The 121896-nt window shown below is 52.2% G+C and overlaps 3 protein-coding genes, 1 non-coding gene and 1 gene segment (V, D, J or C); 1 reads left to right on the top strand and 4 right to left on the bottom strand.

Moving 5' to 3' along the window:
• Positions 1 to 4876: 4876 nt before the first annotated feature.
• Positions 4877 to 6775, top strand: LOC140502150 (immunoglobulin lambda constant 6-like). The segment is given in 2 exon segments: positions 4877 to 4937; positions 6348 to 6775. Coding segments are annotated over 2 exon segments (381 nt in total).
• Positions 6776 to 28934: 22159 nt separating this feature from the next.
• Positions 28935 to 36739, bottom strand: LOC140498899 (protein DGCR6-like). Its single transcript, XM_072599657.1, has 5 exons — positions 36532 to 36739; positions 35103 to 35263; positions 34281 to 34381; positions 32514 to 32654; positions 28935 to 30393 (listed from the first exon to the last, which is right to left on the bottom strand). Exons 1-5 carry the CDS (start codon positions 36639 to 36641, stop codon positions 30310 to 30312), a joined length of 597 nt encoding a protein of 198 aa, XP_072455758.1. The 5' UTR covers positions 36642 to 36739; the 3' UTR covers positions 28935 to 30309.
• Positions 29094 to 29196, bottom strand: LOC140502888 (U6 spliceosomal RNA). Its single transcript, XR_011966616.1, has one exon. It is a non-coding gene; the product is annotated as a U6 spliceosomal RNA (small nuclear RNA).
• An 8131-nt stretch (positions 36740 to 44870) lies between the features above and the next one.
• On the bottom strand, positions 44871 to 78151 carry LOC140498900 (scavenger receptor class F member 2-like). Its single transcript, XM_072599658.1, is given in 12 exon segments — positions 44871 to 46658; positions 48002 to 48154; positions 56303 to 56418; positions 56746 to 56863; positions 57134 to 57237; positions 60530 to 60658; positions 61529 to 61747; positions 61837 to 62356; positions 62625 to 62726; positions 63146 to 63204; positions 77611 to 77908; positions 77911 to 78151. Coding segments are annotated over 12 exon segments (3135 nt in total). The 5' UTR covers positions 78149 to 78151; the 3' UTR covers positions 44871 to 45579.
• A 4158-nt stretch (positions 78152 to 82309) lies between these two features.
• Positions 82310 to 121609, bottom strand: KLHL22 (kelch like family member 22). 4 transcript variants are annotated; one of them, XM_072599662.1, is made up of 7 exons: positions 121455 to 121609; positions 106095 to 106345; positions 98871 to 99036; positions 95417 to 96135; positions 92355 to 92547; positions 84131 to 84364; positions 82310 to 83263 (listed from the first exon to the last, which is right to left on the bottom strand). In XM_072599662.1, the coding sequence occupies exons 2-7, from the start codon at positions 106319 to 106321 to the stop codon at positions 82886 to 82888; spliced, it is 1917 nt and encodes a 638-aa protein (XP_072455763.1). In that variant the 5' UTR covers positions 106322 to 106345; positions 121455 to 121609; the 3' UTR covers positions 82310 to 82885. The 4 variants fall into 4 exon arrangements, 3 of the variants coding, with proteins under 3 accessions (XP_072455763.1, XP_072455761.1, XP_072455762.1); XM_072599660.1 differs by lacking the exon at positions 121455 to 121609 and adding an exon at positions 120793 to 121175; XM_072599661.1 differs by lacking the exon at positions 121455 to 121609 and adding an exon at positions 118225 to 119307.
• Positions 121610 to 121896: the final 287 nt, after the last annotated feature.

Consider the following 121896-nt stretch of genomic DNA (forward strand, 5'->3'; position numbering starts at 1 on the left):
TTCTAGATTGCTTAGCAGAGAGTCTGGCACACAGCAGACACTCTAGAAATGTTAGCAACCATCATCATCACGATAGAGCAAAGAAACAAGAGTCTGAAAGGACAGAGCCACAATCAAACACTGGTTCTGACACCAAATTAGCCACATCACCTTGGGCTTCACTCCTCCTGTCCTTGGGACTCAGCTTCCTCAACTGTAAGAATGCCAAGTTGGACCACAAGATGCCCAAAGACCCTACTGAGTCTATATCCTATGGGAACAATAATTAGGATTGTGTTCTTCTCAATCTTTCTCTTACTCAGGGGAAGGAAATCCCCAAGTGGGCACTTCCTCCACCAGTTGGAGGCCAGTACTTCACTGAAACAGTCTTGCTTGGGACACTGAAAGGTTCCTGCCTGGCCCATAGTCACAACTGGCCTGTGTCCCAGGTATGGTTTTAACTGAGGTCATTTTGACTTCAAGAGTGATGCTCAGGCATACTAACACAGACAGAGGATGATAGGGAGGGACATGGGGGAGTAGGATGGGGCTAGACACGCTGAGGAAGTGGAGGAAGGGGAACCAGGAAGAGGCTGTTGGAAGCAAGGGCAGGGGAGGGTGAAGCAATAGAAAATGGGCTGTTGAGGACTCCTAGGATATAAGTTCTAACTCCTGCATTTCCAGTTCTAACCTGGTGACCCTGGGCAAGGTCCTTCATGTCCTGTGCCTCAGTTTCCTCATCGTTAAAAAAAAGATGGTTGAACTAGATTATCACTGAGGTCCTTTATGACTATCTCTCATACTTTCATCCTTTGATATGAGTTTGGGGTCACTGATCCAAGGATAATGTTGAAACACCCTCTTTTCAAGTGCAAGGAGCGAGTTCAGGGGAGGCATCAGTATGGTGTCCCCACAGAAGAAGAATCTATGCTCTCACTCTTGAGTAGTGTTAGGGACAAGGGCAGATAGGCTTCTAGAAGAACAAGACACTGAGCTCTGAGCTAACCAGGAAGAAGTCCTCTAGGACCATGGATTTACAAGAAGGGATCTACCTTAAAGGGGATCTAGTCCAGTCTCTTCTTTAATGAGCTGTCCTTTTCTGTCTCTGTCTCTATCTCTCTGTGCCTCTGCCTCTCTGTCTCTCTGTCTCTCTGTCTCTCTCTCTGTCTGTCTGTCTGTCTGTCTCTCTCTCTGTGTCTCTCTCTCTGTCTCTCTGTCTCTCTCTTTCTCTCTGTCTCTGTCTCTCTCTCTCTCTCTCTCTCTCTCTCTCTCTCTCTCTCTCTCTCTCTCTCTGTCTCTCTCTGTTTCTCTCTCTCTCTCCCACTTTCTTAGCTTGAGGGATCCATTCATAAAATAGATATGAGGGTTGGGGTCCTTTGTCCCTCCTGGGCACTCCCTAAACAGTCTAGAATATCAGAAAAAACAGGAAGAGGGAGAGGACAGGCTGCACTCAGAGCATAGTGTCCAGAGCAAGAGAAGGGTATCTGTTCGCTCAGTATGATCAGTACCATCTCAAGTATGAGGTCCACTTCTGGACACCATAATTTGAGAAGCACATTGATGAAATAGAGGTTGATTTAAAAATGTCCAAGGGAAAGGGATCCTGATGGTGAAGAAATGGAAGGTGGGGCCTTGCAGAATCACTTAAAGAAATTTGACATCTCTGTGTGAAGAAGAGAAGTCTAAGATCAGGGAAAGGGAGACAACACCTGTCTTCAAGTATCTGAACAGCTATCACAGGATTCTGCAAGACTCCAGAGCCCAGAACTAGAAGCAGCAGAACAAGGAAACAGATTGGGCTCATTGTGGGGAAAACAACTAACGTTTGGAGCTATCCATGGTGGGAGATCAGCCAACAGAGTCCAGTGCTCCATTTATTAGGCAGGAATGCAGTGGTGAGAATTTTCAACCAAGAATCCTTTGAATGAGAAACCTCAGAGGGCTCTTTAAGAATATTTGAGTCTAGAAGCTGAGAGAATGAAAGTTCCAGAGAGATCTGGAAGCCCTCTGGAGTTCACTTTCGTCTTCTATGCTGATGTTCAGTTGTGTCTGAATCTTCGTGACCCCATGGACCATAATATGCCAAATCTTTCTATCCTCCACTAACTCCCCTAGGTTGTCCAAACTCATATTCATCATTTCCATGACTCGATCTCTCCATCTCCTCCTCTGCCATCATCTTCTCCTTTTGCCTTCACTCTTGCCCAATATCAGGGTCTTTTCCAATGAGTCCTTTCTTCTCATGATCTGGCCAAAGCATCTGAGATTCAGCTTCAGTAATTCACCTTCCAAAGAATAGGAAGAATTCATTTCTTTATGTATTAATGATTTGATCTCCTTGCTATCCAAAAGACTTTCAAGAGTCTTCTTCAGCCCAATGACTCAGAACTACAACTCTGCAGTTCTCAGCTTTCCTTTCGGTCTGACTCTTACAGTCATATATTGTTACTGGAAAAACCATAGCTTTGACTTTGCAAACCCTGGACATTAAGGTGATATCACTACTTTTTAGTCTGCCATCCAGATTTACCATAACCCTTCTTCCAAGGAGTAAACATCTTTTGATTTCATTTCTGCAGTCACCATCTACAGTGACCTTTAACACCAAGAACATAAAATCAGACACTGCTTCCATTTCTTCTCCCTCGATTTACCAGCAAGTGTTGGCACCACTTGCCATGACGCTACATTTTTTATGTTAATCTCTAAGCCAGTCTTTACACTCTCGCTTTTCACTCCCGTCAAGAGGTTCTTAATCTTTCTTCACTTTCTGCCATCAGAGCAGTATCACCTGCCTATCTGAGATATTTCTCCTGGCAACCTTAATTCTGGTTTTTGAGTCTTCCAACCTGGAGTCTCATATGATATCCTCTGCATGTAACTTGAATAAATAAAGTGACAATATACAGTCATGTCATACTGCTATTCCATCTTAAACCAATGAGTTATTCCACATTCAGTTCTAATTCTTGCTTCCTTACCCACATGCAGGTTCCTCAGGAGGCAAGTCAGATGACCTGCTGCTCCTATCTCCTTCAGGATTTGCCACATTTGCCACATTTTGTTGTGAACCACACAGTCAAAGGTTTTAGCGTAGTCAGCGAAGGAACAAACATCTTACTCCATCATGCAGCAAATTTTGGCAATTCACCCTCTAATTCTACTGACTCTTTGGAAACCAGCCTGCTCTTCTGGTCATTCTCAGGTCACATATAACTGAAACCTAGCTTTCAGAATCTTCAGCATGACCTTGCTGGCCTGTGAAATGACCTCAATCACTGGGTAATTTGAACAATCTTTGGCATTGCCCTTCTTGACCATTAACTCATAAAGGGATCTTTCCAAAACAATCCACACTAGAGTTTTCCAAATTTGTTGGCATAGTGAGTGAAGCCCTTTAACAGCTGGACTACTGTTGTAAATCCTTTGGGGTTTTCAGTAGCTCATCTGGAATCTCGTCCCCTCTACTGGCTTTATTGTGAGCAGTACTTCCCAAGGACCGCTGGACTGCATCTTCCAGAATCTCTGGCTCTGGATCAGTGACTACACCATGGTGCTTACCAATGGTGTTAAGAAATCTCTTGGATGCTTTTTCAATATCTTCTGCCAGATCTTCCTAATGTCTTCTGCTGCTAAGAAGTTCCCACCATCTTTGTCTTTGATCTTGCCCTTTCCTCATGTACACAACAGGTGTCAGGATCCTCAGGTGTACTACCTGCTAGGACTGTTGGGAGGGGAGAGCTTTGCAGACATTGAAGACATGCTCCATCCTGCAACATGCTTGGTGAAGGCTTAGCATGGTGGCTGGCACATGGTACACTTAATAAACAGTGAATGACCAGGCAGGGATTCAGACTCACATCTTCTGCTCTCTCCACCAAGTCAACTTCCTCTCCATCCTCTACTCAACCACACTCCATGATTCCCCCTTGCCTCCAGGACAAGGTGGGAAAGCCTGGCTTCCTCAGTGCCATCCAGGCTCCCACCTCCTCCATTCTCCTCCCACCTTGACCGTGCCTTGGTCCCCTCTCCCCTGTCCTTCCAGCACTGTGTTATCCATTCTCAATCTTGAATCAGCTCTGCTTCTTCCAAAGAGCCTTCCGTGGCTGCCATAGCCCCCAGACCTTCCCAGAGATCACTTGGTTTCCCATCTCTGCCTCCCTCTTGGACTTTGCTTCCTGAATCTCATGTACTCAGAATATCTCCTGGTCCATCTCCTCCCGAGGGTCTGAGGAACCTTCCTGCTAGATGCGTCTTGTCGTATCTTGGACAAATAGACCATGAGCCCCCCAGGGGCCCAGATGTTGTTTTCTGCTTCCTTTCCCTAACTTCTCCAGCCTGGGCTCCAATCCCATGTTTCACAGTAACTAATTGTGTGACCTTGGACCTGTCTCTTAACTTCTCAGGCTTAGGTGCTTTCTCTATAAGAAGTGAGGGAATTCATCCCAATGTCCCCCTGGTGTTGTGAGGATCAAATGAGATCCTGAAAGCAAAAGGCAATGGGAAAATCTGAGAAACACCAATTCCAACTTTGAGTGGTCCCTAGAGCTGGGCTGGGGCCCCAGCATCCATCCCCAGAGGCCTCAGTGAGTATTTCCAGCCTGAATTCAGAGGCTGGTCACAGCCTTCCAGGGCACAGCCAGTCCCTAGACATAGGCTTCTTCTGAATTCCCAGCTTCTCAGTCCTCTTCCCTGGGGGAGGTGGGGGGGGGGGGGGCTGGAAAGGGCAGATGGCCATGGAGGGGCACCTGTCCCTGCTCTCTGAAGGGAGGGGAAGCTGGGAGGGCAGTTTTCCCCAAGGAGACCCGAGGGCTCCTGAGTCACGGTGCCTGGGCTCCTCTCTGCAGGTGGAGGTCCACAGTGTCTGGGCCATGTCACTGGGGTAGGGGGGAGGTTTATGCACAGGTCTGTGTCACCGTGGGCTGTGTTCGGCGGAGGGACCCAGCTGACTGTTCTTGGTGAGTCGTTCTTCTTTTCCCCTCCCTTTCTGGGCTAATAAGTGCTCTGGGAAATTTGCTAGAGATTTTTTTGGCTTTATTCTGGGTACCAACTGGGGTCAAACATCCCAGTTCCAACCAGAGATTCCCAGGCTACTGGAGTCTCCAACCTTTGTCCTCCTTCTTTCTCAAGGCTCTGACAAAGCCTGCTCAGCTCATTGATACAGTGGCTTGGCTGGCCCATGGCTGTGACTATCACCCTCTCAGTCTGGCTCAGTCCCCCTCTGTCCTTTGGAAACCATGACCTCCTTTGGGAAATGGAAGAAATGGTGGATCTGGAGTCGGATTGGGGCTAAAGGGAAATTGGGGTTCAGCACACATCTGGAGAAAGATGGTCCAATCTGCCCTTCTGCCGGGCAATGGGTCAGGGGCAGAGACTGAGGTTGGAGGGGTCAGAGAGCTGTGCTGTGCAGGAGGGCCACCTTCTCCACTGAGCCCAACCAAGGCTGTCCAGGAAACATGGGGGAAGGTGAGTCTCTGGGGTTCTGAAAGCAAGGACAAGAGCCAGCCTCTCAGCAAATGACAGGGCCCATGAAAGATGAGCACGGGGAGGGCAGACAGATTCTCTGGGCCAGAGGCACTGCCAAGAACCCAATTACTGCCCAACACCAGACCAAATGCCCAGGGCAGACAGACTTGGTCTCAGCGGACCACACATTGCCAAAATTGAACCAACCACTAAGGACAAGCAGATCCCCAGCAAAATCTGACAGCCCAAGGCAGAAGGACTGCTCAGCAGACAGGCAGAAAGCCCAGCACTGAAGGGCTCCAAAAGAAAGACCCTGTCACTAAGACACCATCAGGAATGGTGGTTGGGAATGCCCCAGGAATTCTCAGCTACACCCTCCAGGCTGGGTTTGAGCAATGGAAAGGAAGACTGAGAAGCCCCAGACTCTATGAGCACATGAGGTCAGGGCTAGAAAGGGAGCTCAGAGAGCAAACCTTGCAACCCACCCTTTGAGCAGATGAGGAAGCTCAAGTCCAGACTAGGGAAGGGACTTGCCCAGTTGTGTCCATAGAGTGAGGGCCAAGGGCAGCGGGAGAGCTCGGGACTGAGGAAGGCCAGAGGACACAGCTTGGAATAATAGTTCAGTCTCTTACTAGCTTGTAAACACTTGGCAACTTCCTTCCACTCTCTGGGACTCAGTTTTGTTATACGCAAATGGGGTTAAATAGGCTCTGGTGTTTCTTCTAACTGGAGACCTCTGAGGCTCTAATTCAGGGCTAGCTCTTACTTATCACTCTGACTTCCCAGATTCTGGTAGGATCTGGGCTGGACACATAGGTCTGGGGCCCCAAGGATGCCCCTGAGGCTCTGACTCTTTGCTCTTCTCTGACTAACTTCTCCCCCTCTTTCAACACACTTCCCAGGTCAACCCAAGGCCGCCCCCAGCGTCAATGTCTTTGCTCCATCCCAAGATGAACTAGACACCAAAAAGGCCACCCTCGTGTGTCTGCTAAATGGCTTCTACCCAAGTACCGTGGAAGTGTCCTGGACCAAGGATGGCTCCCCTGTGTCCCAAGGGGTGAACACTGCCAGGCCATCTCGCCAGAGTGACAACAAGTACTCAACCAGCAGTTTCCTCTCACTCTCTGCTGACCAGTGGCTGTCAGCCAACACCTACACCTGCAAGGTCAGCCATGATGGCAAGGTCATCCAGAAGGAGCTCTCCAGAAGCCAGTGCACTTAGATGCCCATGTCTCTCCTGGACCCTTCCCTCTATCCCCACACATGGGCTGCCCCAGCTCATCCTCCCCTCTCCCCTGTTTCAATAAACATCTTATCCTTTCTCATTCAATTGCCTCTCCTGTCTTCTGTGTCTCATGTCCCCTCCCCTTGGTGGTGGCTCACAACATGTGGCCCCTGATGACCCTCATACCAAAAAGCAAGCCCAGGCCAAGCTGCTGGATGGAAGGGACATGAGAAGCAGGTCCGGCCAACATACAGGCTTCTTCCCAGAATCTTTCTCTCCCTTCTGGGAACTGAAGAGAATCTAGCCTCAGACACTTTGTAGCTGTGTGACCCTGGCCAAGGCACAACCTGTCTGTTTCCTCATCTGTAAAACCAGGGTTGTTATGAGGACCCTGTCAAACACCTGACACAAGACCTACCACACAGTAGGCACTTAATCAATACTTCTTTCCTGACATCCTGCTATCCTGCCCTACTCAGGATTCCTCTCACCAAGCACATCATCTCCCATCTCTGCACCTTTGCATAGCCCTCTCCACTGCCTCGGTGACTCTCCTTCCTCACTGCCAGCTCTGAGAATCCCAGATTTCCTTCAAGACTTGGCATGAAGGTCACCTTCCACAGGAAGCCTTTCCTGGTCTTATGAGCATCTAGAACCTTCCTTTCCATGATTACCTGCCATCTCTTCTGTATGAATCTTATAGGTACCTACCCAAATACATATTGGAGAGGAGAGTATGGGAGAGGAGTAGAAGGAGAGAAGAGAGCAGAGGAGAGGAGAAATTGAAGGCAGCAGAGGGAAAGAGAGAGAAAGCAAAAGAAAGAGAAAAATGGAGTCTGCACACTGTACAGCAGTAAGCTACAAGTCCTGGGAAAATTCTATAAAGGATCGTAAAGGGGGGGGGGGTCACCAAAGAGCCAGAAAAGGAAGCTGGGATCACAGAGAGCCAACGTGGCTGCCCCAAGGACCAGAGTAGACATGGTTCTGTCCTTTGGTGCCAAGACAACTAAACAGGCAGCACAGGGCTGACCTGGGGTACTCTGACCCTGCTCCCTCCAGGCCAGGCCCTCTCAGGATTCTACTCTCCCCTAAAGACCCTGGAGGGTCCCTTTGTCACTGACTGGGGCATGGTGCTGAGCACCCCACTTCCATTTCACATCAGATTTTTTTACAAAGAGATGTTTGCTTTGAAGCTATATCGAGAAACAAACACAGACATTTCCCCAGGCCCTGGCTGGGGGAGATGGGCCATGGAATATCAGGTTCACAGTTTAGTTCAGTTCCTACATGGCTTTAGTCCCACTACATTAAAGTACAGAACCAGCGTGGTCCAGAATCCCCCCAGGCTGGCTTCCCTAGAGCTCAGGTCTTTGGGCACTGACAATAAGTTGGCGGAACACATAGTGAGGGATTCCTTTGGAGTACAGTAGAGTTCCTACCATACACTGCCAACTCTTGGCTGCCTTGAGTTTGCCCTGCCCCCCAGGGCTGCTCAGCCCTGGGCTCAGAATAGCTTCGCCTTTCCTGGGGCCCCAGGGTGGGGCTGAACCACAGAAACACTCTCAGGGCAGAGAGAGAGAGCTCAGGGGCCACCTGGTCCAATATCGACCTGAAAACAAGAGTCCTAAGAAGTGGCTGTCCCACCTTTACTTGCTGATCGTCCTCGAGGGGGATCCCACTGCCTCTAGGGCAGCTTAGCCCCCTTCACTCCTGGACACCTCTGATTATTCAGAAGGTTTTCCAAATATCAAACCTCAATTTGTCTCTGCATCTTCTACTCATTTCCTTCTGAGTCAAACAGAAAAAGTGTACCCCCTCTTACAAATCACAGTACCTTGGATATTGGAAGAAATTGAGGGGGCATAGCTTGGAGAAGACCCAAAGGGGACGTGATAGCTGTCTAAGAATTTGAAAGACTCCCAGGCAGAAAAGAGATAAGGCTTGCTCTGTTTGGCATCACTGGGCAGAACCCAGAGCAATGAATGTCAGTTACAAAGAGGCAAATTTTGGCTGAATATCAGGAAAAAACTTCCTGCGAATGAGAGTTGTCCCCAAGTGGAATGGCTGCCTCAAGTGAAGCTGGCTCCCCCTTCATTTAGGGTCAGAGGGTGTTTGGCCACTTGGGCATGGGCTGGATCAGATGCCCTCAGAGGTCCCTTCTGACTCTCAGATGCTGCACTTTTGTGATCATATCCCCCAGCTCTTTTCTTCTCCCCACTAAGCACCCCCACTTCTTTTCAGCTAATTCTCATGTGCTATGGACTTCAAAACCTTTCTCCATCCTCATCCTTCTCTGCTGGATTTCCTCCCTCTAATCAATGTTCTTTCCAGGCATTACAGGAGCAAATACCTTGGTGCCCATTACTGGGAACATGAGACTGTTGAGTCAATGAGCTGCCATCAGACAAAAGTCTGACTGCCTTTGGACCCAAGAGCAACGTAGTGATCCCTTGGGAGTTGGGGCTGAGCAAAGTGCCTCAGGAGAAACAAGCCTGCAGGGGTAGAAAAACAGAACAGGTCAAAGTTCCCATAATGACAAGAGTAGCACCAGGTCTGTTTGTAGCTGCTGCATTTCTGGTGTGACAGGATAGAAAAATGAGGCATTTTTTAAGTTAATCTTTCTAATGCTCAGAACTGAGTCTGATGCCCCAGACACGCCAGCCCATATGGCAGAACCGGGAAGGTTTAGAACAAGGAATCAGGGTGATGAGAGCATCTGGTCAAATGAAATGCCACTTCCTAACAGCTTGGGTCATGGATGGCATCCTGCCCAGGGAGCAAAGGGATACACAAAGGCTCACAGCCACCTGAGGGGGAAAGCAGTCCTGCCCTGGGCATTCCTAGAACCCCCTTCACCCTGAATTCCTCAGGAAGTCATTCTGTTTCAGATCCCTTCTATTCCTGTTCTAGATGCTGACTGATTCTCTCTCTCTCCTCTCTCTCTGTCTCTCTCTGTGTCTCTGTCTCTCTGTCTCTCTTCCTCTCCATGGAGGAGGGGAGTCTGGAGTCAGTCCTTGAAGAGTCTAAAGGAGTGAAAATCTAAAGACCACCCAGAGAAGGGATCACGGAAGCCAACCACTCTAACCTGCACGTGTGTATACATGTATGCATGCAGAGATCTATCCCTACATATCAACCAGTCGATCAATAAGCATTGATCAGTGCCTCATCTGGGCCAAACACAGTGCTCAGTTCTGAGGCCACACAGACAAAATGAAACCATCCCTGTCCTCCAGGGGCTCACATCCTCCTGAGATCGGGGAGGGCCTAGGGGAGGCACTACCACCCTAACCCCGCATCCATACAAAATGAATACACAGTTGTGGGGTCGGTACTGATCACTGGAATAATCAGGAAAGACGTCAACGAGTCAATAAGCCTGTATTAGAGCCACTCACTATGCTGGGGATATAGATACAAAGAATGAGACAATCTCTCCCATTGAAATGGCGCTGGGGCTGAGCCTTGAGAAGAGCTCCAAAAGGCAGAGGTACAAGGGAGAGCTTTGGAAGCAATGGTGGGGGATGGTGGGCAGGAGGGAGGAACAGCCTGTGCAAAGATGTGGAGACCAGAAATGGAATATTGAGCATAAGGAACTGAAAAGAAATGAGGTCAGTTTGACTGGAATGCAGTGTCTGCAGGGAGGTAATCAATAGGAATGACTTCTACAACGTTTCCAATAAGTGGGCACACAACCTCTCTGCCCGAAGCTCTCCACTGATGAGGACCTCACTGTCGCCCCAGGAAGTTCATTTGGAGAGCTGTAACTGCTTTTTCCTCTCAGCTCCCTCTCCATACCTAATCTCTCTTTCCTATCCCCCAAGTCTCCCCATCCCCAGCTTGAGCACTCCCATATCCCTCAGCCTGTCCCATGATCCTTCAGGCCTTCACCATCTTGGCTGCTTTCTCCTGAACACCCTCTGACAAATCAGAGTCCTCCCTCAAATGTAGCACCCAGAACTGAATGTAATTCTAGGGATGTGATCAGAGTCCTCTCTTCCCTCATTGAAGATGCAATGCCTCTCTTAACAAAGACCCAGTTTAATGAGGCTCTGGAGACAGTCTGAGTTCACCTCCACACTCCCATCCTTACTAACTGTGTGACCCTGGGCAAAGTCACTTAACTTCTGCCCACCTCAGTTCCATCATCTATAAAATGGGGACAGTAAAAGCACCACTTCCCAGGGTTGTTGTGAGGATACAATGAAAAGGTATTTGCAAAAACACTTTGTAGAAAGGGCACCATCATTAATAAACTCTGTGCTTGTATTGGCTTTGTGGTTGATTCGTACTGATCTTGTGAACCACTAAAATCCTGCAGACCTTTCCCCCTCCCCCATCATAGGAGCTGCCATCTAACCTCACCCTTCATCGTGCACTCTGTGATAGGTTTTTGAGCCCAAGTGCGATACCTTACATTTAAACCTATTGACCTTCATTCTGTTAGTTTTACCTTTGCGCCCTCTGAACATCTTTGGGATTCTCCTTTCCCCAACCCAGTGAAATAAGCACTAAATGACAGTATTAGCAGTGACTCAGTAAACTCAGTAGTAGTTACCCCTGCTTTCCCATTGGGGGTCATCCACAAAGTGGACAAGCAGCACGGGGCAGGGGAAGAATGTCTATGGGACCAGAATCAAACCCATGCTCTTCCCTTGAGCAAGTTACTTCACCTCTGGGGGCCTCAGTTCACCCCCATGATTGTTGTGACCCTTTCCATGTCTGAATCTATGATTCTCCCTAGACCTTCACCCAAAAGTCACATCTTGAAAGATGGTCAGATCTCTCTAATGTGTGCATCACTTGGTGGAGAGCCAATAAGACAGGACAGTGGGAGTGGACTCTAATTCAAGGGGTCCAGAGATCTTCCCCACTCTACCCATTTGGGTCCAGCATGAATCCTGCAGCTCCCTGCTGCCCAAGGCTACCTTTGCCCTGTGGTTAGGGCTCTTGACCCTACCCAAAAAAGCATCATACCTAAGAAAGTCCCAGTTCCTGTACACACACACACACACACACACACACACACACACACGTGAATACCCCAAGTCCCAGGCACCATGTTCCTTCTCCTATGATCTCAGGACCATGGGATAATAGATTTAGAGATAGAGAAGTCCATAGACAACACCTGGGCCAACCTCTCCATTTCACAGTGGAGGTAAGTTGACCAAGGTCACCAAGCTGGTCACCAAACCCAAACCAAACCTCTGTCTGGTCCTACAACCTCTGCTCACCCCACATTGCCAAACTGGGATCCCAAGGACTGGGCTCAATCCCAGCACTACAGGACCTGGAAGGGACTTCAGAAGCCCTCCAGCTCTTTTACAGAAGAGGAAACTAAGGCCCAGGGAATAGAGGGGACTTGTAAAAGATCCCACAGATAGATGCAGTGCTAGGGTTTGAGCTCAAGTCAGCTGACTCCCAGCCCACTGCTCTTTCTAAATCTAAGATACTAAGACCCCATGAACAGGTTCCTAGACCTCGAACTAGGAGAAGCCCAGATGCCATCCAGCCCGACCCTGTAATTTGACAGAGGAAGAGAATGTCTCCCTCAAGATCACACAAGAGAAGAGGCTGCCATCTCAATCAATCAGCACTTATTAAGCACCTACTGTATGCCAGACATGGGGCTAGGGCATCTCAAATAACTTGCTTTTCAAGGTTGGATAAGCCTCTTCCCCACCCTGGGCCTCAGTGTCCCTATCTGTAAAAGGAAAGGCTTGTAGAGGACCAACTCATGGAGTGATCTTGGATAAGTCACTTCCCTGGCTTTCCTTTCAGTTTCCCGTCTGTGCCATGGACTAGAGGGCCTCCCAGAGCCCTCCTTGCTCAAACGTCTCTATGATGCTATGACTATACTTGTCAAGTCCTGAGATAGGGTCCACAAGCTGGGATTTGTGCTAGCCACAGCCCCTCCTGCCACCTACCCCAGGGAGAAAGGAGCAGGCCCTATGTGGGATCCACTGGGGGACTCGGTCAAGGGATGAGAGCCCAAGATCAGGTGTGATCCCATTCCCAGGTCTTGGGTAGTGAGGTCAGGGCAAGGGAGCCCACCTAAGGGCCCTCTGACCACTAAGGCCAGGTCACTGGATAGCATGCTCTGGAGCTGTCACCTCCCCCCACCACCACCAGCTGGGCAGAGCTGAGCCATTCACTTCCTCTCTCTGCGCTCAGTCTCCTCATCTGTATAATGGACGCGCACTGCCTACCTCCCAGGGTTGTTGTGATCATCAAATTAGCAAGGGTATGTAAAACACTCAGTAAACAAGGGGCCAGCTGTTCTTATGGCCCTTGTTGTTTGGGTGTTGTTTAAACATTGTTTTGTCAACCAGCCAGGGTGGGAGGGGGAGCAGCAGCGGTGGCACGCACTGAGCTGGAGACCACCTGAAAGGAATCCTCTCTCCAACAGCTCAGTGAGGGAAAAGCTGGCTGTTGTTTGAATCCCTCCAGGAATGGGGAGCTCTCCACCTCCTGACAAGACCCGTCAGAGGATTGCTCTGGTCAGACACAGGGTCGGAGATGCCACAGTCCCAGACTGGAACCCAAATCTCCTGACTCCTAGTCCAGCACTAGCAATCCAACAGCGCTGCTGAACCTACTGCTGCTGTATCCCCTGACTAAAAGAAGTCTCTTATGTTCTCACAATCTAGCAGTTAATCAATCAGTAAACACTTATTAAGGGTCCACAATCTAGCAGTCAGTCAGCAAGCACTTACAAACTAAGCACCTGTTATGGGCCTGGCCCTGGAGATACAAAGTCTAAAACGAGATAGTCCCTGCCCTCAAGAAGCTTAGATTCTTTGGAAGAAAATAACATATGTAACATATAGATAAAAGCATTTACCGAGCAAACTCAAGGTCATTTTGGGAGAGGGAAGGCACTAGCATCTGGGGGAAGGGAGGGGAGAGATCTGTTAGGAAAGCCCTCATGGAGAAGATGACACTTGAGCTCTGAAGGAAGTTAGGTATTCTAACAGACAGAAGCAAGGGGGAAGGCCGTCCCAGGAGCTCACTGTCTGAGGAGCGGACAAGGCACAAACGTGGCAACTTCAACAGATCTGGGATCTTGGCAAACCTTGAAGTGCTCTGGGAATGTTAACTAACAGTCATCATTGTTGTCTTCACCATCATCACCATCATCTTCATCATCGTCATTGTCTTTATCACCATTATCTTCATCATCATCATTGTCTTCATCACCATCATCGTCCTTCTCCTCCTCACTGTCCCCCATCACTGCTGAGAGCGTTAGCTCCTGCAGTACCCCTCCCTGCCTATCCTGCCGGTGGGGCTCTTGTCTACTGCCTCCTCTCCATCCACCCCCCAGGAAATCCAATCAACCTGCTGGAGGTCTCCCTCCCTTTCTCTTGGTCTCCTGAGGGTACGTCCAGGAGTTGTCCCTCCCTCTGTCTATGTGACTGGTTCCACAGTTCTTTGCTGAGATCCTTTCTTTCTCCCACATCTTCCTGCTTGGTTAAATGCTCATTCCCCCTCCCCCAGGCTCTCTCCCTTGTTCCCTGGGTAATTCTCAATCAAACAACAGACAAACTTAACAAGCATTTACTATGCTCACTGATGCAAAGGACAGAATAATCCCTTCTCCCAAGGAGTTTATAGTCTAAGTGTGGGGAGGGGGGGAAACAGAGAGAGACCACAAGTACGTATGTAACTACTCACACAATAAAAGGCAAAGTACATATCAATACAACAGTGGGGAGGTGGGGCATTAGCAGTTAGTGAATGAGGAAAGGCTTCATACAAAAGGTGAGGCTGAAGCTGAAAATGAAGAAAGAGAGGGTCTCTGGGAAGAGGCAGAGGGAGTGAGGGAGTGCATTCCAGGCATGAGGGTGTCCTCTGGAAAGGCAAAGAGATGGAAATGGAGAACCATGTCTATGGAGCAGAGAAGAGAGTGTTTTGTTTGGATCCCAGAGGGAGAGAAAGGGAGCAAAATCCAATAAGACTGGAAAAGCAGGTTGGAACCAATCGGTGAAGGGTTTTAGAGATTCCATCTGCTCCCCGGAGGCCACAGGCAGCCCCTGATGCTGTGTGAGTAGGTGAGTGATACAGTCAGAGGCAGCTTCCATTATCTAGAGGCTGTAGAATCCAGGTCATGGAAGAATACTGAGGTTCAAAGAGACCAGGGGTCACTGAGAGAATCCTTCAGCTCCTCTGAGTCCATACAGTCCTCTCTCTTCTTCCTGGTCAGGTCTCATCTCCGTTCAAGGTCTATTTGCAGGGCCCATTCAAGACATATGGATTCATAGAATTAAACTCTTTGAGGTCAGCCATTGCTTTGGTTTGTCTTTGAATCCCAACACTTAGCATGGTAGCTGGCACCTGCTATGTGCTCAGTAAATGCTTGTTCATGGATGGAGTGCTGGACAGCCCAATGGACAAATCCTAGGGGGTCTGTCCACCTTCACATCCCAGTTTGGACAGAGCTCAACATTAAGGAGAGAGGCAGGAGGAGGAGGCAGGGAAGCCATCCCAGGCATAGGGAGAAAGAACCCCGAGTGTGTTCCAGGGTGGGGAGAAGGGATGAGGATTTGTCCCTCAAGCCCTGAGCACGAATTATAAAGGGCCTAACTAACATACGTCTGGACGGCTAAGGTGGAACCAAAGTCCAGAAAGGCCTTGAATACTGAGCAAAGGAACTTGACTATGAGGAGTGATGGGAAAATCCCTCCAGGATTTTTGAGTTGAGGTCAGATCTCAGCTAAAGACGCCTTATTCTAGCATTAATGGAAGGGAGGATTAGAGGCAGAGAGAGACTAGGGATGGAACCACCTGAGGGAGGCTGTGGTGATATCCAGAGGGGCTATGAGTGAAGACCTGGAGGTGAAGGGGTGGGGGGTAGGCAGCTACAGGACCAGAGAGAATCATGGGCTCAGAGTTCTAAAGCTGCAGGAGTTTGACCCATCCAACTATTCCATCTTACAGGCAGGGAAACTAAGGCCTGGAAAGAGGGAAGTGACTCCCAAGGTTATACAGATAGTGTGATACAGAGTCCCGATTTGAGCCCAAATCCTGTGACTCCAGTTCTGGTTGCTTCCATTGGCAGAGGAGAGGACAGAAGATGGGACTTTAGACCTGGGAGCTAAGGGGAAATGGCCCCAGAGATGGGTCTCTGGCTCTGGCTCAACCCAGAAGCCAGCTGTTTTCCAACAAGGCCCGTCTTTCCCTTCCCCCACCTCCTCCAATGCAGCTGATGAAACCGAGAGCCCCAGAGGCCCTGAAAGAGTGAGAAGGTGAGGGAAGGCAGATGGGGAGGGGGGAGGGTCATGGCTGGGTCTGGGGCCCTGATGAGGGTCCTGGGATCATAACATCTTAAAAGATTAGAGTCTCCCAGGAAGCAATTTTAAATCCTAGCCATTTGGAATCTAGAATCAGAGACTCTTCAGTTCTTGGGACCTTGAAGATTTAAATGCTGAATATTAGACTCGATATTATTAACTCAGAATCACAAGATGATCCGTGGGAAGGGGCCTTCGAGACAACGGGATTGCCATTCCCCCCACCTGGCTGGGCTCCTGGTCGATCCCTCTGTGGCCAGTTTCCAGAACATCCTCAGAATGAAAAGATTCCATGATGTCAGACCTGGGAGGGCCCTTGAGCAGCGATTCTGTGCCGATCAGGGCCCCCTGGGGTCCCCAAGAGCCTTTGGGGGGATGGGGGCAGGTCTGGGAGGTCAAGACTGTTTCCTTTAATGCTAAAAAATTTTAATTTCGAATATGGTCGGTGCTGCTGGATATAAATAACCCATGTAAATAAAGAAAAGCTCTTTGTGGGGGTTCTCAGTAATTTTCAAGGGTGTAAAGGAATCCTGACAACAAAAAGTTTGAGATCCTTTAACATAAAAGGTCAGAACTAGAAGAGGTCTTAGAGCAGAGAATTCAGAGCTAGAAGGGACCGAGAACATAGAGGTCACAGCGAGACCTGACTTTGGGACATGGAACATGGAGTGTCAGAGCTCCCCCTAAGAGGCCAGCCACCTCAAGCATCTCATCTCACAGAGGAGGCCTCCCTTCTCCTGGGCCCAAAGTCTCACTGGGGCCCAGTGACTGGAAGGCTTAGGCTGTTTTTCTGACTCCAAGACTATAATCTCAGTGACTTGAAAATGCTGTTACTATCCCGCTCTGACTGTTGCCTCCAGGCTGGATTTTCTGTAACACACACACACACACACACACACACACACACACACACACACACACACACACACACACACACACACACACACTTGTTCCCCACCACAGCAGTTGGACCCTAGCCTCATTGCAGGGATAAATCTGGCCCTGGGCAGGGCTATGGTCAGTGAGCTCTGATACACTCGGGCATGCCCCCTTTGGGGATGTGCCCAGTGCTCCACCTGAGCCTCCAGGTAACTCACTCCCATGGGAGGCATCTTAGCACAATGGGAGGAGAGCAGAAGGCATAGGCTCTGACTCACTCTGGGGCTCAGTTTCCCTCTCTGTAAAAGGAGGTATCATCCTGTTAGGAAAGGGCTAAACAAACTGTGGACGTGAATGGAATGCAGTATTATTGTGTCACAAGAAAGGACAGGATAGACAATTTTCAAAGAACCTGCAAAGACCTTTATGAACTAACTGATTCAGGGAAAAAGGACTGGAACCAGGGAAATGGCTTCTCTGAGAGCAGCAACCTTAGAGGGAGAGGCCATCATGGTGACAAGCCCCGAGTCTGAAAGAACAAGGACGACGCACTCGTCTCTCCTCCTGCCAGGGAAGGGATGAACAGAAAAGACAGACTGATGTGGTTTCACACATGGCAAAGGTCAGGGTTATTTTACCAGGCAATTTGGATGTGTATTGAGGGTTTTGTTTTGTTTCTTTCATTTTCTCCATGAGAAGGGAGATCATGATAGGGACAGATCAATTTTTAAAATATGTATTAACTTGGAAAAAATGTTTTTACTTCCAAAGATTTTTTTTAAAAAGAAAATAGGGTTGGAGTATTTCAACATTTCTGTAGTCAGTGCCCCACATTGTGTGAACAGAGTCCTCCTGGGAGAGAGAGACATACTGCTGGACATAATTTTCCCTCCAAGTCATATAGCTTTATATATAATGTTTAATCAAAGCCACTCTAAGGCAATTTTTCAGCAGGAAAGACTGGAAGGCTGAATTTCATCTTCTTCCAGGTTTCTCTGAGCCTGCTTTACCCCCAGGGCATTCCAGGCCCCATCCCACTCCCTGTCCCCCACCTAGCACTCTGAGTTCCCTCAGTAAAATCAAAAAACCCCAGAATTGGCAGAGACCCCCCCCCAAGGTTTCTGAAATCTGTGCCCCCCCAAGAGGGGTCAGCCAGACTGTAGTGAATGCTCTGTCATGAGGGCAAGCCCCCCACCTCCCCAGGGATCCCCCTCCATTTTGGACAACTTGATATTAGGGAGTTTTCCTGGCTTCAAACCTAAACTGGCCCCTGGTAGCTCCCATCCATCATGGGGGATGGAGGAGGTGTTAAGAAACCAGTTGAAGCTCCAAGCTGGGGGCCACAAAATGTAACTCCCACCTTTGACATGTGGGGAAAGGAGGCCCAGAGTCAGACAGAGACTCCTGGTCTCCTGCCTGGGAGCCAGTCTAGACATTCTTCCACTCTGTCTCTGTAGATATCTGTGGGGCTGTGGGCTTGTGTCCACAGAGAGTCAAAGAGCTAGAAGGGGCTCAGGGATGATAGACCCTGAACCCCAAAGAGAAGAGGCTGCAGACACAGCATTCAACAAGGAAAAACACAGAGCCACAGGCTTTTAGAGCCCACATCTCACAGTTGAACCTCCAGCCCATTACAATATCTCTGGCAACGGTCCTCCAGGCTCCTCTTAAAGACCTCCAAGGAGGGGGAGCTCACTGCCTCTTGGGCCCACTCTAGGCCAGCTCCACTTGTTAGGAGACCCTTCCTGAAAGCAAGCTTCAGTGGGCCTTCCTTTCTGCAAGGTTCACAGGTTGTTCTGAAGAAGAAATCTAAAGCTTCTTCCAAATGCCAGCCCTTCAGATCCTTGGAGAAGCTCCCCCACCACCACCATCCCTCAGCTTTCCCAGCAATCCTCACATGACATGGACTGGAGACCCTTCCCCACCCTGGCTACCCTCCCTTTCAGAGTCCAGAGCTGAACACGCTGCTCAGAGGCGGGCAGAGAAGAGCAAGATTATCCCCTCCTGGTTCTGGGTAGCTCAGCTTCTCCTGAAGGGATCCCTGACAGCATCGCCTCTTGGGGCTACTGTCCAGAATACCCATCCTGAGCAGCCCACCAACTCCCCCAGGTCTTTTTCAGACTAGCTGTTACTTGACCCAAGGATATCTTTAACCCTTACATTTCCCCCCGTTGGTTTTCATCTTCACAGCTTCAGCTCAGTGCATTAGCCTGTCAAGGTCCTTTTGGGTCCTAACCATGTCACCCATGGGTCAGCCATCCCTTCCAGACTGGCATCATCCACAGAGTCCCTGGGCATGCTATGTAAACCCCTGCTCCAATCATTGGTCAGAATGTTACATGGCTCAGGACCAAGGCCAGATCCACCTAGAAAAGGCTTGGCAGAGGGATGAGGGGGATGGCGGTCAGTGCTTGGATACTCATTGCTGAGGAGAAACTCAGGCCAGGCATCTAGCCCTAATGGACATGCCCCCACCCGAAGGACACATACACACAGACACACACACACCTGCTGGAGTGCCAAACATCCGCTCCAGCAGAACAGCCCCTCCCCCCAGTACAGTCCCACCTGGTCCTTGTTTGTCAGCCCCTGCTACGCCTGAGTGGCCCTGAGGACATTCTCACTTCCCCTTCTCTGGCCTCTCTTGCTGTTCCAAGTTCTGGTTTCAGCCAGTGCCAGGTTAATTTTAGCCCCGGAATTTCCAGGCTACAACAGCTGCTGACAGAGCTGGAGGTAATTGTTCCCCCTCCCTCCTCTCAGGGATGCTAGAGGTCATTCCAGCTAGCCCCCTGCCTCTGGGTCCCCTCAGACCTTCCCAGCTCATGGCACTGGCTCACTGTCCCCACTTACTCCTTCTCAGTCATTAAGTGACACTGGGCAGATCACTGAATTCTCTCCAGGCCTCAATTTTCCCTTCTGGAAAATGAGATTAAACTAGATGACATCTGAGACCCCAGCCCTGCCATCCCCTACACTAGTTCACCCCTCAGCTCTGACCTCCCCTGTTGTAAGCTCCCCTTCCCAGCTCTGATACTCCCTGTTCTAAGGCCCCCTCAACTCTGAGATTCCCTGTTCTGAGGTCCCCCCATTTCTGGCATTCCCTGTTCTAAGGCCCCCTCAACTCTGAGATTCCCTGTTCTAAGGTCCTTCCCAGCTCTGACATTTCCTGTTCTAAGGTCCCTTCCAGCTCCAATATTCTCTGCTCTCAAGAGATAATATCTATAAAGCACTTAGCCTAGTTCCCAGATCTAGTAGACATTTAATGGATGCACATCCCTTCTCCAAGGGCTCTTTGACACTGTCTGTTCTGAGTCTCTGGTCTGTTCCCTCCTTGTTCAGACGTTCTCCATCTAGGTCTAGAGCCCTTTGGAGACAGCCTGTTAGTCTGCAGTATGGATCTGGGATCAAACGACTGACCACACTAGTGGAATGTCAGTCTAGGCCTCAGTTTCCTTCTCTGTAAAATGAAAACATCCAAAGAGAGGCTTCCAAGGTTGCTTTGAGCTCTACACTATTTGAGTGCAGAGAGCACAAAGCAGCACCTAAGACATAGATGGGGTTTTAGCCCAAATCATTGCCTAGGCCTTTCCCTCCTCATTCAACCCCCACCCACCCAGCCTGGGCATCTGCAGGGATTCCTGGGACTGGCTGCAGGCCATGCCCACATTGCCTCCCATCCAGCGCCCAGTGACCAGAGCCTACCACACCTCCATGAAAACCCCCAAAGTCAGGGCAGTGGGGCAATGCCCACGGACAGTAGGCTTACAGATGGGCAAACTGAGGCCTAGAGGAAGAGATGGACTTCCCCTAGTACCCCCAGGCAGTCAGTGAGAGGAGGAAGACCAGGCTCCAGCTCTCCTGCCTCCCTGTCCAGGTCCCCATCCAGGGTGCCCAGAGGCCATTTGGACCTCAAAGGTCTGCCAACCAAAGGGGGCACCTGAGCCTTCTGGGTCCCAGGCAGCCCTTCCTCAGGACTTCAGCATCCTTGCCAGTAAAATGAGGGTGCCAATCCTGGGCTGGGGTGGGTCTGCCCAGGGCTATTTGGGCAGCATTAGGATTACTCATAAATAGTGACATATTAATGGGGGATCTTTCTTTTTTTCTCCACTTAATACTATTTTATTATTTCCAATTACATGTAAAGACAGTTTTCAACATTCGTTTTTATAAGATTTTGAGTTCCAAATGTTTTTCTCCCTCTCTCCCCTCTCCCCTCCCCAAGACGATATCGGTTATACATGTACAACCACATTAAACATATTTCCATGTTAGTCATGTTGTGAAAGAAGAGTCGGAACAAAAGGGAAATATCACAAGAAAGAAAAATAAAGACAAAAGAGAAAAGAGTCTGCTTTGATCTGTATTCAGACTCCAGAGTTCTTTCTCTGGATGTGGATGGCATCTTCCATCATGAGTTCTTTAGAATCGTCTTGGATCATTGCATTGCTGAGAAGAGCTAAGTCTGTCGGTTAATCAAGGCACAATGTTCCTGTTGCTATGGACAATGTTCTCCTGGTTCTGCTCCCCTCACTCAGCATCCGTTCATAAAAGTCTTTCCAGGTTTTTCTGAAGTCCACTCGTTCATTATTTCTTGTAGCACAATGGTATTCCATGACATTCATATACCACAACTTGTTCAGTCATTCCCCATGGATGGCCATCCCCTCAATTTCCAGTTCTTGGCCACCACAAAGAGAGCTGCTATAAACATTTTTGTACATGTGGGTTCTTTTCCCTTTTCTTTGATCTCTTTGAGAAACAGACTTAGAAGTGGCATTGCTGGGTCAAAAGGATGCACAGTTTAATAGTCCTTTGGGTACAGGGACTTTTCTAAAGAGAAAATCAAGATCATTTCAGCAGCAACTGTACGACACACACACACACACACACACACACACACACACACACACACACACACACACACACACACACCTCATTTCCCATTCTCTCCCTTTGTCTCCTGGCTGCTCACCCGGGGTTCTCTGTGGCTCTTTCCCTGTGACCATGGTTCTGTCTCCCAGTCTCTCTGCCTCCCTTTCCCCCTCCATGGGTCTGCTGCTCTCAGGCTTCCTCTGTCTCCCTCCCTCCCTCCCTCCTTCCCCCCCCCCCCCCCACCTCTCTGTGTCTCTCTGTCTTTCTCTGTGTGTCTCTCTGTCTTTGTCTCTCTCTTTTTGTCTCTGTGTGTCTCTCCCTCCTCTCCCTCTCTCTTCTTCTGTCTCTGTGTGTGTTTCTCTGTCTCTGTCTGTCTGTCTCTTTCTCTCTCTGTCTCTGTGTGTGTGTCTCTCTCTCTGTCTCTTTCTGTCTCTGTCTCTGTTTCTTTCTCTTTGTCTGTCTCTGTCTCTCTCTTTTTGTCTGTCTCTCTCTCCTCTCCCTCTCTCTGTCTCTCTCTCCATATCTCTCTCTGTCTCTCTCTCCATATCTCTCTCTTCTCTCTCTCTCTCTCTCTCTCTCTCCCTTCTCCCTTTCTTCATCTCTCTAAGTCTCACTGTTTCTCTCTCTACTTCGTCTCCCTAGTTTTCTTATTCTCCTTTGTTTCTCTGATTCTCTCTCTGTTCCCCCATTTCCTTACCTCTCTGTGTCTCACTATCTTTCTCAGTTTTTCTTGTCTCTCTAATTCTCCCTTTTCCTCCCTGTTTTTCTGTCTCTGACTCCCTGTTTCTATGCACAGTCCCCCAGATGGACAAGAGCCTAGGGTCTAGTAAAGCTGGCCCTCCTTATCCTCTGAGTCCTTGTGATAGACAAAGACTGGCCTGGGTCTCAGGAGGTGAGGGGCTGTGAACCCAGAAAGGTCCAGACTCAAGGGAGCCTTGGGACATGTCTAAAAGCAGACTGGGGTCTGGATGCCCCAAGTCCAAGGGGACTCTAGAGGAAGCTAGGCTAAGGTAGCCTGGAGAAGATTCAGGGACAAAGTAATGTCTGTGGTTTCTGTGTTTAGCTTTGTCCTATTTGACCAGAGAGGCTCAAATGAGGAAGGATGGAGCAAGGGGGTAGATTAAGGTTTGAGGGCCATCTCCAAGAAGAATGAGCTGCTTCAGGAGATGGTGAGCTCCCCATCACTGGAGGTCTACAAGCAGAGCTGGGAGGATGCATATTGGATAGTCCTTGACCAGGAGCAGCTCAGTCTAGATACATCTGAGGGCCCTTTAAACTCAGGTGCAGTGATTCGGTGGACTGTTGAGGAGCTGCTGGTGGCCAGGGACACACAGGTCTTGGCAGGTCTAGAGTGGAAGGGACCTCAGAGGTCAGCTGGTCCACACCCCTCATTACAGATGGGGAAACTGAGGCCCTGGGAGGAGCAGAGTGTGCGCTCTCTCTCAAACACACAAACACACTCTCTGTCTGTCTCTGTCTCTCTGTCTCTCTCTCTCAAACATATACATTCTCTGTCTCTGTCTCTGTCTCTATCTGTCTGTCTGTCTGTATCTCTCTCTCTCTCTCTCTCTCTCTCTCTCTCACACACACACACACACACACACACACACACACACACACACATACACACAGAGTCAATCAGGGGGTCTGGTAGCTGGGTTAGGGTCAGGTCCCCAGAGCAGTAAGTCTTTCAAGGTCTCACTCTCACACACAGAAGTGGAGCAGGGGCCAGACATTGAGACCTGTGTCATCTGCAGCCCCACAGCCAATCACAAAGACACACAATCCCAGACCATGGCACACGTGGTCCTCAGTGCCTAAGGAAGCAGCGTCACCTGGTGTCTCCAGCTCTACACTCTGGCCACAAGCTCATGCACTGACCAGCCCCTCCAGACCTGGGATTCATGCCAGTCACCTAATACCCTTGCCCAGGGTTGAGATTTCCTGAAGTATTATTGGGAGGAGTGCCTGGAAACTGGGGAGAGGCTCACATGTGGAGAGAGGGCTGGATAACTTGAACTGGGAGGTGGGAGGCCTGACCTGGTGTCCAGCAGTGCAAAGAGCCCTGGGATGAGACCCCAGCCAGGTCACTAGGGCTTGCTTGACCCTAAGCCAACCTTTATGCCTTGGGGAATGGAGGAAGTAGATGGAGTGTTGGATAGTGAGGTAAAGCTGGAGTCAGCAAAACCTAGCTTCACACCCTGCTCCCAACTCTTAGCAGCTGGATGGTCCTAGACAAGTCACTTAGCTTTCCTGGCTCTGAGTTTCATCACCTATAAAATGGGAAAGATAATGTCTGGGGCAAATAAATGTCCACTGTTATTTCTAGTTCTGATATGCCATGAAATCTATAGAATTCTCCCAAGATGGACACTGGTAGGGGTCATGTGCTCATGGCTGACCCTCTTGACAGAGGCCCCAAGACATGTTGGGGGGGAGGGGTCCATGTTCCTTGTGCTGTCAACATGTGCCTGCATCTGTATATATGTGCTCATCTGTAGGGGTGCGTCTGTGTCTGTGTATTTCCTTGGGTGTGTGTATGACTTCCTGAGTACTTCATGTGTTCTTGTGTATGTCCATGTGCATGTGTGTCTGAATAAGTCTATATGTTCAAGTGTCTCTGGGTGAGTTTTTGTGTCTTCCTACGTACCTGGGGATGTGTATCTCTGCATCTGTGTGTCTCTTCCTGGGTCTCCATGTGTTCTTGTATGTGTGTGTGAGTGTGTGTGTGTATGAGCATGACCATGTGTGTGCAAGTATTCAGTCCAAGAGAATTCAGATTCGCAGGCCCTTTCTATCTGACATGGAGTTCAAGCCTTGGAGACTCTGGACGCTTGATGGGTATTATTTTAGATAGGAAAACTGAGGCCCACGGAGGGGCCAGGACCTGCCTGAAGTCCCAGAACAAGTGAGTGACAGAGCTTAGACTCTGGGACCTTTCTGCTCAAACTCACTGGATCTCTTTCCAGTGCAGCCAGAAGAGGGTCTCCCAAAGCCCACCCTGCCCCCAGCCACTGATAGGGAAGAGGCTGGACCCTGCATTCTCTCAGGAGTCTGTGGGGTCCCCATAAGTCCCCCGGGGAGGGGGTTTGGCAGGCTGCTCTGAAGGACTACCAAGAACTGCTTCCAGACTGCCAGGGAGGTGCAGCCATGCCTAGCTATGCTCCTACCCCTGGCCCTTGCTCAGTAGGTAAGCGTGCTCCCCAGGGAATGAGGGGAAACTCTATCCCTGCCGTCCAGTTCTGAGGGCTGAGTGAACAAAGCTTCCCAGGAGAAGGTAAAGAAGGGAGCTGCTCTCCCAGGCCCATCAGAAACACAGAGGGACCTCTGGACTGATCCCACATGGTTCCAAGACCCTGACCCTGTCCAGATGCCCAGCACCGTGGAGAGCAGCAATTAACCAGCACAGGTCACAGCCTTCAAGAGTCTCAGTGACTCAAGAGTTGTCCAAAGATCCTAGGATCGAGGTCGGATATTTGGTGTCAATGAGACCAAAGGGCTGGGAACACAGGGAGACATCAAGCGGCGGGAGGCCACTATGGGGTTCCTCCTGAGTGAAAGGTGGGGGCAGCTCAGGAAATTGAGGTCAGATCTTAAAGATGATGGCCCAAACGGGCAATCTGAGGGGTGGCCATAGTAGGTGTGGCCCAAGTGACTGGGGGAGGTCACTGGAAGTAAGTTTAGGATCTGGGAGATCAGGCTGTGAGGAAATGGTCATCATGAATCCTGAAGCCCTCACCCCATCCCTGGCCCTTCCTGGGATGATGACCCATTCGGGGAGGTGACCATAAGCCAGATACAGCAATCTTGGAGACCTTGAGACTGACCAAGAAGATAAGGGTGGGGAAAGAGGCTCTCTACACACACAGGGATGGCTGAATCGAAGACTCCTCCTCCTCCCTGAGCAGGGAGTCCTGCCTAAAAGCTGGCAGGGATATGGAGATCCCAGGAGAGCCACAGTTCAGGGACAAGGAAGAAGTGGGAGGTGTGAGGAACATTGGAGGTTGTAGGGGAGCTTGTGGAGTACAGACCCAGACTCTGAACATCTGTCCCAAAGCACATTGTCTGTGCACCTCTTACCCCTTCGTCTTAGACATGGCCTCTGGGCTTTGTGAGGGTTCCCTCCAAGGTGGGTGAATGAGAACAGAGGCCCATTGGGGCAGAAGAGGAAATAAAGGGCAGAGATCAAGCCTTGATCCTGGCTCCAGAATGATCCCTGACCACAACCTTCACCACAGACGGAAGCCTGATTGCCACCCTCACCCTGACCTTACCCAGGGACCCAAACTAAGCCCTCATCCCAACCCAGAATGCTGAGAAGTATCCTGCATCTCAGGGGACGTTGAGCCTGAGTGCCTGAGTGCCTGCCTGCCTCCTAGAGGGGCCATCAGGGGTCCCAGGACCTCCCCTCCACAGCCAATGCTCTTCCTGGATGGAGCTGCTGTTCAAGGCTGGGCAGGGAAGATTAGTAAGGAAGTGAAAGGTCAGGAAGGGACAAGAGGGTGCCATGGAGGCTGAGGGCGAGCGATGCTCCAGTGAGAAAGCGAGGACAGTTGTGGCTGGACTCTGGTAATGGCATGCCGTCCAGAGATGTGGGGGAGGGGGGTGGGCAGGGAGTAAAGGGGGAAGAGCCCTGAGACTGCTCAGGACTGGGAGGTCAGACTGCCAGCTCTGCCAGCCCCATCTCAAGCCAGCAAAGGGCCTGGAAGCCGGGAGGTCACAGCGATGATATTGCAGGTTGAAGCAACCTCCCTCCAAGTATGGAAGGCACTGAAGGCTGCCCCTTCCCCTGCCCTTGGGGGTCCTGTGAAGGTGCAGAGGCGGGACGGCATTCCCACAGAGGGAGGGGAGATCCTCTGGTAGGTGCAGGGACAAGGTGGGAGGGGGAGAAGTAGCTGGGGAGAGGCCATGGGATGGCAGGTGCAGGGGGAAGGGGGGAGAGAGAGAATAGAAGGTTCCCAAGGCGGGCCAGAGTTAGCCTGCCTAGCCCTCCCTGAGGGCTCTTGGTTGGCACAGTGGGTGGGTCAGCTCCTCACCGAGGAAGGCAAACACTGACTCTGCCCGACTGGGTGTTAGGGCCAGTCAGGAGTGGGGTGGCAGCACCACCTGCTGGGAGAGAAGGGAGAGGCTCAAGCTGGCCTGCTGGGAGCCAGAGCTGGGGCCCCTCCCCTTCTACCTGAGCCCTCCACTTTCCTCAGGCCCAGTCCTGGCCCTAGCCTGGGCTGAGCCCCTCCACACAGACGCTCCCCAACCCTCCGGTGTCTGGACAAGAGGGCAAGATTGCAGTGTGCCTGGTGCTGATGTATACCCACCTCCACCCGGGCCCCATGCCCTGACACTCACATTTTGCCCAGAGCCTGGCTTTGAGGCATTGCTGCAAGGAGCAGCCCCTACTGAGGAAGCTGGTGTCCCCTCTAAGCCCGTCACTCAAGTCAGCTGAGAAAGTGACCTGGGAGGCTCCCAGCCTCCCCCAGGGGCGGTGGAACTTTTGAGGCCTTCCAGTGAGAATGGCCCTGAGGGATGGGGGCAGAGGAGCGAGATAAAAGGGGCTGTGCCTGCTGCCCTCCTGGCCCTGTGGGTGCTGGGGAAGGCTGACCAGCAGTGGAAGAAGCTGGAAGGGGCGAGATGTCAACTCAACAAATATTTAATTATAAAGTTAGCATTTACAGAGCACCTGGAGATTGGCAAAGCGCTTCACACCTGTCACTTCATTTGACCTTCACAACTCTGTGAGGTGGGGATTGTTATCACCCCCATTTTACAGATGAGGAAACTGAGGCAGAGGTGCAGTGACCCGAATCACTCAGGACCACTTAGTATCTACAAAACATGGCCTAGACCACAGCAGCGGCATGGTAGAGCAGGTTCAAGGGCCTGTGAGCTGCCTTAGTGTCAGAAGCTACCATCACATCCCACCAGTGCTGAGCCTGACCAAGTCACTCACCACAGCCCCAAGCTGCTAAGCCCAGCTATGACTCACAGAGGGGTCCTCGTGCTGACGAAATTCCAGGCCAGCGATGCCCGGAGGACCCAACCGGTTTCTGGGTGCCCCAGAGCTCCCCAAAGGGCTTGGGTTTGTTAGCAGAGGCAGGGGTCTATGGGTACAGGATGCAGCATGCTGTCTTCGTTACATGGAAAGCTTCAGGGCTCGGGAGGATGAAGAGAGCAGTGACACCCAGAAATCACAGGGATGGAAAAACCACAAGGCATCAGTTTTTAATGAGAGGTCATGCATTATTTTGTAATGATTTAATAAAAGTAGCTTACTCTTGATGACAGCTAAATTCATTATTGAAAAACAAAAGGTGTGGCAGCCTGGTGGGACAGCGGATTGAGCACCAGCCCTGGAGTCAGGAGGACCCAAGTTCAAATTCGGCTTCAGACACTCAATACTCACTAGCTGTGTCCTTCAGTAAGTACTTAAAGAGGCCTGCTCACTGAATGGGCACTACCTCCCACTAAGTGAGTACCTGAAAAGGCCTTAGCCTAAAAGGGCCAGAGTCTCCCATCGCATCCTGGGTCATCTCCAGTCATCCTGACAAATATCTGGTTGCTGACCCAGATGCTCTGGAGCAGAAAGTGAGGCTGTTGACCTTGCACAGCCCTCCCTCCCTCACTCAAATCAAAGTCAACTGCAAGTCATGTCATCACCTCAACCCTAACGTCACGGTCCTCTTCTGAGAAATGGACAAACATAACTTACTAGCTATGTGACCCCTGACTGCCTCACAATGTGTGTTCATCCTTCGTTGCCAAAGAAGACCATGCCATCAGAGGAATGATGACATGACTTGCACTTGACTGTTTTGAGTGAGGGAGGGCTGTGCAGGTCACCAGCCTCACTTCTCCTCCAGAGCCCTCTGAATCCAGTGACCAGATATTCTTTAGAATGACTGGAGATGACCCAGGATGAGGCAGTTGGGGTTAAGTGACTTGCCCAAGGTCACACAGCTAGTGAGTGTCAAGTGTCTGACGTGAGATTTGAACTCAGGTCCTCCTGACTCCTGCACTGGTGCTCTATCCACTGCACCACCTCGCTGCCCTCCTCACAATGACTGCCTCACAAAATATAAACAAATAAATGATAAAATAAAAAAGGTGATGGTTTAGCCACAGAACTTGTGCCCTAGGAGGGCACTTCCCAGCACAAAGGCCTGAGTCCCAGGACCGGATCGTTTTCCCTTCAAAGACTCCTAGAAGGGGCCCTGGGCCATGACTCCAATTCATCCATTTATTCAGTAAATCATCATGGAGAAAACACAGTGCATGGTGGAAGAGCGCCAGGACCTGGTTCCTGCCCTCACAGAAATCACAATCTAAAAGAAGGGGGAAAGGCAGACACGCAGACACACAGACACACGGATACATATACATACACATAGAGCAGACATTTAAAATAACTTGCACGTCATCCTTGTGCAGGGCCATGCCAATCTTCTCTGTAGTTCCAACATCAATTATGTTACTAATCAGAAGTGAGAGTCAACTATCCAAAAGCCCGATCAGACAAGGAAGAGTGATTTCTGATAGAGGTGGATGCGCCAAGCAGGAGGCTGCTCAAGGGGACAAATGCTGGGAGGGGCTAAATGGGAGAAGTCCAGGTGCTCCAGGCCAGGAATGCCTAGCCAAAGCCCACAGGACTCAGACTATGACTAACTGTGTGAGCCTGGAGCAAGTCACAGCTTCCTCCTCAGGAATATGAGAGCAACACTCACATGGCTGACCTTATAAGGAAGGAGAGTGTGAGTAAAGAGCTTTGGAGGAAAGGCTGCCTCCACCACTCAGACCAACCCCTTGAGTCCACCTGGAGGGGACTTCCCAAGTCAGCTACTGGCTCGAGGCTCTCACCACTGTCCTGTGGGTCAGTCCCTCTGGTGTTTGAGGAGGGGTGTGCACTGATGACACGTCTGGCCCAAGGTGGGGGCCCTGAGCCCTGGTCATCCTGATTAATGCTGGCTCTCTGTCTGCTCAGTTGCTTCTCCAGTGGGCAATGAAAATAAAACTAGGCCCATCTTAAAGATAAGGAAACAAGAGACAGGACTTGGCCAAGGTCACACAGCTACACTATCAGAGCAGAGACTCAGCCCCGGTGCCCCAGGCTGGGCTCGGCTCTGGGTGGTCAAGGATGGCAGAGGGCAGTGACCACAAAGAGAGGCCTCAACAAGGGCCGGTTGGCCTCTAAGGAGCAGGCCACTGAGCACACATGCCCAGATGAGGGACCCGGGGACATGTGGCCCACCCCCCCCATTTGTCCTTGCTCTGGTACACGAGCAGTGGGGAGGCCACCATGGGACCTGTCTTCTTGCTGCCAACACCACCAAGGGGCAGAGGGGCTGGGGCCAGGCTGTGGCTGGAGGCTCTTTTCAAGACGACCACCACAGAAAGATGTCACCAGGGGGCGCCCCTCTCCAAGTTCAGATTTTAATTGGAAACCCCACCATGGAAAGGCATGTGGTATTGCCCCAGGAAGCTGCCTGCCAAACATCTTCTGGCCAGGAGGAAGAGGCAAAGGAAACTCTCCTGAGGTGGGGGCCCTGCTGGTCCCTCCATGGGGAGAGAAGTGGCTGCAGCCATGTCAGGTTCCCGGCCCACTCAGGGGAAGGGCTTTCCAGGCTGGTATCCCCGCTGCTGCAGCTTCCGAATCAGCTCCAGTAAATTCATCTGCAGAGTCAGCTCCTGTTACCACAGAAAAGAGCAGCAAGTCAGGGCTGAAATCAGACCTCGCTCTCTTCCAGCACCTGGTGGGGGGGATGAGGGGGGCACGGTTTGGGGGGGTGCTGCAGCTTGGGGGGGGCCGCGGTTTGCGGGGAGAACTTGAGAACGTCCAGCTCCTGGCAAGGCTTTGGTTCAAAGAACCCAGAGGCAGGGGCTCAATGGGAAGAGAACTGGACGGCTGAGGCCTCGACTGGCCTCTGTGTTGTCCTGTATTTATGCCTATTTTGTCAAGCATTTTCCAATTCTGTTTTAGTCGGGTGGGGGCAGGGAGTCTGACACCTCTGACCTAAGTGATGTCAATACAGAAAGGGGGGAGGGAGGCACCGTGCTAAGCATGCTACAAATATGCTCTCACTTGATCCTCACCACCCTAGAAAGTAGGTGCTGCTGGGGAAACTGAGGCAGGCAGCAGTGGGTCACACAGCTAGCAAGTGCAGAAGCCTTATTTGAACTCGGGTCTCCCAGACTCCAAGCCCAGCCTCCTCTATCCACGGCTGCCTCAAAAGGCATCAGCAAACTTTTGCTTAGGAAAAAAAAGTAGTGTCCTATAAACCTGCAGATGACCTAGAAATGCCAAATACTACTGCTCTCATCTCGGTGCTGTGACCAGGCTGTCACATGAGTCCAAGGCAATACCCAGCTCAGTCGCCATTTCTGAAACACCTGGTGTCCACAAGGAAGTTCCTCTTCTAAGGAGCTGGGATCCAAGGGGGAACCGAGCCTCCCGGATCCCAGTTCCCTGCCCAAGGCACCCCTACAAGCAGCAGGGAGAAACATCAGGGCCCAGGAGAGGCCAAACTCAGGGGCTGGACCCTGGAGCAGACAGGCCAGGCTCGAGCTAGAACGCAGTGTATACAAGGTCAGCTCCAGGAAGGCCCAGGAGTGCCCCGCCTGTGGCTGAGCGGTCCTGCCAAGACCTCCTTTCAGGATATAAGCTCATATGGATGAACTCTGGGACGCTATTTAACCCTGCAAAAAGCAATGATTAATACGCTATTTTGCTGCCCAGGTACCTTCCTTTGATTCTCTTGCAAAACCTGTTTAGACAAAAAAGAACAGGGCCCCTCTCCCCACTCTGTACTGTCCACAAGGAGGCCAGTCTCGTTAGGTGCCCATGGACTGCCAGAGGCCTCCAAGGGGCCCGTCAAGGCTGCGGACCTCTGAGGTTCTTGTGCGGTGAAATCACCATAACGCAGCGTGATGGTGTGTGGTTAAGGTCCACAGGGCTGCCACCTGTGAGGCCAGTGTGCTCATGCACCAGGCTGAGGAGTCAGCCTACACACACCTCTTCCATGGCTCTGCCCAGCACTCGAAAACACTTCTGAGTGGCAGAGCTGAGGTCTGCACCGGCATGGCAGCCCCAGGACAAAAGCAGGGGCAACACTGGTGGAGGAGGGGACGGGGCAAAGTTCTCCCTGGACAAGCGTCCTCTGGTGGAGGAAGATGAAGGGAGAAGGGGAAGGCTTCCCTAATAGCAGAGAGAATGAGAGATCTGTAGTTAGCTACCAGAGCCATCCCACAATGACACAGTCCTTAACAGCCCCAGAGAAGCAAGGCTCAGCCAAATCAGGTAAAACATTGGTGGCCCCCCTTGATCCCCAAGGAGATAGCTCAGACTTCAGGCCAAGAGCCTGGGAAAGGAGAGGGGACACAGCAATTCTGCCAGCCCAGGGTCCTCAGGTCACATCCTGGGGATCATGTGTAGCACTCTGCCTTTCTACAAGCATCTTGTGAGCCACCAAGTGCCCAGTCTTATACCTTCTGAGAATAGCACGCGCTTTATAATTTGCCTCACAAACGCTAGCTCACTTGGACACTGAGGCAGATACTGATGAAGTGACCAGGTCACCCAGCACTGAAGATCTGGGACCAAACTGGAGCTGACTCCAGGCCCAGTGAGCAGCTGCCTCTGCCCTCGGTCCAAAGTCACAGCACCACTCAGTGGGGGCAGCAGGAGTCAAACCCAGGCCTTGGCACTCTGCCGGGTTGTCTCTCCTGATGAAAAGGAGACAGCAGAGGCTGAAGGCAAGCAACATGCCCCAAGAAGGGAAGAGGCCTGCCCAAAGCCCCAAAGCCCTGACCTGGGGGTTCGTGGTGACATAAAAGCCCGTGACACCAGCTTTCTCCAGGGTGCTCTGCTGATCCACCACTTTCTGGTCCAATTCCAGCACAATTTTCTCATCCATCATTCGCTGCTCCTCTCTGATGCGATGCTCCACAGCCTACGGTAAGAGGAAGACATGGGTGAGGGAGAGAAGCCAGGACCCTAACAGAGGCCCCTGCAGTTGGCAACAACATTACAAAGGGGGATTAAAAATGAGGAAACTGAGGCCCAGAGAGAGGCAGCATGCCCTGCTCTGCTCACCTAGCCAGACTCCGGACCCAGCTGCCTCTATAGTCAATACCCTCGAGCGTAAACAAAGGCCCTGCTGACCAAGGCTGAGCAACAACCAAAGCAGGCACGTTCTCAACTCCTCCAGCCCAGCCCCAGGACACAGCTCTGTGCCTGGGCTTTTGGGCTTCTCTCCACCACCCTGGCACCATCACTGATGAAGGAGGACCAGGTAATGGGCAGGAGTGCCACCAACACCCAAGGGGCGGAGCCGAAGGCCCACAGGAGAGTACTCTGGAGAACAAAGGGAGCTCATCGGGGCTGGCAGAGGCAGCCTCTCTCCTCGAGTGGAAATTGCCTCCCCCAGGGCCCGCCTCCGGTGGTCAGGAGGACAGCGCTGTCCACAAGCAGTCGAATGACCACATCTCCCCTCCCCCCAGTAAATCTTACACTCTCATTGCCTCCAACTGCAGCTCCAGCCTGGGAAGGGTCCGAAAGGGAAGGAGAGCAGCTCAGGGCTTGGCCCTGGGGACAGAGGGCTGCAGATATGCCTGTGACCACAGACCACAGCAGAAGAACTAAAGGCCTGGGTGATCCCAGGCATGCTGCCGCACAGACTCCCTTCCAGGTACCCCATAATCCTTCACTGGATTCTCATTGGGCAAAAAACCCATAAAACTCTCCTTCCTGTTCTTCCCCCACAGGACTGGGGATAACCCCTCCCTGCCCCACCCCCATCTTCTCCTCTTACCTTTACCTTCACAGACCTGCTGCAAAAGCCAGGCCTGTACCCTGCCACATAAGGCTGTCTAGCTCAGGTATCTGAGGGGCCTCCATGAGGCTGGGAGAGCAACTCTGCACAAGGTGACAACAGGGGAACAAGGCAGCGCCCTGCCAGAGGTTGGGCTCAAGAAGGCCCCCCCCAGAAATGCCTGCTTTCCTCAGTTCAGACCATCCCAGAGGCAGAGAAGTCACTGACCTCTCCCCAACGGCCTCCAGCCTCACCAGTGAAATGTGGCCAGATCCAATTGCTCTCAGCCCAGGAAGGGGACAAGCTCTAAGCAAATGACTCTCCAAGTCACAAAATGCCCAAGCTGGGCAGGACCTTCTAAGGCACCCCAGTCAAACCCCCTCATTGTACAGATGGGGAAGTTGAGGCCCAGAGAGGAAAAGGTCCCACAACATGTTCATGGCAGAAGAAGGAACCAAAATCAGATCTGACCCAGCCCCGGACACTTCCCACCACAATCCCACAACAGTCTAGACCCAATGGAAAACAGGGCAGCCTTGGAGACCCACTGCTCAGGGAAGGTTTCTTAGGAATCCCAGAATGCCCCCAGAGAGGAAGCCCCATTCAAAGACTGCCCTCTCCCTGACACACAGCTTGTAAGCGAGCAGTGCTGGGGTTCAGACTCCCAGGACCAAAGAGCAGCAGGGGCAGATCCCTGCGCCTACCGGAACCAGGTTCCAGTCAGGAGCCGCCTGCCACAGACATCCGTGGCAGCCCATCACTCACCTCCTGCTCTCGCTGCTGGGCTGCCCGCAGGAGGGGCAGGTTGTGGGGCCGGCAGGCCTGCTGGGCCTCCTTGTGCTTGTTCAGCAAGGTCTGCTTGAGCACTGTGGGGACAAAGAGAGAACCAGGGAGCTGGGCTCAGGCTCCTATCCTTCCCAAGGAGCCTTAGAGGCAGAGGAGATGATGCCCCTACATGAGACTCACCAGGGTCACCAAGCCAGGAGGTGGCAGAAGCGGGGACTTGAGGCAGAGGGGAGGAGGGAGGCAGGAGACCAGGAGGGCTGTGACACAGCCCAGAAGGAAGCCCAGGCACGAGGCCTGGAGGGGAAGAGGCCAGTGGTGAAAGGCTGGAGGCAGGGACACCAATTCTGAAGCCCTTACAGTGGCCCAGGCAGGACCAGCGAGAGGCTGAGCACCGCCAGGAGCCACAGGTGTGGACACCACGAAGACAGAAAGCAGGTTTGGAAACTGTCCGGGTAGGAGGCAGTTCGGTGGGAGGCCACAGTGGGGAGACCCCAAGCTCGGATCTGGCCTCAGACACTCCTTAGCCGGGTGACCCTGGGCAAGCCACCTGCCTCCCCCAGCTGGGGTGAGGATCACAGGAGAGGATATCTGTAAGCCTCGGCCAACGCTAGCTATGGTGGCCATCACTACCGGTGGTATTATGGGGGTCAAGGATGACCCACACCGAGGCTGTGAATCCCGGGGAGGAAGCCCTTGGGGGAAGGAGCAAGGTTTAGGCATCTCCACCTCGGGGCTCTCAGCACGGAGAATCCCCCTTCCCAACCCCGGAGCCTGCTGGGGGCCCCGGGGCTCGGCGCTCACCTCGGTGCTCGCTCTGCAGCTTGAGCCGCTGGTTGTACAGGCTCTTCTCCGTGAGGTGCTGGATTTCCAGCAGCCCCTGCACGATCTCAAAGACCGTGCCATCGATCAGCACCAGGGCCAGGTCACTGAGCGTGGCGTGGGACAGGCGCTGCTGGAAAGAGCTGCGGGGAGAAGGCGAGGTCGGGGTCTGCGGAGCCGGGCCAGGGGCGGGGGGCCCGGGGAGCGGGGCACGGGGCACTGGGTGCGGGGCACGGGGTGCGGGGGTTGCGGGGGCGCGGGGGCACAGGGCACTGGGCACAGGGTCACGGGGCGTGGGGCACGGGGGCACGGGGCCCGGGGCCCGGGGAGCGGGGGGTGCGGGGCACGGGGCACGGGGTCACGGGGCGTGGGGCACGGGGGCGCGGGGCCCGGGGAGCGGGGCATGGGGCGTGGGGTGCGGGGGGTGCGGGGGCACTGGGCACGGGGTCACGGGGCGCGGGGTGCGGGGGCATGGGGCGTGGGGCACGGGGCGGGGGGTGCGGGGGCACTGGGCACGGGGTCACGGGGCGTGGGGCACGGGGGCACGGGGCCCGGGGCCCGGGGAGCGGGGGGTGCGGGGCACGGGGCACGGGGTCACGGGGCGTGGGGCACGGGGGCGCGGGGCCCGGGGAGCGGGGCATGGGGCGTGGGGTGCGGGGGGTGCGGGGGCACTGGGCACGGGGTCACGGGGCGCGGGGTGCGGGGGCATGGGGCGTGGGGCACGGGGCGGGGGGTGCGGGGGCACTGGGCACGGGGTCACGGGGCGCGGGGTGCGGGGGCATGGGGCGTGGGGCACGGGGCGTGGGGCACGGGGGCACTGGGCACGGGGTCACGGGGCGTGGGGCACGGGGGCACGGGGCCCGGGGAGTGGGGCGCGGGGGGTGCGGGGGCACTGGGCACGGGGTCACGGGGCGCGGGGTGCGGGGGCATGGGGCGTGGGGCACGGGGCGCGGGGTGCGGGGGATGCGGGGGCGCGGGGCACTGGGCACAGGGTCACGGGGCGTGGGGCACGGGGTGCGGGGGCGCGGGGGCACGGGGGCACTGGGCACGGGGTCACGGGGCGTGGGGCACGGGGGCACGGGGCCCGGGGCGCGGGGTGCGGGGGGTGCGGGGGCACGGGGCACTGGGCACGGGGTCACGGGGCGCGGGGGCATGGGGGCATGGGGAGGTCGCCCTGCCTGGTCAGGAGCCCCGGGCAGTGGCGCGGCCAGGCGGCACGAGAGGCCGGGCGGCGCGGACCTCTCTCCGTCCAGGCTAGGGTGGACCCGGGTGGACACTGGGCCGAGCATGGCCGCTCCTGGGCCGGGGCCCTCCCACACCCGGAGCTCCTCCCCAAGCACACGGTCCCCGCCATCCCCGGGACCCTCGTGGGTCAGGCCCCCTCAGCCCCGGCGCCCCGTCTGGCGCTCACCTGGGCAGCTCCTTGACTAGCCCCTGCAGCGCCGACAGCAGCTGGTAGTGCCGCTCCTGCTGCCGGGTGCCATCCGCCGCCTCCTCGTAGCCCCCCGCGTAGCGCTCCATAGCGACAGCCGAGGGCCCGGCTCCAGCCCCGAGCACTACCGCGCAGGCGCAGCGACACAGCGAGGCTGTCCAGCCTTCTCGCGAGGGCGTTTTAGTCCGTCTGCGCCTGCGCGGCGCAGCGCAGACGTCTCGGTAGCTTCCTGCGCAGGTGTGGATCCAAAAAGAGGTCAGCCCTTTCTCCGCCCCGTTTGCGCAGGCGCAACCCACAAAGGCGTGGCTGCGCCCCTCCCACAGAAGCCCCACAGAAGCCCTCAGAAGCCCTGCCCTTAGCAACTAGAGCCCGCCCCCTTCCTGAGGCCCCGCCCCCTTCCGCCGGCCAGCCCTCTTCCAGGAGCCTGACGTCATTCACTGAAGCCGCGCTGCGCACCTACTGTGTGCGGGGCATTGCGCCGACCAGGGCGCGCAGTCCCGGCCCTCAAGGAGCTTGGACAGGAAAGGCCGGGAGGGTCCGGCGGCGCTTCGAGGGCGCTGAGGAGGCGGGCCGCTAGGGGGCGCCCGAGTGCTCTGTGCGCGCCTCCGGGAGCCGGGAGGAGCCGAGTTCGAATCCAGCCTCAGACGGGGCGGGAGCGGGCGGGCGGGGTGATCCTTGGCGGGTCGCTCTGTTTCCTCATGCGAGGAAATGGCCAACCTCTCCAGGTTCTCTGCAAAGGAAACCCCGGAGAGGGTCAGCAAGAGTCTGACCCCACTGGAAACAACTAAGCCACATGGATGGCATGTCAGGCATCCAGGACAGCCTGGGCAAAGGCCCGGAGATGGGAGACTGGCAAACAGGAGAGCAACGAGCAGGATGCTGAAGTCATTTATGATGGGGAGAGTAGGAGAAAGGTGGGACCCTGCCCTGCCCACAAAAGCAAACCCCCTGGGAACTGGGGGAGGCACAAGCACCTGCCCTCGGAGGTAGTCTCCCCATTTTACAGAGGAGGAAACTGAGTCTGAAAGCTGGGCAGGAACTGGCCTGGGATCCCAAAAGTCAGGGTTTGACCCTGGCTTCCTAATTCAGGACCTCGGAGAGCATCTAGCCCAACCTGTCCTTGAGCAGTCAAATCAAGGCAGAAAACAAAGTGCATACTGTGTGCCAGGCACAGTTCTAAGCACGGGATAAAACAGTAAAAAAGCCCAAGGTGGTTCCCGCTGTAACTTGGCCCTGACTCTGGGCTCCGGGGCCGAGCCGACAAGGCCCAAAGATAGCGACTAGGGCTGAGGCTGGTTCCCAAACAAGGCCAAGGCCTCTGGCTGACGCATCCTACCGGAGCTGGGATGGCTCCAGCGGGCCAGAGGCTTGGAGCCAGGCTCAGAGGCCACTTAACTGTGTGGTCTTGGACAAATGACCCCAATCAGTAAAATGGGGGTGATCACACCTGCACCTCTCCTGCAGATACCTGCTGTTAGGTTCCAGTAAGATATAGTGTGTGATGTAACCAGGCTGAGGGGGCTGAGTGAACCTGAGCCATGGCTGTGAGTTCTAATAAACATGGCCAATATTTACACAGAACTTTAAGGCTTTCAAAGGGAGTTACAAATTTTATCTCATTTCATCATCACAACAACCCTAGGAAGAAAAGGCTGTTATGCCCCCATTTTACAGATGAGAAAACTGAAGCTGACAGAGGGGGAGTGACTTGCCCAGGAAGTGTCAGAGTCAGCAACCCCAAGAGGGTCACAGACATCACAAGGTCGTGTCTTGACTGGCCAGTGATTCGGATTTAAGTTGGACAAAGTCTTCAGCCTCACTCTCTTTTCCAGAGTCTAGGAAGGAAGAAGGGAGGAAGGAAGGGAGGGAGGAAAAAAAGAAAGATGGAAGGAAGGAGAGAAGGGGAAAAGGAAGAAGGAAGGAGAGAGGGAGGAAGACAGACATTTATTATTTACATACAAACAATCATGCTAAACACAGAGGATGCAAATAGAAAAATCAGAAAAGTGGGACTTTCCCATTCCCCAGGGGGAGATGACAGGGATGGGGGCGTTTCAGCTGCAGGCCAGGTAGAAAGGTTCCTGGTGCCCAGGGATGCTCACACCTCTCTTTGAATCTGCTGCCAACAGCACCATGGACTTTGATATCTGAGTCTTTAGTCACTGTGGCTTGAGTGGAAGCCAGGGCTGCACCATCCACATTGCTGCTCCCCCATCCACAAGAGAAAGCTAACGACTTCATAGGCTGTACTGGGATCAGGGCTGGTGGTCTGGTGTGGGCAAGGCCATTCCTGGGGCCTGAAGGCTTACCTGCCCATCAGGGGTCAGTGTTCATGTTGGAGAGGAAGGCAGGCCTCCTTCTGCGTCACTAGAGGCCAGAGTAGTCTGGGGAGGCAGGGGGACCCTGGGGTCCAACAAGGGCTGCTGGTCAGGGGTCAGTACTGGTAGTGGTGAGGAAGGTGGGCCCCTTTCTCCACTAGGGGAGTGGTAGCCGCTGTCAGTGGCTCATGTCGGTGTGGGCACCATCCTGGCAGGGCTGGGTTGAGGCTCCTGTGGGTCTTGGCTGAGGCTCCTGTGGGGCTTGGCCCTGGCCCAAGGTGGGCAGCTGTTATCAGGGTCCTTTGAGTGCTGATTCCTCAGAACCCTCCTGTGGCTGAGAGCCCACAGCTGAGAAGCTTCTTATAGAGATCATGGCAAGACCATCCTTCAGCCTCTCTACTTCCCCTGCACACACCTGGTCCTGAGAGGGTAGAGAGGAAGCAGACAGTCTCTAGACCTCTTGTCCCCTTCTTCCCCCAGGGAAGGTCAGATGGCCCAAGGGTCAACCTCCCTCTCCTAAGGGTCTGGGGGCAGGAGAGTGAGGAGGATCTGTGCACATTTAGGGTTAGGGTTAGGTAGGCATGCACAGATAAGAGCATGTCCCTCTGAATGTGAGTGAGTGTGATTGTGTGTGTACAGGGGCCAGGGGGAGCCCCCTGTGCTTAGGAAGGGTTTGCCTATGGGGAAAGGGGACTATTTGGGAGAATGTCATTGCCGTGGGAGCGCGTGCCTCTCTACGCATGGGAGGTGTGTTTGTGAGGGACAGAGCAGTGGGGGGGATGTCACTATATGTATAGGGACAATCTGTGTTTGGAGAATGAGTGTATGGTTAGGAAGTGTAGGCACCTGTGTGTATGTCTGGGGGAGGATGCTCAGGGGGAGGGGAGTGTGTGTGTGTGTGTGTGTGTGTGTGTGTGTGTGTGTGTATGCCTATGGTGTGGGTGTATAACTGGGAAGAATGGGGAGGTCTGGGGGGTAGGATGGTGTTAGGGATGTATATGGAGGGAGCGTTTGTATGTGGAGTGATGTGGAGTGCGCATATGTGTGTGAGGAGAGTGTATATATGTCTGAATGCATGCAAGGTTTGATCTGAAGGATCACGGATTAATGATTGGATGGATGAAAAGCCAAGCAATGTTTGGTGTATGGGGAGAGGAAAAGCTGTGTGGAGTGGGTATGTCTGGGATGTGTAGGTATGGGGCATCTATACTGTGGGGTGAGGTGGGTGGAGTATCTACCTGTAGCAGCAGCAGCAGCAGCAGCAGCAGCAGGAGCAGCAGCAGCAGCAGTAACAGCAGCAGCAGCAGTAGTAACAGCAGCAGCAGCAGCAGCAGGAGCAGCAGCAGCAGGAGCAGCAGCAGCAGCAGCAGCAGCAGCAGGAGCAGCAGCAGCAGGAGCAGCAGCAGCAGCAGCAGCAGCAGGAGCAGCAACAGCAGCAGCAGCAACAGCAGCAGTAACAGCAGCAGCAGCAGTAGTAACAGTAGCAGCAGCAGCAGCAGGAGCAGCAGCAGCAGGAGCAGCAGCAGCAGCAGGAGCAGCAGCAGCAGGAGCAGCAGCAGCAGCAGCAGCAGTAACAGCAGCAGCAGCAGCAGCAGGAGCAGCAGCAGCAGGAGCAGCAGCAGCAGCAGCAGTAGTAACAGTAGCAGCAGCAGCAGCAGGAGCAGCAGCAGCAGGAGCAGCAGCAGCAGCAGGAGCAGCAGCAGCAGGAGCAGCAGCAGCAGCAGTAACAGCAGCAGCAGCAGCAGCAGGAGCAGCAGCAGCAGGAGCAGCAGCAGCAGCAGCAGCAGCAGCAGTAGTAACAGTAGCAGCAGCAGCAGCAGGAGCAGCAGCAGCAGGAGCAGCAGCAGCAGCAGGAGCAGCAGCAGCAGGAGCAGCAGCAGCAGCAGGAGCAGCAGCAGCAGGAGCAGCAGCAGCAGCAGCAGCATCAGCAGTAGTAACAGTAGCAGCAGCAGCAGCAGCAGGAGCAGCAGCAGCAGCAGCAGTAATAGTAACAGTAGCACCAGCAGTAGCACCAGCAGCAGTAGCAGTAGCAGCAGCAGCAGCAGGAGCAGCAGCAGCAGCAGGAGCAGCAGCAGCAGGAGCAGCAGCAGCAGCAGCAGTAGTAACAGTAGCAGCAGCAGCAGTAGCAGCAGCAGCAGCAGCAGTAATAGTAACAGTAGCACCAGCAGCAGCACCAGCAGCAGTAGCAGCAGCAGCAGCAGGAGCAGCAGCAGCAGCAGGAGCAGCAGCAGCAGGAGCAGCAGCAGCCGCAGCAGCAGCAGCAGCAGCAGCAGTAGTAACAGTAGCAGCAGCAGCAGCAGCAGGAGCAGCAGCAGCAGCAGCAGTAATAGTAACAGTAGCACCAGCAGTAGCACCAGCAGCAGTAGCAGTAGCAGCAGCAGCAGCAGGAGCAGCAGCAGCATTTACATGACCCATGAAGGGTTGCAAAGCCCTTTACAAATATTCCATTCTCTTCTCACAAGAACCTGGGTAGTGGATGTTATTCTGATCCCCATTTTACAGAAGAGGAAACTGAGAAACAGTCAGAGGTTAACTGACTTGGCCAGAGTCACCTACCAGGCCAAATTTGAATACGTGTATGCAAATGTGGAGACCTGGGATGGGACAGTGGCATTTCTCATGGGTAGATGTCTTGTGTGTGTGTGTGTGTGTGTGTGTGTGTGTGTGCGTACGCATGCGTTTGTGCATGTCTGGAATGTGTGTATGCAGGAGGTAGGGTCTGTGTACAGGGAGCATTTTTCTGTTCAAGTCTGGGGAAGGCAGGGATGGTATGTGTGTACTGTGTGTGTGTATCTGGTATGTGCGTATGTGTATCTATGTGTCTGTATGTGTCTGTATCTGGCACATGTGTCCTCCTGGGAGCTATCCATAACATATGCACATGCCTGTGTGCTGGAGGAGGGGGACCTGTGTGTGTGCGTGTATCTGTCTATGGGCTTGGGAGCATGTCCAGCCCCTCCCTGAGCCAGGGGAGGGGAGGAGGGAAGGGAAAGGGGTGGGCTTGGGGGAGTGGAGAAGGCTGTCTCCAGACCCCACAGGCCTCCCGGCTCCTCCATTCTTTCTGTTACAGAAAATATTTGCTTTTTTCCAGGACTCGTAATTTTTCTCCCTTCAATAACTACCAGATGTGGATTCTGTGGTCCCACATCCCTATGGCAACCAGAGGCCCCCACCACAGGGCGTCCCATCAGGCCTGGCTGGCTGCGGGCATCAGCCTCTACTCTGGCCCATTTCCTGCCTCCATCCCATCCTTCCCCTCCTCCTTCTCTGTCCCTCACCCCCAGATTCCAGGCTGCAAGGACGGGCCTGGGAGCTAGGGTTCAGGAAGATCAGGCAGAGCTGGGTGGCCTTTGCTACTCCCTCCTCCCACCCGTGAGTGCCTCAGCTCGGAGTTGTCCGTGAAAGTCCAGACAAGCAGAGGAAGATTGGGTGATCTTCCGGGCTAGCCCATGTAGAATCTGGGTAAACACCAAGCCTAACTCCCTAAATAATCAGTTGTGGGAGGAGAGGCTGAGTTGGCAGTGCCTGAATGGAGGTGCCCAGCAGGAAAGGGAGAGAGCAGTGGCAGCCCAAGTGCAGAAGAAAGCGGAGCTTGGGCTGGGAATGCTGAGGGTCTGATCTTGAGAACTCCCAGCTTTGGATGGTCGGAAGCCAAAGAGGACCTTCTTCTCCCAGAGCCTGAGTGGGGCAGGGCAGAGCCCAGTCGGAGAGATTCAGCCACCCTCGGAGATGGGGCTGGATCCCCCTGAAGGCATTCCCTGGGAAGGACCACAGCTGTGGAGGCGGGATCCCAGAGGGGCCGCCCTCTCCCCGCTTTGTCAATTCCATCAGTGTCTGTCCCTGAACAGACCAGGTGCTGAACACATGCTTGGTCTTGGCAGAGGGGAAGAGGGGGGATGGAGAGACACAGGCCTCCCATCCCCAAGGGTGGTCAGTCCGCTCTGCCAGGGGCTGGGGGAGCCAGGCTGATGATGAGGATGGTGGGGGTGAGAGGTAGGGGATGTCACTGTGGGAGCAGAGCTCAGAGGGCTTCCTGGAGGCTGGGGAAGGGGGAGAAGAGAAAGGGAAAAGGTCCACTTACCCTCTCCCTGACCCTTGCTCTGCATTTCTCATTTTCCCTTCCTTGGAGGGTCCCCCTCTGTGGATTCATGCTTCCCTGCAATAACTTGTAAGCTTCGTGCAGTGTCTGTGTCGCCCAGTGTGAGGTAGGGTCTGCTCCCTACAAACATCCCAGAAGAGGGATATTCTGGAAGCTCTGGCAGTGACCAGAAACCGGACTCTCCCCTTCTCTGTGCCTCAGTCTGTTCTCGGATCTACATCACCTGGCATTTGAGAGGAAAGCCCTGTGGAATTCTTGGTCCCACAATATGCTGCCTGATTATTCCTGTGTGAGTCCTCTTCCTTCTCTGAGCCTCAGTTTACCCATCAGTTACTTGGGATTATTATATTGGACTTCAGAGGACCTGGAGTCAAAGCCCAACTCTGCACCAACGCTACCAGTAATCTTGGGCAAGATACTGATTCTCTCAGGGCCTCAGTTTACCTATCTGTAAAATAAAAGGGTTGGACTGGACTCTAGGGCTGAATCTCTGGTTTTTTGACTCTGACCTTTAAGTCATTCTGATTTTTAGCCTCAGGCTCCATTGGAAGGTCAGTGGCCAGGGGGCATGTCAGATCACCTATCATTTTAGGAATTTGAGTATTTCAGTTCCTGGAAACCAAGGCCACCTGGGTCACACATTCTGAAGCATCAAGGCCAACCCCATCATTTTGAAGATGAGGAAACTGAGGCAACCAGAGGCTAAATGACTTGCCAAGGTCACACAGCAGGCTCATTCAAACTCAGGGTTCTTTTCACTGCCCCCCCACCTTTGCCTCTTACAGTCAGGAATCGAACCACACCTTCCGGCCCCAAACACAGGCTCCTTTCCCTGTGCTAGGTTGTGATTGTGAACGAGGAAAGACAAGTTAAGCCGAAGCCTCTCTGTGTAAGCCCCAGAATGCCAGGCTGAGGTGGCTTCGGCCTTTACCTCGAGGTTGTTTGGGGAGGACCCTGGAGGGCTGAGGCAGGGAAGGAAGCAGAGCTAGGGGAGGGGCCAGCTGGAAGGCTCCAGGACAGTGGGAGGGCCTCCCACCCCACCCCTCTTCCCCAGAGTCTAGAAGCTAGGGCCCAGCAGGGGCAGGGGGCTTCCTGCCTAAAGGCAAGGAAGGACAGTGCAGAGGACAGTGGAGCTCTGTGCTGGCTCTCTGTACTGGGGAAACCTCAGAAACTGAATGTTTGCACTGGAGGAAGCTGAGCCAGGGCCAAGTTGGGCTGGGCGGCAGCTGCCGCAGTCTGGAGGCCCATGCAGGGGTGGCGGAGGAATGCAGAGGGGCACAGCAGGGCACAGCCATCACTGGCTCCTCCAAGCTCTCCTCTCCATCTCTTCTCCATTTAGAGCTGAAAGGCCCCTTAGTGACCATCAAGGTTGACCTCCACACTTCACAGATAGGGAAACTGAGACCCAGAGGAGTTCAGTGACTCTCCCAAGATGACAAAGGCAATATCAGAGGCAGAATTTGAACCCAGGGCCTCCGAGTCCACAGCAAAGCCCCCTCATTTCATAATTAGAACCACATAATCTGATGCTAAGAAGGGTCCAGCTCATCCAATCTCACCCTGAACACTAATTCCCCCCATCACCCCAAAAAGCAGCCCCCCAGCCTCTCCTAGAAGTGTTCCAGGGATGGGAGCCCGCTCCCCTGTGGGGCCACCCACTCTGCTTTGGGCCAGCTCTTGGTCTGGAGCTAAAATTGGGTCAAAATCTGCCTGCCAGCTGCTCCCAACTGTCCTTGGGCTGGCCTTCTGGGCCCGAGCAGAGAGTTAATCCCTCCTCGGTCCTTTCTTCTTTTGGCTCAGCATCCCCAAGTCAGAATCCTAGCTCCCATGACATGTACTCCAAAAACTGGTCCCCGGGACGGCAGGGCCAGGGAGGCACGCAGGCAGGACATGGTCCAAGCTCCAGGAAGATACACGTCTTTATTAAGAAAGCTGTAAGCAAAGACCTCCCTGCACACCTGTCGGAAACCCCTCCTGCGGGGTCTCTCCGCCGGTGGTCCCTGGCTCCACCAGGAGCTAGCTCATAAATACACCTGTCCTCTGGACGTGGCCACAGGCATCTCCTCCCGAGTCCACTGAAGAGCAGTCAATACCAGCTTGACTGCAGAGGAAGGCGGGGCTGGGCGCAGTGCTGGCAGCTAGCACCGAGCAGGGGGCAGACAGAGCGAGGGGGAGGGGACCAGCCACAGGGGACAGGAACAGCTGGGCTGGGCCAAGGCAGGCAGAGGGCAGGAAGCAGTTTCAGGAACACAGGAGGGCCAGCTCTCCTCCAGGAGGGACAGTCAGCTAGGCTGGAGTGCTCCTGACCTTGGCCTAAAAAGGGGTTCTGCTGCTTTGGGAACTTTTCTGGCTTTGGCCAATGAAGAGCCAGACTGGCCAGGGCTCTCCTGGCTTTGGCCAATGAGGGGCCAGTCTGGCCAGGGCTTGCCTGCAGGCTGGGCCCAAACCCAAACCCAGCTACAAATTACAGACTACATCAGAGTAACAAGGATGTCCCAGAGAAGACAAACAGGGATGCTGTCCTAATAGCCCGGCTCGGGGTCTGAGGGCAGGGAGGAGGAGGATGGAAGGGTGCAGGTAGGGCCCTGGCCTCCCTCCCCCCAGCGGTGCCTATGGCGGGGAGGTGACAGCCTTGATCTGCTCCCCACTACCAGCCTCCCGGCTCTTTTTCCGGGGTGGTTTCTGGATGGGGGTCTTTTTCTTGGGCACCTCGACGGGGCCGGATGGCTCCTGGTTTCCTGACCTGCCAGTGTCCAGCTTCCCGGGCCCAGGTCCGAGAAGGTCCCCAGAGGCGGCCAGGGTCTCCAGGCCAGACGCCTGGGGTTTGTGATGGGCTGGGGAGGTGGAGGGCCCAGCCTTCCGGGAGCCAGGCAAGCTGGAGCGCTTGGCCTTCTGAGGCGGGGCAGGCTTCTCCCGGTGGGGCTGGGGGGCTCCCAGACCGTTCTGCTGGGTGCCCACCTCCCCCCGGCCGAGACTCCCAGTCTTTTCCTTGAGCTGCATGGCCAGAAGCATGGCTGCCTCTGGAGACAGACGGGAGGACAAACCCTCAGCCCGGGGCCTGTCACCTGGGCCACTGGCCTCCAGCTTCTGCAAGCTGGCATCCATGGGCTCTGAGCTCCCGAGGCCTCTTTCCCGTGCCCGGGGGAGACCCTGAGCCAACGACTCCTCACCACCCCCAGGCCGGCCCTCGGGGACACTGGGGGGCTTCTGGCCCTTGTCCAGGCCCCTGGGGCTGCCCGGCTCCTCGCCCCGCCCGCGGAGGCCAGAGGATGTCTCACTAGGGGTCCGTTTCCTTTTGCTCAGGCAATGGTTGACATCAGGGGCTTTGCTGGAGGCAGGCAAGGAATTGGACTGGTGGGAATTGTACCTCCCATGGATCCAGGACACCTTTGGCTTGGTGGAGGGGTCTGGGGGTGGGGGCTTTCTTCTCTCAGGGGACGGGGACAGGCCCTCCTCTGCTCCAGGCTGTTTGGTGAGACGGGCCACACGGGCATAGAGGGCCGCTGCTGGGAGCTCTGGGCTCGAAGCTGACCTCTCACTGTCCGAGGATCCCAGTAGCACTGTCTCCCGGCTGTCAGCGGCCCTGGAGGGGCATGTGTTGGCATCTTCCCCCTCCCTGGGCCCAGGGACCACAGGCACCTCAGCGGGGGCACCAGAGGGCTCTCCCTCTGGACTCTCAGGCACCGATTCTGTGAAGGAATGGGCAGAATCTTCTTACTTAAAACTGATAATTCAGAAGCTTAAAGAATGACGCATCTTGAAGGCCCTTAGACCCTGAAATACTGTAACTGGGAAAGGCCTAAGGATGTCAGGACTGGGGGGCGTCTTAGAAGAGAGAATGTAAGAGTTAGGAGAGGCCTCGGAACACAATGCCAGAGTTGGAAGAGAATGCTCTCTGGGAGAGGCCTTAGAGCTTATTTTCAAGATAAGGATACTGAGCCCTAGCATGGGGCAATGATTTCTCTATGCTTGCATGCTGAGCTGGTGGCTGAGGCCCAGGGAGAGCCTGTTCCTCACCTCCTAGAACACAGCTGCCAACAACTCTAGGGCTCTGGACCCCTAGCCTTCCATGCCTCTGTCCATGGCACCACTGCAGTTCCCAATGTGCCCAGGGATGCCTCTGTCCACCCTCTCTCTCATCTCCAAGTCTCTGATCCTTCCTGGGCAGGCTCCTGAATCGCTCCCTATCACGGTATTTCTAAGGACCCTCCCTGCAGGCTCACTTCTGAAGTTGGACACTTCTCTTAGAAGACTTTCCGTGGGCTGGACAATGGATGTGGCACCCCAGGAAGAAGACCCCCACCCCAACCCTCCCCATTCCTGGCTCTGAGGTTAGAGACTGAGAAGGGAAGGAGGGGAGGGGGCCCAGAGGCAGCTGAAGAAGCAGAGCAAGCGCTCGAGGGCTGGGGGCCCCCCATCTCTGACACCAAGGAGAGGAATCTCCCCCTGAATGACACTCCCCCTTCCACCATTCCTTTCCAAGAAGCAGGCGGTCAGATGCTGCTTAAACACCCGTTTCCAGGCAGCTGATTCTGGGAGAGGTCTTCGTGGGAATCACCTCAGTCTGCCTAGCAGGGGCACCTCCTCAGCATCACATCTCTCCTCCTTCAGAGGAGAATGCTACAAATACAATAGAATGCTTAGACCACAATTTTAGCATCTCCCTCCTCTTCCGGGCCTGAGTGAGAAATTCCATTTTGCCCTAAAAGTGGTGAGTTCAGCAATATCCACACAGGTCACAAATAAAATTCTCATATTTGGAAAAAAAAAATAGCTCTTTAAGGTTTTCAAAGTGCCTTGAGTATGTTCTCTTACTAATCCTCACCACAATCCTGGGTGCTGGCGTTATCCTCACTTTACAGATGAGGAAACTGAGGCAAACAGAGACATTAAGTGACTTGCCCAGGGTCCCCCACCTCTTCGGTGAGCGTGTGGACAATCCTGACCCAGGTACAGCAGGCACACAGCAAGGGACTAAATAGGAGAAGCCCAGGTGCTCCAAGCCAGGAATGACTGGGCAAATGCCACTGACCTTCATGCGGCACACAGTATACAGGACCCTCATCCGTGGTGTCGAAGGACGAGAAGGACGCCCTCGAAGACCAAGATGGGGAGGGCGGATCCAGGACGGAGGGCGGTTCCAGAAAGCTGCAATTCAGGGTGTTCTCTGGGTCATGATGAGCCACTGGGGAGATAAGAGGGGGCAGCTGCAGCCCTCCCCAGCACACCCACACAAGCCCCTCACTCCTACTGTGCTTCTCCAGCTACCCTGACAAGCCAGAACCAGGGTTGCTTCTGGCTGCCAAGAAGGCTGGGCCCCAGAGCGGGCCTGAGGGGGTCTACACAGGCCCTAGCTATCTCCACTGCCACAAGAGGGACCTGGCCCTGGGGAGACTGCCTCCAGAAGAAAATTTTTCATTTGTTTCTTGTCTGGCCCAAAGGCTTAACTTGGACTACCAGTGACAAACACACAGCCAGCCAGTCAACACATGCTGAATACACCAGGCTCTACTAAATGCTGGGGGTCATGAGAAAAGCCAAACAGGTCTGTCCTGGGGAACCATGGCAAGGAGGGAAGGTGAACTGAGAGGGAGATGCTCCTTGGTTTCTTGGGAGAAACTGGAAGGGCTCTAGCACCTGGTGCTGAGAAGGGGAGGGGAGGGGAAGTCTGTAGAGACAGTCAGGAGAGGGAGCCTTCTGGGTGAGGAACAGCAAGGAGGTCTATGGAGCTGGACCATAGCTGTGGAGGGGAGGTGAGCCCAATAAGATGGGAAGGGGAGGAAGGCTGGAAGACCTGACATGCTACAGGTTTGATACCAGTGGTAACAGGCAGCCACAGCATCCCTGGACTTATTAGTCCAGTGTCCCACCTCACTACTCCTTACCCTTTGTAAAGATAAAGGAAACAAGCCAGCTGACCCTGGCTGGGGGGCACTCATTCCACAGGATCCCATTTCAGGGACCCTCCACCATCACTCAGCTTGAGAAGTCCCAGAGGAGAATGGACTAAAAATTCATGTTCCACAGATCTGCCCTGCCCCAAAACTATGGAATTTCCATCCAGGTGAGCCTTCAGTTCACCTGACTTCCATCCCTGCCTCCCTCCCTCTTGTCTGTCTTTTTCTCTCCCTCTGTCTCTCTCATGTTCCCTTCCTCCCCCTTTCCTTCTCCCTCTCTCTTTCTCTCTCCCTCTCTCTCCCTCTCTCTGTCTCTGTTTGTCTCCCTCTCCTTCTCCCTCTCTCTTATCTCCACATCCCTGGTGCCAAGCCTTGTCTGTCCAACCACCAGTACATCTCTTAAATCTATTCCTTCTCATTATTCCGCTCTCACCACCCTCGGCCAGGCCTCCCTGGCCTCAGTAGCATGTACATAACACGTCCCTACTGGGATCCCCGCCTCCCCTTTCTCCCTTCTTTAGTGTGTCCCTCACAAAGTTCCAAACAAGCCTTTAAGCACTCTTGGTGGAGCTGGGAAATAAATGGTCTGGTCATTCTGGAAAGCAGTCGGAGCTCTGCCCCCAGATCACTAGATAGTTTCAGACCTTCTGATCCAACAGGACCACAACGGCTCACCAGGTGAGGGGTGTATGTGATTGTGATGAAATCCCACTGACAGAAATGAGGAAGAGGAGGGGGTCAGAGAAGCCTGGGAAGACTTGTAGGAACTGGTCCAGTCTCTGCTTGCATATCTCCCGTGACGAGGAAATCACTACCTTGTGACATCTTCCGCTTTGGGTCAGCTGTCATCCTTAGGAAGTCCTCCCTAACATTCAGCTTAAATCTGCCTCTTTGTGACTCCCACCCCCATGCCTAGGTCAGCCCTGTGGAGCCAAGCAGAACACGGCTATGATCTGACCCAGCCCCTGCCTGAACAAGACAAGACCTGACATTAGCGGACTTAGAATGTTTTCAAGGGATAACTAGAAAGTCCAAGACAGGGGTTCAAAAAGTGAATCCACCTCACAAACACGAGATGAGAGAAGCCTGGAGAGTCAGTAATTTGACTAAGAAGAAGAGTTGGGAGTTAGAGTAGACCACAAGTTTCACCTGAGTCAATTGTGCTCCCAGAGCTAGTGTGATTTTGAGCTACAAGAGGGAAGGCAGAGCTTTCAGGAATAAGGAGATGACTATCCCTTGGCCCCTTCTCTGTTCAGATAACCTGGGGAGCACAGTGGTCACCCCTGACCATCCGGGGAGGATGGTGGTCACTCCTGAGCTCCACAGCTTAGAAAGGACATTGATAGCCTAGAGAAGGACCAGAGGAGGACAACCACCTTGGGGAAGGGGCTTGTGTCTAGGACAGAGCAACTGAAAGAAATGAGGAGAGAGTCTGAGAGCACCTCCCTCTGGTTCCGGTTCTGACCAGCCCAGAGAGTGCCTCCTCTGGACTGCCTCCCATGGTCGGCTGGAGTTGGGGATGTATGAGATTCCCAGCCCAGCCCCTTCCCCCACAGCCGGGGGAAGGAGGGAGACACTGGGCTCCAGGAAACAGCCTCTGAGCCTGAGGGGACAGCTGCCAGGCTGTGACTCCACAGCTGGCTTCTGGAGCCTTCCCATCCATTCCAGGCTAAGTGCAGCTGCAAGAACTCAACCACTTCCTGCCTGGCTGTAGGGTGGGGGCCAGGGGGGAGGTAGGGTGACAACAGAGGGGCAGAGACTGGGAAAAGCCCTCCAGCCCACCCCCATACACACGCACACATATGCAATGCATACGCACGCACATGAATACACATGACCACATGTGACCACACATGCGTGCATGAACACATATATGCATGCACACACATTCCTAAAGACACACTCCTGAGACAGGAGCAGAAGCTGGTGGGGGGAGCTAGCCAGGTGGGACTGGGAGAAGGGAGAGGCAAGGGACAGCTGGAACGTTGTTACTCTGCATCTGGGCCTAGGGGGTCAAAACCAGGTTCCCAGCTCCCCCTTAGCCTCAAAGAGAGAAGAGAGCTCCCTGGGACCTCTGAAACAGTCCACTTGAGCCTGAGGTCAGTCTGTCTGTAGCCACAGTGGGTCACTGTACATGCCCAGCCAAGCTGGGCCTCCTGGTACTTTTGGTGGACCTCATATCCCCTTCCTCAGGGTTGCCTAGGTCTGCCTCCTCAGATCCCTAAGATTGAAGGAAGGAGCTCCTCCACATCGCCCAGGCAAGCCAAAGGTGAGTCTCAGAGTCCTGAGACCCCTATGCAGGACAAGGGGCTGGAAGATGGGCCCAGCCCAAAGGAGGCAGGCCAGCTTGGGGAAGGGGTGTGGAAGGGTCAGTACGGAACAGCCCAAAGGCCTCCAAGGATCAGGAACCCACAACCCTTGGAGGCGGCCCATGTCACTCTGGGACAGTTCTGAGTATTAGAAAGTTCTTCCTAACATCAAGCCTAAATCTGCCTCTTTGCAATATCCCCCCTTCCTGCCCCAACAGAGCAAGGCTGGAAAGCCCTGAAGACTCCTATCAAAGTCCCCCAAGTATTCTCAATGCCCTCCATTCCTTCAACGGATCTTCATATTGACAGACTCCAGGTCCTGCTAAATCCTAGCTGTCCTTCTTGGGACATTCTCCAGCTTATCCTTCAAACACAGCCCCTTGACTGAATGTGGTTGTCTGGGTCTTCAAACACACACAGTCCACCAGGCTGGGCTGTGACCAGGGCAGAACATGGCAGGACCACCCCCACCCTCCCTAAGGTGGAGATCACTGGATGGAGGATTTGTGGTTTGTTTGGCTTTGCCATTGGCACACCCTACTGACTTAGGCAGAGCTTATAGTCTATTACTGGTACCCAATGGTGTCTCCCCACCCCCCAACAACTGATTTCTGTACCCAAGTCTTTTCATTTTCCCCATTAAACTGCCATTAAGATCCGTTGGAATTGCCACTGTCATCCAAAGAATTCACCACTCCTTTCAATTTTTTATCCTCTGCAGATTTGACATCCATGCTATCTATCAAAATCAGTGCTGGAAATGCTCAACAGACAAGACCCTTGGGCGCAGCCCCCCAGGCTAGAGCAGAGACCCCTGGTCACAGCCCTCACCAGGTTAGAGCAGAGACCCCTGGGCACAACCTCCCCCAGGTTAGAGCAGAGACCCCTGGGCACAGCACCCCCAGGTTAGAGCAGAGACCCCTGGGCACAGCCCCCCAGGTTAGAGCAGAGACCCCTGGGCACAGCCCCCCAGGTTAGAGCAGAGACCCCTGGGCACATCTCCCCCTACGCTAAAGCAGAGACTTTGGGGCGTTGGGACACAGACCCCTGGGGCACTCCACTGCAGACCTGGTTCCTACTTCCCTTTCCAGGTGCTCCCTGGTCATTCCTTTGGTAATATATTCTAGAATTTCACCAAGGAATAACAAAAGATTTATCTACTTTAAGTTTTCCCAAATGCCTTATTGGTGTGATCTCATGTGACCCTGAGGACAAATCCAAGAGGCAGGGATGATCATTCCCGTTTTATAATTGAAGAAACTGAGACAAGAAGTGAAGTGACTTGTCCAAGGTCACACAGCCAGCAAGTGCCTGAGGCAAGATTCAAACTCAGGTCCTGTGGACCCCTAGCCCAGTGATCCATGCCCTGCCCCATCTAGCACTAGACTCTGTCCAGAGCTAGGACACCTCTCTGGCTCTTGATGGCTTTTCAGAAATCATTGACAGTGGCTCAGAAATCAAATCTTCCAGTTCCTTCAGTGTCTGAGGATACAGCTCCTCTGGGCCTCGGTACTGGAAGTCATCCAGGGTCCCTTTTCATATTTGTAAGGTGTTAGCCTAGTGGATGATAGCAGATGCTTATTAAATATCTGGGCAACTCAGTGGTGCAATAGATAGAGCGTTGACCCTGGGGTCAGGAGGCCTCAGACGCTGACTAGCTGTGTGACCCTCAGCAAGTCACTTCATCCTGTTTGCCTCAGTTTTCTCATCTGTAAAATGAGCTAGAGAAGGATGTGGTAAACCACTCCAGTATCTTTGCCAAGAAAACCCCAAAATGGGGTCACAGAGACATGACTGAAAACAACTAAACAATAAAACGTTTGTTTCCTTCTCCCCCCGCCCCTTCCTTAGCTATCTTAGGTTTCGATTCCCTGCTGCCATGTCTCTTCTAGTCCAAAGAAGATTCTCCTTGGCAGAGAAAAGACAACTAACATGAGCTTAATTCTGCCTTCCCTCTCTCAGTTATCATCGGTTACCATGGGTCCAGCAGCATCTTTTTCCTCTGCTAATGCCTCTCATCACCCTTTTGACATCTTTAGAGAAAAAAAAAAAGCAAGCTTTAATTGACCCTCATCGCCCTGCCTTGTTCCTCCCTCTCCATGGCTCTTAGACCCTCTTCTTGCCCACAAGCCTGGGCACGCAAATGTGTGCCTCTCTGCTCTTTCCCGTCATCGATTCCGGTGTCTGTACAAATCCCTTTAAATATCCAAGGTGTTGGATCAGCTTCCTATGGACCCATGTCAGTCCCCTTAGACAAGCCACCCTTTCTACTCATTGGAATTCTCTCTCTTCATGACCTCAGGATTTTATTTTTGGGAGTGTCCCCTCCTCCCTGGTCTGACTACCTTCTTAGGCCACAGAATCCCTCCTATCATTCCCTGCATGCCTTTGAAATCTGCTTTCCTGAAATCCAACATCCACTCCGACCTTGCCTGGCCGGTCCCCTCATATGTACCAGGACGGAGTGGTCTCACCCCCACCAAGTTGTCCTAATTTCTATATCAATAACAGTGACTCTGTGCAGGAGAGAATCCAAAAAATCCTTATTCAGGTCTAAAATTTAGCTAGGGAAAAGCCAAGCATATTGACGTGCTGTTGTTGAAACTGGAAAGTAGTCCAGTTCCTCTGGATTTCCATCTGGGATGATGCAAGGAAAGTGACTCAATTATCCATGCCTTTTGACCTGGTAACTCCACTCCTGAGTACAGGCCACCCCTACCCCCAGGAGTCCAAGACAGAAACAAAGGTCCCATATAGACCAAAATCACTCACAGCAACGTTTCTGGCATTACCAAAAAAAGAAAGCAAAGGCCTAAAAGCAAAAGTAGTGCCCACAGATGAGGAAACAGCTCAAAAAACCCGAAGAAAACTATGGAACATGACTGTGATGATGTACTTGTGCCAGAAGAAATGATGAATCACAGAAATTAAGAGAACAAAAGATGATTTCTACGGACTTGAACCAGCCACATAAGCAGATCAAAGACACTGGGGCCGTGGAAATGAAAAGATTGCGCAAAGCCAGCTAGACTCAGGATGGAAAAACTAATGGAGCTCCAACAGGGGAGAGCAAACCATGCCTCTTCCCTGTCATGGCCAGAACTGCCCTTTTCTCTGCCTCTAGGAAGGGCCCAGTCTGAAGGGAGCAGACCTGGGATGGACAGACAAAAGGCACCAATAGAACTTTGGTTGATGTTTGGTTTTTGTAGGCGGTTTCCATATGCCTACAAGCCTCATATCTACCCAGAGAAAGGCCACAACAGCACGATAGGGAGCAAACTTGTCATTTCCTCAGGATAGGGACCTGAGGGGGCTCCCTCTGCCCATGAGGGCGAGCGTTCAGAGAGCTGCCTCCCGCACTGAGGTGAAATGACTTGCCTGTGGGGACAGAAGCAAGCCTTGAAACCTAGGGCTTTCTAGCACCAGGGCCAGCTCCCTCTCCACCATACCACCCACCAAGGCCTGAAATAACAATAGATCTAAGGTTTTCAAAGTGCTTGACCTGTGTTATGTCAACTGAAATAGATCCCATTGCATACGGGGTGCTACTGGGGTTTTTTCATTGTATTTTGGAGTTCAGACCCATGTGATTTCATTAATATCCAAAGATGTAAGTCAGCAACTTACAGACGCCAAAGGGATCTTCCTAAACCACACATCTGCCTGTTCCACTCCCCTACTCAAGAAACATCAATGGCTCCCTAGCATCTCCAGCATCAAAATAATGCTGCCTCAATCTCCCTTCCCAGATGTTTTACACATAGCTCTCCTCCTTGAATGCTAAGGTCCAGCCAAACTGCCCCAGTTCTCCTCGCCTTTGCCTTTCAGAAAGCCTCCTTTCCTTCAAAGCTGGTTTGAAGTAGCCCCACCTCCTCCTCAGAGCCCCTTCTGATGTCCCCAGCTTTTTGGTAAGTTCGTTGAGGACAAAGGCTGTCTCACTGTTGTCTTTGTACACTCAGCTCACTTTGACTGAATAAGTGAGAGCATCCTTGGGTACCAAGAGATTAAGTGACTTGCCTAGAGTCCCACATGGGAACCATATGGGTGAGAGGCAAGACTTGAACCAGTGACAACCTGAGTCCCCTACTTGACAATGCCTCTCCTTATAGATATCATTATCCCCATTTAACAGAGGAACAAAATGAGGCTCAGTGACTTGCCCACAGTCACCCAGCTAGCTAAGATCAGGGGAAGGATTCAGATTCAAGTCTTTACCAATCAATTAAAGAGCACTGATTAAGAGCTTACTGTGTGCCAGGCATCAGGAGCTAAGAACTAGGGAGACCCCCCCCCCACCCTAAAGGAGCTTACATTTTAATGGGTGAGACAACCCCTAAAAGCCAAGGTTCGTGGAAGGTACAGAGAGAGCAGATGGGGGGAAGATGAGTGGGGAAGGTTGTTGGGGTGGAGAAGTGCCTAGAAAGGCCTACTGCAGAAGGTGAGGCCAGGGAAACCAGGAGGCAGAGGCAAGGAGAGACAGCATCCCAGAGAGGGGGGCACGACCAGGCCAGGGACATCTCCGGGTATGAGCACATTCTTTCCGACATCAAGGAGAAAGCAGTCTGACTGTCTGCATCTTCCATCTTGGGCATCTGGACTTTGTCCAGGACTCAGGAAGAGAGAGGGAGGCTGATGCCAAGTGAAGACACTGGTCAAGATGTCGCTGGTCCTCTCTGAAAACGAAGGCTGAACTACAACCTTGCTCCAGACTCCTTCTCATATCTGAAGGCAGAAGTCAAGCTCTTTCTAACTCTTATAAACAGTTCCAATTCCTTGAAGTAACCCTGCTAAGACCTGGTCTCCAGTTCCTTCCCCACTAGGGTGGTTTCTCCTGCAGCCGTGAACAGCTGTGCCCGGCTCCATCAGCCCCCTTCCCCAGCATCACAACATCCCAACCGAAGGTAGGTTCAGATGAAGTCATGGCCTCTTAGACTACAGGTCTCCTGTGGGGAGGAGGCTGTGGAGGGGAGGGCAGACAGCCTCAGGACTAGAAAAGTAAGCTCCTTGAGCACAGGGACCATCTCACCTTTATCTCTGTATCCTCCAGGTCTAGCACAGCGTCTAGGTTTACTGAGTGCTTCTGGACTGCTTGCCCCTGCTCCAAACAGCCCTGGGCCCCAGCCTTACCCACAACCTTAGGCAGCTTCTGTCTGCGCAAGGGGATCCGGGGCAGTTTCATGCTGATTCGACTGAAGCGGCCACAGAGACGCTGGGGACTCTTTTTCCTCCTCGGCTGACAATCCCTGGAACGCAAATGGAGGAAGACTGAGCCCGCTGGTGAACTGGGTGATCAGCTGGCCTGGGGAAGAAGAGGAACTTGACAACCCTTAGCTGGATTTCAGGGATTTAGAGCTAGACAGAATTCAGAAACCATCCAATCCAATCCTGCCACTTTATAGATGATAAAACTGAGACTCAAAGAGGAGATGGGCCTTGCCCACAGTCACACAGCTGGCTGAGACCAGGGAGTTGAGTCCAGACGCTCTGACTCCAAACCTTGAGGTCTATCCACCAATCTCCTAGGGCAGTTCGGGGAAGGAACGAAGGAGGCAGACCCCAGGTGGACTTACTGGCGGCCAGGGTCCTTGCTCCGGCAGACACAGCAGCAGCCCAGAAGTGACAGGAGCAGGCCCAACAGGAGGATGAGGAGGGCCCCAGCCCCCATCACCCCCTGGCGCTGGTTGGTCTCTGTGGGAGGAAGAGGAATGCCCCCACTCAGCCTTCTAGGTGTCTGGGGAAGAGGCCCCACCTCTCCTAAGCCCAGGCCAAGAATGTCCAAGCCCCAAGGGCCCACAGTGGGAAAAACTACCACCAAAGGACACTCGGTTAGCCGGTGGCCAAACCAGGATTCAAACCCAAGCCCCAGCAGGGGAATGGAATGTCCCACCAAGAACCTATCCCTGAACAAGCTCTCCTGTAGCCCAGGCTGAGAAAGGGCAGGACCAGAGCCAGGCTCACCCATGTGGCAAGCACCCGTCACAGGGTCACACGAATCTTCATGGCAGCTGCATGTCTGGGCACAGTCCACTCCATGGTGGCCTGGGAGGCATGTCAGGTTACAGCTGCAGGGAGAGGAGGGAGGAGGGAGAGTCTGCGACAGATCCAGGGCAGAAGAGGGGAGCAGCCTGGCCTTGCCAGCTCCAGCTGCCCAGAAGAGGACAGCGGCTGAGAGGGACCCGCAAGACCCGCTGGGGGTGGCATGGTGGAGATAGGGGTGGCAGCATCAACTCAAGAATAGCAGGGAGACTGCTAATGCTCCCTTCCCCATGGTTATGTGCACCCTGATGTCCTCAGGGGCCTTCATAACACACTACCCATTCTAGCTGCTGCCAGCTGCATCCCCTTCTCGACAGAGAGGGAAGTAGTGAGCCAGCTGTAGCCAAGTGGGTCTAGCCTTGGACCCCAGGAGCTTATGAGCTGGGCCCTGAAAGAAAAAACTCCCTGCACAGGCACAGAGGCAGTCTAACTAGGGACCAAGGAACCTGAAACCCTGGGAATGTCCTCCATCGATCACCCATCTGGCCTCGGTTATATCAACCACCCCAAGTTTGGGGTTCAGGGCTCATTAGGCTGGCTAGACTCTACATTGAAAAATGTAGTCCTAGTAGGACACTGACATCCCAGTCTAGACACAAAGCATAAAGGAGGAAGAGAGTGGGAGGCACTGGGCAGAGGCTGGGGGCATCTATGGGTGCTCTGCTCTTCAGACAATTCCCCAGAGCAGAAGGGGCATGGAGGAAGGAACAGGGCTGCCAAATCAGAGACTTTAGAAGGCGCCTTGTGCAAACCCACCCACCTACACACACACGCATACACGTGTGCACACACACACACACATGCGCACATGCACACACTGTACAGTTGAGGAAACTGAGGCCCAGAGACAGGAAGGGACTTGCCCGAGGTCGAACAGCCACAGGAGAGAAGGAGGTCACAGAAGGGAAGAAGTTCACAGGCAGGAACAAGGTCACAGGCCAGAGCTGAGGTCACAGCTAAGGAAAGAGCACCATCACACAGGTGAGCCAGGAGGACAAGACCAGCCCTAAAGACGGTGGCTCTGGGGATAAGCCAAACTCGTCCCCAAGAGGAGCCAGAGCCTTTGTCTCAGGGCAGGGGCTGTTAGTCGGTGCCCCAGGCAAGAAGCTGGCAGCTGGCTGGCAGCTGCCCCGAGTCATCTGCTCTAAGACCAAACATGGCTCCCAACCTCAGACCCAGCCTGGCCAAGAAACAGCAGCAGTAGTGGTAGTAGCAATAGTAGCAGTAATGGTAGTAGCAGTAGCAGTAGCAGTAGTAGTAGCAGTAGTAGTAGTAGTAGCAGCTGTTGTTGTAGTAACGGACATTTAAACCACATATAAGGTTTTCAAAGTGCTCTACATGTATTACTTCATTTGAGTCTCAAAACAACCCCATGAAATAGCTAATACAAGTATTGTTAAGGCCATTATATGGATGGGGAAACTGAGGTTCAGAAAAGTGAAATGATTTGCTGAGTTAAAAAAAAACTCTAGTAAGTGTCAGAGTTGGAGCCCAGGTCTCCTGACTCTCAGACAGCCTGGAACATGTAGCAATGAGAACCCTGGATATGAGGGCAGGAATAGGGCAGGATCTCTCAGGAAGACCTCTCATGGAAGACCATGGGCCAGTCACTTAACTTCCCTGGTGCTCAGAGGGTACTGAGAGGCTTAAAGGAGGCCATGTTTATAAAGGCCCTATCTCTATTTCAGCATTGTTGATTATAACCCCTGCTTCCTCTAAAGGGGATCATTGGCTTAGAGATTTAGGGATAGAGAAGACACATGTTGGATCATTCTTGGAGATGCCATTTGAATGAGAACTGTACGTGAAATAAACCTGACCCATTACATCACTTGGTCTCCATGTAACTCCACTGCTCCTGTGGGTAAGCAATCCAAACAGTATCAACTCAGGGTGAGGGCAGAGGGTTTGATCTTCGGGCACTACCACACACCCCACCCTGGTCCTTCAGAAGACCCATTCATCAGATGAGAGCCCAAAGAAATCCCTCCCCATAGGACCCAGTCAGAGATGGCTCCCCCAGGACAGTGCCTAATCCAGAGCCCCCCAAAGTGTCTGGACCCCAGCAACACCCACACACCCATACACCCCACAGGCCAAATGGAGACATTCCTCAGTGGCCAGCCACAGAATCCCCACTCCATTATCACCACCCAAACACAGACCCACCACCCTATACTGACCAGACCCAGTATAAACCCCAGGCCCAGTACTGCCTCAACAGGCCTGGACCCCAACAGTGGTCAAACCAAAATGTGTCTAGAATAGCACTCAGACTGAGAACTCCCCCTGCCCCAGCTAGTGATTAGACTGACCTGCATCCCACAGAGGCTAGACAGAGACACAGATGATACTGACCAGCGGCAGATAACCTCCCTCCCTGGGAAGTGATTCCCTCCATGGTGTCCAGACCCACATAGATCCTGGAAACAGATTCCCTCCCCATCCCTGTAATGCCCAGACACAGACACTCACCTACTCCTATCCTTCTGAGATAGGGTGCCACCCTAACTGCCTAGACATGGCCTCCCCCTCTACAGTGCTGGGATACATGGATACACTTTCTGCATCTGCCTAGGCAGAATTTCAGCCTCCACCCTCCACCACCATCGACCTTAGACGCACACACTCCCCCGCTTCCCTCCTCCCCCAGGACATACCTACTCCCTACCTTGGCCAAACACAAGCTGTTCCCCCAGGGTAATAATTAATAATTATTATTTTTATGGCTACAAATAGATGTCTGAAGGTTTGGAAGGTACTTTACGTACATTAGGATCTTATCTGATCCTCATCACACCCCTTATGTTTTATCACCCCCATTTTACAGATCATGAAGAAACAAAGTCAGAGGTTAAGTGACTTGTCCAGGATCCTACAGCTAGTATGTCTCTCAGGAAGAATTTTAATTCAGTTTTCCTGTCCTCAACCATTTGTGCCACCTAGATATTAGACTCAGACCCCCAAGCATTCAGAGCACAGTCCCAGTCTCCCCCTTTGCCTGGCCAGACCATGCCCCGCCCAACATTCTCCCACTCCCCATATAGGCACCTTCTCCAAGCTGGACAGACTCCCGGTGCCCCACACAGAATGTTACTAGCGCTTGTCCATTCCCCCACACACATCATCCAGTCACAGACAAAACCCCCCATCCCATCCCCACGTAGCCACAGACCGGACGCAGATCCCCGGTGTCCCTAGCCTAGCCCAGCCCAGCCCAGCGCGCCCCTGCTCCCTACCCAGACACAGACCCCCCCTGAAGCCCGGAACACAGCCGCTCTGCTCTGGACGCTCCCTGTCCCTCTCCCTGTCACTCACTGGGGGCCGTGGGCGCCCGCGCTGCACAGGCATCGCCCGGACTGGAAGTCGCAGCGGCCGCTGCTGCAGTCACTGCACACGAAGGCGCAGTCCTCGCCGTACGTCCCGTTGCTGCACTTGGTCTCACACCTGGGCAAAGAGGACCTGACGGCTCAGGCACGCAGAGACTGCGGCTCGTGAAGGTGACCCCCTCCCCACAGAGGGGCCAGGGACCCCGGGATGGAGGGAGATGGACAGCAGCCCCCTGGCTCTTTCTCCTTTGGACAGGGGGCTGGACTAGATGACCTCTGGGATTCTAGGATCCTATGACCTCAAATGTTAGCCAGGTGGGAACATAGAGCGACCCACCCAAGCACGAGAAGTGGCGAGGAGGAGAGCCCCTAGCCTTGAGTGGGGCTTCTTAGGGGGTGGAACTAACTCCCAAGGGTGAGGGGCTGTGTAAGGGGCGAGGTCATGGATGAGCTCGGGAGGTGGGAGGTCCACTGGCGGGGCTGCGGAGGCATGGGAGGGGCAGGGGGTCTACTGAAAGGACTTGATCCTGATAGAGGTGCTGTGAGAGGTGGCAGGCTCAGAGGGGCGGGCCTACAATAAGCGTCAGCCCCCCAGGGAGGGGGAGAACAGACTCCAGGAGGCGGGGCTATGATAAGTAGCTACGAGCGGAGGCAGGCTCCAGGGACCTGGGCTTCGATCCAAGGGGCTCCAAGGGGCAGAGCTATTAGGAGGACTAGGGTCCGGGGTCTGGACTATCCTGGGAGAGGAGGACCACTATTGGGCGGGGCAGGCTGCAAGGGGCGGGGCTACAATGAGTGCCTGCTCCCGGGGAGGGGCTATTAGGGGAGAACAGACTCCGGGGACGGGGCTGTAATAAGGAGGGGCGGGGGCGGGGGCTGGATTGGGGCGGGGCGAGTCCAGGGGGCGGGCCACAGTAGGGGCGGGGCTGCAATGGGGCGGGGCGGGCCACAGTCGGGGGCGGGGCCAGCTCCCGGCCAGATTCCTCACCTGTCCCCGATCCAACCCGCGTTGCAGCGCGTGCATTTGCCGGTGATGTGGTTGCAGGTGTGGCCATCTCTGCAGGGCGGGCAGCGCTGCTCACAGCCGTCCCCATAGAAGCCCGGCCCGCAGGGCTGGTCGCACTTGGTCCCGTTCCAGCCTGCTTCGCAGGTGAGGCAGCGGCCCTCCGCCACCGTGCACGGCTGCTGGCCCTTGCACTGGCCGCACCTGCGGGCAGGCCAGGAAGGGGAGGTGAGACCCGGGAAGCCGGGCACCTCCCTCCCTGCCCCCTGGGAGCGCAGCGGGCGCGGGCTCACCTGCGGCGGCAGCCCGGGCCGTAGAAGCCGGCGGGACACGTCTCACGGCAGTACTTGCCCCGGTAGCCCGGCTCGCAGGTACACGCGCCGTCCAGGGGGTTGCAGCGGCCCCGGTAGCACTGGCAGTAGCGCTCGCAGCGCGGCCCGAACGTGCGCTCCCGGCACTGGCAGCGGCCGCTGAACTGCTCGCAGGGGGAGCCGTTGCACGAGCACTGGTTGTTACAGCTGCGGCCCCACCAGCCCGCGTGGCAGTGGCACGCACCCGTCTGTGGCTCGCACTGGGACGTCTGGCTGCAGTAACAGGCGTTGGCGCACTGGGCGCCCCACCAGCCAGGCTCGCAGCGGCACGCGCCGCTCTGCGGGTGGCACGCGCCATGCTGGCACAGGCACGCGTGCTCGCAGCGCATGCCCCAGCGGTGCGCGTGGCACGTACACTGGCCAGTCACGTCCTCGCACTGCCCGTTCGGGTGGCACACACACAGCTCCTTGCAGTCAGGGCCCCAGAACTGGGGTGGGCACTCTGAGGGCAGCGGGGAAGGAGAGGGAAGCCCCACGCGTCGGCTCAGCCTTGCCTCGACTGGCCTTTGAAGGCCCCTCCTCCCTTAGTGCGACACCCCGAGGTGCAGGTTCCACCCCTTTTCTGGGCTCAGCTATACTGCCATAGGCTCCTCCCCCAACAGATCCAGGCTCCGCCCCTTGAAGGACTCGAGGACAACCCTACTCCCTCCACCCCCATCCCACATTCCTAGGCTTAGTCCGGGCCCTGGTCTCATGCCTTTGGCACTCACTGGTGTCACAGGTGGCTCCGAAGTAGCCGTGGCGGCATCTGCACTCTCCCGGGCGCACACACACCTCATTCTCCGAACAGGTGGAGTTCCCCTCACACAGGGCTGTCAACATGGACCAAGCCAGGGATAGATGAGTGAACCAGAGGGAGGTGGAAAGCTCTGGCCTTTGCACTCCCACACCTTTCCCTTACCTGTGACTTTGCTGAGGGTTCCCTCCCCTATCTCTATGCTCCAAAGCCCTTTCTTTATCCCAGCAACCCTCTGCTTCACCCTATCAGGGTCTCTCAACATGGATCCTCCTCACCTCATCACGACTGCCCCCCAGGATTCCCTTCCCATCTCTCCATCAGGGACCTCTCCACAGGCTGTCTTTTTCCCCCATGTCTTCCCTCTTTTTCTTCTTCTCTCTGGGCTCTTCCCCCCCCCCCCCCCCCGCTTTGGCTGCCTATGGCTTTTTTAGTGCCTGAGGGGCCACTATCCTGGCCCCTCTAGGGGCCAGACCAGCCTAGCGCCCAACTTACCAATGGTGCATTCCTCGCCTTGTTGTCTCCATCCTGCACAGCACATGGGTACTTGGGAACTGTGGGGAAGGAAAGCCACAGATTGAGTCCAGGGATGCCTCCATACAGGAGGGGAAAGTAGGGATGGACTCCATCCCAGGGCCTCTCTGGAGCCCTCTGATTGCATGTGCACACACATGAACACATGCGCATGCATACATGCATGCAGTGGACATATGTGCTGCACATGCACCTACATGTACACATACACACTATGCACTTCACCCTCGCACACACTGCACACTCACAATGCATCCACTATGCACACATGTGCACACTCACACATGCATGCACATGTACATAGGCACACACATTGTTGGTGGTGGTCCTTCTTTTCCAAAGAAGACCAATGATATCACCACATTGGAGACAAGGTGCAGTGTGTTGGGCTGTGGCTGATCAGTCCAGTAGAGCTGGGAAGGGTGTACCACAGACAGGCACAAGCGTTCCCTTAGAACACTGAAGGTGAACATGGCTCTGGATTTGTTTGCCCAGCGCACACTTCCTTTGCACTTCTACAATTCTGCTTTGCTTATGGAGTACAGCCCCTTACGTGATGCAGGCATACCATGCTGGATGGTCCTGTGCTAGCATTCCCTATGTCTCACAGTCAATCTTCAAGTTCTCCGGAAAGACCTTGAGAGTGTCCCTATACAGCTTCTCCTGACCACCATGTGACCTCTTGCTTAGGTGCATTCTACATAATATAGTTTTTTGGGTAGGTGTGCTGTTTGACATTAAAACAATGTGGCCAGCCCATCTGAGCAGTGCTCTTTGCAGTAGTTTGAATGCTTGGCAGTTCAGCTCAGGGGAGGACCTCAGTGCTCCTTATCCTGCCAGGTGATCTTCAGGATCTTCCTGAGACAATTCAAATGGAAGCGATTCAGTTTCCTGGCATGGCACTGGCAGACTGTCCAGGTTTCACCCACATACAACAATGAGGTCAGCACAAAGGCTCTGTAGACTTTGTTTGCTAGGCAGCCGAATGCCTCTTCTCTCCCACACTTTCCCTTGGAGCCTCCCAAACACTGAGCTAGCTCAGTCAATGTTTGTGTCAACCTCATTGTCAATGTGTACATCCCTGGAAAGTACACTATCAAGGTAAGTGAACTTATCCACTCTTAGGTCTGCCCAAACATACATGTGCACATATGCATACACATGCACAAACACACTCCTCCCTTTGTCTCCCTGAGTCTCAGAGTGGGAAGAACAAACATTCCTGACGATATCTACTCTTTAACACGCCCAATGTCAGCCCCTGGAGGCAGCCCATTCCCATTTTGGACATCTCTAATTATTACAAAGGCCCCCTGACAAGCCCTCGTATGTCCAACCCATTGTTTCTAGCTTGGGGGGGGGAGGCAGGTGACAAACAGCTGACCAAGGCTAATCCCTGTTCCACAGAGAAAGTCCCAGAAGTCCTCAGGTCCTGTTCCTCTACCCCATTCCAGGGAATAGAAGACTTTGGTCTCCTCTCTTCAGGTCAAATGACCCCAGGTCCTTCAGCTGTTCTGGTGTGGCAGTGTGCAATCCCTTCCCCATCCTGATTGTCCTGTTCTGGACATGATCCAACTTATCAAAGTCCTTCTCTGAGCCCAGAATTTTCCCCTTGGCTGAACCACCTCTGTCTGTCTGTCTCCATCTCTCTGTCTGTCTCTCCTCTCTCCCTCCTCCCTCTTTCTTTCTGTCTCTCTCCTCTCTGTCTCTCTCTCTTCTCTCTTCTCTGTCTCTGTCTCTCTGTCTCTGTCTCTATGTCTCTCCTCTCATCTCTTCTCTCTTTCTTTGTCTGTCTCTCTTTCCTCTCTTCTCCTCTTCTCTTTCTCTCTCTGTGTTTCTCTGTCTCTATCTCTCTGTCTCTGTCTCTCTCTGACTTCCTAATCCTGGAGCCACTTTCTCTCTCAGTGCAGCCTACAGTTAGATTCCGTTTGTAGCTGCCTTATGCCAGCCTTGACTCCAACAGAGCTGGCAGTTCATTAGGACTCCCAGACTCTTTTCACCCAAACTCCCATTTCACCTCCTGGGCTGTGGTTGTTCAGTTGTTTCTCAGTCATGTCTGACTCTTCTTGACCCCATTGGGGGCTTTCTTGGCAAAGATACTGGAGTGGTTTTGCCATTTCCTTCTCTAGCTCATTTTCCAGATGAGGAAACTGAGGCACACAGGGTGAAGTGACTTACCCAAGGTCACAGAGTTAGAAAGTGTCTGAGGCTGAATTTGAACTCAGGGAGATGAGTCTTCCTGCCTCCTGGCCCATCACTCAATCCATTGTAATACTGAGCTGTCCTCTGTGCTGAACATTCATTGAATAAATGATTAGATGGCCCCTGGCACAGCCTTCTTTGGACATCTCCAATGGTTCAGGTTACAACATTATCCAGTCAGACCCCATCGTGACAGATTTTAAAGGGATTGGGGGTGCTACTCAAATCCTTAAAATAGAGATGTGAAAATTCTCCCTGCACTGGTCCCTCAGCAGTGTTTTCTGAGCAAGCCCCCAGGCTGCCACCCTGTGGAATCCATAGCCTCAACTTTGTAGGACTTTCCCCCTAGTGCAACACAGGACCATGAGATTCTGGTCCTGGTTCTGCCACCGACTGACTGTATGACCTGAGGCCCTCTGAAGAGGAAGCTGGTGGCTCTGGTCCCTCTGACATTCTATGATTCTAGAGTTAGCCATCCCTCCCCATTTCATCCCAAGATTTCAAGATTATATTGCATGCCCCTGCTTGGAGAAGGAATGTTAGGATGGTTGGTAAGCCTGGTAAAATTGGAATGAGTGCTGGACCTGGCTAGTGGGGGCGGGAGAGAGAGGATTCACAGCTGCCACCCAGATGTAGGAAGCCAAGAGGACTATTCCTGCCCATGCTACCCCCTCACTCAAAGATTCTATTGAAGTCTCCCCTAACTCTAGAAGTTTGTTCTCAATTCCAGGACCTGCTCCCAGCTCTGAGATCCCCTGTTCTCAGGCACCCTCAGCTCTGACATTCCCTGTTCTCAGGCACCCTCAGCTCTGACATTCTCTGTTCTCAGGCCCTTCCCAGCTCTGACATCCCCTGTTCTCAGGCACCCTCAGCTCTGACATCCCCTGTTCTCAGGCACCCTCAGCTCTGACATTCCCTGTTCTCAGGCCCTTCCCACTCTGACATTCCCTGTTCTCAGGCACCCTTAACTCTGACATCCCCTGTTCTCAGGCACCCTCAGCTCTGATATTCCCTGTTCTCAGGCCCTTCCCACTCTGACATTCCCTGTTCTCAGGTCCTTCCCAGCTCTGACATTCCCTGTTCTCAGCCACCCTCAGCTCTGACATCCCCTGTTCTGAGATCTTCAGCTATTCTGAGTTCTCCATTCTAAGGCCCTTCCCAGCTCAGCTAGTCTTTATTCCAAGACCTACCTCCAATTCTGACATTCTATGTTCTCTGTTCAATGTCCCTTCTATCTCTGACATTTTATGTTCTAAGGTTCCTTCCAGCTCTGATACTTTGTGTTCTATGTTCCAAGATCTACTCCTGCTTGGCTAATCTGGTTAACACCCTAAGTTCTCTCCAGTTCTGAGTAGGAATAGGGCATAAACAGGGAGAAGCAATATTTCTAAGCAATAATCTACCCATACCATATCTAACATGACTGGAAAACAACTGAACAAGCAGCAGGTCAGCCCAGGAGGTGTGGTGAAATGGAAGTTTGGGTGAAAAGAGTCTGGGAGTCTTAATGAACTGCCAGCTCAGGCGGGGTCAAGGGGGGCATAAGGCAGCTACAAACTGAATCAAACTGTAGGCTGCACTGAGAGAAAGTGGCTCCAGAAGCAGAACCACAGCACCACCACATCTCCACCCCGGACCTTAGGGGGTTCCAGCATGAAAGGCAGCTAGTGTCTTGTCACACGGAGGGGACAGAGAAACTTGTCTGAGAAGCAATCACCCTTTTTGTGACTCTCAATAGGGAGAGGGTCAGGGTTGTCTCTTGGACCTGTATCCCCCATCCTCCAGATATCTCTTGATCAATTCTCTCATGACTCCCTCCATATTAATACCTCTAGAGGGAAAGCCCAGCCACCGGTGATTTCCATCTTAGCAAGAACAAGTCTGTATTCTTTGTTCTACATAAAGCCATTTGGAGACTTGCAGGACAGGATGCAGAATATAAATGGGGATGACAGAGGGGGCAAGCAGAGGGCTGGGCTAGGAGGATAGAGTTCTGCAGGGGCAACACTGGGGGATCAGGAAACCAGATGCTTCATAAATCTTCCAGATGACCCTGATTCCTCCTTCACAGTAGAATTTCCCCTTCTCCACGGTGTATGAGGCCCTGGGATGCCTGCTAAGCTGGAGAACTGGGCTGTCTCCCTAAGAAGAAGAGTTGTGGCTTTCTAGTTACATATCACACCACCCTGTCTCTTCCCAGGACACTCCCTGTCGTACATACAGGTGCTCATAACCCCCTGCCTAGACTACTGCCACCACCTCCTACCAGGCTTTCCCACCTCCACTTTAGCCTTGCTTCTTTCCATGGCCCAAATTATTTTCACCGCACACAGATCTGCTCAAAAATCTTCCCTGGCTCCCTACCCCAAACCAGATATGGTTCAAATTTCTCATTCGGGCATCAGAAGCCCTCCATCAACTGACTCCAATCTGCCTCTCTTACCTGATATCATCTTCCTCCCCTCTTTTCTCCAGTGCAGGACAGCTGGCCCCTGAGCATACCGGGAAGAGAGCTGGGCCTGCCCTAGGTCTCCTCCCATTCACATGCTAACATCCAGCTGGTGTCTCAAAGACCACCTCCAAAGTCCCTTCTTCCAGGTAAAATATGCAAAGTGATTTGCAAAACTTGAAGGGCCATATAAGTAAGTGTTGGTTGTTGGAGTCCATGAAGAAGGGGGTGATTGTGCGAGACCAAAATTTTCCTTCTACCACCCCCACCTCCACAGTAAGCACTTTGGCAGGTTTGTTTTGTCCTCATTTTCTCCTCAACAGCCCTGGCAGATCATCAGTACAAGGATTAGTCACCACCATTTTACAGTCAGGGAAACTGAGGCTCTAAGAAGAGAAATCAACCGGCTGCCCAAGGTCAAAAATTCATGAATTAGCCTCAAGCAGGGCATCCCTAGTTTTACACTTGGAAGGTGAGGTTGGCAGGGTTCCAGCAGCATTTAACAAATAGGAAAAAATGAGCTTGCTTTACAATAGTTAATAAAAGTAGTTAAGATGAGAAACTAACAGCTGGTGGCTTTCTCTTCTCCTGTCACTATACCCGGGGGAAGCTCCTCTGCAGTCCCACCTGTCCCACCCGCTCCTCTGGGGACAGGCTCCCCAGCAGGGGTCACCGAATCGCCTGAGGTCCACTAAACCTAGGGATCTGTTAAGGGTCTCTTCCATCACATCCCAAGATGCTTCTCTCTCAGTTGTGCCTTCTCCAGGCACCAGAAAAGCTAGTTTTGTCCCTGCTTGAACTCAGATCTCTTGATTTTCATCCTAAGGCTTGTACCCAGCTGTCTCTTTAGTGGCTCCAGGAGTGAGAGGCAGGAATTAGTGCTAAAAAGCAGACCTTGGGAGTCCACTGGGCCAGCTCTGCTCCCAGGCCCTCCTTTCTCCCTGCTCTGCCCTCGAACGAACAAGGTATTCATTTGATCCATCAAAAGCATCTTGAAAACTTCTTTGTTTGGCACCAAGAAGGTGCAGGAGGGTCAACTAGGCCACTACCAAAAGGCAAATGGATGTTTGAGAAGGAACCAGCTGAAGTCTGAGAAAAGACAGGAATAAAGCCTTGGGCTGCAGGAGGGAGGGAAGGGCAAGCCAAGAGACACATCCACTCACTGTAACTGGGACCAGAAAGAAACAGGGCAAGCAGCACCAAAGGGTGGTTAGCTCCTGCTACCTCCCCCAGCCTCAGCCCCTTCCTGCTGCCCCTAGGGAACACTGCACAGCAGAGCTGGGCAGACTCCCAGTGGAGCCCTTCCACCCAAGGGGGCGCCTGCCAGGCTCTGACACTGCAGGGCTGCTTTCTGAGACGTAACCCTACACTGACTTGTTATGGGACACAAAAGACTTCCTCTCCCACACAGGATCACAGATTCAGAGGGAAAGGCACCTTCTTACAGAAGAGAAAACTAAAGCCTAGAGAAGGGATGTCACCTATATGACAGGACCAGGATCTGAACACATCTTCACCTCTAAATAAAGCCCTTTTTCCTCTGCTGGGCCTCAGTTTCCTACTCTGTAAAAAGAAAGGGCTAGATTAGAAGATCTCTGAGATTCTTCTGCCTCAAACATGCTAAATCTTCAATTTACTACATCTAATAGGAGCATATACATCCGGTGCTTTGCAAACCTTAAAACACTCTAAAAATGTGTTGACCCAGTAAATAGACAATTCTTCCCCCTCCACCTCCTCCTCCCCCTCCACCTCCTCCTCTTCTTCCTCCTGGCTCTCTCAGTTTGGCAGGAGCTGGGAGGCACAGCCTGCCAGACAGAACCCAGGGTCACCTCCCAGATGGGGTGAAACATCAGAAGAGGAATTCCGCAAATGCTGCCTCCTTCTACATCAGGGCTGGAAGGGACCTCCCCAGCTTGAGCCCTGAACTAAAGTCCCAGAGTCTCTTGTTAGCTTAGGAAAGCTAGCTTCTCTCTCTCCGGGCCTCAGTTTCCTCCACTGTCAAATGAGGGTTATAATATTTGTACTCTCTTATTTCGAGGCTCTTCTTTGTGAACTCAATCCATAATTCCCACAGCCTCCCTCCTTCTGACCTTGCTCTGTATCCCCCTCCTCAAAATCCTGTTTTCTTCATCATAACTTTGAATTTAATAATGAGTTTTATCATTATGTCTAACCTTTATAGTACACTCACAACAACCCTAGGAGAGGGATGAGGTTGTCAATTTTACACATTTATGATTTTGACTCATTTTACAGAGGAGGAAACTGAGACTATGAGGGAGGTTAAGGGACTTGGCCAGGGTCACACAGCTAGTAAGTGCTCTAGCAGTATTTGAACTCAAGTCCAGCTGGTGCTCTAACCACTTAGCCACCTAGTGGCCCCAATTCCATACTTAGGAAGTGCTTTGCAAACTTGAAAGCTCTATCTAAATGCTAGTTATTTTTATGGTTATTTACTTATTTGTGTTTGTATTCTCTCCCTCCTCAAAGGAAAGGTCTTAGAAGGCAGAGACTTTCAGCGGCATACAGCACAGTGCCTACGCACAGCAGAGATAGTTGAGACTGGCCCTGGGATTTCAGTGGTATATCAGGAATTCATAGGTAAGGAATCTCACTCTAGTTTACCGTCTTACCCAGGGTCACACAGCCAAGATGTGTCAGATGTGAAATTTGAACGCATGTCTTTCTGGCTTTGAGGCCAGATCTCTAGCCACTGTATCTCTCCTACCCTGTAGACAGTTCTTGATTGATAAATTGATTGACCCTCATCCCAGCCTCCAGGACCTGCCCATTCTCCCAGATCCTTGTGTCCTGGCTTTCCTTCCCTCCCTTCAGAGCTCTGACCCTGAAGTTAAGCATTTCAACAAGCCACTGACCATCCCTTGAAGCCCTTTTGCTTCTCAGTGCTGGGTCACTCTGGCTGTCTACTTGGCTCCTACTGCCTAGATGCTGAATGCTGATTGGCTGCCCTAAAAATTCTAATCCCATTGGGCCCTTCCAAAACTGAGCTCATTATCTTCCCTGCCCAAATTTCCAGCACCCCCCTCAGAACCTCCAAGTCATCTTTGCCTCTTCCTTGACCCCCCACCCAATTCTGGCATTCTAACTTCGCAGTGTCTCAACTCACATTGCCCACACCTGACTTCAGTTTTCAGCACCTTCAATCTGGACAGCAACACTCCTACTGTGTGCAGGGCACACAGGCAAAAGATAGGAACTTGGCAGTACAGTGGAATGGACAATCAAGAGAAGTAGATTCCCATCTGGTCTCAGCTACTTTCTGCCCGTGTGGTCATGGACCTAGTGATAGAGCATCAAAAGGGAAATCTGAGACCACTGAGTCCAAGCAATACCGGAACAAGAATTCTCTGTGTAGCATCCCCTGCCTTTCCTTGAAGATCTCCTTGGAAGGAGAACCTGCTCCACCCCCACCTCCCAAACAATCCATGATGCTTTGGGACAGCTCCCATTGTGAGAAACTTTGGGGTTTCTTTTTTTTCTGACAATCAGCCAACTTCTCCCTCTTTGAAAGTTCCATGGATTGCTCCTAGTCATGACCTCTCAGTCTAAGCAAGTAACAAAGTCTAATCTAATCTAACAAGTCTAATCTTTAGATTACAGATCATGGTTTTAAACCTAGGAAGGACCTTAGAGATCATTTAGTCCAAACTGTCATTAAAACTCCAGCCTCAGCTGGAGGAGGAGTATCTCTCCATCATGTATATGTGAAGGTGATTTCTTGAGCTCAAGTGTCAGACTTTACATTTAACCTCATTAGATTATTTCTTCTTAGATTTGCCTCAGTGTTCTAACCTGTCAAGATGTTTTTGAATCCTGACTTTGTGTTGAGTGTCCTTCCTAATTGGTAAGCATGCCATCTATGTCCTTATCTGAGTCATTGATCTAAATTTTAAACAAACCTGTGTAGGCATGCCTCCCCCAATTATAAGTCATTTGAAGCATTTTTTTTAATGTGGTTTTCAATGGTGCATAATACTTCCTTTGGAAACCATTCATGTCCTTTAACTATTATTTATCATTGGGAATGGCTCTGTATGTAGTAGATTTTGGTGTCACTAAACCTCTTAGGGACTCAGTTTCCCCATTTGTAAAAGGGCATCACAAGCTGTGATGCTGTGAGGGAGGTGCTTTGCAAACTTTAAAGTTTTGTGGAAATGGGAGTTAACATCAGGCAACAATCCTCCCTGACCTTCAGAAAGCTTAGAGTACAGCAAAGGTCAGCTAAATGCCAGCAGCACTGATAGATAACAACAGTAAGACCTGAAAAGTCCATGTGAGAGAGCAAAAACAAAGGACTATGGGATGTCTGTGGTGAGAGGGCATTGAACAACACTGGTATCATTATACTATCATCCTGGCCTCCTACTTGATCTCCCTGCCTGCAGTCTCCCCACTTGCCCACAGTGCTGCTAACAGTCTTCCTAAGGCATAGAGCTGATGTTGCCTCCCTGCTCAAACATCTTGCCCCCTATTGCCTCTCCCTGGCCTAGCCTTTAAGGACAATAGGATCCAGTCTCTAGGAGGAGAGATGCCTTCATTTTTGCTTCTATCTCCAGCCCCTCAGACATTGTTTAACATGTGTTTGTAAAACTGAATTGGACTGAATTAAGCCCTTCCACCATCTGGCTCTGAACAACCATACCAACCTTATTTTAACATTATTCTCTTTCACCCACTCTATGTTCTAGTTAGACTGAACTGCAAGCCAGTCACCAAGCCCAGCATTCCACTGCCAGTTTCTTGGAATTCCCACAAACTGTTCCTTCTACCCAGAATTACTTTAATTCCTGGGAAAACTCTAGAATGAATCATTAGAGAAATGGTTAGTGAGTATCTGGAAAGGGAAGCAGGGATGACTGAAAGCCAGCAGGGCTTTGTCAAGAGCAGATCTTGCTAGACAAAACTCATTTCCTTTTCTGAGAGGGTTATTAAGCCAGTACAGGGTATACCCTGGATGACAGAATTAGGATCCAAAATGATCTTGACAGACCAGATGTTGCAGTAGAAACAACTGGGCTTGCCAACAGGAAAACCTAAGCTCAAATCTAGCCTCAGACCCATCTTAGCTGTGTGATCCTGGGCAAGTTACAAGCTGTTTGCCTCAGTTTCCCCATTTGGAAAATGGGAATAATAATAGCACCTACCTCCCAGGATTCTTGTGAGGATCGAATAAGATAACATTTATAAAGCACTCAGCTCAGTACCTGGAACATAGTAGGTACTATATAAATGCTAGCTGCTACCATCATCATCGTCTGCCCTGGTCAGACAACATCTGGAATACTGTGTTCAGTTTTGGGTATCAGAGTTTAGGAAGAATTTAGATAAGCTAGAGAGTCTTCATGGGAAGGCATCTGAAATGGTGACATGAGTTCTTGTTATATAAGTAGTTGATCAAAGGGACCCAGGCTATTCAGCTAATAACAGCTCACATTTGTATAGAACTTTGAGGCTGGCAAAGTGCTATACATAATGGTATCTCATTTGATCCTCACGGCAACCCTGGGAGATAGACACTTTTAGTAACCCCATTTTAAGATGAGAAATCAGGCTGAGAGTGATTATGTGACTTTCCAAGGGTCAGACGTGGTTTGAGGCAGGTTCAGCACTCTATCCATTGACATACCCAGTTGACTGAGACAAAGACTGGGGGGGGGGGCAGTTGTCTTCCTTCCATTATCTGAAGGGCTGTCGCATGAAAGTAGAATTACTTTTGTCTGTTTGACCCCACACAGCAGAACCAGGAACTTTGGGAGAAATTGCCATGAACCTCCCAGTGATGAGAGCTGAATGCAGAGGGAAGGGGCTGCCTCGGGAGATGAAAGTACCCCTTCCTCCTAGGATGTTGGGCTGATGGTGAGATCACTCATCGGGGATGGTCTAGTGAAGGGTCCTTTGGGGCACGGGTCACACTAGCTCCATGTGCTCCCTCCTAACCTTTCAGCTCTGGGTCTCCTTCTCACATTGCCAGGCTTAGGATAGTGGCACCTCCTCCTCTCACCCTGTCCTCTTCTTCTTCCCCACCCCCCCTACCCCGCCCCAAGTCTCTCTCCTCAGTACTAGCAGTGACTTCTACGCCCTGGTTCACAGAGGCATGGGACACTGAGGTAGACCTGCAAGAAAGTCCAACTTCCTTATTTTACAAATGAGGAAGCTTTCAAACACACACACACACACACACACACACACACACATACACACACACACAAAGTATAAGTTCCACCGGGGCAGGACCTATTTAATTTCTGTCTTTGTATACCTAAAGGCTTGGCCATAGGAGGAGCTTCCGTTCTGCTGCCCTTTGGGCCCAAACAGAACTGGTCTGCACCTCAGCCTGCAGCCAGAAGTGAGGTGGAGGTGGGGAGAGTCCTCGGGCTTCCTGGATCCCTCCTCTCAAATTCCCAAGGCCAGCCTTCAGCCAGTTGGGTATCTGCTTCAATGAGGGGTTTCTGAGAAACATGAGTAACCATCACATTAGATGTGAAGGCATGAAGAGATTTTGATCTAGGCCAGATTGTCCAAACCTGGAACTCGGGTATGGATACATACATACATACATACATACATACATACACACATACATACATACATTTGTACATATGTACATGTAGAAACAAAAATAGGTGTAGACAATTGTATTTCAACATAAGTGGTTTCCTTTCTATTTCTATATATTTTATTTTATTTTACGTATTTATTTCTATTCTCAGAAGGGGCCAATAAATCAGTCAGTCAAGTAGCATTTCTGAAGTGCCTGCTATATGCTAGACACTGCACTAAACTCTGGACCTTCAATGCCACACTGCCAAAGAGAGCCATCACACTCACACACACACACACACACACACACACACACGAAAATGTTCAGAACCTTTTCCATCTACACTAACAGAGGCAGCAGGCCCTTCTGAGAGAGCTCAGGATAGGCTGGAGAAGAATACTTGGAAAGAAAACACTTTGTTAACCCTCGAAGTGCTACGCTGCTGGGAAGAGTCTACAAACTCTTCATTCAGTTCAATCCCCTCAATTCACAAGTGGAAGCACAGGGAGAAAGGAGCTGTCCAGAGTTACCCACCATGTTGAAGCAGCTCAGTCCCTGAAGGGAAAGGTTGAGACTGGAGGGGAGGGGAGGGGGTCCTTTATCCCTCCCCTTCCTCATTATCTCTGTACCTTAGGAACTAGGAAAGGCAGAAACAGAGACAGGGAGAGGAGCCCTGGGCACTTGGGTGCCCTCCCCTGAGGCAGGAGCCCATTCTGGGGTTCCTCCCAGGACCTAGGCCTCCTAGTCACCTCCTTATCTCCCTGACCCCACCCCCACCCCAGGATCAGGGGAAAGACAATCAGAAGTGAAGGGACCTTCTTAGAGCAAGTTTTTCCATTTCAGGATCCTTTTACACTCCTAAAAATTAGTAAAGACACCCCCTTCAACAGCTTTTGTTTATGTGGGTTACGACCATTGGCATTTACCATACTGGAAATTAAAAGCTCCTTGTAATATTATGAAAGTCATTTTTATATATCAGGGACCCCTTGAAAGTATCTCTGAGACCACCAGGGGTTCCAGAACACTTTGCATCTAGTCCAATCCCTTCATTTGACAGAGAAGGAAGCTGAGATCCAGAGAAGAGGGATGGCCAGGCCATGGTCACCCAGGTGATAAGAGGATGAGCTGAGATTTGAACCAGTCTTCCGATGCCAAAACCAGGCCTCACCCCCCACCCTCCCCCCCTTAAGCCTCTTTCCTTGAGCCTCTGGGCCATTTCCAAAGTCCCTGGTGACAGGGAGGGCATAAGGCTGGAGTGCGTTAGGACCTAGAGGAGGAGGGGGATCATAGACTCACAGAATGTCAGGACTAGAAATGAGTGAAATCCCTCCCAGCCTACTGTGCGGTGGGGAAGTGAGGCCCGGAGAGAGGAAATCACTTCCCAAAAGTCACACAGCAAGTCAGCGGCACAGTTAAGTCTCCAGCTCAGGCTTCCTGGCTCTGTAAAGTTTCTGGACAGGGCCTGCGGGGTTTTCGGTTGCACCTCCAAACCCCATCAGAGGAGCTCAGGAGACGCCGGACCTACCCTCATAAGGAAGGGAAGGACCATAGTTAGATGTGGGGTGAGGGGCCTGGGATCACTTCCCTAAATCCTAGAAAAGATTTGTGGGGAGCAGAAGGCTGAGGAAGCAAGGAAACTGAATAACAGTTGCTTGGAAGGAGCTCCCTAAGAACGCAGTCCCACTGGCCCCGGGTTTAGCCCCAGCACTACTGCCAAGGTTGGCAGCCTGCAGGAGAGGATGCTAAGGCGAGCTGCCCGAAGGGTGGGCTGTACTCTGTGTGTGGGATAGGGGGTGGGGGTTAGCTTCAGTGAGCCTCAGGCCCCTCCCCACCAGTCTGCAATTCTGGGCCCGAGAGGGGCGGGGTATATGAGGAGCAGCTGGCACAGCTTGTACTGGCTGGCGGCTGACTCCCGTGAACAGAAAGAGGGGGAAATCTGTCGCAGAACTCCAGGGGGCCTCTATGGGGGAGGGGAAAGGAGCAGGGGAGGCGCCTAGATGAGGGAGGGGAGAGAGACAGAAGGAGAAGAAGGCTTGGGGGGGATTAGGGAAAACTGGGGAAAGGGATGGCGCAGGGGCAGAGAAGGGACTAGGGGGGGCAGCTGCCTTGGGACACACGCAGCGGGATAAGACAAGGAAACTTTGTAACTTATGTAATGCATAATATATAGTCACATATCTCTAGGCACGTCTGTCTATACATGCATCTCATATATAACATACAGCCAAATGCACGTTTCAAGACTAGAAGAGACAGCTCTCCGGGGCCGGGAGGGAGGGACGTGGACCTGGGGGTGGATCAGTGCGCAAGTCACGGGCAGGGGCAGATGGTCCCAATCATTCCCTAGGGCACTGGCTGCCCGCGGGAGCCTAGGGGTCCCTCGGCTTCCCCGTTCCTCTTCCCCTGCTCCTTGCCCAAACAACCCCCGGCTCACCCCGCATCCCTTTTGTCCCCCTTCCTCAGTCCCGACCAGGCCTTTGTCCTTCGTCCACCTTGGTCCTCGAATGTCAGAATCCCCCTTTCCATAAGAATCTCGGCCTTCCGTCAGAGGCAGGACCCGCTCCTCACGCAGGCAAGCATCCCATCCCTCCATCCTTGCCGGCTCGGTCCTTTATCCCTCTCTCCCCATTCTGGCCCCTCCGCCCCCACCCCCTAAACAGGCCTCGCTCCCCGGGCCTGGCTCTCCCCGCCACCCAGCCCCAGGCTGGCCTCCCCCATCACACACGCACGCACGCACACACATACACGGACACACACATACACACGCGCACTCACACACACACACACGCACACACGCACACCATCAGCCTCGCTCGCTGCCCGGCCCGGCCTCCCCTCCCGAATTCTCTCTGCCGCCCCGGGCCGGCCGTCCCAGTCCGACCTTTTCTACCCATCCCGGGGGCCCCTCCCCCTCTGCACTTTCCCGGCCCCAGGCCCGCTCCCCAGCCAGGCCTCCCATCCTCCCTCCCACCCCACCCCCAAGTCTCCCGCCCCCTTCCCCCTTCCCCCTCGGCCAAACCGCGCTCCCCGTCCTGGCCCCTTTCTAACGGATTCCACTCCCCTTGGGCGCCCTGCCGGCCATCCAGCCCCGCGCTGGCCACCCCTCCTCTCCATCTTCTCGGGCCCTCTTCCCTGGCCACCTGGCCCCGGTCGGGGCCACAGACTGAGGTCTCGAGAGAGCGCGCGCGTAACGGGGCTCAGTCCTACCCGGGTGCCCGGCACACGTTGCGTCCCCGCGGGCTCAGCTCCTGGGCAGCCCGCAGCGGGGGCAGCGGCAGCAGCAGCAGCAGCAGCAGCAACAGCGAGGGCCGCAGGAGTGGCCCCAGCGGGCGACCAGCGCGAGCCCCGGGGCCCCCCATGCCGGGCCGGGGGGCACGGGGCGCAGAGCGGCTGCTGGGAACGCGGCCGGAAGCCGAGTGCGGGGCGCCGAGGGCCGAGAGGCGAGGCCCGGCGGGGCGGGCGTGCAGAAGAGGAGGGGAGAGCTGGGGAAGGGAGGAGAGGAGAGGGGAGGGGGCCGGGCCCGGCAGGAAATTCCACATCGGCTCCCCTGATCCTGGGCCAGCCTCGGGCCGCCTCTGCGTAGCGCCGCCCAAACCCCACCCTCGCGGTGGGCCCTGCCCGGCCAGCCCCGGGACGCAGCGAGAGGCCCTCCAGCTCTGCCCAGCGCCCCGGTCCGCACCCTCTCCCCGCTCGGTCCCGGTGCCCAGTGCTCCTTCCATCCGTCAGCCTCCATCCTCGTCTCCATCACCTCCCCTTCCTCTGCCTAGCCCCATCCAGTCCGACGAGTACTGAGTAAGCGCCCACCGTATGCTCAGCACAGCGCCGGGAGATGGGGTTTCAAAGACAAAATGCGACTGGCGGCCCTCTTCATTCTCACTGCATTTCTCTTGCCCCCTTTTCCCATATCCCTATTTCTTCTACTCGTCCTCAACCACCATATTTCTTCTCCCTCGTAATAGCCTCTCCTTTCTGCGCCAGGGACAGACAGAAGGGGAGGGGGGGAGAATGGAAGCTCCTGCTGGGGTCACTTGAGAAAATAAAGGTGTATTCGCAGGTCGAAAGGGATAAGGCAGAAGACACCGATGACTGCTAGCGGCTCCCTCCCATCCTTCGCTTTCTTCTTCCCTGGAACAATCTCGGGCCAGACATTGACTACCTGGGTGGGCCTCAGTTTCCCCAGGTTCTTTCTAGCCCTATCCCTTTTTTTAAACGACCAACACCGAACCAACTGAATTCCAGGGCTCTTTGATTGCTGTGGCCTGTTGGATCAGGGCAACTGGGTTTGATACAAGTTCATCATCATTCCCTTCAAAAATTAACTCATCTTTTGGGGTTTCGGAAGCAGCAGCACCAACACTCTGCCTCTGGCAGGTGCACTCTTCAGATGTGTTTTTCTCCGGAAGGGGTTTCTGACCTCCTCCAGTTGAGCCATTCTGTTAACTAACAACATCCATGGGAACCCTGCAGACACCTCTTGTAGGAGAACCCGGGGTAATTAACATCGCCTTTGGGTCAGGTTTTCTACATTGGATTTCCCAAACTGTTGCCGGTTCTTCTGGATAGCTCCATCACTTGTCAACCTGGAATGTTTTCTTTCTAAGATGCTCAACACTGAAGTGGTTGAAATTCCTTTGTAGAATTCCTCCTGAGACCCTTCCCAATAACTGTCTGGCCCTTCAGAGACATCGTTTCCTGGGATGATCACAGTCTGCCTTCCTCCTCTCTAGCCATGAATGGGCCAAAACCAGTTCTATCGGTTAGGGTGGCTTAGGAACTAACCAGACGAGTGTAGTAAAAAGAAATTTCTGAAGGAATGTGTGATGGGGAAAGACACTGCCCATAAGGATAAAATCTGGATCCTTGAAATATGCAAGTCCAGATATGAATCAGGTGCAAACATGACTGACCACTAATGTTGGAGAAGAAAAAGGAAGGGGGGGGTGGTGTGGAAAGGCAAGTGGGACTGCCCAAAGCAATGTCCTAGGGGGACTAGACCCTAAGATCATAGCTTTAGAGTGGGAAGGGACCTGCAAGGTGCTCCCACCTGCCAGTCCTTCACCTTTTCAGTGTTTGCTGCTCATATTCATAACAGAACAAAATGCTAAATTTTAGAAATGAGTGAAAATATAGTGTCTCATTTTTCTCCATCCAAGTTCTTGAAATCTCTCCAGGCTAAGACCAGCTCCTCTTGTTCAATGCTCCCCTTTGACAGATAAGGGAGGGGATGTCATCCAAGGTCACAAAGTAGTATATGAGCCAGGATCTGAACCCAAGACCAAATTCATGGCTCCTTCCACTGCACCTTGGGTGGAAGCATCCAAGTCTGGAGGAAGGGATAGGGTCACATAACAGGTGTGAAGGTTAAACACCAGTATAGGCCTTCTGATTAGACTCAGGAGAGGCTTTATGAGTCCTTGAGGGGTGAGGAGGGCAAGAATTCTTGTCCATGGCAACAAGGCAAACTAGAACACATTTGTACCTCTATCCTATCATCACCTTTATCCTTTTCCTCACCCCCTACACTCCCCGATCCATAACCTATATATAGGCCCTACCAGCACAAATACATCTAGGTAGCAACTTGGATATCATGCGGGCTTGGAATTGGGAAAATCCAAGTTTAAATCTTGCCTCAGACATTGTCACCCTGGGGAAATCACAACCTCTCAGCCTCAGTTTCCCCATTTGTAAAATGAATGTAAAGAGTGACATGGTTGGTCAATTGCTGTCTTTCATTTTCAAAGAGAACCACACCGACATCACTATGTTGGAGCCAAAGTCCAGAGTGTGGAGACTGTGGCTGATCAGACCAACACTAGCCTGGAATGCTCCACCACAGGTCAGGTACAAAAAGTGCATGTGAAAATTAGCGATGTCTTTTGATCTGAGCATAAATGGAATTTCAGTGAAGCAGAGTTGGACCAAGTTATCAGTCTCTCTCTCTCTGGTTCCAGAGTCCTTGGAGTAAAACACTTTGCAGACCTTAAAGCACATAAATGCTAGCTCTGTTTCCCTGCCTTTAGGATCAAAGGAACCCAGGAGCAGTGTTCTTTCTACCACCAAGCCCTTATTCAACTATGATAATAGGCATGTGACCTTGAGGAAGTCATTCCATCTCAGTTTCGAGATCTGTCAAATACGAGGGCGTTGGACTAGCCAGCCCAAGGTCTGCTCAAGGCCCTGTGCCTCACAGACACTTAAGGTCTTCCCTGATCACCTTAATCCCCAACAACCAGTCCTTCCTCCAACTCATCTGTGCCTCCCAATGGTCCAGTACTGGGACCTACACAGAGCACAAACTCTCTTGGATTTGTTGACTGGTTCACCTCCTTCTACCACTAGAAAAGATCCCAGCAAACACAGCTTTTACCCTTGCCCTCCCCTCAACCCCTCCACAGAGGGAGGAACATTAATGAACTCTTAGGAAAGGGCTCCCTGCCTACAGGAGAGCAAATGCAGCTCCCCCTAGGATTCCAGAGCACCTCTACTCCCTCTCATTCCTCCTCCATCACCAGAATGGGCCACGATCCCACTGGCTGAGGGAACCTTAAAGCAGCTGGGTTTGGGCTGGGAGATGGGCCTTGATTTTCAGTGAAAAATTCCTTTTAAAAATTTTAGCAAAGGAATTGTTTCCTACCTGGGTCAGGGGGAGGAAGATAGCCCTCTTCAATCAGGGGTGAAAAAGGGATATCCTTCCAATCAGTTAGTACTGATTGCTTTAATTTTAGTTTAACTACAAGACTGAGCTCCTTTCTTTAGGAAAAACTGGCCCCAACAGCTAAGTCAGACTAACTTAGTCTAGGCTACCTACAGATTTAGGACATAGATGGATAAGACTATTGCAGTAGCAGATATTTTAGAGTGAGATATATCTTTGTGGAAAAAAAATCATTGGATTAAGCCTCTTTTAAAGGCTAATTTCCTCGTTTTTGCAGGTGGAGAAAAGGGAGTTGGCTACAGGCTAAGTTTCCCTTTCCAATCTTCTCAGTGGACAGGCCCACTTTTTTCTCAAGCTCGAATCTTCTAAGGCTGGTGGTTAGAAGATGGAGAGCACTGCCATCTAGACTATGAGTTCCCCTTTCCTGGACACTTTGTGGTTACAAAAGGCATCACCTATAGGGCAAGAACTTCTGGGGTAATTTCGAATTACTGTTGGGTTAAGAAAGCCTAAGAAAAGCACACTTATCAGACGATCTGCCTTGTCCTATTGGATCGTGTTTAAAACAACTTTCTGTAGATTTTTAAAATTTCTCTCTTCTGTTATAAAAATGAACTCTGTAAATTATTGTTTGTCTCTGACCTGAGGGGTCAGAAGACCAGAAGTGATATGCAAATGCTGGCTTTGTAAATTCAATCATAAATGTTCAGTAACTTTGTACCTCAGTTTCTTTTTCTTTCAGATAATTTTAACAGGGCTTAGCTCTGGCTGGCCATCCCTTTCCATATGCTCCCTCCTACATCAAAGTAGGGAACACAGCTTGTTCCCACCAAGTCACCCTGGCAGAAGAGGGCTCAATCACACAAGGGCCGTGGGTTTGGAAATCTGAAGGCATGCAAAACTGTAGAAGTGGAGGCTCTCTGAGTTTTGTACCTGAGTGGGGATGTAAGGGAGTGACCCAGTCCAGGTTTTCCCATGGATGCCACACCTTCCTGGCTTACAAAGGGAAGCTAACAGGAATTCAGTTTGTATGGTAAGGAGCCCAAAAAAGTACATCAAATGAAGAAAACCTCAGCTTAGTAAGGAAGGACATGAAATCTGGGAAGTGATGGGTGAGTGAGCCCAGCAAATGCAAGGATGACATTCATCCTGCCAGGGTGGGCCTGACACTTGGAAATCAGGGTGCTGTTCATTCCAGACCCTTGTTAAAGGAACAGAAAAAGAGAGATCAAGCCCTGACCCTAGGAATGCAATAAAGCTCTCCTATAGGATTTTATTATTTCATTAATGAACTGTACGGTTTGAAAAAGTCTTCCCTTCCCCCACCCCCCACCCCCCTAGCAATTCCTGCCATTTCCACCTTCAGAACTGGTTCTAACCCTCCTGCCTACTGAGACTTGCTCTGTGCCTTAGGGCATGTTGGCCTCCACCTATCAGAGTCAAAGTGCTTGTCCTTAGAAGGCCCTGCTGTTCCCAGAAGCCTCTGCTTGGGAAGGATTCCTTCCCCAAAGACTGAGCCCAAGACACCGACAGCTGCAGGCAGGAGGGAGATCTACAAAGTTCCTCTCAAAGATTTAAAATTCTGTTTGCACATCTTGTCACAAGGTCCAGGTCCCTTTCCTCAAAGAGCTCTCAGCGCCTGGGCTAGTTCTGAGTCCCATGTGGTCCATGATGAGAAAGAGATACTGGAGGCATGTGGCCTGCTCTTAAGAGATGGAGGTGAGGCAGCCAGGTCTCAAGAGCCAAGCCTCCTACTGAGGCTCCGTCACCTTCAAAGGCCCCTGCCATCCTCCCTCTAAACCAAGAGGGAACTCCTCTAGAGGCTTAGTCTTCACTGGAGTTGTCAAACTCCTCCCAGTCAGACACATTCATCACCTCCGAGCTTAGGTCAGGGTCACGCTGCCCCCGATCCAGGTGCCAGCTTGGGGATCGCCGGGCTGGGTCTGTGAGCAAAGACCTGGGCAGAGTAAGCACGCACGCCGCCAGGCCGGAGATGGCGTTCTCCAGCTGAGGTCCTTCTTCCCAGCAGTCTTTCTCCACGTCATAGATGTGGACGTAGCTCATGCGGCTGCCTCGGTTGTGGGAGCGGCCCCCCAAAACATAGATCTTATTGTCCAAGACAGCGATGCCTGGCTCACCGTGCCCAGCAGGGAGAGGGCAGACTGCTGTCCACTGCCTAGTGCTTGGGCTGTAGCACACAACCTGCAAAGGAAAATGCCAGCACTGAGATGAATAAAAGACGTACTAAGCTCCTGCACCATTCGTAGCAATGTGGACGCAGACAGAGGAGTCAATTGATGGCTCCTGCACAGGACTATTCTAAGGGCACAGGAGCCAGCCAGAAGGCTGCTCCTCTTCTTTCATGGCATATCTACTGAAGACATGCTGAATCATGTGACAGGGCCAAAGAGTTTGGGGTCACAACTCTGTTCTGGGCCCTCAGGAACCACAGCTGGACCCTGGGCAATACCCATGGACCATGACATTCTCTACCCAGGTGATTCCTCCTCTCTACATCTTACCAGTCCTTCAAGCCTCCAGACCCGGATGACCAGATTCCATCCCCCTACCTCAGAGCTCATTGTTGAAGATTCCTACATGGATCCCCAACTATATGGAGAGCAGAAACCAAAGCACCTACAATTTGGAAGGAGCCTGCACAGTGCTGGGGGCTCCTAGCAATGGGCTCATTTGCAGCTAGTCACATGAAAGACTGACTCATTAACTGGTGGGAGAGGGGGAAGGGAAAACAGCATGTTATCCCATGATGTAGACTTTTAAGTCCTATGTGGATGGGGCCCAAATGTAGCTAAATTTTGCATCTTCCCAAGTGTCTAGCACAGGCTCAGCACACAGGAGGTGCTTAGTAAATGTCTGTTATAACTGAATTGTTCAACTGGAAATAAACAGCACAGGATTTGGAGTCAGAATGCCTGGGTTGGTTCCTGTCTTGGCTTCAGCACTTCTAGATAGTGGTAGATGATGCACTGACCCCTGCTGTCCCCAACCCCAGGGCTGAGGCTGCCTCAACAAGGCTTCCCACTGCCCTCAACTCCCCTTCTCTCTCACCTGGTGGACATCTCTCCGGTAGCCCGAATCATTGTTGCTACCACCAATAACATACAGTTTGCCCAGCAGGGTGGCCATGCCATGCCAGGCGCGCCGGATGGGGCTGTCGGCCAGTGCCTCCCAGCAGTTGGCATCTGGGTCATAGCAGTGCAGCTCCTTGAGGTAGTCTTCCCCTCGCCTGCCACAGGTGATGTACATCTTCCCGTCCAGAGTGGCCCCAGCATGGGCGTACACCTATGCAGAAACAAGGCAGGTAGCAAATGAGATAGGCAGGGATAAGTGAGTGCAGCGGGCATGACATCCTGGGTCCTTACTCTTGCAAGGGAGTGAAGGGAGTGGAGGAGAATGACAATCAGCTCCAGTTAGAGTCGAGACACCCCCCTCCCCCCTGGCCTTGCCCTTCCAGAGTCTTCTCTTGCCCCAAGGCTTGACTCATCCTATTCCAGAAAGGCAGTGAAGGCTCCCCTTTTGCGTCTGCAGCCCCAGTGCCTAGGCATGACTGGCATGCCTACAGTGGGAAGTGACTGACGGGGTTGAATGAACATTTGTGGATGAATGAAGGAGCCCAATGTCTGACCAGGTCCTCCAGATCCACAAAGGCCCCCAAGATCAGACAGATGCTGCTCTGCCTACAAGCCAGGCTCAGTGTCCCTTTACTGCACTATCACCTATCACGCTCCCTCTCACATTCTTTGGTCCAAGACAAACCCACCACCTCTGGGCACTTCCCACCTCAGTGACTTTGCCCACTCTGCCTTCCTCGCTTCCACCTTTTATTTAGTATTTATTCGTACATAATGTTACTATCTAGTTTCTTTTCTCCTTCAAGACTCAGCTCAAGGACCGCTCATACAAAAGGTTTTCTGACACTCAAGTACCAGCACCCTCCCACCTTACTCTGCGTTTATTATAAATACATGTGCTTATTTCTCTCTCTGTTACCTCTCTCCATCTCTCTAGAAATGTTGTGTGTGTTCCCCATCCCCCAATGTGGGAAAGGCTTGTTCACCTTTGCTTCTGTATTTCCAAGACCTCCAGCGCAATGTCTGGTACACAGTAGGTACCCGATAGCGCTCACTAGTGATGGCTCTGGTAAGCAGTAGGTGCCCAACAGCGCTCACTGGTAAACGGCTCTGGTAGGAAGCCCTGAAGTTCCAGTGGCACTTAGTCCTTGCTCCCAGGACTGGGGTCTTGAAGGGCCGCACACAAAGATGCACCAATTTCATTCAGCAAACATTCAGGGAGGGCCAGCTACTCAGGAGGGTCATGATGCTCTGGGGTCTCCACTATCACACAGGTCCCCCTTCATCCCCCAAGCATTCCCCACCCCCAACCTTACTTCCCATGATGGAGCGGCACATGCCAGCCTCCCAGTACCTTTCGCACTCATTCTAGAGTAGAAGTCCCCTGAGGGGAGCACTGCTCCTCACTGTGCCCACAGCAAACACCCAGGGCCTGCTGCAGTATGGGTATGAAGGACTGGGACATCGAGCCACATACGTAGGAGGATCCAGCCTAAATCCATTTCTCTGCTGCTGCTCCCAGTCAGACCAGCTTCTGGCTTCTGGGGAAAACCCGAGCCTCCAGGGCCATGAACAGAGCACTGGTTTGAGTCAGCAGGGCCTCGGCCAACTCTGTCTTGTCACTGACTGGCTACGGGACCCTAAGTCAATCACTCACCCTCTCTGAGCAACTCAGTTTTCTCACCTGTAAATGGGGATATCTATACCACAAGGCTGCTGGGAAGAACAGATAATGTCAAGGCCCTGTTCCAGACCCTCCTTTCTCTTCCATGATGCCCCCTAACTAGTACAGCGCTCACTCCAATTCCTTAGGATCAGCAGTATTTTGGAGCTGGAAGAGAGCTGAGAGACCACATACTCCAACATATTCACTTGACAGATGAGGAAATCAACGTCCAGGCCTGGGCAGGGAAAGGCCTAACCCACGGTCACCGGTGCAGCAACCCTGACCTCCCAATGCACGAGCTCTATGCCCAAGCCTTGGCCACAGGCTGCAAAACTGTTTCATTGTGTATGTTGTGCCACATCTCTCCAACCCCACCCAGCACACCCTCAAACCTTCCTGGACTGGACAGCACCTGTCATCTCTATCGAATCTGAGATGCTGCAGAGAACCTGGAGCACCCTGAAAAGCCAAAAGGGGGCAGGCCACGGCCACTAACCAGCCCCATCCCACATAAGATCTCACGTGCAGTGAAACCTTCCACCACATTCGTGGGGAAGAAAATGGTTCAGGAGCTCAAAACACTTAAAATTTGAGAAGACACATAACAGGAGGATGACTGGATGTGCTTTCCATGCCATTACTGATGGTGACCTTTTAAATTTCTAAAATCCCAATTCCAGTCAAGCTGGAGCCAAGGTTGTATATTACAGGGGTCAGGAAAAACATGGCTGCAGTTAGGGAGCCTAGGTTTGCACACCAACTCAGGTACCCACAAGCCAGATATGTGGCCACTGGGCAGTCACCTCAGTCTGCCCAGCTATAAAATATACAGTATCCACCTCAGGAGGCCAATGGGGAAAAAAGCATGAGGCAGTGCTTTCTACCTTGTAGAAACGCTCCCTCACCCACATGGCCGCCCACAGCTAGAGTAGATGTCTCTCCTCTCATCTGCATGGGAAATTCCACATACAAGCCTGCTCCCAATCACCACCTACCCAATCAGGTCAACTGCCACCTATCCCTGGAAGTCCACCCTGATCTTCCTGCCAATCCCTGTCCCCTAGAGGCAGCTGGTGGTGCAGTGGAGAGCATGCTGGGTTGGGCATCAGGAAGACCTGAGTTCAAATCTGACCTCAGACATTCACTAGCTCTGGAACCCTGGGCAAGTCATTTAACCTGAATGCCCCAGTTTCCTAGACTGTAAAATGGAGACAAAAGCACCTACCTCCTAGAGTTGTGGTGAGGATCAAATGAGCTAATATTCCCTCAGATGCCTTCTGCCATCTTCTTCTTCACTCTGTCTCTCAGGAGGGGGTGGTCTTACTCTTTACCAAGGCGAACCTTTCTACTTATTCAAATGACCTCATTTCCTCCCACCTCTTCCAGCAGACTTCAGCCTCTGTCATGCCCATTCTGTCACTACCAGCTCATTCCCTTCTGCCTACAAACATGCACATGTCTCCATCACCTTGGGAAACATCCTCACTTGATCCTTCCATCCCTAAGGCTAACCTCCTCAAAAAGGTCACCTCCACTAAGTGCCTCCACTTTCTCTCCTTTCACTTTTCTTAGAACCTCCATCCTTCAATAGAAACTGCTCTTTCCAAAGGGACCAATGAACCATCTCTGAGACACCAGATCCAATGGCCTTTTCTCCATCCATCCTTGCCCGTGGCCTCTCTGCAGCCATGGGCACTGTCCAACACTCTCTTGCCTCTTCCTTTTCTGGCCATCTCTCTCTCCTGCTTCTTCCCCTCCCTCTGACAGCTCCTTCTCCATCTCCTTTGCTGGATCCTCCTCCAGATCACGATCTCTGACCACAGGCGTCCCCCAGGGCTCTGGCCTGGGCCCTCTTCTCCTCTGCCTCTGTACTATTTCACCTGGTGATCTCATAGCTCCCCATTGATTCATCATCTGAATATATGCCCTTCTCTCCTCTGACAGCACTGGCCCCACCCTAGTACAGCCCCTCACCCCTAGACTAGGGCAGTAGTTACTAGGGGTCTGCCTGCCTCAAATCTCTCCCTCCAGTTCATCCCCTGTTCAGCCACAAAAGCCTTTTCCTAAAGCCCAGGCTTGCCCAATCACATCCCCCTCACTCAATAAACTCCAGTGGCTCCCTGCTGCCTCCAGGAGCAAATACAACACACTGTGTGGGGCCTTCAAACCCCCTCCTCCCATCTAGTCTTCTTAGGACCTTTATCTCCCGCCATGTCTGCAATGCGCTGACCCTAGCAAGGTCCTGGCTTCTCCACCAACAAGATCCCCCTACCTCTGGGCTCGGGCTGTGTCCTCTGGCCTTCCATACGGTCCTTCCTCCATTCCCAACTACTGACCTCCCTGGTCCAGCTTCCACAGAAACCTTTCCTCCCCCCTCTGAATCCCAGGGCCTCTGCTAATCATTACTCTTGCTCCCACACAGAGCTCACTTTGTATACATGTATCTGCTTGTTGTCTCCCCGTTAGACCATGAGCATCCTGAGGCCAGGTTCTGTCTTTTGCCTCTTCTGTATCCCCAGCACTTAGCACAGGGCCTGGCACATAGTAGGTCCTTAATAAAGGCTCCTGCTCTCTTCCCATTCTCAACGAACAAGGTAGTTCTCATGTGCCAGGCTCACCTGGTCCTGTCTCCTGTTGTGTACTCAGTGAATCTGTATTGTACACATCAGTGTAGTGTCTCCTCATCCCAAGAGATTGTGAGCTTCTGGGGGTTTGTGGGCAGTGCAAAGACCACTAGAGGACATAGTTCAGATCTCTTCTTGGCCATTTGTTCACTGGCTGCCTGACATTGGACAGTTCTTAAAGTCTCTTCCAGCACAGGGACAGGATGAGCTAGAGCACAGTGTAAGGAGGCAGCAGCCAGCCTGCTATAGTCACTGCCCTGCTGACCCCCTGGTCAGCCACCTGGTCTGCCCCAACCCCACCCCACCCCCAGGTCCAGACTTGCCCCTACAGAATCCCCAACAAGCCTCAGGTTTCAAGGCCCCTTCCAGCACCTGAAATCCTTGGGGTTGGGGCCTGTCAGGCTTTCTTGGCTTCCTCCCCCAGTCCTTCTTACAGAGGTGAGCCTGAGGAGCAGAGCCCATAAAAGCCAGAACCGCAGAGCTGCTCACTGAGGCCATCCTGGGGAGCACCGAGGGGATCCAGCACCAATTCAGGGCCAACTTGTACAAGCCAGGTCAAGCACTGGGGAGAGAAGTACAGTCCATTCTTCGACCCAAAATGGCCCCATTCCCATTCAACAGATGTGGAAACAGAATATTTCAGTGGCTTTCTCGAGGTCACCACCAAGATAGGCCTCCTGACCCCGAGCTGGAAGCTGCTATTCTCAAGACATGTTCCAATCCTGTCCATGACATTTATCCATTTACTTACCCTCTCCAGGCCTAAGACTCCTCCTCTACAAAATGAAGAGATCCCCTGGGATGAATGAGGTGGTCCTTAAGCCCATCTCACTCTAACTACTTCTAGGATTCAGTGAAGATACTTCTCATTCCAAAAAGAAGCCATTGTATCAAGTAAGCATGACTCTACCATTTCCCTTTCAATTAATGGAATTCTAAATCATAAAATGGATGTTTTTCAAGGAAAACAAGCAGAAAAGAGCACTGAGCAAAGCACCCAACCTCTCTGAACCTCAGCTTCCCCAGCTGTAAAATGCAGATAATGTGCTTCTGCTCTCAGAGAAGTGCTGGGAAGAAATCACTCGGCAAACCTTGCAGAGCTACCGAAATGAAGGGATTCATGACTAGAAGTGTGTTCAGTATTCTAAGTATAAGGTACCTAGCCACAGAACAATAAACGACAACAATGTTAGGCCAGGAACCTTAGGAGAGAAGCTGAGGAGAATGACACTGAAACACCAGGAAGAGGAGCTGAGGGTGCCAGCGTGCAGAAAGCTCCTGGCGAGGTCAGAGCACCCTGTCTGCCTCAGCCTCCTCATCTGTCAAACGAGCTGGAGAAGGAAATGGCAAAGCACTCCAGTATCTCGGCCAAGAAAACCCCATATGGAGTTGTGAAGGATTGGACATGACCAAACAAAAAAGCTAGCTTCCTAGGATAAACTTGGAGAGAGACACAGACAGAGAAACAGATACAGAGAGAAAGACAGAGAGAGAGGGAGGAGAGGGAGAGTAGAGAGAGACAGATAGAGCTCACGTGCCCGAGCTTCAATGATCCAGCTTTTAACAAAAATATTTCCAGCAGCTCTTTTTGTGGTGGCAAAGAACTGGAAACTGAGGGGACACCCATCAGCTGGGGCTGAACAAGTTGTGGAACAGGAATAGGGTGGAAAACTATTGTTCCATAAGAAATGAAGAGGGGAATGGTTTCAGAAAAACCTGGGAAGATTTATATGAACTGATGCACAGGAAAGGGAGCAGAACCAGGAGAACACTGTGCACAGTAACAGCCACATTGTACAATGGTCAGCTGTGAAAGACTTGGCTACTCTGAGCAATATAATGATCCAAGGTAACTCTGAAGAACCCATAACAAAAATGCTGTCCACCTCCAGGCAGAGTGCTGGGGACCTTGAGGCAGACGGAAGCACCTTTTGTTTTTTTAGCACTTTATTTTTCTTGCGTTTTTCCCCCTACTACATGGCTAAAGTGGAAATGTGTTTTGTATGACTTCACACTGTGTAATGGGGTATCATAATACTTGCCTTCTCAATAGGTAGGGGAAGGGGTGGAGAAAATTTGGAACTGAAAATAAAAACAAAAAATAAATAAATTTATAAAATATATTTTTGCATGGCAAATCTGCCTGATTTATTTAGCTTGTGCCCATAGATCTAATTTTCGTTCCAGAGCTCGAATTTGGGGGCAAAGGCAGCCCTGGAGCTAGAGAATCTAAATAAAAAGCCAATTTCAGGCAAAGGCATGGAGAGAGAAGGTGAACTACCATGTTAACTATAGCCAGCCCAGTGTGGCTCAAAGTCGGTGAGAAAAGAGAAGTGACAAGGCAGCAAAGGGAGGATGGCTCTGAGCTGCAAAGGGGCTTTAAAAGACAAATGGGGAGAAGGGGAGGTGTCGTTATCGTGAGGGCAGCAGGAACCCCTGGAATTTGGGACAGTCAGCACACAGTCAGCCTTGTGCTCTTGAGGCCTTGGGCAGCTGTGTGGAGGGAGTGGCGCAGGCAGAGACTGCAGGCCAGGGCAGACATGGGCAGCAGGGCCTTCCCTACAGTGGGCTATATGAGCCAGGCAAAGAGAGATGGGAAATCCAAAGGAGGCAACACAAGGAGCTCAAGAAGAATCTGAGATGGCAGAGCTAGATGACTGGTAGCACTATCAGAAGAAATCAGGGAGGTGAGGGGAGAAGTCCATGCTAGGTTCCTAGGCAGCTGGAGATGTGAGACTGGTGCCCAGGGGACAGAAGGCAGCTGGCTGTAGGAGATCAGGGCCTCATCACTGGGCTGAGAGAGTGTGGCGTCAAGAGTTCACCCCAGAGGAAAGCTCAGGGGGCAGTGCCCAGACAGGCAGGAGGAGAATCCAGGGGGCAGGGAGGAGCCCTGAGAAAAGGAGGTCCAGATGGTGCTGCAGAGCTCACACCATGCCCTCCAATTCACAGGTGAAGAGTACTACACCATGGAGCCCCAGGGCAGCCTCCCAAACCGTCCAACAATGCAAAGGAGATCTGCTCAGCTAACGGAGGTGGCCACAAGATGGCGTCACAGGGCACAAAGCAAAGGGCCTGGAATCAGGAAGACACCATTCTGAAAATCCAGCCTCGATCTTGCTAGCTGTGGGACCCTGAGCAAGTCACTTAACCTTTCTCATCTGTAAACTGAGCTGGAGAAGACACTCCAGTATCTTTGCCCAGAAAACCCAAAATAGGGTCATGAAGAATTAGACACAACTGAACAAAAGGAGGACGTTCAACATGAACACACCTTGATGACACTTGGAGGGCGTCCACTGGCAAAGCTCCCCTAATTCCAAGCTGCCCTTCGAGGGTTACCAGCTAAACCTCAGAGAGAACTTCAGAGCTTCTCATAGCCCCAACGGCCCAATGGTCAGAGCCCCAGGCTGGGAGTCAAAGACCAAAGTTCAAATCTAGCCTCAGGCACTTCCTGGGCTAGTCCTGTCACTTTGGTCTGCCTCAGTTTCCCCAACCACAAAGTGGAGTTAAGCACAGCACTTCCTCCCTGGGGCAGAATCAAGGATCCATGAGATCATATTTGTAAAGCCCCACACACAGAAGGGGCTTAATCGAAGCATCTGACTCCTTGTATTTTCTTAGGGCTCTGCCATTTCCTTCTCCAGCTCATTCTGCACATGCAAAAACTGAGGCATGGAGTCACACAGTTAGCAAGTATCAGAGGCCAGACTGGAACTCAGGTCTTCCTGACTCCAGGTCGGGTGCTCTGCCCACTATGCTACCTGGTTGACCTATCCTAATCAATGCTTATTCCCTCTGTAATCAGGTGATTGGGATGTGCTGTCAGTAAGGCGATGCCAATCACAAGGACAGTTTCAATACATTTAAGGAGAAGTGAGCCTGCTGGGCACTGGGGGCTGGCAGCCACTCACCTCTCTCTTGAGGGGCGCCACATAGTCCCATGCATTGGTGTCAGGGTCGTAGCGTTCCACCTCCTTCAGGTCTGCGTGGTAGTCTCGCCCAGCAACAGCATAGATGAACCTGCCCAGGACACACACACACAGGTCGGCATGTTCTTGCTGCAGGGACTGGATCTGAAACCACCTGTTGTGCCTCGGATCGTACCTGGGGAAAAGACAAGGAGACAGGGTTGGGACCATTCAGCTCAGCAGAGGTCACTGGCCACCCCCTCAGACACAGCCTCCATCAGGGAGAATGGGACATTCAAAGAGGCCCTCCCCCTGCAACGTCCTCTAAAGGACAGCCTCAAGCTTTCAGAGCCCAGTTCAAAGGCCAGCTCCTCTTCTACCCTACTCCTGCCCCCTGAGATGCCCTGGTGTTTGCTTTCCATTTACTAGGCAGGTGCGCATTGTCTCCTTAGACAGAACAAAAGCTTCTGTGTCCTGACCTTGTCTTGGGATGCTTAGGGGCAGCACACAGTAGGGGCTTCATCAATGTTTGTTTAATTACATATGGAATATCTAGTCCATTGCCCCTGTGATGCTCATGATAAGCACAGGCCCCCAAACCAATCAGGAGGCATTTATTAAGCACCTACTCTGTGCAGGCCCGGGGTCAGAAGGACAAAGAACGGACATCCCTTGTCCCCAGGAGCTGACCCTAACAAGGAAGCCAGCAATGATGTATCCACAGAATAAACCCACTAAAGGCCAGGTCGAGGCCTAGGCCAAGCTCCGGGGCAGGAGAGAGAACCACCAAGGGGGTGGGAAGGAGAGCCAGGTCGAGTCAGGGAGGGAAGGTAGGCCAGGCGCTTGGGCTTTAAAGCTAAACCGGAGAGGGAGGGGGAGAGAGAGAGAGAGAGAAAGAGAGAGAGAGAGAGAGAGAGAGAGAGAGAGAGAGAGAGAGAGAGAGAGAGAGAGAGAGAGAGAGAGAGAGAGACAGACAGAGGAGAGAGAGAGAGAGAGAGTCAGTCTCTAGATCTCTCTGAACAGAGACAATGTGGCCCCTAAGATGCTTAAGGAAAATGCCCTGGTCAGCTGTGTGAGGGACAATAGAAACAGGAGGAAATGATGAAGCTGAAAGGTCAAGGAAGAGGTCAAGGAGGCCCAAACAGTGCCAGAGGCTGCATGAGATGTGTGGAGGCTGTGACTGGGCTGAGAAGAGTGAGGAGCCCAGACTGAATTAGGCAAACTTGGGAGATGGGAAGGACAGGGGGCCACTGACCCAAATAGGGAAGGTGGGAGGGAAAGAGAACACTGCGGGTGAGGAATCTCCTGGACACTCAGGTAGAAACATCTGGCAGGCGGCTGGCTGCTCTGGGAAGAAACAGAAAGATCTGGGGGTCACAAGACAAAGTCACCAAGAGGGTTTGGAAAGGAAGAGGAGGCCGAGGGCACATCCCAGGAAACACTTCCAGGTACAGAGTGTGATCTGGATGAACAAAAAGAGACCAAGAAGGAGCAGCCCCCTTAGCAGGAGGAGAACCAAAAGAGGGCAGCAGCCCAGAGGGAGAAGGAGCCACTGGGCCCCCAGAAGAGGGGACAGAGCCCAGACAGCCAGTCCCACCTCTCAACAATGGCCCCAAGCAGCGGCCACGTGGCCATCACTTCAAGAAGGCTGTTCCTGACTCTGCACCCGCTGCTCCCATGTCCCTCCCATGACAGCCTTGCCCTGCTCTCCAGGCTAAGAGCCCTGGAACCCTGAAGGCCTGATCTCAGGCCCTCCAACTCCCCTGATGACCCTGGTCTTGCCAAACATAATCTTCCAGGTGGGGTCTGACCAGGACCAAGCACAGCAGGCCCCTTTCTCCCAGTGGTCTGCCATTACCCAAGGCAGGAGAGTCCAAACCTTCCCCTCCATTTTCAAAGCTCTGAGCCCAGCAGCCCAACCTGGGATCTGCCTCCAGCACCCCTGCTCAGTTTCCCTGCAGCTCACAGGGTTCCTAGCCACAAGACCCTGGGCAAAGAGCAACCTCCTGTGGCCTCAGTTTCCTCATCTGTAAAATTCAGATAGAACAGCATCATAGGGCTGAGGTGAAGGGAGTGGGAAGGGCACATCTTTTCATTTTCACCTTGCCTCATTCCTTTTCTACAAAGATTCCCTTATGGTTGGAGAGCCCTCCTCACATGAACAAATAACTCACACTTTAGAACAGGTTTGTAAACAACTGAAGCTGGGAAAGCCAACTCCCCTTCTGGGCCACAATGTCCATCCCCCCAGGGTATGGCATCCAGGTGATCCAGGAGGTAGGAAATATGAGTCTGAATGTGTCCTCAGACACTTGGGGCCTGTTGGACCCTGGGCAAGCTGCTCCACCTCAGTCTGCCTGGTTTCTCAGCAGCAAAATGGGGAGATCAGCCTTTGGGAAGGTGCGATGAAATGCCAGGTGTGATACCCTCTGACAACCTTTGAGGGCACAAAGGTAGCTTTTGTTATCAGCGCCCTCCTCACCCTGATCTGGCTGGTCCACCGCCACCTGGATCACTGTGCTCAGCTTTGCAACAGGGACCCTGGTCAGTGGAAGCCTGTCCAGAGGAGGGTCTGCAGACATCATGGGGAGGAAGCTCAAGATCACAGCAAATGAGGCCTCGAAGCTCAGATGCCCAGAAGGGGGGACTGATCAGGCAGAACAAGAAAAGTTCGAGGGATGCTGCAAAGAGGCGAATTCTAGTGTGATATCAAGAAATACAGCCCATGATGCGAAGCCATCCTGGTGCAGAGCGGTCAACCCAGGAGGAAGCACAATGCCCAGGCTCACCAGCCTGCGACCAGGAAGGAGCTGCTGTGCCTCTCAGGCTTTACCTCCTGACCTCCCTGGGTCACAGCTGTCCTGCCTTCCAGGACCCTTCCAGTTCCAAATCCAGGCCCTGCTGACCCTGAACTGGGGGCACCCTAAGGGACTAAGGTGTTTCTGTCCAGATGACAGCAGAGGCTACAGGAGTTTGGCTCTTCTGCCCTTGGCCCTCAGGAGTCCCCAGGACCAGCTGCCTGAAAAAGCAAAAGGTCATCAGCAAGGCTCCCAAGGTGCACCTACCTCCAACATCGACTTTCAGCGCGGAAGCCCCGGACATTGTTATCCCCACCAATCAAGTACACAAAGTTATGTAGGACGGCCACGCCTTGATTGGACATGCGGGGCGCCAAGGCCGCGGTGAAGTGGCGCCACTCCCCCAGCGTGGGGTGCAGGTACTTGGCCTGGTCACTGAGGACTGTGGATGGGGTAGAGTGCATGCCCCCAAAGCCCACCACACAGCGGAACTCGGAGCGCAAGGCTGTGTGGGAGCTCTGCAGGCTGGGCTGCAGGATCTCCTGGCGGTGGTAGCGCAGGGCACTGCCCACTGTGTCTCGCAGTGGGCATGGGCTCAGCCTGTCGTGGAGCTTCTGCAGGAGCGGGAGCTCCATGAGAGGGAAACGCACGGTCTCCAGCAGCTTGGGCGGCTCCAGCAGAGACACCTGGTCAGTCTCGATCTGCTCCGGGGTGTAGTGGTAGAGGAGGGCACCCTCGTACACCTCATTCTCACAGCTGACCTCTAGCCGGTCGCTGCTCAGCAGGGCATAAACTTTGTCGAGGGGCAGCTGGCGGTACTTGTCAGTCCTACAGAAGGCCACAAAGTTTCTAAGGATGTAGGAGTCCAGTTGTTCCGTGAGCCGGCCCAGCTCAAAGAGGTCGGCCAGCTTGTACACATCCAGAATGTTCTCCTCGTCCACCCAGGACATGAGGAAGTCACAGCAGAAGTGGATGATTTCTGGGATCTGAGGGAGAGAGACAGAGAAAGGAGCTCACTGAGGGAGGCCTGGCTGAGCCCTTGGGATGTCCCTGGGGCCAACCCTGACCCAAAACCATAGCTAAGAATCAGTCAAGAGGCCCCTGAGCCAGGGAAGCCCAGGACACCAGGCCAACTGGCACTGCCAGAAGGGCCCTGGAGACCAGTGAGGCAGCCTCTCCCCTGTGGGGGCCCAGGGAGTCATCGTCCCTGGTCCTCCTAACACTGTCCTTCTCAGCCTGATATGGTTCTGAGCATACGGCAAAAATGAATCCATGACCCAAGGGGATCTGTACATTCTTCAATATTAAAATGTTGGAAACCCTTTGGGTTTTAGGATCCAACACGCAAGCCTAATGCCATCATTTTACAAAAGAGGAAACTGAGGCCCTACTGATGGAATGACTTGCTTAGCATCTTATTGGCAAAGCTGTGACTTGCCATGGGCCTTCTGTCAAGGTTCCCCAAGGCCTGAGTGGACCCTGGAGGCAGAGCCCTGGCACAACTCATCCTTCCACCCCAACGCACACACCAGGCCTATGCTCAGGGAAACTTGAGATCAGAGGAGTTAATGGCACTCCCAAAGTTCTTCCCTCAATCCTGCTTGTAACAGTCTCAAGCTCCAGATGAAGGGGCAGCCAGGGGACACCACAGGGCACAGGGCACCAGGCCTAGAGACAAGAAGACTCATCTTCCTGAGTTCAAATCCGGCCGTAGACACTTCCTAGCTGTGTGACTCTGGGCAAGTCACATCACCCTGGTGGCCTCAGTTTCCTTATATGTACAATGAGCTAGAGAAGCAAATGGCAAACCACTCTGGGATCTCTGCCAAGAAAATCCCAAATGGGGCCACAAAGAGTCAGACACGACTTAAACAATGTCCGTCAAGGACGGAGATTTGCCGAAATCAAACGGCCCCAGAAGGCACAAAGTTAGCTGGTCCCCTAGCCCACCCCCACTCCAGGCTGAGGACAGCGTGAGCAGGTTTGCAGGACCAGGACTCTCCCGGACCCCCCCATGGGCATCTGCTGTGGCCTTTGTAATGAGTGGTTTCAGTTGGTCCCAAGTTCATACCTTTGCTGCCATTCTTAGAGATTGGGGGTGTCTGCACTGAGCCTGAAGCCCCAGGCTGAGCCTCACTCCTTGCACTCCAACCAGTCTGTGGGATGACCTTGGAACACCCCCTTGGGTGGCCAGCCCTCAGGGCCAAGAAAGCGGAATCGGCTCTCTAGGCAGCGTTACTAATGCTAACATTTACAGACTGCAGGCCCATGAAGGCAAGCCCCTGTCCACCTATTCTGTGCTACCTCAGTGCTCAGTGCTCAGCACAGTCATGGCTTACACCATGAACACAGTAGGAAGTTCTGCCTTAGAGAAAGCTGAAATATGTCTCCCTGCCCTGCTCCCAGACACAGGTCTGCAGGGGGGATGTACAGGCTGGTCTGAATCAAAGGTGTCCAAGCCAACGGCCTGAAGGGGTTGGGTGCAGTACAAGCACCCCAGACCCAGAGCAGAAGAACCAGATTGAAATGGAATTAGGAAATGTTTAACACCCTCCACAAGCAAACAACACAACAGAGAATGTTGATTTGTGGCTCGTCTTGGAGGCTGACCCTGCTGGCCTAGATAGCTCCTGGGGTCTCAGGGCATGCTGAGGGGATGCCCCTGGCCCAGATGTCCCTGGTGATTCCTCCCAGTGAGGCAGGCCCCTGAGAACTGCCCGGATCATGGGGGCATGAAACACAGAGGGATACAGAGAGAGGAGCTGGGATTTCCTTGGCTTTAGCGTAGAGAACACCCGTCCAACTTAGCAGATCAGCTCATCTGAAGAGACAGCTGAGGAGAAAAAGGGATAACCTGTCCCCCTAAGTAGAACCTCAAAAGAGGCCAGTCAGAGCTGAGGTCAGCCAACACAAGGCGGCAGGACAGCCAGGCCCTGCCAGGCTCCCCCTACATGTCCCTGCCCCATCTCTGCCTGTTCCTTCAATCCACCACCTGAATGACACAACAAACAAGGACTGCACCAAGAGGACGAGAGTTTTCTGTTTCCTGTCCTTCGTTTTAAAAACTGCTCAGTAAAACACTGTGACTCCTTTTAGAAATTCTAGACTGACTAAGTCCCCACTTCCTTTGGACGATTTTATCTGTGGCACAAAGGCCTTCAAAGCAAAGGCTCTCCAGTATCATGAGAGACAGAGACACTGAGTCAGAGACAGAGACAGAAAGTCAGAGACAGAGAGACACAGAGTCAGAGACAGAGGGGATGCCACATAAGAGCATGGACCAACCAACGCAAAGGGAACACAGATAACCACGAGGAACCAATGCAGCCCGTGAGGAAGAGGGAAGGTTTCCCAAAAGGAGCTAGGCTGCAGTGTTAAAAAGTGACCAGGACAGAGAAGAGGCAAGCACACATCCCAAGGATGAGCCTCAGCAGAGCAGAGAGGACAGAAGGCAGAGCACAAGGAGTCACAGGGAGAAAGGCTGCCCTGGCAATGAAGGAGGAGAGGTGGAGGGAGGTGGCTGCATGTGCAAAGGCAAAGAACCCAAGCAAGAAGAGCCCAAAGTGGGGTGGGAAAGGAGGGTCTAGGAACCAGTCAGGCCAAGGGAAAACCCTGCTGGCCAAGCCAGAAAGCCAGAAAGACCCTAGGTCTTGTCTCTTCAATTTCCCTCCTTGGTGATGCCAGCCTTGCCCATTGTGCCCACCCTGGCCCGGGCTCTCACCTGAAGCTGGCAGGCAGCCACCAGGGTCTCCTGGACATTGTGCAGACTGAGCTCCAGCTCCGAAGTATAAATGAAATTCAGGATCTGGCACATGGCATTATAGGAGACACCGTGGATCAGGACCTCCTCCTGCTCCATCTCCCGCAGGCCTCCTGCAAACATGCCTCTGAAAAATGGAAACATCAAGGAAGAGGAGGTTAAGGCCGCACCCTGCACTTGAGGGTCCAGGGGACACGTGGGCAGAATGGCCGCTGCAAAGATTCCCGGAGACCAAATGGACTAAGGCAACAGCAAAGTCAGATGGGAAGGGAGGAATTGTAGGTGGGCTTGACTCGACACATCGCCTGAGGTGACGTGGCAGCCGGGGCTGGGTGAAGAGGAAGGAAGTCACCCAAAGGTACCACATTGGGGGCTGCCCTCTCCCAGGGTGCACCAGGTGAGGATTCTGTCATAAAGACACACAGGTTCTCTTCAGCAGAGGCTCTGAAAGGTGCCCAACAGCTCGGTGCCAAGCCTAGTGCCCCACCCCCTCACCAGTCTCCCGCAGGCTTCTGCTCCCAGCAGTGCCCCCTCCTCCTCGTGCACACACAGCCCAGGCTCTGGCCCTGGGTCCCAGAGCTTCCCCTCAGTCATCCTCATCTCTATCTGGCCAGCACTTTCTGTGCCTACTCCCATCCTGCCTCCCAGGGCAGGGGAAGAAAGGGGAATATATAAAACATGAAAAACGCTTTTACACAAAAGCGTTCATATAACATTTACTGTGTACCAGGCACCGAGCCCCGTGGAGAGTACTTTACAAACACTGGCCCCCGTGATCCTCACAGCAGCCCTTCAAGGGAAGCGCTGCTATCATCCCCATTTACAGTGGAGAAACCGAGGCCAACAAAGGGCAGAGAAGTGCTCGGGGTCACAACACCAGCAAGTACCGGAGTCCGGATGTGAACCTTCCTGACGCTGGGCCCAGAGCTGCATTTCCTGCACCACCAGCTGCCCCAATGGCAGGCCAGTCAAATGCCACCAAATCTGGGCTTCACTGGGACTCATGGAAATCCTGTGTGAGGGTATGCATATGTGAGCATGTGCGGGCAGCAGGCACTGCCAGCAGTGAAGAGCCAGGTAACTCAAGTCTTGCCACTGTCTGTGCGCCTCAGCCCAGGCCCAGCATGCATTCCCTCGCTCACAATCACAGGCTTCTTTCAAGGCTCAGCCACCTCCCCCAGGAAGCTTTGCTTGATCCCCTCTCTCTCTTCAAATGACCAAGTCAGGTCGCTATGTGTTTGTTTGGGCAAAGTCGGCCCTCGAAAGTGGGAGCTCCTACTCTGAATGGTGCTTTCCACCTAGTAGCACTTCAACCAGGACTTACAAGCAGCAGGTGCCTGCAAGCTACTAGTGCGGCTAGGATTTGGGGTGGGTTACTTAAATGCACTCTTTTCTAAGGGACAGCTCTCTAGGCTGAGGAGGAGGAAAGGGCATGGGGAGCTGGGTCATGGGGGAGGGAGGTAAAAAAGTCCTTGAAAGTTTAAAAATTGTTCAATTAGATTCTGCTGGTAAAGGGCAAGTGCTTAGCTGATTCATTCTCAAGAACCAAACATTCTCCAGTTTTTGACCAACAGCAAAAGGTCACGATACTGATGACCGAATAACACAAGTTATTAATTACAATTAAAGCAGCTCCCAGGACATGATGATTTATGGTTACAAACCGTTTGTCTGGAATTTTCATTTAATTCTAATTAATGCAACAAACACGTATTTAGCACATACTCTGTAGAAGACCCCCAGCCACGCAGGACTGGGCGCTACAGGAAAAAATGTCTCTCCCAATGGAACTTAGAGTCCCTGCACTGCCAGAACCCAGCAGCACTCCAGATCCTGGCAGCACTCCAGAACCCAGCAGTGCTCCAGAACCCGACAGCACTCTAGATCCTGGTAGCACTCTAGATCCTGGTAGCACTCCAGATCCCAGCAGCACTCCAGAACCCAGCAGCGCTCCAGAACCTGGCAGGGCTCCAGAACCCAGCAGCACTCTAGATCCTGGTAGCACTCCAGATCCCAGCAGCACTCCAGAACCCAGCAGCACTCCAGAACCCAGCAGGGCTCCAGAACCCAGCAGGGCTCCAAAACCTAGCAGTGCTCCCATTCCATGAAGGTAGCTTGGCAGCAGGACTACAGGAGGCAGGGAAGGAGGAGACAGGAGGCTGTACAATGAACAACACACATGCTGTAGAAGGAAATTGGGGCTTTCAGCTGCAAAAGGAGCATTAAAAGGAAGCTCGTCAGCTCCCTCCACTCCATGCTCCAGGCTCCCAGAATCCACCCTTGAACTAGGAGTCCCACAGGCACCTCCACCTCACCACATGCCAAAGGACAACGCCTCTCCTTTGCACCTTTCCCATGAATGTCGAGGTACCACCAGCCTCGTAGTTCCCCCCACTCCTCCATTCCTCCCTCTCTCTCAACCCTACCTCAGGTGCCAATGCCCAGTCATTTCACCTCAGTGGCATCTCTCCAACACACTCCCATCTCTCCCCTGGCCACTGCCACTTCCCTAGTTTCAGCTCTCATCCTTCACACCTAAACTATTGCCACAGCCTGTGGTGAAGGTGGGGGTCTCTTCCCAAAGTGGTTCTCCTGAAGCCCAGATCTGACCATGTCCCACTTATCCTCCAGCACTCCCATGGTTCTCTGTCACCTCCAGGGTCCAACACGAAGGATCCAGTCTGATGTTCTCCAACCAGGGCCCCTCCATTCTCCTGTCTCCATGCTCCCAGCCCTGCCCTGCCTCCTGCCTCTTCAAGACTTGTCTCCAATCCCACCTCCCTTCAGTGGTCTCAGTCCCAACCCCTCACCACCTGCTGGTGCCTCATCTGAGACTGCCTGTCATCAGACTGCAGCGACCATGGTGGCACAGAGCTGTTGGAGGACTGTCTCCCCCATGGGGACATGAGCTCATGAGGCCAGGGATTGTGAGCTTGCTCTTTGTGCTGTGGCACAGAGGGAGCTACTAAGGAATGCTTGCTCCATCTCAACAGAAGGGCTGCCACACAACGGAAGGAACAGCAGCTTGCTGTGTTGCTCTGCAGAGAAGAGGTTCATTTAGATTCCACAGAAGGAATCAGGTTCTAGCAACCAGAGCCATTTGATTACATGACAGACAGCCAAGCATCAGCACCTGCTACATGTTGCACACCTGGTACAAGGTGCCAGACTTACATATACAAAGTACAGAGGAGGGAACAATCAACATTCCAGAGAGGTTTACTTTCTACCGGAAAGTGTGAGTCCAAATAAAAACACATGCAGAGAGGAAACAAATACAAATCTAGAAGTTAAGGGAGGGTAATGGAGCCCAAAGGGCACAGATGCAGACGGCAGATGGATTATCACAGGAGAGGAACAGAGGAAGGCCAGCATGGCTGTACCATGGCTCCTGGGAAGAGGCTGAGGCTGGGTTATGAAAGATTCTGGAAGCTAAACAGAGGCTTAAACCTTCTTCTAGAGGCAATAAGAAGCCCCCGATGAGGAGAAAGGTCATATCTCAGCTCTGTGTCTAATGAAAGTCACCCCCCAGCAGTAAGTAGCATGGATGATGTTCTAGAGCAGGGAGAGACTTGAGGCAGAAAAACCAAGTGGAAGGAGATGTGGAGAGGCGGTCAGATGGGAGATGCTGTCAGAGCAGAAACAGAAAGATCTAGCAACCCAACTGGTCACAGGTGAGAGAGAGTGAGGAGTCAAGGAAAATGCCAGGGCCATGAACCTGGAAGACCAAGCAACAGCTGTGGACCAGAAGCATCGTGATATACTGGCTCACCCATGAACTGGATTGCAGTGAGGCAGAGCTACACTCCCTCCTCCAGAATCACCAAGTCCAGTGACAAGACAAAAGTCAGGACGATGGCCCAGGATGCAGTGAGTGACGGTCTTCACTGTCTGATCACCCTCTCTGACCCACAGCACCTGCTTCAGCCACCATCATGACCACTGGAACAAACTGCTTTCATTCACCCATTCTGCCAGGGGAAGCTTCACATGCATGGGGTAGATACCCTGCTAAATCCCCAACAGGTTGGAGATCTATCAGTTACCCTTAACCTAGTCTAACCTATCTGCCAAGACGGTTTAGCAAGGTGTAGCCACTGCACATGCTCCAGCTTCTTGGAGCCTCAGGCGAGAGCTGGGTAAAAGGTGGATGCCAACGATGGTTGAGCAGCCTTCACACCAGAGGTGCTGGCCCTCCCTGAACACCCTATCCATCCCTGCATCTAGATGCCTCTGTGAATAGAGTGCTGCTAGCTGTATAACCTTGGGAGAATCTCCTCGACTGTAGAAGGGAGGTAAGGGTTGCCATGAAGACAAATGACTTTCAGAGACACGGAACAGTCCAGAGGAGAGCAGGTTTAAGAGGGAAAGAAAATGGTTCAATTCTGGCCATGGTGAGTTTAAGATGTCCCTGGGATATCCATTCCACCTGAAATGTTTAGTAGGGAATTGGTGCTATAAGAAGCAGCTCAGGGTGGACATGGAGGGGGGAGGGGAGGGGAGCAGGATACATAGAGCAGATCGTTAAACCCAAGGCAGCTTCCCTAAAGAGAGGGCATACAGAGAAGATGACCTAGGACAGAACCTCAGGGCCTACTCACACTGGGAAGCATGACCAAGACAATGAGCTGGCAAAGGAGCCTGGGAAGGAGTCAGATGAGGGCAATGTCACAAAGCCCCAGAAAGCCGAGGCTGTCCAGGGGAATGGAGGTCAGCAACAGGAAGGTCAAAGATCAGGACTAAGGACAAACTCTCCAATTTGACAGCTAAAGATGTGACCAATGACTGAGAGAGCAGCTTCAGCTGAGTATCGAAGCCAAGAACAAAGGCACTCAGCAGAAACAGCTTGGCTGAGGGGGCGGCTGAACTGCGAAGAGAGATGTAGGGTGGCTGGCTTTTGAGGGTGGGGTGCACTGAGGTGTGTTGGAATGCAGTAAGGAAAGAAGAGTAGATGGGGGAGGGGGATATGAAAGAAACAGAAAGAGAAAAGAGACAGAAGGTATGATGAAGAGAGAACGTGCAGGAAACGGGATCAGGTGCCCACACAGCGCTGGCCTTGGCAAGAAGGGACAGAGAGAGAAGAGAGCAAGGATGATGCCAAGCAGTTTTGGGATAGGTCAAATGATGTGAACAGGCAGTTTTCAGAGAAAGAAAACAAAACTCTCAACTGCCATATGAAAAAATGTTCTAAATCACTAATAATTCTGTGGTTCAGTCATTTCAGTCATGCCCAAATCTTCATGACCCCATTGGGGTTTTCTTGGCAAAGATACTGCAGTGGTTTGCCATCTTCTTTTCCAGCTCATCTGACAGATGAGGAAACTGAGGCAAATGAAATGACTTGCCCAGGGTCACACAACTAGGGAGTGTCTGGGATCATATCTGAACTCAGGAAGGCCCAGAGCTCCATGCCCAAGGGTGCCACCTAGCCACCCCACTAATAATTATGGAAATGTAAATTAAAATCACTCCCAGGTACCACCTCACATCCATCAGAATGGCAAAGAAAAAGAGAATGACAAATGCTGGAGGTGATGGGAGAAAACAGGTACATTAATGCACAGTGTGAACCAGCTGAACGAGTCCCAGCACTCCGGAAAGCAACTTGGAACACTGCACACTAGGCCATCACAGCCTTTGCCCTGGCAATACTGTTACTAGGTCTACACCCAAAGAGATCAAGGAAGAGGAAATATAGGCACATGTACAAATATCTAGCAGCTCTTTTTGTGGTGGCAATGAACTGGAAGCTGAGGGGATGCCCACTGATTGGGCAATGGCTCCACTTTGGAACAACTCTCATCTGGGGCTCCTTCCATTCCCTACGTAGGAATGCTATTGTGCTATAAGAAATGATGAGCAGGGTGGTTTCAGAAAAACCTGAGAAGGTCTGTCTAAACTGATTCAGAGGGAAGCGAGCAGAACCAGAACACTGTCCATAGTGACAACAGCACTGTGATAACGATGAATGTGAAAGATTTGGCAACGCTGCTCCACACATGGCCCATCCCAGCTCCAAAGGACTCTTGATGAAAGAGGCTACTCTCTTCCAGAGCAAGAGCTGATGGCCTCACAGCGCAGAGGGAAGTCTTCTTTCTTTGTTTCTTTTTCTGGCCTTTTCTTTTCAGGCTGGGGCTAATGTAGAAACATGCTTAGCAGATTATGCAAATTCGCAGTGGGTTTTGTTGGGCTTGGGGCTGTTTTTGTTTGTTTGCCTTCTTGCTTTTTTATTGTATGAGGGAGAAAGGGAATGGAATTTAGAACTAAAAAACATTTAAAAAAAAAAAAGAAGCAATTTTGAAATAAAGGCACTGGGAGAAGAGGGAACTAACATCAAACGAACTGGATGGTCTCCATCTGAGGGGAGGACATAGGGCTTTGTAGGAGAGAAAGTCTGGAGGTGTATCTGTGGGGAGCGATCAGGAAGAGACCAGAGGGCTGCCTGCTGCAGGGAGGGCCCACGGAGGCCAGCTGACACCAATCTGCAGCGTGCCCAATCAGCTCCTGATGAGAGCAGAGGAAGACAATGGCGGAGGGATGCAGCGATGAAGCCAGAAATGGCCAACACCAGATGGAGATTGAAGAGGCAGGAAAGTGAAGTCGGAGCAAGGCTAAGGAACGCACAGAGGTACACAGGGATGCAAAGTCTTGATGGTGGTAAAGTCAAAGTCGAAATAGGTCACGGGCGTTAGGGAGGCCAAGGAACTGGGAGGTTCAGGAGCTCCGGAGCACACCTATGTAAACCATAAAGTCTCTCAGTACCAAGGTGGCGATGGAAGAAAGGAAGATAGTGGAGTGGGAGCTGAGTACCCTGAGAAAGGAGAGAGAATGCCCTGGGAGTCAGCGTACAACCACCATCATTTGGATTGGGCAGAAAATGTGAACAAGGCAGACTTCAAGGAGAACGGACATGACAGGGGAGGTAGGGAGTGAGCTACCGGTCACTGCCAGTATTCAACAGAGGTCAGATGAACCCTTGTAAGGGAAGGAGGCCACATAAAGGGCTCCTATTCCAGGACATCTAAGACCCCTGGCACTTCTGGAATGGGTGCAAGTTACCAAGCGCATGGATTCCTGCACTGGAGGAAGGCTGCACTAGATGCCTCCCCCAATGCCAAAGTCTGGTCACTCAAGCATAAAAGAAAAAACAAAGAAAGAAAGATGAGGTCATTGTGTCAAACTCACCGGAAGTAGTCGCAGGACGCGGCCAGAAGGATGCGATGGGCTTCTATTTGCTTGCCTTCCACCACTAAGACAACGTCAAAGAGGATCCCGCTGTCCCGAAGAGCCAGCAGCCCACTGAGCAGAGACTGGGAATGCTGGGCGCTTCGGTATGTGTTGCTGTTGCAGTGCTGAGCCATGGGTTCAGGGGCCACCTGGCCCAGCTGAGGAGGCTCCTGGTCTTCTGCCATCCTGAGCAGGGTGGCACTAGCCAGCTAGGAGGGCACAGAACAGAAAGGATGAGCACCAGAGCAGAGGTGTCCCAGGCCACCCAGTCCAATCCCCTCCTGAAAAGGGTTCCCTCGACAGCGTTCAGGCCATGGGGTCCAGATCTTGTCTGGGCATCTCTAGGCGGGGCAGCCCCCTCCACTTTGGAACAGCTCTCATCTGGGGCTCCCTATAGCCCTTGCCTTTCAGTAACCCTTCCCATAGCCCACCCCATTCAATAGGGCAGAAAAGAAAGTTTAGCTAGCATTTACCAGACCTATGCACCAAAGAAATAAAATAGATTAATCTCAAGAGAGAGGTCACCACTTTTCTAATTTTCACTGATAAACCAATCAACAAGCACTCATTAAGCTTTTACAATATAAGCCCTGGAAATACAAAGAAAAACCAACAGCAACAAAAGCCCTGTGCCCTCAAGCAATGGTGTTCTAAGGGACGGAGACAAGATTCACGTGAAACAACAGTCAATGGCTATACCACAGTCTGATAAACCTAAAGATCTCAACATCTGGGATAAGAACTCACTGTTTAGAAAACAGTATGGCAGAAACTAGGCATGTACCAGCATCTTACAGTGTGTACTAAGATAAAGTCCAAGTGGGTACACAATTTAGACATAAAGGCGGACATTATAAGCAAACCAGGAGAGGAAGGAACAGTTTACCTGTCAGTTTTACGGAGAAGGGAAGAATCTATGACCAAAAAGAGATAGAGAACATTATGAAATGAAAGCTTTTGCACAAACAAAGCCAATGCAAACAAGATTAGAAGGGAAGCAAAAAGCTGGGAAACATTTTTTACAATCAATGCCTCTGATGAAGTCCTCATTTCTAAAGTATAGAGGGAATTGAGTCAAATCTATAAGAATACATTCCCCAACTGATAAATGATCAGGATTTGGACAGACAGTTTTCAGAGGAAGAAATTAAAGCTATCTATAGTAATATGAAAAAAATGCTGTAAATCACTACTGATTAGAGAGATGCAAATCAAAACAACTGTTAGGTACCACATCACACTTATCAGATTGGCTAACACGACAAAACAGGAAGATGATAAATGTTGGAGAAGATGTGGGAGAGTTGGAACACTAATTCATTGTTGGTGGAGCTGTGAGCTGATCCACCTGGATGTGGAGAGCAGTTTGGAGCTATGCCCAAAGGGCTACAAGAATGTGCATACCCTTTGACCCAGAATTATCTCTTCTAGGAACATATCCCAAAGAGATCATAAAAACGGGAAAGGGCCCCACATGTACAAAAATTTTTATAGCAGCTCTCTTTGTGGCGGCCAAGAACTGGAAATCGAGCAGATACCCATCAACTGGGGAATGGCTGAACAAGTTGTGGTATATGAATGTAATGGAATACTATTGTGCTATAAGAAATGATGAACAGGAAGACTTCAGAGAGGTTTAGAAGGGTTTATATGAACTGATGCTGAGTGAAAGGAGCAGATCCAGGAGAATTTTGTACACAGCAATAATCACAGTATGTGAGGAATTTTTCCAGTAGACTTAGTCCTTCACAGCAATGCAAGGACCTAAAAAATTCCCAATGAATTCTTGAGGCAAAACACCTTCCATATCCACAGAAAGAACTATGGAACTGGATCACAGAATGAAGCAGACCATTTTCTCTTGTGTTATGTTTTGTTTTGTTTTATGGCTTTTCCCATTCATTTTAATTCTTCTATGCAACATGACTAAGGTGAAAATGTATTTAATAAGAATGTATGTGTAGAACCTAAATAGGATTGCACATCATCTAGGGGAGGGTGTAAGGGGGGAAAGGGTAAGGAGGGGGAGGGAGGGGAAAAAATCTAAGATATATAGAAGTGATTGTAGAAAACTGAAAACAAAATAATTTTTTTAAAAATGTGCTGATCCAACCATTCTGGAGAACAATTTGGAACTATGCCCAAAGGGCTATAAAAATGTGCATACCCTTTGAGCCAGCAATACCACTTCTAGGTCTGCATCTCAAAGAGATCATAAAAATAGGAAAAGGACACCCGTACAAAAAAATTTATAGAGGCTCTTTCTATGGTGGTCAAGAATTGGAAATTGAGGGGATGTCCATCAAATGGGAAATGGCTGAACAAGTTGTGGTATATGAATGAAATGAAATATTATTGTTCTATAAGAAAAGATGACCAGGCCAACTTGAGAAAAACCTGGAAGGACTTCTATGAACTGATGCTGACTGAGGTGAGCAGAACCAGGAGAACACTGTACACAGTAACAACGACATTGATCACTAACTTTGACAGACAATTCTTCTCATGAATGCAAGGATCTACAACTTCAAAAGACTCACAATGGAAAATGTCATCCACATCCAGGGAAAGAACTCTGAGTCTGAATGCAAACAGAAGCTGACTAGTTGCTCTCATTTTTTTTTCTATGTTTCTTCTTTATTATGGTTCTTCCCACTGGTTCTAATTCTTCTATACAACATGACTAATATAAAAACATGTTTAATATGAATGCACGTAGAGCCTTAATCAGATTTCACATCGTCTGGGGTGGGGAAGAAGGGGGAGAAAATTTAAAACTCAAAATCTTATGGAAAGAAATGTTGAAAACTAAAAATAAATTAATTTAAATTAAAAGATTCATATGAAAGACATGAAGACTAGATGGAAGGAAAGCCCAAGCAGCTGGAGAGAGCAGGAAAGGCTGCCTGCCTAAGGTGATGGCTGAGCAGAGTCCTGATATGAACCCAAAATTCTCTGAGATGGAAATAAGCAAGATGAAGCATCCCAGAATGGAGGACGGCTGGTGAGAAGCTGAAGAGGCAGGAGCATCAGACTCGCAGGGGAGGAAGGCAGAACCAGAGAGTGTGAAAGGGAGTCAGGGGTCAAAAGCCTAGAAAGAGAAGAACTGACAAAGGACAGTGTAGATGTGATCCTGGGGGGGGAGGGGGGGAGAAGTGGGGCAGAGAAAGGGAGGGAAAGAATGTGTGTTGGGGGACTGGGAGAGGCTGACATGACAATCCCCTTAAAAATACATTTTGGAATTTCTCAAGGAACTAAAGTCAAGTTCACTGGCCTACAACACGCTGACACCATTCTCTTTCCTTGTTCTGACACCATTCTCTTTCCTTGTCTGAAAACCAGGACATTGGTTCACTTTTCTCCAATTCTGCCGGATTTTCCCTATCCCGCCTTGGTCCTCTCTCTCACCCAGGCTGGAGTAGGTATTAGGGGTATTCCAAGCTCATGATGCCATCAGTTCTAGGCCAGGTCTCCTGTCCCTGGGCAGCCATTAAAGCCAACGTCAGTGCTCAGTCCACCGACTTCAGAACGCCCAAACTCAAGCTCCAACAACTACAGCCTTGCCTCCAGCAGCAGAGATTACAGGCGAGAGGCCCAGTTATCTAGAACCAAAAATCACTAACATTTGTTATGGCGGTTTGGGGTTTTTGTGGGGGGATGTTAACAAAAATGCTTGATAACAGAAAGAAATTAATTTTTAAAAAATCACTGCCAGTATGGGTCAAGACTCTCATGTGCCAGTTCTGCAATGGAAGCCTAGGATTGGCACAGGTCTGGGCAGGGGAGACAGAAGCGGGCAGCTAGTTCTCTATGTTCTTCCATGGCCCAGCTACCAGCTCCCGCTTAGAGTCCATGGGAAACTAGCTTTCCTCTAAAGTTTTGAAAATCTGTTCTCCCTTTATCTAATCTTTCCCTTTTCCTTCTCCCCTCCTACTCACCAGCCTCCTTGGTCTCACTCCCCATGCCCTCCCCCAGCTAATGCAATCTGTGCTTAAAAATACCAACTTGTATTCCCCAAGCCCTTCTATCCAAGTCCCCTGATCTCCTACCAAGTGAAGACAAGCCCTTAGCACAGTGCCTGGAACACAGTAGGTATCCTATAAATGCTGCTTGCCTTCCTTTCCCTACCTAGACTACTGACTTCTCAGGGTTGTCATAGAGATCAAATTCACAACACAGGGAACTGCTTTGTAAGCCATGAAGCACCATAGCAAAATGAGCTTTTATTACCAGGTCAGCTCTTCTGTCTCCTCTTACTCATTCTCTGTGGGAGACCAGCTCTGAGGGGCAGGTAAGGTTCTGGGCCTGCAGGGGGAACTCGGAACTGGTAGAGAAAAGCTTACAACTGTCCCAAAGCCAGGCTTCCAGTTATGGGTGAGTCAGAGGTCAGAAAAACTCCAGTTGAGTTTAGCTGTTGCCAGGCTGCTGCCAGGTTCAAAAGGGAGCCTAATTATTGTGCCATCCCAAGGCATGGAAAGTCAGAACATTCCAGACTGAGGGCTGGGAGCAGCCTCCAAAGGTCCTTCATTTTACAGATAAGGAATGAAAGGTCTTATGTGGTTCAGTGGCCGGCTCCATGTCACCAAGGTAATAAGTGGCTGGGATCACCACTCCTTGCTCTAGACCTTGAAGTCATCAAGTTATACAGCCGATGATGGGGCATCTACATTGGCTGCCTTCTAGGATCTCTGCAGTCTCTTTTAAGATGTAGGTATCTTCTTCCCGTTGCTTAATGTCAAATCAAAGAATACAAATCATTTTAATGGCAATATTCTCTTAAGTATAGGCAACCTGGCATAAGAGAGATTTGGCCTCAGGATCCAAAACACATAGAACCTAGCCCTGTTTCTAACACAGTCTGGCTGTGTTACCCTAAGCAAGAGACACTAACGCATTGTTGGTGGAGCTACGACCTGGTTCAGCCAAAGAGCTCCAAAACTATGACTATTCTTGGCCCAGCAATACCACTACTACACCTGTATCCCAAAGAGATCAAAGAAAAAGGAAGAGGCTCTATTTGTACGAAGACATTTTAGTAGCTCTATCTGTAGTGGCAAAGAATTGGAAACTGATGTGCTCTAAGAAATGACAAGCAGGATGGTTCCAGAAAAAGCTGGGAAGACGTGAAGAAGCTGGAGCAAAGTGAGGTAAGCAGAACCAGGAGAGCACCGGTCAGAGCAACAGCAGCATTCGTGTGAAGATCAGCTGTGAATAACTCAGGACACAAGACAATTCCCCAGAACATATGTGGTTATCCACCTGCAGAGAGAGCTGACGGAGTCTGAAAGAAGAGGGAACCATCGCTTTTTCACTGTATTTGTCTTGTTGTGGGCATTTGTTTAGTTTTTTGTAATATGGCTAACATAGAAATGTTCTGCACGTACATGTTCACATGTACAACCAATATCACATTTCTTGTCCTCACAATGGATGGGGGGCGGGGGAAGGAGGTAGAGAGCTCAGAATGCAAAAAAATAAATAAATAAATAAATGTTAAGAATGAATAATAGAGGGACAGGTGTTCCTTTCCCTCCTTCTCCATGCTCTTAGTTCCCCGGTTCCCTCTCCAGGATCCCCCTCCAACAATTACTCCCACTTTTTTTTAATTAATTTATTTTAAACTTAAATAAAAAAATTTAAATACACAGTAAGAAAAGAAAAAACATTATAAACCTAAATATGAAAACAAATACAAAAGAAAAGAAAAAACCTTGCCATGTGCTCAGCAGAATATGAGAGAATTCAAAATATACAGCAATACATTTCCATTTCAAGAAAGCACATATAATAAATCCTAGGCGTTGTGCTGAGGGCTATCCATCTTTTCTCTGCTTCCTTGTGCCCTTTTACTTTGTTTTTTTCTTTCCCCTCCCTGCACCCACAAGAAGGCACAATAGCATGGAGGTACATACACCTGTACATATATGCATGGACACAGACCCAGACCCAGCTATGTATAATCACAGTCATACATGTATGTATGTATGTATACACATGAACGTATTCACATACATTCAGGTGAGACCATGTTATATTTCTTTGTCCTCCATTTCTCAGGATGGATAACATCTTCCTTCGATAAGTCCAAGTCGTTCCCCATTTTTCCAAGCACACCAAGGCAGCATTTCCTAAAGCATGGCAATATCCCATCCTTACACTATCTAGTTATCTTAACTAGTCTAAAACAGCACTGATTGGTATGGCTGACATACAGTACAGTTTCCCTATTTTTCTCTTATCATTAAATCTATTTCAGCTTTAACTTTGTCTGAGATCACGATTACTACCCCTGTTTTCCTTTCCCCTAATAAATTCTACTCCTTGTCTTTATTTTGTGTGTATCTCTTATTTCCCATCCCTCCTGACTCCTCTACTTCTACCCACTATCTTGCCCTCCTATTACTTAAACCACCCTCCCCTTCAAGGATCCCTCCCTTGTCCTCCCATTCCCATTGAACTAAACAACCTTCTATTACCCCCCTTCTCCTATTCTCTCCCCTCCCTTCTCCTCTCCCCCTCCCTATCCTCTCAGCCTCTCATTTTTCTAAATTTAGAAGACTTTTATACCCCTCTAGATATGTATGTATTGTTAAATAATTTATTCCCGATGAAAAGTAGGGTTCCAGAACTACCATCCCCCCTTCCCCATCTAATTCCTACTAATTTTGTGTGGCTTCTTCTCCCACCCCTTATGTATAAGATAATGACTGTTTTCAGCTGTTGTTAAACGGTTTTCCTTTTAGAAATCATACCACACACAGGTCTACCTCAATCTTTCCTACAAACTACCCAATTACTAATAACAATCTTAGACACAGGTTTTACATTTCCTCTTAGAAAAGGTACACCATCTGTCCTTACCGAGTCTCTTGTAACTGGCTTTTGATATGGACCTTATATTTCTCTTATATGTCAAACCTTCTATTAAATTCAAGTTGTTGGGGTTTGTTTGTTTTTTTAACAAAATACTTAAAAGTCTGACAATTCATTAAATGTCCTTTTTTAATTCAGGATTGCGTTTACTGTGCTGGGTGTGATACTTTGGGCTGCAGCCCCAGCTCTTTTGCTCTTCAATAGTGTTCCAAGATCTGGGGTCTTTCAACGTCTCTGCTGCTATGTCTTGGGTGATTCTAATTGTGGCACTACCATAATTAAATGGCTTTCTTCTTGTTGCTTGTAATATTTTATTCTTGAACGGGGGGCTTCAGGATTTGACTAGATAAATCTGAAGTGTCAACATTTCCAGGCGAGTTCCTCTGAAACAACAAGGGGAGAGCCCTGAGGTTGGCTGGGCTGGGATGTGGCCCCAGCCACAGGAACCTTCCCCTCCCAAATACAGGGTAGAGTCTAGCTCTGAGCCAGGGAGGATTAAGGGAACCTCTGCTGCTAAGAAATGCCAGCCCCAGCTGTGCTGCCCAGTGGTTGCCCTGAGGAAGAAGGAACCAGCCAACACACCCCCCGGGAGTCCAGAAGCAGTGGGGCAGGGACCTTCTGACTGTGGTGGTCATCAGTGAACTTTCTCCATTTCTACTTTCCCCTCTTGTTCTAACCCTCCAGGATTCCTTAATTTCTTTAATTATCGCTTGTATTATTGTTAGCTTTCATTAGGTAGTCCGGTTATTCTAATGTTTTTCTCTTCCTGATCTGTTCTTCAGATCAGTTGTTTTTCTTATGTTTCACATTCTCTTTCATTTTTTCATGCTTTATATTTCTTGGTCTCTTATAATCTTGCTGGCTTCCCTTTTCTAACTGGATGCCCTTCTTTTCATAATCTTGTTTTTCTTGTATTGGGCAGTGAGGTGGTGCAGTGGATAGAGCACCAGTGCAGGAGTCAGGAGGACCAGAGTTCAAATCTCACCTCAGACACTCGACACTCACTAGCTGTGTGACCTTGGGCAAGTCACTTCACCCCAACTGCCTCATCCTGGGTCATCTCCAGTCATCCTGATGAATATCTGGTCCCTGGATCCAGATGGCTCTGGAGGAGAGGTGAGGCTGGTGACTGCACAGCCCTCCCTCACTCATGTCATCATTCCTCTGATGGCTGGTCTTCTTCGGCAGTGAAGGAGGAGCTCTCTCTCTCTCACACACACATTTTCTTGTTCTTAATTTTTAAAATTTTTTTCCTCAATCTCTCCGTTGATTTTTAAAGTGTTTTTCAAGTTCTTCTATGAATTCTTTTTGGGCAGGTGACCATATGACATTACTCTTTTTGCTTCAGTGTCCTCCTCTGAAGACAAACCCCAGGCTCGTCTATTCCCACAGTAACTTTCTATGGTTAGAGTCTTTCTCCTCTGGCTGCTCCTTTATTGTTTATTTGTAGCAGCTCATTTTTTGTAATCACCTCTAGTCCTGGGGCACTAGGCCTTTGGCCTCAGGTCCTCCTTCAGTTATCCCCTCTAGCTTGGAACAGAAACCAAGCTCCACCCTCCTGTAAGTGTCCGCAGTGAGAAGGTCCCAGCCCCACTGCTTCTGTATGCTGGTTCCTTCTCACCCAGGCTGGTATCTTGGCAGCACAGCTGGATCCGGCGTTCCTTATCAGCAAAGGTTCCCTTAATCCTCCCTGGCTCAGAGCCCGACTCTACACCCTGTCTGGGAGGTGAAAGTTCCGTGGTTGGAGCCACATCCCAACCTAGCTAGCCCCAGCACTCACCCCTTGTTGTTTCAGAGGAACTAGCCTGGAATGTTTAATCTTCACAGGGACCAAACCTGGTCCTGGGATTTTGGTCCTGCGATTTTTCTTCAGATCTTCTGAGATTGTCCCAGGAGGCCCCAACTCTTGTTTATTTTTACCCTCTATGTTTGCCCTAAGGTGCTAGTTTAGCTTCTTTGTAGAGAAATCTGGAACACCTGAAATTTTCTGACCTACCTCACCATCTTCCCAGAATTCTCTTCTGCCACTTTCTCTCACAGCCTGGACTGGCTCCTTCTACTCTACATACAAAAAATGTTCTGGCCTCCTCTCTCTTAACTCCCCACAATACCCTTCTCCTGACTGCTGCCTTCACTCCTTCCCCAAGCAAGCCCAGCCTATCTGCCTCCTTTCCGTAACCAACTCCACAAAGGGCTCTCCTTACTTCTTATTCTCACCCTGACCCACTGTGTGGGCTTCAGCCACTGTTCAACTCAGGCTTTCTACCTTTACTGTGTTTATCTTGTCTGTTCAACTAGAATGTGAAGCAAGGTTTACATCTTATACCTCCCTGTAATCCTCACTGTAGCTGACAAGTTATATAACTGATTACCGTGCAATAAAATTTGATTTCTGGCCTCTGTTCTGGAATTGCCATCTCACCCCACCATGTAAGGTCCCCACTGGATTTCACAGCTCAGACAAAAATGCCACCTCCTCCCTCACCTACAGGATCTGTCTTTCCCCCACACTACTCTGGCAGAGGCATCACTCAATAAACACTTAAGGCCTATTATCTAGTAGGCATTGTATTATGTAGTGGGGACATGGATACACATACTCTTTGCTGAACTACAGTCACACATCTCTAATGCCATTAATGGGGATCTCCAAAAACAGGTGTCCCACACACAAACATCTCCAGCTCCATGCATCCAAAGGAGAATTCACTATCTTCCCTACTAAACTGTCCCATTATCCCATTTCCCTATTACTATCAAGGATTCCACCATCCTCCCAATCATTAAGGCTTACAACCAACCTTGCATTAGCATCAACCTCTCCCTCAGCCCACATCCAATCCATTGCAAAATCTTGGCATTTCTACCTCCACTGGGACCTTGCCACTTCTCATCTGCACTGCTGCTCTCCCTACTCTGAGCCATCCTCCACATCACACCCCTGCTCCATGAGGTCCAGTGGGACCCTATTACCACCAGGATCGCTGGCCCCCTCCCAGCTTTCCAGCCTTCTTATACCTGACTCTACCCCAGCTCCACTGGCCTCCTGGCTGGTCCTCCACCTCCCAAGTGCAGGCATTTTTACTGGCCGACCCCCTTGCCTGAACACTTCCAACTCCTAGCTATCCTGGATCCCTTTAAGAGGCAGCTCCAACCCCACCTTCTGCCAGGAGCCCTATCCAGGTCTCCCCCACTGCTGAAATGCAGACTCCCTCCCTTTCTACTCTGTATAGATTTTCTATATACCTAGTTGTTTTTTTTATTAAATTTTATTTAAGAGCCACCTCCTCCTCCCCTCAATGAAAGGCAAAATCAAATAACCCTGTCGCAAGCAAGTAGAGTCAAGCAAAACAAATCTGCAATTGGCCATGCCCAACAGAGTAGCTCAATGAGTCCATCGCCTCTCAACAGGATGTAGGCAGATGACCAACTGTGAATGACTTAGCTGTTCTTGGATTCCAAAGAACTTATGATGAAAAATGTTACCCACCTCCAGAAACAGAAGTGGTGGAGTTTGGATGCAGATCGAAGCCTATTTTTTTTTTAATTTGAATCTATGTCTTTTTTCACAACATGCCTAATATGGAAATATGTTTTGCATGATGGCATAAGGGAGGGGGAAAATTTGGAACCCAAAGTTGTTTTTTTCAATGAATGTTACATGTAATCTTTACAGGTCATTGGAGGGAAAACAAAAATATTATGTACAGAAAATAAATAATACATGAGTGCAAGCCTCATTGCTTCATCATGAGTCCTCTGGCACTATGGCTGGTCATTGTGAGGGGCAGAGTGCCTAAGACTTTCAAAGCTGCCCGCCTTTACAATCCTATTGCTACTGTCGAAACTGTCCTCCTGCTTCTGCTCAGTTCATGCAGGTCTTCCCAGGTTTCTCCAAAATCAGCTCCCTCTTCAGCATGTTACAGTGCCAGACGTCCCAAGGCACTTCCTTGTTTTCCTTACAATGGGCAGAGATGGATTTTTGCTTTGCCTCAATGTTCCCAGCACTCAGCATGGTGCCTGGCACATGGTAAATGCCTGCTTACTGATACTGAGGGTCTGGGTACAGCAGGAAAACATCTAATAAACTGGAAGGAGGACCACATGTCATCTCATCTTAGGACTGTTGGTCCCCCATCCTCCCCCATAATGCTAGGACATTCTGTGGTTCTCCTAGTACCTTTATAAGGCAACTTGGTCATCTGGATTACACTACCAGCCCAAGCTCTTATCTCAAGAAGCCTAAGGGCAAGGACATATGCCTAAATTTTAAGGATTCAGCTTTCTATACATTATCTAACTTACAATAAGTTATCATAAACACCCCATAAAAGAAAAAGAAAAAAATTCAGACTTCTTCTCTGGTATGAAGGGAGGGTCAACGCTTATATGGATTTTCTAGATTGTGAGGGCTCCATGCCCATAACTCCATGATATGGAAGGGATAGCTATATTTGTCCGTGGCATTGTATATCTAGTGAATGTCAGGTTTTGAACAGAAGTCTAGCTTACAAATCCAGTGCTCCTTCTTCTACAAGTATATTAACTTAAGGGGCAGCTAGGTGGTGCAGTGGATAGAGCACCAGTGCAGGAGTCAGGAGGACTTGAGTTCAAATTTCACCTCAGACACTTGACACTCAATAGCTGTGTGACCTTGGGCGAGTCACTTAATCCCAAGTGCCTCATCCTGGGTCATCTCCAGTCATCCTGATGAATATCTGGCCACTGGATTCAGATGGCTGTGGAGGAGAAGTGAGGCTGGTGACATGCCCAGCCCTCCCTCACTCAAAACAAAGTCAAGCGCAAGTCATGTCATTATTTCTCTGATGACATGGTCTTCTTTGGCAACGAAGGATGAACACAAACATAGACACACACACACACTATCCAACTGGATGCTTATAACACCAAATTGAGGTGTTAGGATCCAGGTTTCAGACACTAGGAAACTCAGGCTGAAGCAAGGCAAGGAATTTGCCCATGGTCCCACAGAGACCTACACAGACCCAGCTATCTCCCACACACTCTCCCGACACCACCACAAGCATCCTACATGCCTCTTTCTACACAGGGCCTTAGCCAGACACTTTGTACATGACTGGGGCAAAGCAAACAGCTGTGGAGGGGATGACTTGAAAGAACACTTGGAAATGAGGCAGCTGGGTCCTTACTGGAGAGAACAGGTTGGTGGTTGAGTTTGGACTTTGTGACTCACCCTACTGACAGGGGCTTCTGACTGGGCAAGAAGAATCCATTCTGATCCACCTTCTGGTGCTCCAACCTCCAACCTGCCCTACTTCCAACCCTGGCTCTGAGAAGAGAAACCAGCTGGATCAAGTCATCAGAAAACTCATCTCCTTCAGGGCTGTCCTCTCCTGGAGGGAGGGTCTGCCTTGCTTGTATTTAATGTGCCCCCAGTGCTTGGTACGGAATCAGGCCAACACTAAGCATTTAGTTGCTTTCTCATTCATAACAGCCAAAATGCCTCTAAGAAAGTCCCATAATTTCCTCATTACTCCCTTGTTGCTAACTCATGAAAAGTGGCGGCATTGTTTCCGATTTCTATATTTCTGTGGCTTTTGCGGCAAGAGGTGACAAGGGCAGGTGAGGTGATTCACAGGTTCTTCCACCCCCTCCACAAACCAAGGATCCTTCCTTTCTCTCTAGAAGGTACCCTGGAATCATATCCTGGAAAGGGATCTCATGTGGAGCCCACAGGGGCCCAGGAGCAGCTTCCCCAGACCAGAGCTCTTGGGGAAGGGCCCCAGGCTGTCTCTCTCCATCAGAAGAGAGGCTAGAACACAAGGCCCTTCCGTTCTGGGTCTGAGGAGAGATGGGGAGGGCTGAGGGTGGATCTGTCTGGCACACACTGCCTCCCGTCCCTCCCCCAGGTGCCCAGCTGCTTGGGGCCCTCTGTGGCAGTTGGTGGGGATGACTGGCCCCTCACCACATAGGCGGCTTCTTAAGAAGCAGGCTGGAGATCTGGGAGGTGCCACCACTACTGGCAGGGTTCTTGTACCTTTCTGACAGTTGGTGGCAGTTGGTCAGCAAATGCTGCTGGGGATGAGGAGGAGGAAGGAGGGCCCATTCTTCACAAGGACTGTTCCCCTCAATAGTGGCTTGGGGGATGGGCTCGAGCCAGTTAGGGCAGTTTTTTTAGGTAGGGAGGGGGCTCTTGGGCTTAGGGTCCTGGGTTGTCTCCACTGAGGTCTGAGAGAAGATGATAGGAGTAGGGCATTTCTTTTCCAGTATGAGCTAAGATGAGGTCACTGAGTTTCCTTCCCATTCTAAAACCCTAAGACTGATTGGGGGGGGGGGGGGGGTTTAAAAGGGAAAGTGGCTAAAGCCCTGGAGGAGGACAGAACCACAAAGGCTTAAGCTGGGAACAGGAAACTGCTCTGGGTCTTGCCCTGGTGGAATCCTTAATCATGGGACAGCTATCTGTACGTCCTGGGCAATCATTCGCCTCTGTGCCTCAGTTTCCTCAACTGTAAAATGGAAGTACTAACAGCACCCGCCTGCAGGGTGGCTGTGAGACAAACGCGATAAAATGGGTAAAGCCCTTCCCCGATCTTGCAGTCACACAAGAGCCCGACCGGGACCTTCTCCTTCCCACCCGAGTCACAGCACCAGCCCAGCCATCACCAGCACTAATACCCCAGCCTGGCGGCGGCCCCCCACAACCCCCCAAGCCTGGCGGCGGCCCCCCACAACCGCCCCCAGCCTGGAGGCGGCCCCCCACAACCCCCAAGCCTGGCGGCTGCTCCTCACAACCCCCAAACCTAGCCGTGGCTGCCCCCCACAACCCCCAAGCCTGGCGGCAGCCCCCACAACCGCCCCAAGCCTGGCGGCAGCCCCCCACAACCCCCAAGCCTGGCGGCAGCCCCCACAACCCCCCCAAGCCTGGCGGCAGCCCCCCACAACCCCCAAGCCTGGCGGCAGCCCCCACAACCGCCCCAAGCCTGGCGGCAGCCCCCCACAACCCCCAAGCCTGGCGGCTGCTCCTCACAACCCCCAAGCCTGGCGGCAGCCCCCCACAACCCCCAAGCCTGGCGGCTGCTCCCCACAACCCCCAAACCTAGCCGTGGCTGCTCCCCACAACCCCCAAGCCTGGCGGCAGCCCCCCACAACCCCCAAGCCTGGCGGCAGCCCCCCACAACCCCCAAGCCTGGCGGCAGCCCCCACAACCGCCCCAAGCCTGGCGGCAGCCCCCCACAACCCCCAAGCCTGGCGGCAGCCCCCACAACCCCCCCAAGCCTGGCGGCAGCCCCCCACAACCCCCAAGCCTGGCGGCAGCCCCCACAACCGCCCCAAGCCTGGCGGCAGCCCCCCACAACCCCCAAGCCTGGCGGCAGCCCCCCACAACCCCCAAGCCTGGCGGCAGCCCCCACAACCGCCCCAAGCCTGGCGGCTGCTCCCCACAACCCCCAAGCCTGGCGGCTGCCCCCCACAACCCCCAAGCCTGGCGGCAGCCCCCACAACCGCCCCAAGCCTGGCGGCTGCCCCCCACAACCCCCCCAAGCCTGGTGGCTGCCCCCCACAACTCCCAAGCCTGGCGGCTGCTCCTCACAACCCCCAAACCTAGCCGTGGCTGCCCCCCACAACCCCCAAGCCTGGCCGTGAGCCCCCACAACCCCCAAGCCTGGCGGCTGCTCCTCACAACCCCCAAACCTAGCCGTGGCTGCCCCCCACAACCCCCAAGCCTGGCCGTGAGCCCCCACAACCCCCCCAAGCCTGGCGGCGGCCCCGGAAAGCCGGGTCGTCCCAGCCCAGGTAACCTAACCTGCCCAGAGTCGGAGGAGGTGGCAGCCCTCGGGCCGGCCCAGTCACAGCGGGGGGCCTGTGGGGGACACTGCCGGGGGGAGGGCGGTGTCCCCGCGGGAGGAGGGCCACCTGCTGAGCCTCCGGCTCCGGCAGGTCTCGGGGCTCCACCTGCTGGCCTTGCGCAATCCGCTTCCCCCCAAAGGGTCCTGGCCTCCGCGCCTTTGCCTAGGCTCGGGGTCCCCCAGGCCTCGCGTGCCATCCCCCGGGCCCGGGCCCTCTCCGTGTGGGGACACGGACGCTGGGGGCATCATCCCGCGGGCTGGGGGCCCCGCCTCGCATACAGCAGGTGCATACTAAGTCCTCGGCCCCGAAGGCGCGCCGCGGCCCGCACCAGCGCTCCGAGGCCGGGGGCCTACCGCCCCCCCGCCGGGGGCGGGCCCTGCGGCCGGGCCGGAAGCCCACAGGTGGCGGGCGAGGCCGTGACCCCCCCAAGGTCACCGAGGGGGGCGGGAGGGGGGGCGGAAAGCAGCGAGCGCGCCCCGCCCCCGCCCGGCCCCATCCATTAGGCGCCTGCTGTGTGCCCGCCCCCGCCCCCTCGCCGGGGGCCCGGGGGGAGGGGCCGGGAGGGGCGGGGGCGCCCCGGGCTCGGCCTTCTGGGCGCCAGGCCCAGCTCGCACTCACCCGCTCGGCTCCGGCTCCGCTCCCCGCTTCGCTCGCTCGCCCGCTCGCCCGCCCCGGGCCCGAAGCCGCCTCCTCGGCCCGAGCTGCGAAGACGCCGCGACCACGGCCGCCTCTGCCGCCTCTGCCTCCTCCGGGGGCGGGGCCGAGCGGGGGCGGGGCGGGCACGTGACCGGGACTGCCCGCGCCGCGCACGCGCCCTGAGCCGCGGCTGGCTCGGCTCGAGGCGGGGAGGGGCGGGGCCTGAGGGGCGGGGGAGGGGCGGGGAGAGAGGAGGTGGGGGAGAGGGGGAGGGGAGGAGGGAGTCGGGGAAGGACCTGCTTCTTCTAAGACCGGGAAGGCAGAGAGGACGGGTCCCTCCAGCCCAGAGAAAGGGAAGGAAGGAGGGGGGCAGATGCGGGGGCAGATGGGGGGAGGGGGACAGGTGCGGGGGGGGGAGGGGGGC

The sequence above is a fragment of the Notamacropus eugenii genome, chromosome 4, assembly GCF_028372415.1.
Source record: "Notamacropus eugenii isolate mMacEug1 chromosome 4, mMacEug1.pri_v2, whole genome shotgun sequence".
NCBI lineage: Eukaryota > Metazoa > Chordata > Mammalia > Diprotodontia > Macropodidae > Notamacropus > Notamacropus eugenii.

Coding starts and splice junctions, on each gene's coding strand:
- KLHL22 (XM_072599660.1), bottom strand. CDS start 121,032: ATGGCACGCGAGGCCTGGGGGACCCCGAGCCTAGGCAAAGGCGCGGAG. Junction 96,136..98,870: donor TGGCTGCCTGCCAGCTTCAG/GTGAGAGCCCGG, acceptor TCTCTCCCTCAG/ATCCCAGAAATCATCCACTT. Junction 83,264..84,130: donor ACCGGAGAGATGTCCACCAG/GTGAGAGAGAAG, acceptor TTTCCTTTGCAG/GTTGTGTGCTACAGCCCAAG.
- LOC140498899 (XM_072599657.1), bottom strand. CDS start 36,641: ATGGAGCGCTACGCGGGGGGCTACGAGGAGGCGGCGGATGGCACCCGG. Junction 35,264..36,531: donor CTAGTCAAGGAGCTGCCCAG/GTGAGCGCCAGA, acceptor TTCTCCCCGCAG/CTCTTTCCAGCAGCGCCTGT. Junction 32,655..34,280: donor CCCAGCAGCGAGAGCAGGAG/GTGAGTGATGGG, acceptor CTCTTACCGTAG/GCTGTGGAGCATCGCATCAG.